A 141,990-nucleotide genomic window follows, 5' to 3' on the forward strand; every position below is an offset into this window, starting at 1 on the left:
GAAACCATTCAAGATTAGACAGTGATGTGATGCATCCTGAAGAAGCACCTCAAGTGTCCATCAAGCTAAGTTCACCCTGCAGTACAAATTTTACAAGTAGGCCATTAGGTACTTGGTTAGAGAACTTCGTAATACATGATATTCAAGTCAATTCTCCTGATGCGAACTTAAATGAATGTGTATGTATATTTATTGGAAAAAGGGCTTTCTCTACCAAAAGGTAAAAGCCATTTGCATGCAATTAATTTCTTGGAGTTCAATGCAATTGATTCCATGAGTTTTGTGGAAATCAATTTAAAAGGGTATCTGCTGCACGTCCAGCAAAAAGGTTGTGGAGATATTAGTCTCTGCATCTAAAATCCATACAAATATTAACTAGGTTCAAGCCATTCCAACTATTAACCGAATAAAATCCTACTCTCTCTTCTTCTTCTTCTTCCATTTTAAGGAATTTAAAGCTTGAAAGATTACGGATTACTATAGAAAAGCAGAAGGCTGATGTAACTAAAAATGAGAATATTGCCTAAAAATAGAAGATTGGAAGAGACGAGAACATTACTTTGAGCAGTCGACATCACGTGAGATTTTAAATGGCAGATTAACACCACATGAATGAGGAATTTGAGCAGCATTCTTGAGTTGATCATCAGTAGCACTTTCAACAACAGATTTCAAACAGGAACAAGCACTCTGGCGATCAGTTCTAGTCTTTGCTCGGCTGAGTAGAGTATTAAGCCCACTGCAGCAAGCAGGAGAAACTTTTCCTCCATTCATGATAAAGCTAACGCATGGAGATAAGTCATTCTTGACGGTGTCACAAGAAATTTGTGCCTGCCCGCTCCGAAAGAAACTCATGATCAACATGGATACAAAAAGTACAAACACTAGCGGTTTGAGTGAGGTTGCTTTGGCCATAGTTGTGAATGCCATGGAACTGATAATTGCGAACAAAGAAATTGACCTTCTTTATAGTTCTGGGATTTGGGATTGCTGTGCTTGGCTTGCTATATTGCCTGCAGAACTTACTATTTATATAGGCGATTGGACAAGTGGAATGTAATGAGATGGCCAGATGGGATAAAATTGTTTGCTTTCTGGGAAGTGATTTGCGGCCAGCATTATTTATTTGCTCGTGGATTCTAGTAATTCAAAGATATAGACACTTGACGTCTGAAAATGAAAACAGTTGAACAAACAGGTGCGTAATTATGGACTCATGGCAAAAGTTGCCTGGAAGAGGGACTAATTTGGTGACACACGCATCAGGAAATTGGGTTCAGAGCAAAGTTGTGACTAACCTCCCACATGAACATTAGATTGTTGTTTTGGTTTTTCTAAGCTAGTTTACGTGTCCAACCATCTTAATTGTTGTTTTTCATAATAAGACAATCTAATCGAAGTTGGTTTCATTCATCAACCATAGCCCCATCAGTTACAGGCACCAGAATCAGATGCAAATCATGGTCAAATACATCATGCCTTCACAAACATCATTTCGAAATAAGTCCTAATAGTATAGCAGACGCTATGATTTTTAAAGCTCCTGACACATGTAAAGTTCTAAAAATCAATGGTTAAGTATAGTCTATGATTTTGAAATTCATAGTTTGTAACTTTTCTATTCCTCTCAAAATGGACTTCCCATTGGATGGGGGAAGAAAAGAAAGAAGAAGGAAAAAAAAAGCCCTTAACAATACATGAAAATGATCTCCTTCAATAGAATAGTATTAGAGCAGATTATCCAGATAGCCATTAAACTTTTTAAATAGTCAAGTTTTGACCATTCAACTATTAATAGTATTCTTTTACCTACTAAATTATTAAAAATGTAAATTTTAGATTATTTCATTTAATTTCACCGTTAATTCTGTCAGATCTAACTATTAATAGTATGTCTCGTGAATCATATGAACCCCCTTATATCTAATAAAGTTAACAGTAGAATCATACGGAATGGCCTAAAATTCACACTTTTGATAGTTCAAAAAAAAATATTATTAAGAATTGAATGGTCAAATCTTGAGTATTGAAAACTTTTAGTAGCTACCGAGTAACTTATTCATAGTATTATTAATCAATCAATTTCAGTTATCCATTTAGAATAACCTTTGGAGCCAGAAAAGTACGTTAGTTAGCATAACTGAACGAAAACGTTACAATGCATGACCTCTTAGCCCGCGGCGGAGCCACATATAGCTGAGGCCATAAGGTGGGAAATTGCACCCACCTCCCCCTCCTCAATTTTGGTATAATCACAAAATAGTCTTACGAAATTTGAGAAATTTTGTAATTACATTATATTTGCCTCCCCTAAATTTTGTGCAATTACCTTTTATAGTTGCATTGCCCCCTTAACTATTAAGATATCATAATGATTATCTTTTGTTAGACTCTTGGACTTAATTCAAGTTATACGACGATTGATCCATTTGGATTGAAAGTTATTTGAAAAATTTTCTTTACTATAGCAATTTCTTTTTTATTTGATGTGAGATGAAAAAATATTAGAAAACGTGTGTTTAAGACAAATAAGGAATATTATTAAATTTTTTTTTCTAAACTTTTTTATGTTCCTAACTCAAATAAGTAGAATGATCTTTTTACTAAATTACAGTCACAAAATTAGATTTAACGGTACACGTAACAAATATGTCTATCAAATAATATTATCACATCGGACATGATAGTTGCACATTGCAACCCCTGATTTTGGGTCTTTGCTAGTTAAATTGCAACATTGCCTTCATCATATAAGTTATAAAGTTTGTTTCTACTATCAAATTGTTCTAAAACTGAAACTTGAAGCACCAAGTTCAAACGAATGTCCAATTTGGCATTTGTTGTTTATTTTTGCTTTTTACTATATTTCAATTATTGATTTACTACTTTTTCATTATTTAGCTGGTAAAAAAAAAAAAAGATAAAGAAAGCATCAAATGCCATTTGTGTAGTTTCACAATATAAAAAACTTTTCTTCATCAAATACCATTTGTGTCGTTTCACAATATAAAAACTTTTCTTGCAAAGTTCTCCAACATTTATTTCCATCATATCGAAATTTATATTTGACCCGGAAATTTGGAAAAATAGCACGTCATAAATACTTGCAAATTGCACTTTAACATTATGCTCTTTAGCACCCCATGTGTGATGCCTCCTCAGCCTCACATGTAAGATTAAAATATGTGGAATTAAGATATTAATAGACCGGATATATTAGAGATGGGCAAAAAAAAAAAAAAAAAAAAGAAGGGAAAAACTATGAATAAGAAAATAAGAGACAAAAATGTTGAATATATTACCCAGCCTATGTCCTAGGAAACATAAATTGAAATATAGAACTAACATCTTCATGGAAGTACGTTATTAACAGATAAAATTAACAGATAAGCAAAAGACTTGTATGTAAGAATCGTAGAAACCACAAAAACATTCAAGATTGAAAACTGATGCAAGACTTCCAAGAAAGTAGCCATTTAAGTACTGCTCAGTGAATTCAGTTCACCCTGCAATAAACAGTTGAAAAAGTAGAATTGTTAGTTACCCGATTAGCAAACTTTCTAATCCTAATTAGTGCTGATGCAGACTGCAAATTAAGCTTCATAATAAGTACCTACATGAATAGGGATACTTTGTTTCTACCAAGAAGAATTTTTGAAATTGTTGATATCATCATCATGTCAAACGAATTATTGGGTTCCTCGAATTTTATGTAGATTGATGAGTGCATTATTTCCTACGAATCCAAGTGAAAAATATTGGAAAAAAGTTTGTTAGTGATATCACTTGTGAAGTCAAAAAATCACTCTTCCATCATTTTTCAGTCATTCAAATTATAGATGATGGCCCAAAATGACAGAGAATTTACAACTTTCCTAATTATATTCGAGCTAGAAATGTGTATAAAGCAAGTACGAGAGACAGAAATTACTTTGAACAGTCGATATCACGGCTGATGGTGTAGGGAAGATTAACACCACAGAGTCCAGGAATGCTACCAGCATTCTTGATCTCATCATCATTAGGGGCATTTGAAAGAAGGGATTTCAGGCAATAACATATACTCTGACGATCAACGTTGGTTTTTGCCAATGTAACAAGAGCCTTAAATCCACCGCAGCAAGCAGGGTCGAGTGTACCCCCATTAACAACAAAACTGAGGCATGGATAGAGGTTACTGGACACCGTATCACAAGAAATTTGTGCCTGTCCTCCTGGCCAAAACCCCATAACCAGCATGACCATGAAAACCACTAGTGTTGTTTGCTTGATGAGTTTTGATGATTTGGCCATAATTTTTATGGGATTGATTGGTAATTTTTCAGAAAACAAACTGATTGATCGTTTTTTTTTTTGGGAGTTGGAGGTTTTCACTAGGGCTGTTACACAGCTTTATGGCAATTTATGCTTGCTATTTATATATATGTGGCGAATTTAGTTTCTTTGAGCTGTTGTGATTCAATGCTTTGACCAATTAATTAGCTAATTTATGATTTAATTTGTCTCCGTCCATGCGTTAGTTCTCTTATCATAACTGTAATTACATGTCAATGAATATATAGGGCCAAGATTATATATGGAGTAACATGGCAAATCAATTCACAAATTGACGTTCGAGATAACGTAAAATAATTATATTATGCATACTCCTCCAATAATGCACATTAGTAACGGTGCAGTAGATTGCGGATTGGGCATTTAAAAGATTCTAAAAATCAACAAAACCTATATATTCAAGATTAAACGGTGTTGCAAGCCATCCCAAAGAAGCATATATGATACTATATCAAGTGCCCATCAAGCTAACTTCACCCTGCAATACGATATTATAATAGTTAGAACCATTAATTAATTAATTAATTAACAAGAAAAATTGTAATACATTTATTAATACTCCTAGAGAAGGTGATCACACATAATCGATGTGTATATATAATAATAATGGATTAATCTTTTCTATACTAACAGTGCATACACTGTCAACGTTAGATAGATAACAACTATGCCAAATTTGAATTTGAAATTCAACTTTTACACACATGTCATGAATCAAATAGTGATAGTATATATATTGTTAGTGTACATAAGATTTACTCAATAATAATAATTGATAAAAAGTAGTAGGAGTGCCATCCTCAAGATCCAAAAATATCTACTAGTTTCCGACCCATAAACATTTGAAAGGTTTCAGAAAAGCCCTTTTCAAGTTAGCTGGCTGCCCCAACGAAATTTTAGAAAATCTGTATGATGTAATTATGTTTTTATATGATGTAAATTCCGCCCTCTGAAAATAACATTTCTGCATTAATGTACCAAGACTATCAAGTTTCTTCTTCTTTTTCTTTGTTATCTGTGTTTTTCTACTTTAAATGTTAAATGTTAAATGGCAGTTTAACAACACACAAATGAGGGATTTTTGCAGCATTCTTGAGCTGATTATCAGGGGCACTTTGAGTTAGAGATTTTAAGCAAGAACATCCACATTGGCGATCGTCTGTGGTCTTAGCCAAACTGATTTAGAGTCTTAATCCCGCTGCAGCAAGCAGGTGCAACTTTTCCTCCATTCATAATAATAAAACTAAGGCAAGGACATTGTTGACTGTACCACAAGAAATTTGAGCTTGCCCGCCATGGAAAAAAACTTCATAAACAACATAGATATGAAATAAATACAACCATTAATGGTTTGAGGAGTGAGGATAATTTGGCTACAGTGTCGAATGCCATGGTTAATTGCGAAGAAATAAATTGAATTGTTTTCGTTATGTTTGTGCTTGCCTTGCTATCTTGCCTGCAGAAATGCTTGCCAATTTATGGGGGTGATTAGACAACAAAATGGGATCAGATGGGCTAAAATTGCTTCCTTTCTGGATAATGATGTGTGGTTAATTTATTTGCTTGTGGATTGTACTATTTCAAAGATTTGAACAATTTAATTCTGAAAACGAAAAGGGATGAACAATTTAGTCAAGCCTAACTAGCTAACTTCCAGGTGCGTAGTTCCAACTTCCACAACGTCACGGACTCATGGCAAACGTTAAGCAAAAAGGTCGCAGTCTCCCTTACGTTGCCTGGAGGAGGACGACTAATTTCTTAACAGGCGCATCCCGAATTTGGGTACAGAATATTCTAACTTCCCACACCTTAAAAAAAAGAAAAAGAAAAGAATGAATGAATGAAAACTCCCACGTTAGTTCGTTTGTGCTATACCTTCTTTATATTTTAGAAAAAAATAAAAGGGTCTGTAACTTCATTTGTCTCCCAACTTTAGCTCTTGATCTTATATTGCCCCTTATTAAGGTCAGGGACATAATCAGGATTTTTATAAAGATAAGGGACAAAATAAGTACATGAGCTAAAGTTGTGGGACGAGCAAAGTCATTTATCAATATATATATATATATATAGTAACACTTATTATTATGTAATATATATGAGATAAAAAGAAAATCAGAAAATCACGTATTTCACAAAAAGATTTTCAAAATTTTTTCCAAGTAATGGGAATCCAAACGGATTTCAAAATACACCTCCTATTTGATGCAAAAAAAAAAAACCTCTAAATTTGATTATATTTTTCTTAAGAATCCAAGGAAATGATCACCCTTTGCCATAGAATAGTATTCATTAGATTTCAGCTATCCATTTGGAGCTAGAAAAGCACGTTAGCTTTCATAATCCAACAATAACGTTGTTTTAAATGACCTCTGGATTTTTATAAACAAAACGGCAACATTAACGTGCTGATCATACGAAGTTTCTTTTCGCTTTTGAAAACGTTCGAAAGCTGAATTTTGACGCAGCCTTTTCGACTACAACGTTGAAATGTTGAAGAGCAAATTATCCGGATGATCACTAGACTTTTGAAATCATTGAGTTTTAACTATTGAACTATTAAAAGTCTGATTTTGACAATTGAACTATCTAAAGTTTGAATTTCGGATCATTCTGTTAGATTTCACCGTTAAACATAATAGATCTGACTGGTCGCACGATTCACGAGATAAAAGTAAAGAGCATAGTTATCGATTAAATCTGACGGAATGACCCGAAATCTAAACTTTAGATAATTCAGTGGCTAAAATCTGACTTTAATAGTTCAGTGGACAAAACTCAATGATTTCAAAAGTTCATTGGCCATTCAGATAATTTGCTCAATATTGAATCTGTCATCCACTTTGGTAATTGTTGTTTTCTGTTGTTATTCACTAGATTTAAATTATTAACTTACTACTTTTCCATTATATAGCCTGAAAAAAAAGGCGTAAAGCATCAAATTACCATTTGGATATATGAAAAAGACGATCGCCTTATCGCTTCAATTTTGTGCTCATGAGAACATAAAGCTATAAAATGGCATAGATATTCTTTATTGTAATTATTAGATTGGGCATTAGTGACTTTTTTTTAATGATGCAAAAGTGAATAGTATACGAAATTTGAACATATTAACCAGGTCTAGAATCAACGTGGGTTCCTTGTGGGTCCCTCTTAGATTGCTTTCGGTCCGATTTATCTGTTAACTCCTGTGCTTGTTCTAATTAGGTGTGTGTGTGTTTATTTCTGTTTCAAAAAAAAACCAGGTCTAGAATAAAAGATATAGAATCAACATCTTTTGTACATAACCCACGGCTTCAAATTTGAAATCACTTGGAAGATTAATCTTACAACCCCCAAAACCATGAAGATTCAATAGTGATGCAAGACTTCCCAAGCAGCAGCCGTCAAGTGCTCAATAATAGAAATTGACCCTGAAATAGACAATTGAAAAAGTAGAACGAATAGTTATTTGATTAGCAAACTTAGAATACCGATAAGTGCCTAAATTAATACGTCACTATATATACCAAGAAGAATTTGCAGCTTCTTGATTTCATGGTGTTAAATGAATTGTGTGCCACATATTTTATGCAAATCGAAGAGTGTCTTGTTACGCATGAGTCAAAGTGAAAATTTTTCGAAAAAGTGTATTAATTACGCAAAATTCTAGAAAATATCAATTTATTTTAAGCCATTCAGAGAATTGAAGAATGAAATTGTTTTTTTTTTTTTTCACCAACCCTTCTCTCATTTTACGAATATAGCGTGAAAGGAAAATGGAAAACTGAATGTCAAAGCTGAAGAAATTATTGCTCTCTAAATTAACAATTCGACATGATCCAAAAAACAATAAGTAAGCTCTTGTCTCTTTTCCTTTTTTTTTTTTTGCCTTATTTTAACATAAAGTTGAGACAAGAAACGTAGAGAATGTGATATTAAGACTGAAAATGGGAAATAACATTCTTAGGAAAGTACTATCTATGCACTTCTTTCATATCTTTTGATTTTCAAAACGATTAACAAGCCCAAAGTGGTTTAAACCCAAAAAAGAAAAAAGAAAAAAAAGCCACCTTAGGATTCAAATTTTGAGAAATTGTTTGGGATTCAATCATTAAAAATGTCTTATCTTAGAATTCAAATTTATCACTTCCTAGTTATATTTGAGCTAGTAACATTAAAACAGTATATCTATAAGAGAAAAAAAAAATCACTTTGAGCAGTCGATGTCACGAGTCACGTTAAAGGGGGGATTAACACCACAAAGTCCAGGAGCCCTAGCAGCATTTTTTATCCGGTCATCAGTGGCTGTTGAAAGAAAGAATTTTAAGCATGAACAAACACTCTTACGATCAATTTTAGTCTTGGCCGTTTGGATTACAGTCTTGAGTAGGACTGTCAATGGGGTTGGGCCAGCCCGACCTTGGCTCGTTCGGCCCGACAAAAAACCGTTGAACCCAACCTTTTAGTGAGCCGGTCTGAATTTGAGCTTAAAAATTAGGTCTGAATTAAATATGAGCCGAGTTTGAGCCTTATTAGGCTCAAACCCGATATAGATCCGGTCCTTTAATTACCTATATATATATTATTTATATTTTGATATTATGTATAATTATATATCCAAATATATTATTACTAAATACTAAATCTATATAAATTACAAAACACAAAAAAAAAACATTTAAAGACTCTTCCATGAGCTTTCTTGAGAGTCAATATTAGTAATACATAACTAAATCTCTAACTTTTCTTATTGGTTGAGTAAATTTTTGTGTTGTCATAATATTGGTTGATTTCTTTTTGGTTTACAAACACAAATCATCAAGCATATTTGGATTTAAATCATAAGATTATAAAAAAAAGTTTCAACTTTTAAAGATGTATTGGCTTATGATCGCATGTTTTATTGCTATTTTTCATCCATTTTGAACGAATTAAATATAAATATTGTTGAAAAATTTTTGGTTTATATACTTTTTAAGAACTATTATTTGCTCACTTCTTCACCCTGCAATACAATTTTGCAGTTAGGCACATTATGTATTTAATTAGAAAACATAATGTTTTCTAATTATTATGTTTTCTAATTAAGAAGCCAAAAACTCAATATCCAAATCAATCCTCCTCAAGAAGGTCACAACACGAAAGGAGGTGCATGAGCATTCAACGAGATAACTAGGAAGGGCTCCAGTCGTCCCCCCAAGACTTTAGAAAGTTTTCAAGTAAGTACCACTTGAAAGTTCATCAGTTTCCCCCAACAAATTGTAAAGATGTTTTAATTGTATTGAATGATTTATACGTGATAATTTTTGCCCCTGATATTAGAAGCTCTGCATTCATTTATGAAGACTATGGCCATTTTCATTTTTTCTTTTTTGGCTTTTCTATTTTCATACACTCAAACCTGTAAACTCTGATGTCGAAATCTGTACAATATATAAAGCAAGAGGAGCTCTACATGGCATCAGCACAATTTAATCTGTCATCTTTTAAACATCCATTTATACCCTTAAACTTACTAAAAGAAAAGGTGGATTGCTTCCCATTTATCAAAAGAAAAACACACTTCCAAGAGTAAGACGATTTATCCCTAGTACATATCCAATTCTACGTTTCTAACATTTTCTGAAACACTTTAGAACTGCAAAATTGGTATACACTGCCTAAACTTATTCAATGAATACCATTTGTATCTAAAAAAATTGCCATCGTGGAAAATTTCATCCTCCGATAAGTACCCATGTTCTAAAAAACCTTCCACACTTTTTTGTAATTCCTTCTTTGCGTTTTTTTCGTCATCCTCCGATAAGTACAATTAAAAGTTGTTTTTTTTTTCCGAAAATTTCATTACAGTAGAATTGAATGCCTAGAACGCTAGTGATTATAATGAAAAATATACAGATTAAAGAGTGTGCAAGATAGAACATTACTTTGTGCAGTCGATGTTGCGAGAAATCTTGTATGGGAGATTAACACCACACAGATGAGGGATTTGTGCAGCATTCTTGAGCTGACCATCAGTAGCACTCTGAGCAACAGATTTCAAGCAAGAACAAACACTTTGGCGATCAGTTTTAGTCTTAGCGAGGCTGAGTAGAGTCTTAATCCCACTACAGCAAGCAGGTGCAACTTTTCCACCATTCAGGACGAAGCTAAGGCATGGAAACAGGTCGTTGTCAACAGTGTCACAGGAGATTTGTGCTTGCCCTCCATGGGAGAAACTCATGATAAGCATGGATACGAACATTACAAGAGTCCCTAGTTTGAGGAGTCCTGATGAATTAGCCATATTTGAGTTTGCCTTCAAAGTAAGAATGGTGAAGAAAGAAACTAATCTTTACTTCTGGACCTGGCTTTTTACACTTGGCCTGCTATGCAGACTATAGCAGTTTGAATACAATTTATAGAGGTGACCAGCCAATAGAATGTGATGCGTTGGGGTAAAAATTGCTTCCTTTTTGATAGTGATGTGTGGTGTGTACCTTAAACAATGAACAATTATCTGGACTATCTATCTGGTAGCATTTCACAGGAAGTTCTTCTTCTTCTTTCAAGTAAAGGTATCAAATTATATGAGAGAAAATCTAGATTGGTTGTTAAGATATTAGTCATAGCCGTAGTTTTGAAACTAAAACTTTGCTGGGATATAAAGGACTAGTCGTGGAGGATAAAGAAGAAAGTTTGGCTTAATTTTTAAGGCAGTTATACTTCCCTGGATGAGGGGCTAATGTAGCAACTGTGGCATCACGAAATTGGGTAGAGAATGCTATTATAACATTTTGTAACACTCCAAATAGACCATTCGATCGTTAGGCAGAAAAAAAAAATTTTCTTCTAAATATTCTTTTTACACATTTTTCAATCGCCTTTTAATCTTACATTTATCACATCCTACTATCGTAATTTTTTCCGAAAACATCCCCTAATATATGCAATCCAAGTGGGGGTTTTTTTTTTTTTTTCTATTATGTTAGTAAGACACCATTTCAAAATAGTTTACAGAGTCCAACCATCTTAATCTTTGCATTTTTGAGCAGTATCAAGGAAGCTGATTTAATTAATCAGCCAATAAATAAGTCCTCGAAGTACAAAAGACACCAGATACAGAAAAAGATCAACAGTACTTAGCTATCAAGTGAAAAGGTTGTATCCCCTCTTGGCTGTTGTTAAACGGCAAAGTTGCCTTGCCAGATCACATAAAATAAAACTTCGTTCTACTTAGGATGTATCACCCCTTCGCTGTTGTTAAACAGCAAAGTTGCCTTGCTAGATCACATAAACTAAAACTTCGTTCTACTAACTGATGCAGCTGTTAGACTAGAACGTTAGAAACCATGTCCAAACAATCACCAACTTTGGAATTTGTTGCTTTTTTTTTTTAAATTAATATTTGTTTACTACTTTTCTGTAATGTAGCCAAAGTTTAAAAAAAAAAAAAGAGAAAATTGTCAAATTGCCAAATCCTGGAGTTAGAACACAAGTACTGTCCCATGGAAGATGTAATTGTATGCTAATACACGGACCCAATTCAAGAAAATTAGCTAAGAAGCTAAAAAATTTAGTTTCTTTTGTTTTAATTACTAAATGAAACAAGGCGGCCTAAAACCTAGGATTAACTTTTCTAACTCTGACAGTGCAAGAATTTCTTTAGATGAGTGGGACTAGATGCATGACATGACATGAATAGAATGAAAATTTTAAGTTTGAATAGATACTACGTGTGATGCATTTCAAATTGTTCGTATATGGAATCTTTATACTTTTAGCCTAGCAAAAACAGATGCAGGACTACATAAAATGAGTTGGGCAGTGTATTTTATTGTCAAAAAGAAACATCCAATGGCAGTAATTGGTGGTTAGATTTTATTTAAAACTTCATCGCAGAGCACTAACATTTTCCAGTAAAAATATTGGATTTGTTTTTTTATTTATTCTAACATAAAGTTATCTTTTTTCTCGTTTTTAATCTCGTTTTGCTATTTGAAGCATCTTTCTGATTCTATAGTACCAATTAGTTGGTCATGTAGTTTTTTTTTCATGCCATGTAGATCTTGACAATTAACCTAGTAACTGATGGTTGGTTTCAGGGACCATTGTAAAAGGAGCAGCTCTTTTGCATGATGAAGGGGCAAGGGAAGTGTATGCATGCTGCGCTCATGCAGTCTTCAGGTGATATTTGCTTACTGTCCCTTTTTTTCACACTATATCCTTGTTTGCTCATTCTCGTACAAACATGTTTTTGTTGTCTGGCAACATCGAATCCAAATAGTTTGTACTGGCCTAGTATGTTCATACTTTTATTCTAATGGATCACACGCTGCAGCACTTTTTCCCACCATTTTGTTCCCTAACTTTCTCGTTTCCTTTTTTTTTTGGAGGGGGGGGGGGGGGGGGGGTTGTTTGGCCCAATTTGCTGTGTTATTCGGCAAATGAGATCTTAATTACATTGTCAACACCGGCTTCCAGACCATCACTTTTCTTTTTTCAAGAAAAAACCTGCTTCAGTTCTTAGAATTCTCTAATCAGTTGGAGCTTCTTTCTTCATCTTCTTTAGCTATTATACAATTAGCCTGCCTATAATACTCGACAATCCTGTGGGCCTTGAGAATACGTTTGACTGAGTTCTCAGCATATCTGTTGTTCATTGCCTACGGCCAGATCACCAATTTGTCATGTATATGTCAACTATTTGAAGTTTATGTGCATATACATTCATGTTGAGCTCTGTTTGGTTAATGTGGTTCCTGCCTGTGTCAGATTTCTTTAACCCTTAGTTCCATGTGAACTTTGTGGTAGCAGAACGCATGTTTATAGTTCCCTATTTTTTCATGTATGCATCCAATTATAGATCACCGGGTTGATGTTGTTTCTCTACAGCCCACCTGCAGTTGAGAGGTTGTCAAGTGGCCTGTTTCAAGAAGTTATTGTTACAAACACAATTCCAGCAATTGAGAGGAATTATTTGCCCCAGTTAACTGTACTTTCAGTTGCAAACCTGTTGGGTGAAACCATTTGGCGCGTTCATGATGACTGTTCAGTGAGTAGCATATTTCAGTGAACTAGAAGACAATAAGAAGATAGTTAATTCTTGATAAGAGCTTACTGAACTGAGGGTAGTTGAAAATTTAGCATTTTCTCTCTATTTTACTCAGACATCATTGCACATTCTTCACCATGAACCTCTCCTCCCATTCTTTGGGGTCATCTTTATCCGGCCATGCAAAACCCCACCAACCCTTGCCATACTTTAAACTAAAATTCCCCGCCGACAACTCTTTGGTGGACATTGGTTGATAGCGACATCAGTTTTAAGTTTGATATAGCTAATTTCCTTCTTTATTGCCCCCTGCTTCTTTTTCTTTTTCATTTTGTTAGTCTGCCCTCCTGGAGAAAATTGATGCTGATGTTGATGATAAATATGTAGCCTGAGCAGATTGGCAAACATAGACTACTCAAATCTGCCTTATCTAGAAAATTGAGACAATGCATTTGGACTCTGCAGCAAATGCTTAAGAGTAGAACTAGCATTTCATCTGGATGCTTTTTATAGATTTTGAAACTTGTTTAAGCTCATCAGTTTACTTGTAATTTCCTTTGCCTGACATCCACTGTCCCCATGGAGGTGGAGGCCTAGCTGCTATAGTGCTATGTTAGGCTGCTGTGCTATGATCCTATGATGTCTCTGGGTCTCTTTACAGTTATAAAATTTAGAACCCATTGGTGTATCTTTCATGAAGCTCTATTAGGATTTCATCTTGCTTTTAGATGATCAAAAGGCAGTGGGAATCTTGCAAAGATTTTTCTCTGTACCGTTTTTGGAGGTCTGATGCTGAGGAAGAATACATCCACATGCTATCACATTAAGAAATTATCATAAATTTCCCTGTGTGAGTTCAATTGTCAATTTTGAAATCCAAACCCTCAAATGGCTCCAATGAGTCTCAAGTGGTAGTGTAATTTATCAAAATAATTTCAATAACAAATGAGTTTTTAACTTAGTAATACTAAAGTCGTTCTCAAAGAATTTGGATTGCATTTTTCTGGATTGTTTTGTAGAAAAATTATTTTAACGATTTGATGTATATGAAATAAAAAGATAATAGAAAAATATGTTCACGAGTAATTTTTCTGTAAAAAATGACTGTTCAAACACCCCAGAGTCATTTCGTTAAAAAAAAAAAAAAGGTAGTGTGACTGACAAAAGAATGATCTTGTCGTGTTTCGCATCCCAACTACAGAGCCGGAGCTACAATCTCCCATTAAAAAGGAACTAATGCATTCCAAATTATTTAAGGAACTCCTCCAAATCTTTGGTAAAAATAACTTAATTACACAATAAAGGAACTAAGGATGCATTTGATAAAATTGAAGTTGAAAACTGAAATTTGAATCCATTGAGTAAAATTTGATAAATTTGAATATATATCACATTAAGTGATGATAATTGAATATTGTTACATAATAAAATCTGATAAATATGAATTGGATTATCAATCTTAAATGTTGAATTGAATTATCAAATAAATACTGAACTAGATTATCAAACCAAGCGATAGAGACAATTATCCCAAATTATCTAAGGAATCCATTCAAATATTCGATACAAGAAAAATTATATGCCCATTTTTTCCATTTAAATTACATATATTATAAGTATAAATAAAAACAAAAGGTCCAAAAAGAAATATATATCATTTTTTTTAGGTCTTTCAAAAGTACGGTTTAGGTTTAGGCGGCGTGAAGAAGAAGATGCTAGGGTTTCGCCGCCTCCTAAAGTCACAAGCAGCCATCGATTCAACTCAACTCAGCTCAGCTCGGCTTAGATACGTAGGGTTTTAGATAGTTTTCACCTTTCAATCGCAAACTCGAGTAAGTGTTCTTTCCTCTTTTGATTACTCGCCGCAATTTTCAGTAGATTGCAGTGACGAGCTCATAATTCGGGCCGGAGACGACGACGACGACGTCGTTTGTCTATGACGGCAACCTAATTCCTCTAAGAAGTTCTGAGCACTTCCTGAGTATTAAGCGGTTGTGTACATATAAAAGTTTCGATTTTTATCATCAAACCTTTTTTTTTTGTTTCTAATTAAAATTTGGGGATTTAAAGAAAGAGCGAGGGGATGATAGAATTCATAAGTCTGTCAATCCACTGAATAATAATCCTCTGATGTTAACTATGAATCCCGACAGGTTCTGATCGCCTTTCTTTATTTCCTACGAAGTTTTTTTCTTTATTTTTTTCTTATCGTGAATTCGGGTTTTTAAATTTATTTAGGTTTCAGATTAATTTTGGGGCAAAGGATGAATCTCATGTATACAAATGGGTAATTTGCGTCTGAATAGCTCTACATTGATGCTAAATCACCTTGGAGACCTGATGCCCTTTTCTATAATATGTTTTTTTTATCCTTTTTTCTTTTGGATAATTTGTTTGATTTCACGTTTGATTGCATTTTCTCTGGTCGCCAAAAAAAAATTGCATTCCGTCAAAACAAATATTTTTTTTGGGGTGGGTTGGGGGGGGTACTTCTGTGGTACTTCTCTTTTTTTTTTTTTCTTGACTTAAATGATACCAATTTTTGTTCTGTTGATTTTATCAAATTTGGAGAATGCCAGCATCTAAATGTTTATCTGTCAGTGGTTTTTAATTTTTTATTAGGTGGAATTGATACACTGAGTGGGAAAAAGAACATTGATGTGTAACTTCAATTCAATTCTCTTTATCAGTTGTCTAGTAGGCCAGTATATTTGATTCAACAATATATAATAACTAGTTTTGTACCCGTTCGTTGAACGGGAATCATCGACAAATAATAAACTATTTAGTTAATTTTATAAAAATATCGATATAAAATAAAAATTTAATGTATAATCTATTATAACTTGTCTTAAGTATATTACTATGTGTGCATTGTAATACAAAGTATTCTTATAATATAAATTTGAACATCTAATTCAATGAATAATAATTCAAAAATAGAAAAAATATCATTCAACAATATCATAACATTAAAAAACTTGAAAATAAATAAAAAGTGCAGTAAATAGTATCAAATAATATTCTATTCTTCAGAAACTTGTTTTTGTTTTTCTTCTGTTTGAATATTCTCCTCGATCTGTCCGTGCAAATCAGCATTTATTGATTTTCCATTATCGCTGCATGATAGCAAAGCAAGATAACTAAGTACTGAAAAAAAATAATTTATCGCATTCAAAGTTGTGTAAAACAATACATAAAGATTATAATTTAAGAAAGTAAAATAGTATATTAAATCTACTTTCTCATGCAAATCTTTTTATGAGGATTCCCTTCCTCTGTGATTTTTGTTGAACCCTCTGATGAATGATTCATATGAAGTGTATTGAAATGTTGTTGATTAGAATCATCTGTTATACTAATTAGGATCTGGGAAGAAAATGCTTCCGGTTGGTATTGGTTGTCGGTTCCACTAATTTAATAATGATTTATCAAAATTAAAGACAAAAATATTATGTGAGATATAATATGTGAAATATAAGAGAAATTTATTGCACATTACCTGTGAAAGCATAAAATGCGTTTCCCTTCCGAAATCATAGTGGAACCATCTAGTCACTGTAAATCTATTACTACCTTGTTCCAGATTGTACTTGTTCAACTTGATTTGGAACACAAAAGGTTTCCACGTGATCTTATTTATAATTGATAACACGATTTCACTGCTAAATCCTTCCTAAAAATGAAGTGCATAATAGATTTTTTTTGTTAGAATATTCAACAGTTAAGATAAGTGTCGGATTGTCTACTATTATTAAAAGAGTAAATCTTTCCTACACTGACAGTGTATACACTATCATCGTTGGATTCATGACATGTGTACAAAAATTGAATTTCAAATTCAAATTTTGCATAGTTGTCATTCATCCAATGCTGATAGTGTATACACTGTCAGTGTAGGAAAAATTAATCCTTATTTTAAAAATATTTTTTAAAATTAGATATAAGTTTACCTTGTTAAATTCGATAAGAACAAAAGAAAGTTTGTGTTCTATTATTCTTTCAGCCTCTTGATCAAATATAACAAATCAAGCACTACCGGTTGCATCACTTGCCAAGACTTTTAACATATACCTGTATAAATACACATATTCTAAAAGTTATGTTTATCTAGATATTGTAACAATTAAAATGATAAAAAGGTCAACATTTTCTTTATGGACTTTTCCAGAAATTTTCAATCAGATGAAGTGCCATTTCTCTTTGTACATCAATTATGCATGGGGACTTGAGTCTTGTAAAAACTTTCTTGGGCTAACTTTCTTTAATTTTCATGTCTAGATTGTTTGTACGTTGTTCTATATACTGGTAGATTATCTTAAAATAAAAAGAATGTATGATGAAACTGTAAAAAAAATTAAAAAAAGGACACTATAAAAAATATATATTATCATTTATTCCTATATATCTAATAAAGGAGATTTATGTCTCTTTTATTTATATCGAATTACTTTATAGTTCCATTTTTTGATAGGAAATAAGAATCATATAATATTAAGAATTCTTATAGGAGATAAAAATTGATATACATCCAAACAAAAAAGTAGCAAGTCATCTAGGAAATTACTTGCCGTCTCATTAAGCCACATAGGGAAGAGAAAACGCGAAGGGATAAGTATGAGATACGACTTTATTATATATATATATATGATATCTACAAAATGTGTCAGAAACACGATACTATGCTATTGCAATTTGCACTTTGGGGGGTGTAAAAGGTGAGAATTGAGTCTTAATTCACAAGACTACGCATCCACCTGAGCAATAAAAGTACAATGCTAACTCAAGCGATAAAGTACAATGCTAATTTAAGTGTACATTTCTCATTATCAGATATCACTTAATGTTATATTAAAAATATCCTCTAAAGTTAGTATTTCCACTCAACCATGATTATAGATATAATAATTTCCTAAATAAAAACGCGTAGTATTAATAGATTTCTTAAAAAAAAACATACACGCACTGAACCTGCTACATACAATAACTTATTGTAAAAAAACTAATTATATATATATTTTGAAGTAAGCATACATGTAGAGCGTGCCAAAAGCATTAGTGATTATAGAGCACTAGTGATTCTAGCATCTATGGAGAGTTAAATTATGCTCACAAATGGTAGGATCAAAGGAAGATTGTGGGTAAAGACACTTATCAAAGAGTTACATTATGCTCACAACTGGTAGGATGGATGCAAATCGAATGAAACTGAAGGGCATTTCAACTGAAAAATTGTAGGCTCAATACAAATTGAATACATCCCAACTAATACGAACTAGTAGAAAGGTTTAAAGAGATCTGAATTTAGAATTCTAGTTCCTGGAACTTTAACTTTAGTTAGCTGGGAAGTATGGATAGGCATTCGTGCTCTTTCTTTTCTTGGTTTCAAACGTGAACAGATTCGATAGGACCCCAAATGCTGATCTTACTTGACATTTGAGATGCAGTTAAGCCATACTCATCTTTTGTTCGTCCATAAAAGAAGTGTGAAAGTCGGCAGTCAAGCTTCACATCCTGTTGCCAACAAAAAAAAGAGAGAGAGATTGCATTCCGTCAAAACAGATTTTTTTTTTGGGGGTTTTTTTTTGGGGGGGGGGGGGGGGGGTTGGGGAGCTTTTTTTTTTTTTCAAAAATAAATTACATTTTCAAGAATTCTTCAGTATTACTTTCCTCTTGCAGTTCTGTTCCTGCATTTTTCGATGGCTTGCTTAGCCAACATAGAAACCAATATTGTCACTGATCAATCTGCTCTTGTTGCTTTGAAAGAGCACGCATTATCAGAACTCTACCTAGTCCTGGAAGACGACTGGACTGCTAATACTTCTGTTTGTGATTGGATTGGAGTCACTTGTGGCATCCAGCATCATAGAGTAACTGCTTTAAACAAACCATTCATGGGTTTGACAGGCAGCATTCCTCCCCATCTGGGGAACTTGTCTTTTCTTGTTTCTTTGGACCTGAGTGGTAACAATTACCAGGGCAATCAACCTGGAGATCTGTCCCGTTTGCGATGCCTGTGGTTTATGAACTTTAAGCTCAACAACTTCACTGGAGATAATCCGTCATGGTTTGGTTCCTTTCCTGAACTTAAATTTTTGTCAATTAGAAATAACAGCTTTACTGGATTTATCCCTCATTCTCGAAGCCTGAAACATTGGAACTATCATACAATCCTTTACAAGGTAAAGATTAGATTCCTGAAGTGATGGGAGCTCTACCAAACCTGAGGGTACTAAATTTGCAGTATAACCAACTTACAGGGTCTATACCATCCTCCATTTTCAACATTTCAACGTTGGAAATTATTGCTCTCTCAGGAAATAACTTATCTGGTAATCTTCCTCCAGACGTGTGCAATGATCTTCCAAGTCTCAGAGGGCTTTATTTAACTTCAGATAAATTAAATGGCCAGTTGCCATCAAATTTAACTGCTTGTTCAGTAATCCAACTATTGTCATTGTCATCAAATGAATTTAGCGGACAGACACCATGGGAATATGGAACCTTGAAGGAAGCTGGAGGGGCTGTATCTTGCCTGGAACAGTTTAATAGGTATGGTAAAGAATTGTTGTAAATCTACAGAGCCAAGTCTGGTTAATTTATCAACTTTGATCAACTTCAATGTATCAACTTTAGTGATGGAGCTAGGATTTTTTTCCTTTGGGAGACCAAAATTTTTCCTAACAAAATTATCTTAATAAGTTATTTTTAAAATAATTTTTATCTATTTAAATATATGACATCTAAAAATAGCAAATATTAACTTTAATTATAAATGTTTGTCTATTTCATAAATATGTAGTATAGTCATAACGAAATTTAAGATAAGAAATAACATTTAATTAAATATCTGATAACATTACAAACTATCCAACTTGCACATTATGAAAAGATGCTCCAATATGTCACCAGTGTAAATATATACTCCCTCCGTCCCACTTTGATAGTCCTGTTTTCCTTTTTCGTCTGTCTCAAATTATAGTCCACTTTCCAATTGAAGAATGTAGTTGTATTTTAATTTTTCTAAAATGCCCTTATTCAATGTAAGTTGTTGTTACTATAAACTTACCCCATTTAATGAGAGTTGATTCTTTTTTTGCCATCAATTTAAGTTTCCATAAAGTTGTACTCTATTTAATGTAAGGGTATTTTAGAAAAATAGCAATCTAAATTTACTTTTCCAACAAAGTTAACTATTTTTTCTTAAATTGTGTGAAAAAATAAACAGAACTATTAAAGTGAGACGGAGGGAGTATATATATATATATATATATATATATTACTCGTGAATCAAAGAAGCATCTCTTAGGTCATTCCTAGTGTATCTTTTATGAAAACACAAAATCCGTATCACAATAACTCTCACAACATATGATGTGATAAAGCGAATGCTTGAATTTCAACAAACCATCCGATGAAGTGGGTAGAAAAGTAATGCAAGTAAGTTGACTACAAAGAAGAGATGGAAGATCTCTCTCTCGATTACAGGTCACTGGTTCAAACTTTGAAACGTGCAAGTGGATAAAATCTAAAAAGTGTGCTAGTGCACCCTTTTGGTCTAAATGGATATTTTCATCTGGTTCTTATGCAACTTAATTGGGTTTTCCTACCCTTTTAGAGCAGGACATAATAATATATCGGTATCGTCAATTGTAATATAAAAGCAACAGTGTTTGGATAGCCACTATTTATAAATATTATTTTATTTATATTATAAATATATTTTCTAATTATCTAATTTTATCTTTTTCAACCATCTTTTCAGAGGAATAATTTTGTATTCTTAACTAGTTTCAGCTACTCTCGGCTAGGTTTGACAAAAGAATTCAGAAACCCGAATTGAACTTAGGTCTTGAGTTGCTTTTTCTGTTCCACTCCGACGAAATTCACTTTCCTCTGCATCACATGTTCCTGGAAAACTCATAGCTGGCTTCCATTTGATTCAGAAATGTCATTTTTGCTTTGAGGTGGGGTCTTGAGTTGCTTTGAACTGGAAAACTTGATCAGACATCATTGCTTTATTCCTTCCTTTGTTAAATAATCCGGCATTGCTCGATGCTTCGACATAATTGCTCTTGTGGTCTTTCCTCTTTAACTACTTATATCAAAATTTTGGTCAGACACCGTATTGGAGTGGTTTGTTCCTAAGGTTTCTTTGATATTCCATCCGTTTTTATTACAAATGCTAATTGGTCCAAGGGCAACCAAAAAAAAGGAAAAGCAGAAATTAGTTCCATAGAAGAAGGAGGAGGCTATAGATGTCGGCAGAAGGAGCAGAAGACTCTGTTGTAGTTTTATTTCTTCGTCAATGAAATCAATAACCGCGTTTTAAATTTATTCCTACCCTTTGTAAGGAACCCACGGTTGAAAGATGCTCCTTCATCTTTATCCGACCAAAGGAACCACAGCTGAAAGAAGGTCTTGAAGACTGATCACCCCACCAATTGCACAGTCTTCCTAATAGCATGATTTTGTATTGTAGCAGGTAAGGCAGCTTCGTCTCTCAGACCAATTTATTGAAATGAATTCCTAACAAAATTTTAGGAATGGGTTCAAAAAAGTATAGGAAAAACACGAAGCTAAAATGAATTGGAAACAAAATTTAGTTAACAAATAAGTTTCCATATGAAAATATGTGACTCTTAAGAAAAAGAAAACGGCTCATGGCTATCTACATGAAAATGACGAGTGCGAAGTGTAACAAGTTGAAATAAATCAAAAAATGACAAAAAATTGAAATTAAATGAAGGTAAGAGACTCATTTCTTTTCAATAACAATACAAAAGGATGCCAAACATCTTGGATGTTGGAAATTTTATTTTTTTATTTTTTTCAACATTAAGAATAGCATTATTCTATAAAGTAAAACATCTCTACTCCAATATTTGAATTAATCTATGTCTAGATAATACATTTGAACATAAAAAAATGTATTTACTCTAGTTTTTGTGTATGTTTTAATGTGGATATAGAGATACAAATGTCATTATGTAATTAGGATTAAAGTTTTAGTTTTGTTTGGATTGCAATTTTTTAGAGCTTTTGTAAATAAAAAAAAAATGTACTGTAACGATTTGATAAACATAAGGTAAAATGCGTTTACGAAAAATGTAACCATTTTTTGTTGGAAAATTGCTTTCCAAACAAGGCCAGTCCTCTGAAATCATTTACAATAATTGAAAAATAAAGTTAGTTTCCAAGCTTATATATAGTTTTAGGTCGTATAAAAATTTATTAGACATATTAGGACAGTTTTAGACTTACAAGACATTTTATTTTTCAATTCCCAACCAAAAAAGATATATTGGATTATCAAATAATAGTTGATACACAAGTAATGAGACTAAAAAATTCAAGTGATACTCATTGGATTCCCTCCATTAATTGATTGTTTTGAGATACATTAGGAATATGTTTGGCACGAATATCACCAAAATAAATAATTGCAATGTGCAACACACGTGAATGCCAGACTTTAGATCTTTTTGTAATCATAGTCTTCCTGAATAATAGACATGGGTTCATCAGTAATCATCCAGTCTAAATTTCATCTTTCATGCGTGCAAACTGTTGTCAAAGAACTTTTTAACCCTAAACAAAGTTATTGCTCATGAAATCTATTTTTCCATTCGAAAAAAAAAGTTTTGATTTGGAAGAGAGTTTCTTATTTAGGGATGACCTATCCAAATAAAACATTTAACAACAATGGAAACTAACCCCCTGCTATTTAACCATATGAACTGGCGTTCAAGGAAGTAGATAGTAGTATAAATACGGCGACTGGAAATCTAAAATAAGAGAAGGAGCAGAACTTAAAGTAAAAAAAATCATAAATCTAGTAAAATCAAGAAACAAAACAGATTATTTCTTTGAAAATGCATGACCAATTTTGGATATTTCAATAGATTATCGTAATCACAAAGTCTCTTTTAATGACTAAAATGGTTTCACAATTTAATTCATGTTAATAATTTTTTTTGTTTACAGTATTCCTTTATGTACCCAAATATTAATTAATAAGACTCTGATAGATGACAATTTTAAGGAATCCACGTATTCATCACATTTAGGAAGTGGGACACCAATAACTCTTTTTTTTTTTTTTTGCGTAAATCTTAAGTTTGAATGTGTCTTTATGATATTAATTGGTAGTTGATTGAGTTAAAAAAGAAACTTAAATTCTCCCTATGCAGTTAAAAAATATAGCTGCAAAAATGATATAAATGAGACATTGAATTAATTGCCAAAATGAAGGGCATAGAAATAAGCCACGTCATGATTGAGAAATAAGCCAACAAATTTGTAATCCTTAATTGTAAAGAAAATTGATTCTTTTTAATGTACTCCTTACCATTTTCTGCAATTCTTTTTCTTTTTCTTTTTTTGTTAAATTGGCATGCTGTTCATAGACCTCTTAAATCAAATATAGTTCACATTTTGGTCAGACAGCGTATTGGATTGGTTTGCCCCAAAGGATTCTTTGCTATTACAAATACTAATTTTTTTTGCTATTACAAATACTAATTTTTTTTTTTTTTTTTTTTTTGTCGACGAACTGGGTGTCCGGGTCAATTCCGTAAAGGCGGCCCGACTAATCCCACTCTGGCCAGACCCGACGCCCCAATCAGACCTAGCACGTTAAATGTACGGCGAAACTGATGTTGCTGCGGAGGTTCGACCCAGGACCTGACGGAACTGATGTTGCTATTACAAATACTACTAATTGGTCAGCAGAAATTAGTTCCGTAGAGAAATTAGTTCCATAGAGGAAGGTTTTATTTCTTGGTCAATGAGATCAATAATGTCCTTCCCTCGTAAAGAACCCACAGTTGAAAGATGCTCCTTTATCTTTATCCCACCAAAGGACCCACAGTTGAAAGAAGGTCCTGAAGACATGTGCACACACGGTCTTCTTAATAGCTTCCATGATTTTATATTGTGGCAGGTAAGGCAGCTTCGTCTTTCACAATCATGTTTCTTGCTTTAGTTTCTTCTAATTGGTTTATTCTTTCTTTTTCTGTTTGACGCGGTTTTTCTTTTTGATAAATACTGCACCGAAGAACATCAGCTTATGAATCTATAACCTACTCTTCCTTCTTCCTTTCAAGATACTACAACTGGACTGTCCTATAAACCAGAAGCCGCCTTCCCCGACATTCTTAGGTTAGAAAAAAGGACTGAAAATGGCAGAAGCGGTTCCCTCTTTTGTGCTGGATCAACTCTCAACTTTTCTGCGCGAGGAGGGACGACTATTGGGAGGGCTTCGGCAAGAACTCCAATTCATCATGGCTGAGTTGGAGCAAATGAGAGCTTTCCTGAGAGTGGCAGAAGCAAAAGAAGAAGATGATCCCAGGCTCCAAGAATGGATCAAGCAAGTGCGAGAGGCTGCTTATGACACTGAAGACATTCTTGATGAATTTGTAGCTCGCTTTGCTCGGCATCCCGCAACAGGATTCTACGGCTCTGTTCGGAGAATTTTCAGCTCCATCAAGAATTTGAGAGCTCATCATCGAGTTGCTAGCGAAATACAAAGCATCAAGTCTAGAATGGAAATTATTTATGAAGGTCGTCAAAGATACCAATCCGAATATGGTCTCTCTGCCCAAGCGTCCAACTCACTTTCTGCTGTGAACAACACAACCTGGCGCTATAGCAGAGATGACGCACTGCTTGTGGAAGAAGCTCAATTAGTTGGCATTGACCAGCCCAAGAAACGTCTTATTTCTCAGCTCCTCGAAGGGGATGATTACCAACTGAAAGTTGTTTCAGTGGTTGGTATGGGAGGACTTGGCAAAACTACCCTAGTGAAAAGAGTCCACGAGGATCCTGAAGTCAGAAGGCACTTCCCAGTTCGTGCTTGGGTAACTGTCTCTCAAACATATGACTTTCAGGATGTCCTGAAAGACTTGATTCGGCAGTTGCACAAGGAAGGGAAGAAACCAGTCCACAATCGATCGAGTCCATGACTACCGAGCTGAAAGAATTTGTCAAAGATTTTCTTCAACAAGCGGAAGGTATGCAATTGTTTTTTGATGATGTATGGGACGAATTTTGGAATACCATCAAAAATTGCACTGCCAGAGAGTAGCCACGGGGGCAACCGGTCATGCTAAAAACTCGAAATGCTGATGTAGTCTCTGCCTCTTGCATGAATCTCGGCATTTGTCTATAGAATGGAGCCACTATCTATTGAGGATTCGTGGACCCTGTTTTGCAACAGGATCTTTAACGATGGTAATTGCCCTGGCCATTTGATGGATGTTGCCAAAGGTATATTGGATAAATGTAAGGGCTTGCCCCTTGCAATCGTTGCAATCAGTGGGGTTTTGGCTTTGAAAGATGTAAACAGAACAGAAGAATGGGAGGTTGTTCGACGCAGTCTTGGGGATGAATTAGAAGGCTCTGGTCGGCTGGACAGAATTAAAAGGATACTTTTTCTTAGTTATAATGATTTGCCCTGGCATCTAAAGACATGCTTGTTGTATTTAAGCATTTATCCAGAGGATTATGAAATAGGATGCCTAAGACTTGTTAACTTATGGATTGGTGAAAGGTTTGTAGAATGGAGAGAAGGAATGAGTATTGAAGATGTAGCCAGGGATTATCTCAGTGAACTGGTTAATAGAAGCCTAATTCAAGTGACTAAGGTGTTTTATGAAGGAACGCCCGACACTTGTCGAATCCATGACCTAGTGAGAGAAGTAATTCTTCTCAAGTCAAAGGAACAAAACATGGTGACAGTTACTACTGGACAACCAACGACGTGGCCGTCTGAGAAGGTACGCCGTCTAGTACTCCGTAGTAGTAGCAGTAACAACACCCAGCACCACCAACAAAGACACAATGACTGCTTTGACCACCTTCGGTCGTTCGTTACAGTTGGATACACGAACCTGCTACTATCCAAAATGTTGTTATCTGAAGTTTTAGGGAGTAGCAAGTTGTTAAAGGTTTTGGATTTGGGTGGTCAAGAGGCAGAGGAGGAAATACCAAATGAGATTTTCAACTTGTTTCATCTCAAGCATCTGGACCTATCCTGTACAAGAGTGGAGAGAGTCCCGAAAGCCATTGGGAAGCTTCAACATTTGGAGTTTCTGGATTTGGGTAACACCAGAGTTAGGGAATTACCCATGGAAATCCTAAAGTTGCAAAAGCTTCGGTTTCTCAGAGTATATCAACTAGTTGATCCTTCAGATGATGATTATGGATCTCACGGATTTAAAGCTCCAACTAATATGGGAGGGCTTCTTGCCCTAAAAGTGTTAGACAACATAGATGTAAGTAGTGGATCCACAATAATCAAGGAGATAGGAAAGCTAACCCAATTAAGAGAATTAGGTATTACAAAGTTAAGAAGAGAAGATGGAAAGGAGCTCTGCTCCTTCCTTGCCAATCTCACAAGTCTTCGGGAATTAAGCGTTGATTCAATTGGTAAAGACGATGATCATGAGATAATCGATTTAAATCATCCTTCTCTTTGTTCTTCTTCTTCGTTTCTTCAATCTCTTCGTATGCTGATTTTGCGTGGCCGCTTAGAAAAGATGCCACAATGGGTCGCTCGTCTTCATGGCTTGGTAAGAATAGATTTGAATTGGAGTGGGTTAAGGGGTGAGGAGGATCCACTTGATTCCCTCCAGCATTTGCCCAGATTGGGTGAAATGAATTTCTGTGGATCTTACCAGGGAGAAGGGTTGTGTTTCACGGCTGGAGGGTTCCTAAATCTCAAGAGGATGCACCTAAAGGGAATGGAAGGGTTGAGATGGATGAGAGTGGAGGAGGGTGCATTGCCTCATCTCCAGAAACTATATTTGGAACAGCTTCCATTACTGGAGGAATTACCATTGGGTATTCAGCACTTGAGCCAGCTTCAACGACTGTCTTTGTATGAGATGAGTTCTCATTTGAGAGAGATGCTGTTAGAGAATCAAATGGAAGAAAGTGAAGATTACGCAATAATCGCACACATTCCTGAAATTCTCATTGGTTACTATACAGATGACCGGGAATGGAGAGAGCGCCAGCTATGGGAGGAGAAGAAGAAGAAAACATAATCATTCCTAGCAGCAGCAGCAGCAGCAGCAGCCGCCGTGGCTTCCCTTTCTCTAGTTTGTGGACAACACTGGTTCCTTTTTTTTGTTTTTATTTATTTTTTTGTTCATCATCTTCTGTGTCTTGCCTTCTTATTTATTATTTGTATCATGTATAATGGGTGAGGTTGTTACTGTATTGCATACTATAACTCTTTATCTTTTTGTTTCTTGATCTTTTCTATATTTGATTCAGTAAACGACAAGAGGTGGGCATGTTAGAAGTGTATTAATAATATCTACCAAAAAATTGGAGATGTTGAACCTAAGATTTAACAGTTTAAAGGTTCCATACCAACCAGGATCTTCAACATCTCAACTTTTAGAGTGCTTTCACTTGTTTCCAACAGTCTTTCAGGCAATCTTCCATCCAATATGGGTTTAGGTCTGCCTAATTTAGAAGACCTTTACCTCAGCTCTAATAACCTCAGTAGACTGTTGTATTGTACCTGACTCAATCTCAAACTCCTCTAAACTCACTCATGCAGAGTTTGCTCGAAACAGATTCACTCGTCCAATTTATATAGTCTTTGGGAATCTACAATTTCTTGAATGCTTAGTGCTGTTTGATAACAATTTAACAAATGAATCTTCATTGGTGGAGTTAAGCTTCGTCACTGCGTTAACAGAATGCAGATACCTGAGAATAATTTCAGTGGCTAATAACCGGTTAACTGGTGTTCTTCCAGTTTCTATAGGAAAACTTTCTTCTTCTATAGAAGAGATTTATGCAGGTGGCTGTAAAATGAAGGGAAGAATTCCAAAAACTGTTGGCAATCTAAGCAATTTGAGAGTGCTAGGTCTACAAGAGAATCCCTTGCCTGATAGTTTGTGTAGCTTACAGTACTTGAATTTATTACATCTGATTGGAAATCAATTCCTGCATGTTTAGGTAATCTTACTTCGCTCATATATCTTTATCTAGCTTCCGACAGAATAACTTCTTATGTGCCTGACAGTTTGTGGAGCCTCAAAGATCTCTTGGGATTTATTCTGTCATCGAATTTCTTGACTGGCTCTCTACCTTCAGAGATTGGACTGTTGAAGGTTGCAACATGGATAAATTTGTGGATGAATCAGTTCTCAAATAACATTCCTAGCAGAATTGGAGATTTAGAAAACTTGAATCATCTTTCTTTGGCATAGAACAACTTTGAAGGTACCATTCCTGAGTCAATCAGTAACATGGTAAGTTTGGAATAGTTGGACCTATCAAAACACTTCAATCTCTCAGCTACTTCAATGTCTCTTTCAATTATTTATTTACAGGGGCAAATTCCATCTAACGGCCCTTTCAAGAATTTCACTAGTGAATCTTTTATCTCCAATGATGCATTATGTTCCAGCAAGCCAAACTCCTTCAATTCACAAATCAAGGACAAAGAAAGTGCTTCAAACTAAATTGTTAGTGTTTGGAGTTTCAGCAATAATTGCTGGTGTAGACTTGGCATTTTTGTTCTTTCGATACGTACAGAAGGAGAAGGTTCCTAATGGAACTAATTTGTTCTCCTTGACAGCAAAAGGCAGGATTTCGTATTGTGAACTCCTACAAGCAACCAATGGTTATGATGAAAGCAACTTACTAAGTTTTGGATCTGTTTACAAAGGGATTCTAGCTAATGGAATTTGTGTGGCCATAAAGGTGTTCAATTTACAGTTGGAATATACATTCAGGAGACCAGAGAACGTGAAGTCTTACGCAGTCTTAGGCACAGAAATCTGACCAAAGTCATCGGTGTATGCCCCAATGATGACTTCAAGGGATTAATACTTGATTACTTGCCCAATGGGAGCCTTGACTTGAGAAGTGGTTGTATTCTTACAACAATTGCTTAAGTATCATCCAAAGAATGAATGTGATGATAGATGTGGCGTCCGCTTTGGAGTACCTCCGTCGTAGTTACTCAACTCCTGTTGTTCACTGCGATTTGAAGCCAAATAATGTCCTTCTAAATGAAGATATGGTTGCCTGTGTGACTAATTTTGGTGTTCCAAAAATATTGTCTATATTGCACCAGGTAAAGCTCCAATTACTTCCAAATACCTCCATTTTGTTTCTTAGAGATTTAAACTCAAAATTTCTGTTATAATTGTGTGAAAACGTGATCCATTGAACAATTTCCACTTTAGAGTATGGATCGGAAGGACTAGTATCAACAGGATCTGACATTTATAGCTACGGAAGCATGCTGATAGAAGTTTTCGCTAGATTAAAGCCCATTGATGAAATGTTTTCAGACACATGTCTAAGGAACTGGGTAAAAAGTTGTGTGCCAACTGCCAACTGTAGTATCTCAGGTAGTAGATGCAAACTTGCTCAAGCCAGGCTATCAACACTTTGCTGAAAAGTTGGAGGGCATAACGTCTATTGTGAGAATAGCTATAGCTTGCTCAGAAGATTCTCCCAGGGACAGGATGAATGCTATAGATGTTCTTGCTTCTCACGTATTGCGAGGCAACCTAGAAAATTGTTTACCCAAAATAAGGAAATTCATATCTTAGAAATCGACTTTATGTCCATTCTTAGAAATTGCCTTCTTCCTCTTTGACAATTTTTCTTGTTTTCCCTGACTTCCTACATCATCATACTCCTCCTCCAGTACATGACCAAAAAACTAGAACTAGGAAGTTATGTAAGCACGCATCTATTATTTTTCTTGATCTGCAGGCCTTCAACTTTGTTGACTTGAACCAATGGTGCAAGTCCTCCATCAGAATGTGGAGCGATGAGACACATTACCTTGTCTCCTTGCGAGCATGGTGGACATTGATTCATTATCATCCCTTGCATGACATCCGGATACATGCTGTTTAGTATCTCTGGTCCGTCCACCCCAAGATTCGTGACCGTCACTTTAACAAGGGTTATGCAGACTTCAAGCAATTCAAGTGAGCATTCATCCAAGGTTGGTTTGATATCGTTCAGACAAGTGCAAATCTAGCGCACCACTGTAGTTACAAACTTCCTAATATTGATACTTCATCCAGGAAACACACTTGAATTTGGACAACTAATCACCACCGCCGATGTAACCTTGGGAATCTGACTTGGACTAGCCTAGTGGGCTAGTACTTACACAACTAAAGTATAAGAAAGGAAATTAACTAAGGACCAGAGTTGGACAACCGACCATAACATAAAAAAGCAAACAGATCAATAACATGCAACTAGAAACTTCCATGAAGGCATATTGGTAATTCACTAAGCTTGGTTTATGATGAAGATTAAAAAAAAAAAAACAGTAATACTGCAAGTGAAAATGCGCTGATTCTTTCACTTGTTTATCCTCATGTGATCCCATAAGCTTTTGCCATCAAGTTTGCACAGTCTGAGAAGGCTCTCGGTTTCTGTTGTTTTGTATTGTTCTCCAATTTCTTTGACAAGATCTGCTACAGGGCCAACTTTTGCTGTGAAATTTGTTCCGTGAAATGCAGCAATTGGAAGTCTTTCTTTGTGGAAATCCACGACAGCTCAATGCTCAATGCTGCGATATTCCCCATTGCTCTTTATTTGCACAAATCATCAAAGCACATCAACTCAATGATATCTATAGATGCTCAGTAAGTGGAAAATTGGTCAGTTACCTCCATGATATCACCGATATTGATGATGATTTCTCCAGGAATGGGTTTAATAGGCACCCATGTGTTGCTTTTCTTGATTTGCAGGCCTTGAACATCATTGACTTGAACTAACAAGGTCAATCCTATTGCATCAGAGTGTGAACTCTGGCCAATAACTTTGTCTGCTTGCTGGCAAGGTGGATAGTAATTCATTCTTATTCCTTGCATGCCATCTTGATAGATGCTGCATAATTTTTCTGGGTCTACACCAAGATTCGCCCACATAAGTTTAAACAGGGTCATGCAAACTTTGTGCATTTGAGGTGAGTATTCATCCATGGTTGCTCTGACATCATCAGGAATTTGCGAATTAGCATTGTGATGAATTTTTTGTACACAATTTTCAGGTTTTTTGCCGCCTAAGTAAAGTAATCCATGTAGCTTTCTAATGGAAGCAAAAGATGCTTCCTTTTAAAGAATCTTTGTTTTGCAATTGCGCGAAAAATAGAGGATAAATTCCCATAACGAATAGGAAATTCCGTAAGCAGAGGAGCTTGACGAAAAAGGCTAGCCTTCTGAGAAAAGATAAGAGCAGTATAATATTACTGCAGAAGTGGGAAAAGATTGTGATACTCTGTAATATTCATTGTCTACCTGAAAGATGTTGGAGTCGTAGGCCAGAATCTCATATTTCTTTGAGAAACTGGCAATGCGCAGAGGAAGAGCATGTTCCCCCAGTCAAACTTTTGATCCTCTGATACCACAAATATTTGACCATATCCTTCAACATCATTTGGTAGTTGTGGACAGGCCATCTTCTGCTGTAACGGCAGCTTAAAGAAGTCCTCCGTCACCAACTTCATTTTCTCAATTACTGTGGCAGCCCCATGATTAACTAACTGTTCAAGATTGAGTCACGGACTGTTAGTCGTTAATTTACTACGAAAATTAAGCTGTGTATCTGATCATTACAAGTTGTACAATTTGGATTCTATATCTGATGGATTCTCTTGATTTGTTACCTGAAAGAAGCCCCAGTCTTTACAAGCCCGATGAAGTTTTGCCATTAACTCAATGACAATACAGAAACTGGCATTTGTTTACAGCTAGATGCTCAGATGGAGAAGATCAGCCGTCGCACTGAAAATTTGAAGGAATGACAAATTGCTAACTGCTAATTCAGTAGTTGGCCAGCGAATTTGAAATTTTATGAGGTGCCTTTCACATTTTCACAGATGCTTCACAACATGAAAGAGATTTCGGATTTCTGAGTAATTTGTAATCTAAACACCCTTAGAAACATGTGAGATGATTAATCCAATAAACGTAATAAAATCCTGTATCAACCTGGCCTAATTTCACTGCATGGTCATTCCTTCTGCTTGTTGAATAATTACCCCACCAAGATTAGTTGATGGAGTTCAATGTGATTAATTCATAAGTAATCATACAATTGATAAATACAAGTTGCTCAATGACGATCGTAAAAGAATTTAAGGCCAGTGGCACATCTCACAATCATTTTAGTAGTTATAGATTCGCTAGTAATGAATTTGTGTTGCTAATTACTAATTACCATGCCACCATCACCAATACTGATTGCAAAAGTGATTCAATATAATCTCTAGGATGGGAGTGTTATTCAAAAACTAGTTTTTTTAAATATAATAAAAATTTTTAAAAAGTATTTTAAAAAGCAATCTAAAATTAGTTTAAATTTTTTTTGAAATTTTAAAAAAATCTCAAAATATATTTTAGAAACTCTTCTACTCTTAAATATCCCAAAATATTTTCTAAAAATATTCCAAAATATACTCTAAAAACTCTGCTACAGCAAAATTTTTCAAAAACACCTCAAAAAATAGCTAATCCAAACGGAGTAGGAACATACTAAAAACACAGAGAAGAGAAGATGATTTGTATGTAACCTAAGACGAGAGGCAACAATCAGCAACTTTTGGATTGAAGAAAAAATTGAACATAAAAAGATCAAACTAGTAGAAGGATTATTTGTTATTTTTGATGTACTTTGAAAGCAAAACCGAAACCAAAAACATTATAATTGAAAACTAACAAAATTCTAACGAGAAGAAAGGAAGATTTTGACTAATTAACCGTAGTTAGTAAGATAAGTGTGAGATTAATACCAATTTATTGACTAAGTACATATCGAATAACAACAACTATAGTTGTAGTGGGGCTTCAAATTCTCTGTCCCCAAAGTAGTCTCTGTCCCCTCTGTCCCGTTATTTGTACAGCTGCCACGTGTCTCTAGTCTTTTGTTAACCCAAAGTCAAATAAATCGATAATAATCAGTTTACAAGTTTACTCAAAATCAATTAAAACAGATAATTCAAAACTTTTTTTATTTTCTTTTTAACAACAAATAGTCTTTTTTTTTAAAATTTTCCTAAAATTTTTTTTTTCCTTAAAATAAGAATTAAAGGGTAAAACATAAAAATAAAGATACAAAAAATAAAAATAAAAAACAAATTTATTAAAATTTTGGTGTCTAGAAAGTTAACATAAAAAGAAACAATTAAAATTATAACATAGAAAACAAACCATTAAAGTTATAACATCAAAAAGAAACCCTTCACTCAAAAAGGATTAAACAATTTTTGAATTATAAATTTTTGTAACTTAGCGGGTTTTTCAGTTTTTATTTTTTATTTTTTCCTTTTTGTGCTGACCAATGTAATTGTCTCAAAAACTTTAATTTTTTTCTAGGCAGTATGTTATTATTTTTAATTTTTCCTTTTTATAGTGACTTAATGTCTTTTTATAGTAATGTTCCAACTTTATATCCAAAATCTATATTAGATTATCAATCTGGGACTAATTCGCTTCATTTTTAAAATGCAAGGAACTAGTTTGCAGTATTTTAAAGGTGAGAGATAAAAAATATTTTTTTACCGCAAGGTAAGGGATTAATTATCAGTGCTAATATATGTGTTTGGATAGTAGATTATTTGAGATAATTTTATAAAAAAATACTATAGCATTTTTTTCATACAATATATGTAAGTTAAAAAAATAATTAAAAAATGTGTTGATGATATAAATAATTTAGTGTGTATAAATAAGGTGTAAATAATATATAATCCAAACAAAAATTGTGTGCTAAGGTGTCTTGGTTATGTGGCAAATTTTATGTCAATGTATTGCAAAGGGATTTTACGAGATCTAGGCAAAATTGTGACCGCCAACACTACATGCCATATATTTCGTCAATAATGTGGCGCTCAAATGAGGTCAGGCAACAGCCAAGATGCTTCCCACTTCCAAAAAATCAATTTCCTAATTTTATTACAATTCATAGAGGAAGACTTGACTTCTGGATTGGACATAGACAGATAGACTTGAATCAATAGATTCCTGAAAAAGAAAAAAAATATTCAGAAGAGAATAAAATATATTTGGTAGGTTCTCCCCTCCTCAATTGTTACATACTACCCTTTTCCCCGAATTTAATTTGGTCATGGCGATGAGAAAGGAATCTTGTACTATTTTGTTCCTTTTCGACCTATAAAGGTGGGACGTGTCTTGGTCATGGCGGCTGGAATATTTAGGGTTTTTTGTTCATACCGCGTGCCAAGACTTTGCTATCCCACCCAAAACCGTGGACCTACAAAGGTGTCTTCGTCCTGGGCATGGCTCGTGGAAAATTGTTTGTTTCCCGTTCATGACCAAAACCATGGGCTCTTGTCGTATTATTACCGGCCAATAAATTTCTTCCGGTTTTTTTTTTTTTTTTTTGTCAATACAGTGGATATCTGGGTATCACCCGACTAATTTCACTGCACCTGAATCCCCGCCTCCCAAGAGACCCAGAGCGGTAATGAAGCAGGATCGACCACATGATCTGGGCCTAACGAGGGTGTTCCCAAAGCCAGCCGACCCGCACCCAGGGGGCCTTCCGATTTGTTCTCTTTTGAAGTTTTTTGCACTTAAAATTCAGCTAGTATGGTGTTATTGAATTAAAAATTTAGACAAATTTGAATTTTAAAAACTAATTATATACACAAATACAGCAAATTACACATATTCAGTATGCTACCGTTTCACGTTCACTTGTTGTCCGCTTTCTGTGTTACATTCAAGTATCCACTCCAAACCTATCTTGGATTCATCATGATTCCACTTTAATGTTTCTTCCAAAAAAAAAAAAAAACTTCTTTTCAAATCTTTGAAACTTTAGTTTTGAAAAAAAAAAAAGAAAATACTTGTAACAGTGAATTAGTACATGAGAAATTTAACTATTAAACACTACTAGTTACTATTTCATTCTTCATCCTTCGTGTACTTTGTTTGATTTCCTTGATTTAATTCTTCTTCATATTTAATTAATCTTCATCCATTCCACAATCCAAAACACACCACCAGCAGCACCCTTTTGTTTTTTTTTGGAGGGCTCCCAGGCGTCCCTACCATGTGAATTGAACTGCTTTCTTTTTGACTGGAAGAGGAAATGAACGGCGTGAGAAGTTTCGCAGAGATAGTTAAAAACAACAGAAGATTAGAAGTTTCACCTAACAGGCAAAAGCTTCTCCTCCTTTACTAGTTGTTGAAAGCAAAGCTCACTTTACCAGGATGGCTGACCCTGTTGTCTCTGTTGTTATTGAGAGAACTAGCAATCTGCTGATTCAAAAAATCGTTTTCCTGAAAGGCGTTCGACGACAAGTTGAGAGACTTCAAAATGATCTGGTCCGGATGCGGTGTTTCCTGAACGATGCTGATCAGAGGCAAGATGAAGATGAGAGGATCCGCAACTGGGTTTCTGAAATCAGAGCTGCGGCCTACGATGCGGAGGATATCATTGAGATCTTTGCCAGCAAAGTTGAGTTCTTCACAAAGGACAAGGGACTCGTCACCAAATTGACGTATTATCCCTTGAAAATTGTGAGCCTCAACAAGATCGGTAAAGAGATTGAGTCCTTACGGATGAGGCTCAAGGAGATTGCTGACAGCCGCGAAGAGTATGGTATCAAAAATCTTAGAGAGGGGATGACTACACATGGAGAAGAGCTTCAACGGATCAGGCGATCCTCTCCTCTCAACGAGGACAAGGATATAGTGGGCTTCGGGGAGATAACAAAATCGCTGGTGTCAGAACTTTTGAAAGGGGGCAAAAACCGCCGTGTGGTTTCGATCATTGGCATGGGAGGTGCTGGTAAGACAACTCTAGCCAAAAAAGTTTATAACCATGCTGACGTCAGGACAAGATTCAACTGCCGTGCTTGGGTATGCGTCTCTTCAAGCTACAATCACAAAGAGACGCTGAGGACAATCATAAAGCAATTAAATCCGATGACTAATGAGCTACTTGACATGTTGGAAAGGATGCAGGAGCAGGACTTGGAAGAAAGGCTGTATAAAGATCTACAAGATAAGCGTTATCTTGTGGTACTTGATGATGTATGGAAGGAAGCAGCGTGGGATTGTCTAGCCACGAGGGCCTTTCCTGATGGTAGTACATCAAGTAGATTGCTACTTACAAGTCGCAACTTGGATGTTGCCGTACACGCAGATGCTCTTAGCAAACCACATGAGTTGAAAACTTTGGGGGAGGAAGACAGCTGGCAGTTGTTTCTCAAAAAGGCCTTAGTCCATGAAGCTAATGCTGTGTGTCCTCCAGATTTGGAAGAAGTAGGTAGAGAGATTGTAAGGAGATGTGCTGGTCTGCCACTGGCCATCACAGTTATAGGTGGCCTGCTACTGGGCAAGAAAGAGTTGAAGAGTGAATGGGAGAAAGTTCTCAGCAACTTTAGCACATACCTATCAAGGAGCCAGAACGGAGTATCAGCAATTCTGGAATTAAGTTATGCAGATCTTCCTGCCAATCTGAAATTTTGCTTTTTGTATTTGGGTTTGTTTCCCGAAGACTCTGTGATTTCTGTGCGCAAGTTGATCCATATGTGGGTTGCAGAGGGAATAATGCAGAAAAGAGATGCAGAAAATTTGGAGGAAACTGCAGCATATGATGATGTGGAACGACTTTGTCGCAGAAATATGGTCCAAGTGGCGGAAATGACTATTGATGAGAGAATTAAAAGCTGCAGAGTCCATGATTTGCTGCGAGACGTTGCAATCAGAAAGGCAGAGGATGAAAATTTTTTTCAGATCCATGACACCAGAGATGATAAAATATCAGCCAAATCCAGGTACCTTGCTGTTCATACTCTCTCTCGGGATAAAAATTATTTTGGGTCTTCAACCCCTCCTCTTCGGTCTCTACTTTTTTTCAATATCCGCCGTTACGGGGAAGACATTAGTCTTAGCTTCAAAAGTTTCAGAAAGCTTAGGATAGTGGACCTTGAGAATGTTGAGATGGGTTATGATTTGCCAGAAGGAATTGGTGAATTCAGGCTTCTAAGGTACCTCGGTTTAAGACGCACATCCATTGAAAGGCTCCCTCATTCCTTCGGTTTTTTGCGAAACCTACAAACTCTTGACATACGGAACATTAACCGAGTGATAGTTTCAAATTTCATTTGGAAACTTGAAAGTTTACGGCATCTACACGCTTATGATATAATGAGTAATGTGCCTCTTAAAATTGAAGGATTGAGGAATCTCCAAACTCTGTCGCGCATACACTTTGATCACATTATGCACAATGACATGACAACTTTGACAAGTCTTCAGAAACTGGGGATTTGGGTGGATGGAACATCAGAGATAGACAAACTCTGCACGCATTTATCTGAGGTTGGAAGCCTAAAGACGTTACATCTTTATTGTCTCGAGCAGCCACAGTCTCTAGCTGGACTTTCTAAGCTCCATCATGTAACAGCGCTCAAGCTATTCGGGAGGGGTTTGAGAACGCTGCCTCCTGATTTCCCTCCAAATCTCTCTCGCTTGTCTTTGAAAGAAACACGACTCGGGGCTGACCCAATGCCAGTACTAGAGAAGTTGGGACAGCTGTCGTTCCTCAAAATGAAAGATGCATATGAGGGATCACAGCATATGGTCATTTCTAGGAATGGGTTTCACCGATTGAAATTCCTTGAGCTCAGATACCTAAGAGTGGATGAAATAAAGGTGGAGGAAGGTGCATTGCCACGGCTCCAGTGCCTGAGAATCAGGGAGTGCTACAGATTAGAAAAGTTGCCGGAAGAGCTGAAGCACATATCTACTCTTGATAAGCTTGAGCTTGTGGACATGCCAAAAGATTTTATCAGAAGGCTTGATGCGGACATGGTTTCCATTGTCCCTAACCTCAGAATATTTTGACTCTAGAATCTAAGTCCGTATTTGTATTTCGCGCATAGAATGGAAGGTATGTAGTGTAGTGATTAATAAAATTATTTCAAGTTTTTATCAAAATATATAAATAAAAAGAATGTTTCCGTTGTTGTTTTCCCCAATTCACAAGCTTTTTAAGTCCTTTTTTTTAAAAATTATTTGAAATCTCACACTTGAATGCTTGCTTTTTTAATTGTCCCACTATTAAACAAGGAATGACTCTTTTGTTATTAATGATATTTTGGGCAACTAACAGTAGTGTCTTATAGGATTTGTCTTTCTATAAATTTGCAATGCATATATCATATTAATACAAGTAGTAATTAAAAAAAAATAAATAAATAGCTCAAGTCTTCAGTGGGCCTCAAAAAATCCTGATAGTAAACTCTTAGGATTTGTAAATGTCGAAATCGATAAAAATGTCTAGAGGTATTTGGTTGATTCTAATTTTTCCCATGCTGTCCAAACTGAAAAGGAGAATAAAGAAATAAAAGCCCATATTTGTGTACTGGAAGAGAAAAAAGAATGAAGTTGGCAAACAAATCAAGGAATCCGTCCCGTATAAAGTGTTGGCCCATTTGAAATTGAGGATTGGTTGCTTCCTAAATACTACTCACTATGCATATAAGATGTTAAAAATAAAAAAACTAAATTGGTCAATTTTGAGTTTGCAACTGGATACCTTACTGAACTTGGTCTTGAACCATGATTTGAAAAAAAAAAATTTTTTTTTACTTGCATCACAAATACAATTTTTATCACACATTTTCATTTTTCTAATCACCTTTTTGTTTTACATATATCACATCATAAAAAGTATTATAGTAATTATTTCATATAAATATTTCAAATAATCTCCTATACAAATCTATGTACTTTTACCTTATACTCTCATTTATTTATTCTCTCCACTGAGCGGCTCTGCTTCACCTTGTATTGTACCATTGTCTAAATTTCAGTGTAGTGATTAATAAAATTAGTTCCAGTTTTTATCAAAATATAAAAATAAAAAGAATCTTCATGATTCAACATCCTTAGTTTGTCATTATTTTAATCTTTATTTCGCCATATAATTCAGACCAACTGACAAGCTTTTTTAAGTACTCCATTTTTTTTTAAGTTTGGGTAACTAACATTTACACCTATGTCTTCTAGGATTTGTGTCTCTATCAATTTAACATTCTTGATAGTAAACTCTTGGGATTTGGAAAATTTTAAACTCTTGATTGATCATAATTTTTCCCATTCTGTCCAAACAGAAAAAAGGGAATAAGAAACAAAAGCCTCTGTTCAGGTACTAGAAGAGAAGAAAAGAACGAATTTAACAAATAAATCAAGGAATTCATCCCATATAAAGTGTTGGTCCATCTGAAATTGATGATTGATTGTTTCCTATATCTACTCGCTATACACAAGAAGTAAAAGAAAGAAAACAAATTTAAACATGCGAAAAGCAAATAACAAGCTGTTCAACGAAGTTATTTGGGATAAATGTTCAAGGGGAAAAATTAGTGAAGGGAAAATTTCTGAATACGGGCACAAGAATGAAAAAACATAATGCAATCTCGCTTCTGGAAAAAAACTGATCAAATATTATTTTCTGGAAAAACTGATTAAATGTTATTTTACTCTCAACCAAGCAGAAATGCCAAAAGAACGATGACTTTCAATTGCTTATTATTTTTTTTTTTCTCTTTCAAGCATTAGGGGAGAATTCTAAGGGCTTCCAAGAATTTACTGTAGGCCATACAGAACGAAACTAAAAGTTTCGGGTTGCAAGTTGTAGGAAATAAAATTTTGTTAATTTAAAATTCTGTATTTGCTTTCTGCATTTGCTGAGGAATCTCGATGAATAACAGTGGAATCATGGAGAAAATGAAATAGGAAGACAAAAGAGGCATATGTTCTTTAACTCTGCTTTTCAAGTAATGGGAGGGGATTTGTCACTCATTAAGTTTATTGTGCTCTTTACGTACTGAATAGTTTGATTTCCCACTCTGCAAAGACATGCAATTAGCCTTCCTGATTCAATGAAAATACCTCGAGGCATGTGACTGCTCGTCATTTTTCCCATGCTGTCCAAACTAAAAAAGAGATCAAGGAAAGAAAAGCCTCTATTCAAGAGAAATGAATAACAAATCATGGAATTCATCCCATATAAAGTGTTGATCCATCTGAGACTGAGAGTGAGGATTGATTGCTTCCTATATAGTATATACTACTCACTATATATATAAGATGTAATAGAAAAGATAACAAATTTAAACGTGCAAAAAGCAAATAACAATCTGTTCAATGCAATTGTTTGGGATAAACATCAAAGGGAAAGAAAATTACTGAAGAGAAAATTACATTAAAATTTATCCAAAAGTGCAATTTGCCAAATACGATTGTAGATACATAACCAACACATTTAAGGTGAATTTGCCCAGAGATGGCAGTGGGTAAGATAAAACTCGATACTTGTGGATACTCGATACAATGGATAATCTGATTAGATGATCGATGGGCAATACGTTAGCATCTGATATTGATGAGGGGTTAAAATGTTAAGTTCCTTTCATTCTAGATCTATGACTATCGAAATTTAAAATTTAATTTAGTATTTTAATTTAGCATGATGTATGTATTAATTTTAGGTTGATGATAGTTAATTCCCTTTTTCTGAACTATTCAGATTGGTGAGTAGAGGGTATTTGATTGATAATTTGAACTCAGTAGTAAGAGGTTTTGGTATTGAGGGTTAAAACGCATAGGATTACTTGATAGAGTTTGGTAAAAAAAATTTAAATATGCAGGGTAGAATTTGGTAAAAGGAATTTTTGAAAGTATCCGACTTGCTGCGGTCCCAAAATTTACTAAGAAGCATAAACCCCGGATAGCACCGCTTAGTGCTTGTACTCTGGGTTGGAGTTGTGTTTTCCTTCCAGCCTCCCTTAATCCAAATGGATATCCCCAACAGTAGTTAGATAAGAATAGGTTAAGTGTTGCTTGTTGCTCATTAAACAAATTATTGCAACATGTTCTACAGTTCTAATTTTGTACAGGTTTAGGTTGACAATTGCGTAAATAACGAACATTAAAGCAAAATTATTGCCACAGAGATGCATTATAGCCTCAAATTAACTTAAGGGATAATTTCATAATCCTCCCTTGAGGTTTTTAATAATTTCATTTAGATCCCTCAAGATTTTAAAAATTACACATACCTTCCTTGTCAGTTAAAATAACAATACTGCCCTTAAATAATTTAATGAAATGCCCTTGTTTAGTGTGCTTATACTTAGAATGACATTTAAAATTATTTTTTTCATTATTTTTCCTTCTTATTCCTTTTTTTTAATTTTCTGCCAATAAAACTGTAAAACTACCACAATTACCTCTAGTTTCTATTGTAACCAAATGTCGAACTAGTGATTTTTTTTTTATGAGTTAACTTATATGTAATCCAGTGTTTTTGCTGATCTTTATTTTCTATTTTTTATATTAAAATTAACAATAAATAAAAAAGAAATGGCCCAAACCAACTACTAAATTATAATAATTCTACTATTCAAAAAATTCATAAATTCTAAATAAATTATTTCAACATTTTCTTTTCTATCATATAAATCTAAATCCATAATAAAATACGACCAAAAGTATCTTATCATAGTGATAAAGTTATTATTATAGTTGTATATCAAATAGTAGGTATGGACATGAAAGATTTAGCACCTTTTTCTTATAATTATACTAGATAATTTTATAATTATGTAGGGAAATAAACTAAAACTCAGTATATGAGGGCATTTTGGATATTCATTTAAAACTTTGACCAAGTCAACATTATTTTAAGGTTTTGTTACTAAAACTATAAAATCAAACGAGATAGGTGTAATTTTTCAAATCTCAGTGGAACTTAGTGAATTTGTTAAAAACCTCAGGGGAGGTTTATGAAATTATCCCTTACCTTAATCATTTTATGCTAGCCCTTGCAAGATCTGGTTATCATATTTTTGGATATATTCTGTCATTATGCTTTGACAAAATTTTAATCAAAGTTTATTCAAAGTTAGTTCACTTGTGCAAAGATATTTCTTTAACTCATACAAGGAACATCGCCATGTGGCCGATGTGCATTTTAAAGACACTATGTCCTATAGAAGACCAATGGCTTTACTTATTGGTTAGGTGAAATGAAATCCTTAATTACACTTTTCATGACCAATTAAATAGTTAGGCCTTTTGATGTATTTCGGTTAAAAATGGTTTCCTAGCCTATTCATTTTGACCTGTTAAATACCCTCGTATAGATTATAAAGTGCCCAAGAAAAGGACATCCGAATAGGGAGAATTTTTGAAAAAAAGCATTCAAACAATGACTGGGTAATTTTTTTTTTTTCCGAGTGGATTTTTTTCCATAGACAGAAGAAACACACACACACAATTAGATTAAAAACGCTCAGAAGTCATCGCCAAATCGGGTCCAAAGACCAGCCTAAGGGGGATCCACAAACCAACACCATCCAGCCAATTGGTGACAGGAGGTGCGGCTGAGGACCTTAAATCCAGAGTAACTACCCCACGATCTTTCGATGTGGGATGGAGCCCATCCCCCCTCGCCAACCATATGGTTTGTTTTTTCCATAGACAGATTTTCGAGTGGATTATTTTTTTTTTTTTTTGACAAACGGTATTCTCTTTATATATTTAGTGAACTTGATAATACAAGTTGTTAAGTACAAAAGTGGATATTCATCCTATTGTCCTCCTGTATGCTCTCTTTGAGCCACAGAGGGAAGCTTTGCTTCCATATCACATTGGAAACAAGCTTGGTTGCAAATTGTGCCACTTGATGAGCACATCTATTTCCATCTCTCTTAATAAACAAAAAGGTACAGCAGTGGAATATACCACATAGTTGTTTGATATCTTCCATTATTGTACCAATTGGGCCTTCCTCTCTACCTTTCGTATGGATTCTCTCAATGACAGCTTTGCAATCAGATTGCACCTCTATTTCTCGCCATCCTGCTTCCTTAGCCATCACCAGCCCTTGTCGGATTGCATCTGCCTCTTCTAGTTCAGCTCCACATCTACTATACTTCCTGATACCTCTAGCTTCTACAAGGTTTCCCTGACTGTCCCTCGCTACCATTCCTAGTCCTGTTCCTGCTAATTTAATAGGAACGGCAGCATCAGTGTTGATTCTCACTATACCTGTATCTGGTGGCCTCCATTGGTGGTTGAGCAGTTCTGGCCTTGTTCCTGTTCTGTGCTTTGCCTCCTGCTCCGTCTGCTCCTCTTGAAATTCCAGCCATTCATTGTTTGCTGTTTCTATTATAGACAGATGATCTCTATACTTCCCTTCATACTGTCGAGCATTTCGTGCTTTCCACAATTGCCAGATGATGTTTGCTGTGAGTGTAATGTGATCTTCTCCTCTTGTTCTTTTCCTTGCCTGTAATATCCCTTCCCACCACCTCCAGAAATTTGCCCGCCATTGTAATAAGCCGTCCCACTGTATTGGGGCCAACTTCCATATAGGTTCCGCCATTTTACAGAAGAAAATCATATGTTCCACTGTTTCCTCTCCTTCCCCACAGCATTTGCACAAAGGGGATCCTGTTCCTGTTCGCCTATGTATCAGTTCATTCACTGGAATGCTGTTGTGTAAGCATCTCCATATGAAATGTTTAATTTTTGGTTTCATTTTAAATCCCCATAAGCTCTTCCACACCTTGTCCGAATTCTGTGCATAGCTAGTTCCTTCCCCTCCCTGTACTTCCTTGCTTCTTTTTCCTATCTCCTCCTTTTCCACTGCATAACCTGATTTCACTGAATATACCCCTGATTTTGAGTATTTCCAGTAGATCGTGTCTTGTCTGGGGAACAGACTCAAAGGTATCTGCATAATTTGTGAAGCTTCCCCCTCTGAGAAGGTTCCTTCAACCAGTTCCTTATTCCATTTCCTTTCTTTTATCAACTCTGCCACTAGTTGTATCCTACAGTCTGGAGGTTTCCTTGTTGTTATCTTTCCAGATGGTGACTCCATAATCCATTTATCCCCCCAGATGTCAATAGAGGTCCCATCACCCACTCTTTTCCACATTCCTTTTTGCAAAACCGAACTAGAACTGGCTATACTCCTCCATACCCATGATGCGTTCTTTGGAGCTTCCCCTTCCCAGCCTGGTTGTGAAACTTTGTATTTCGCCCCCAGTACTCTACTTACTAATGAATCTGGCTGCATTAGTATCCTCCATAATTGCTTTGCTAATAGGGCACTATTAAAATGCTCTAAGTCCCTGAAACCCAGGCCACCACTTCCTTTCACCCGTGTGATTTTTTCCCAGCTTATCCATTGCATTTTTCTTTCCCCTTCATTTTGACCTCTCCAGAATTTTGCCATGTACCCACATATTTCTTTACACAGTCCTTTAGGCAACCTGCAGCATGACATTGTGTAAGTAGGTAGAGCCATAACAATTGACTTTAAGAGTACCTCTTTCCCTGCATAGCTGAGTAGTTGTGCTTCCATCCTTGCATTTTGGATTTTGTTTTATCAACAATATAGGCAAAAACTTCCTTCTTGGAACCTGTTATCACTAGGGGGAGTCCTAGGTACTTGCCATTGTTTGCCTCTTTGATATTGTTCAGCTGTTCGCATGTTTGCCTCCTTTGTTGTCTACTGCAATTCCTGCTAAAGTAAGCTGCAGACTTGTCATAGTTTATGCACTGCCCTGAGGCTAGTTCATATTTAGCAAGGATTCCTTTCATAACACTAGCTTCCTATGGGTGCGCCTTACGGCAAAACAAGGAGTCATCTGCAAAGAATAAATGGGAAAGAACTGGTCCACTTCTACTCACTTTAAGTCCTGTGATCTTCCTATTCTCAATTGCCTTTGCCATTAGATTGGACAAACCTTCTGAACAGCACAAAAAAAGATATGGGGATAAAGGATCCCCTTGTCTAATGCCTCTACTAGGCTTCACATATCCTACTCTTTCCCCATTAACATTGAAAGAGTAAGTCACAGATGACATGCAGTTCATGATCCATCTTACAAAGGTAGGACAAAAACCCATTTTTAGCATCATTCTGCCCACAAATTTCCACTCCACACGGTCATAAGCCTTTGACATGTCAAGTTTTAGGGTCATAAAAGCAGTATTGCCCTTCCTTTTGCTTTTCAAAAAATGCATAATTTCATGGGGCAAAATAATATTACCCACAATCTGTCTACCATGTACAAAGGCTGACTGGGAGTAGCTAATACATAAGGCAATAACTCTTTTCATTCTATTGGCCAGGATTTTTGCTATAATTCTATAGAGCACATTACAGAGACTAATAGGCCTATAATTTGCCAGAGAGATAGGATTATCTACTTTAGGAATGAGAGTAATACTAGTCTCATTTATGCTCTTCAAAAGATGGTCATTACTCAAAAAACTTTGGATAGCAGACACCACATCATTTTTAATAGTATGCCAATATCTTTGAAAAAATAAAGGTGTCATACCATCAGGTCCAGGTGCTTTGTTTGGGTGCATGGAGAACACAGCTGCTCTGACCTTCTTTTCCTCCACTGGTTGTATCAAACTCTGGTTTAGTCTGCTTGTAATTGATACAGGCACCCCTTCTAGCACTTCTTCTATATTTTTTGGCTGGGATGTGGTGTACATTTCTTCATAGTACCTGCAAATCTCCTGGACAATTTGTTGATTATCCTTACACCATTCACCATTTCCTTTCTGCAAGCTGGTTATTTTATTTCTCTTTCTTCTTGTCTTCACACAAGCGTGGAAATAAGCTGTATTTTTATCTCCTTCCTTCAGCCATCTACTTCTTGCCTTTTGTGCCCAGAAGATTTCCTCAGCTTTGTAAGCACTGCTCAACTTTAGTTTCATTTCCACCATCTTCCCTCTTTTCCCCTTATCGTTGGATTCCTGGAGCTCCTGTATCTTCTTTTTTATCTCCCTGATCAGTGTAGCTGTATTTTGTTGATGCATTCTATTCCAACTTAAAAGGGCTATCCGGCACTCTCTGAATTTTCTAGTGATTTTGAACATTCTTGATCCCACCTGTGGCTTTTCCCAAGCATTTTTTACTACCACTTCTGTCTCTTGATTTTGGGCCCATTTTTGATCGAACACAAATCTTTTCCTCATTTTCTTCTGCTCAGGTATAGTAGTCAGCACCAACATTGCATGATCAGATGCCTCATTTTCCACATGCTTGCAAGTTGCCTCCCCAAACATTTGGAACCAGCCTACACTACTAAGACATCTATCCAACCTTTGTTTGATCTCCCCCTCATTTTCCCATTGGTTGCATCAGGTCCACGGGTTTCCTTCAAAATGAATGTCGACCAACCCATTTCTCTGTATGAAATTTCTGAGACACCTAAAGCTACCTTCACTCCTTGTTCTACCCCCCCATTTTTCTCCATTGGATATGATATCATTGAAGTCCCCAATCATCATCCATTTGTCTCCCCATACCTTCATTCGTTCCTCCAAAAACTCCCATTGACCCCTTCTAATTCCATCATCTGTACTGGCATAAAGTCCAATACACCACCATTCATCCCTGACTTCCTCATCATAAATTTTAATCTCAATTGAGCATTCCGAAGTATAGACCTCTCTGACTTTTACCTCCTGTTTCCAGAACATGGCTAGTCCCCCAGCTCTACCCTCTAGTTCTACTACGACGTTTCTATCAAACTGTATCTGCTTCATAACAACATCTATCACTCTTTTTCGATTTTTTGTTTCTGACAGAAAAACTACCATTTGAGAGTGGAGGCGTATGACCTCCTTGAGTTGGGGAACTGTCAAGGGGCTCCCTGCACCTCGACAGTTCCACGCCACAACTCTCATTTACATTGTGGAGGCTTAGCTGGGCATGCCTCCGTCGCCCTTTGTTGTGTTTGTAATATCACACCCAGTTTCAACATTTTTGGTTTTTGCTCCTCCACTTCATCAATCTCCATTTGATTTCCTTCCTGATTGTCCCTTTCTAGCTTTCTCTTCCCCTTCATTCTGGAATTTCCTGGTACATTTGTAACATCAGCCATAGGTTTTCTTATGACTCTTGGTCTTCTTCTCGACTGCATTTCTCCCATTGCCTTGTTGTCCTGCTCTGTCATCACATTTTGTTTATTCATATGACCACTCTGTCCCTCATTGTTGCTCAATCCATTTCCTTGTTCACATTCATCCGTGTCCATCACCTGAACTAACACAAGTGCATTTTTGTTTTCATCCACTGGTTGATGTCGTTGTTCCATACCACCCTTTGTTACTCTCATATCATTTCCGTTATTACTTCCCCTAATTCCTTCTTCCCTCTCTGCTCCCTCACTCTTTTTGTTTTTTCCTTCATCTTTTTTTGAGTTTTCCACCTCTTTTTGCTCCTTACTCTTTTCATCTTTTTTCATTTCCTCTCCCCTATTCGCTAGACTAACCTCCTTTCTGTCTTTTGGATCCCTCACCCCACCCCCTCCTGTATCATGCTTTCTTGTTTCTTTTATGCATCTACCCTTCCTATTATGCTGCTCTCTACTGGTCTACTGGCCCTCAACGAAGAGGCCATGATGTTCCCTGCCCTCATCCACGCCCCGTACTGCTCTTCTCTCTGATTTTGCTCTTTTTCCACTGTTGTTTTGCACGTCTTATTTCCATGCCCTATTGTTCCACATTTATAGCAGAAGTCTGGGCATTTTTCATAACGAAATTCCACCCAGATTTGTTTCCCATTGAAGTTGATAGTGGTGCCCCTTGCCAATGGTTGAGAGATATCTACTTCCGCCAAGATTTTCATATGCCTTCCCTCCTTTCCTCCTCCTGGCGGGATGATGACTTCTTTAACGGCAGAGAATATTTGTCCGAGCTTAAAGCCCACTGCTTGACTCAACCAGTGAATTGGGAGATTCCACACTTGTATCCACATGTGGGATATATGGAAAGCTTCTGTACTTTTTTCTATATCTGGAGCCCATGGCTTTATGACCAGCAGCTGGTTATCAATGACCCATGGCCTACCATTTAGGGCTTTATCCTTGTCTTTGTCCTCTGCAAAGTTAAATTGGAAGACATTGGGGCCAAGTTCAACAACGTGCAGGTTCCTGGGGTAGCCCCACACATGTGATGTGTAGTTTTTCACCCCTGTAAAATTTGCAACCTTTTCACCCATGATCCTTCCTACCAAACTCAACTTACACTCCTGAACTCCTGCGAGCACATCCTCTGTCTCTAGGTCTATACCACCCCTTTCTTTGTTGCTCAAGTCGAACCTTTTAAACGCCTTTGTAAGAGTCCCCTCCATCCTGCAGTCCTTCGAAGTGTTGCCTGTATCGATTACAGCTGCTATGACCAGGTTTGCTACCTTTTGGGTAAATTGGAAGCAGAGCAACCTGAGCAAACCACAAGAAACCCAAATTAGCCGGAAGTAAAAAAGTAAAAAAAACGAACCCAACAAGAACAAGGCCCAACAGCCAGAAGCTTTTTAATTTTTTTTTTTAATCTGAAAAAACCAAATGGGATTAAACTGCTATTATGACCCCATGACCGACACCACCAAAGCTCATGTGTTCAACACTGGAAACAGAGCACCGACGTGCTTCCTCCTGCTTCGACAGCTTTCAATAAACTTGATCTAGTGCTATTTTTCTTTTGTATCTTGCTAGATGAGTTGGACAAGTGTTTTGGATCCCTCGGACAAAACGGATTTGGCGGCTTTGCTACGGTTTTGGAGCTTTGTCTTGAAGTTTGAGTGTTTGGTTTTGAAGTTTAAACTTTGAGTGTTTGAAATTTCGCGTGTTTGAAATTTTGGCTCCCACACTGGAGAGGGGATTCTCTACTAGAGAGAGAGAGCTCTCATTTTAGAGAGTAAAAGTTACCTTGCCGATTTTCGAGTGGATTAGGTTGATGATTTTGTCATCTTGCTTTTCCTCGTATTCCATAATCATGCACACGTGTAGCTATTTTAACCTGGTTCAAATCTGTGATCCTTGTCTTCAATTACTAACTACTAGGAGGTTATCGGCTGTGCTAAGCACAGCCTAGGCCCCCTATAATCTGTTGTCATATATTTTCATATAAAATAAGATTAATAGTAATGTTTGTGAAATAGCATACTTAAAATTATAAATTACCAATCAAGTATGCAGCTAACAATATGAGACTAAACAAAACACAAAAATCATTAGCATTGCAAAATATAAGAGAAGATGACAAAAGAATGGCAAGTAGTTTGACAAACAGCTTAACATCTTCAAGTGCAAGTTAGTCTTACAGAGACAGGAGATGACTTGCTAAATACTTAATATAAAGTGCAATCATAGGCTGCAATTACAAAAGATCACATATTAAGATCCATTAAGGTGCACAAAAGAACAAGTGGTTAATTGATCACAGCTAATGCCCATTGAGATTAATTGATTGCTGTCAAGAAACAAGGAAAATTTATAAAACAATATGAAAAGGGAATTTGTTGTTTAATGGAAAGAAAGTTAAATATCTATAAATGAATGAACATATGTAAGCTGTTCATTCTAAATTGTAATGATAATAGAATTTTTTTTTTCAATATAGCATGACATTGCTAAATCCCAAAAAAAAATAGGTGCACTGGATTTTGAAAATTGTAAAACAATAAAGGAAAATGTTAAAAAAAAGATTTAGTGGTTAAGGTGTCGATTTGCAAAATATATATTGGCATAAAATAATTTGGGCTCTTTGTAATTAAGATGGTGCTATCAAAGATATTCATCACGTGCATGTGTAGATGGTGGAAGAAGTGTACTAAGAAAAATTTGATACATTTTTCTTTTTTGTAGTTATGTTCATATCAGTGTGGTACGCACAGCCAATGCCTATTGAGATGTATTGATTGGTGCCAAGAAATGTGAAAAATTTAGTTGTAGAAGAAAACATTACGTAAATGAGGAGTTTATAAAGCAATATGAAAAGGAATTTTTTGTTGAATGTGATAAAATAGTTCATTTTAATAAGTAGTCAATGGGAAGAAAAGTATTTTATGGAAATATGGCTGAAAGCTAAGTAAAGATATCAAAATTTTATTTAAAAGTTGTTTGTTTTTTAAACATTATACGTTTTCAATTTGACAAAAACTGTGGCCACATTTCCCAAAAAGTTAAATATCTATAAATGAATGAATATATGTAAGCTACTCATTCTAAATTGTGAAGAATAAATAATAATGTTCAATTAGTAATGTTGGTGAGAATGAAATTAGTGAAAATGCGTACAATCAAATGGAAGTATAAAACGGAACTATATTATACAGGCATATTAGTGAAAATTAGTAATGCTGGAAAGAAGTTTTAATTATACAGGCATTCTAAACATGAAAAGTAGACAAGTTTAATTTTAATCTTGAATGTTTAGGTTGTGGCAGTTGAGCTGATGAATGCCAAGACATCACAAAATAGCATCTTTTAAATCTCCATCGTCCTCTTGGGCCTGCAGACATAGTATAGCAGAATTTGATGTACATTATTTTCTTGGACATTTTGTATCCAAGTCTGAACATTTTGTATCCATCCTCTTTGGTTGTCACTAGTAGAACAAGGGGAGAAGCGGCACCAATATTTAGCACCCATCAATATTTCATCTTTATATAAAACTTGATAACCCATATGCATTAAAAAAAAATCTAAGAACCCGAAAAAAAAAAAGGAAGTCCATTTTCGATGGGGGTGATTAGACAACAAAATGGGATGAGATGGGCTAAAATTGCTTCCTTTCTGGATAATGATGTGTGGTTAATTTATTTTCTTGTGGATTGTACTATTTCAAAGATTTGAACAATTTATTTCTGAAAACGAAAAGGGATGAACAAATTAGTCAAGCCTAACTAGCTAACTTACCATCTTTTATCGTTTGGAAAAAAAAAAAAAAAAAAAAAACTAGCTAACTTACCCTTGCAGGTACGTAGTTCCAACTTCCACATCGTCATGGACTCGTGGCAAACGTTAAGCAAAAAGGTCGCAGTCTCTTACGTTGCCTGGAGGAGGAGGACTAATTTCTTAACATGGGCATCCCGAATTTGGGTACAGAATATTCTAACTTCCCACACCTTAAAAAAAAAAAAAGAATGAATGAATGAATGAATGAGAACTCCCACATGTAGCTATAATTTTGGTTTCTTTTAGTTTGTTTAGGAGTCCAAATATTTTAATTGTTGTTTTTCGGAATAAGAAAATGGAATTTGGTGCAAGTGATCAACCATAACTCTTCAACGTTAACAAGGCTTCAGATGCAAATCATGGTCAACTGCATAGTTTCACATACTGTTAGTTCGTTTGTGTTATACCGTCTTTATATTTTAGAGAAAAAAAAGGGTCTGTAACTTCATTTGTCCCCCAACTTTAGCTCATGATCTTGTATTGCCCCTTATTAAGGTCAGGGACATAATCAGGATTTTTATAAAGATAAGGGACAAAATAAGTACATGAGATAAAGTTGTGGGACGAGCAAAGTCATTTATCAATATATATATATATATATATATATATATTGTAACACTTATTATTATGTAATATATATGAGATAAAAAGAAAATCAGAAAATCACGTATTTCACAAAAAGATTTTCAAAAATTTTTCCAAGTAATGGGAATCCAAACGGATTTCAAAATACACCTCCTATTCGATGCAAAAAAAAAAAAAAACCTCTAAATTTGATTATATTTTTCTTAAGAATCCAAGGAAATGATTACCCTTTGCCATAGAATAGTATTAATTAGATTTCAGTTATCCATTTGGAGCTAGAAAAGCACGTTAGCTTTCATAATCCAACAATAACGTTGTTTTAAATGACCTCTGGATTTTTATAAACAAAACGGCAACGTTAACGTGCTGATCATACGAACTTTCCTTTTGCTTTTGAAAACGTTCGAAAGCTGAAATTTGACGCAGCTTTTTCGACTATAACGTTGAAATGTTGAAGAGTAAATTATCTGGATAGTCACCACACTTTTGAAATCATTGAATTTTAACTATTGAACTGTTAAAAGTTTGGTTTTGGCTATTGAACGATTTAAAGTTTGGATTTCAGATCATTCCGTTAGATTTCACCGTTAAACATAACAAATCTGACTGGTCGCACGATTCACGAGATAAAAGTAAAGGGTATAGTTATCGATTAAATCTGACAGAATGGCCCGGAATCTAAACTTTAGATAATTCAGTGGCTAAAATCTGACTTTAATAGTTCAGTGGACAAAACTCGACGATTTCAAAAGTTCAGTGGCCATTCGGATAATTTGCTCAATATTGAATCTGTCATCCACTTTGGTAATTGTTGTTTTCTGTTGTTATTCACTAGATTTAAATTATTAACTTACTACTTTTCCATTATATAGCCTGAAAAAAAAGGCATAAAGCATCAAATTACCATTTGGATATATGAAAAAGACTACATCGCCTTATCGCTTCAATTTTGTGCTCATGAGAACATAAAGCTATAAAATGGCATAGATATTCTTTATTGTAATTATTAGATTGGGCATTAGTGACTTTTTTTTTAATGATGCAAAAGTGAATAGGATACGAAATTTGAACATATTAACCAGGTCTAGAATAAAAGATATAGAATCAACATCTTTTGTACATAACCCACGGCTTCAAATTTGAAATCACTTGGAAGATTAATCTTACATCCCCCAAAACCATGAAGATTCAATAGTGATGCAAGACTTCCCAAGCAGCAGCCATCAAGTGCTCAATCATAGAACTTGACCCTGAAATAGACAATTGAAAAAGTAGAACGAATAGTTATTTGATTAGCAAACTTAGAATACCGATAAGTGCCTAACTTAATAGGTAACTATATACCAATTAAGAAGAATTTGCAGCTTCTTGATTTCATGGTATTAAATGAATTGTGTGCCACATATTTTATGCAAATCGAAGAGTGTCTTGTTACGCATGAGTCAAAGTGAAAGTTTTTCGAAAAAGTGTATTAATTATGCAAAATTCTAGAAAATATCAATTTATTTCAAGCTATTCAAAGAATTAAAAAATGCAATTGTTTTTGTTTCACCAACCCTTCTCTCATTTTACGAATATAGCATGAAAGGAAAATGGAAAACTAAATGTCAAAGCTGAAGAAATTATTGCTCTCCAGGTTAACAATTCAACATGATCCAAAAAACAAAAAGTAAGCTCTTGTCTCTTTTCTTTCTTTTTTTTTTTTTCCTTATTTAACAAAAAAGTTGAGACAAGACAGGTAGAGAATGAGATATTAAGACTGAAAATGGGAAAAAACATTCTTAGGAAAGTACTATCTATGCACTTCTTTCGTATCTTTTGATTATCAAAACGATTAGCAGGCCCACAGTGGTTTAAACCCAAAAAATAAAAAGCCACCTTAGTTTTCAAATTTTGCAAAAAATGTGTTGGATTTTTAGCCATTTCAATCATTAAAAATGTCTTATCCTAGAATTCAAATTTATCACCTTCCTAGTTATATTTGAGCTAGTTACATTAAAAGAGCATCTATAAGAGAAAAAAAAAAATTACTGTGAGCAGTCGGTGTCACGAGTCACGCTGAAGGGGGGATCAACACCACAAAGTCCAGGAGCTCTAGCAGGATTCTTGATCTGGTCATCAGTGGCTATTGAAGGAGAGAATTTTAACACTCTGACGATCAATTTTAGTCTTGTCCACTTGGATTAGAGTCTTGAGTCCACTACAGCAAGCCGGGTCGACTTTCCCCCCTCTCATAACAAAACTGTGGCGAGGATGAAGGCAATTGACAACTGTTGCACAAGAGATTTGTGCTTGCCCTCCACCATAGAAATGCATAACTAACATGGACATGAAAATTACCAGCACTACTCGTTTGATGGGTCTGGATGATTTAGCCATAGTTGTGATTTTCAATCAGGTCAATCTTTTCTAGGAATTGAAGGTCTTTTCACTTGGTTTGTTACACAGTTTATAGCAAGCAATCTCAATTGTGCTTGCTATTTATGCTAGTGAAGAGGTCATGAGGGAATGTGGAGGATAGACTTGCTTTGTAAAAGCCGACTTGTAGTGATCCAAGGCTTTAAGCTATCAACTGGCTGATTTATGATTTATTTTGTCTTTTCATGGGTTAGTTTTTTTTTTTTTAATCATAAATGTGAGTAGGTATCAATCAATATATCGGGATAATGCTATAGCTAGCAACATCGCAATCAATTTTTTTTTTCTTTTTTTTGTTGAGCAAGTGGCAATCAATTTACAAATTCATGCAGGAGATAATGTAAAAATGTTATAGTTAGCATATTCCTTCATTCTACATTAGTGTAATATGGTAGCAGGTTATCGCAGATTAGGCACTTGGAAGATTGTTGAAATCCACAAAACCCATTTAAGATTATGTGATGGAAGTCATCCCAAAGAAACACACGTCAAGTGCTCTTCATTCATCAGGCCCTGAAATGTAATTTTATGGTTAGGTCCATTAACTAGTTTGGTAGAAAACTTGAAATGCTTAGTTAGACAAAATAATTAAGACTCCTAAACCAGGTGAGGTGATACCACATTTGCAATTTTTCAAAATTAAAAGTACTTTTACCATATTGTAAAAGATTTCTAATTTGTGGTATATGATTTATATGATGTAAATTTTGCCCCCTAAAAGTTAAAGTTCAGCATTCATCTACAAAGACCATAAACTTTTTTCTCTTTTTTTTTAAAAATTTTTTTTTTTGCTGTAATACAATCAAGCCTAATTACAATTTATGGGGCTTAAACCATGTAGCGTGATCATATGGGATAAAGTTGTTTTCTTTCTGGATAGTGATATGTGGTTAATTTATTTGTTCGTGCATTCTAGTAGTCCAAATTTTCAACAAATTAATTCTAAAATGGAAGGAGTAGAACAATTATTTGACTATTTTGTAGCAACTATAGGAAGTGCTTCGTGTTAGTCCAGACCAAAAAGGTTTTCTTGGATGTACAGGACAAGATGACAAATTGGGCCAAATGAGATAAAAGTTTAGAACGCTGAGATAAAAGTTATGTGGAAAAAGGGCCAATTTAGTGAGTTTGGCATCACGAAATTTGGCAGAGAACTGTGTTAGAACATTTTGTAACCTCCCACATCGCATTAATTTGATACAGTTTTGCTTTTCTGTATTTTGTCAGTACCACAATATTCCAAAATCCAAATTAGTCTGTAAGTCCAACTCTCTCAATTTTTGCATTTCCGACTAAGAAACTAGGAACAGGGTTGTGATGAATTAATCAAGTCACTCGACTTGAGTTCACGAGTTGCTCGGTCAAAATACTTGATAAGGTAATCGAGTCGATTTTGAATAAGAAAAAAAAAATCAAAATTTGAGTACTCATCGACTCTTATCGAATAGTGTATTTGTAATATAATTTTTAATCATTTATTATAAAATTAAGAAATTTACTAAAAGTTTGATTAAGTTTAATTTGGTCGAACTTGAGTTCGAATTCAAGTAAGATAAAATAACCTCGAACTGGAGGTCAAGGTCAGCTTTGAAAAACTTGATATTAATAAACTCGAGTTCGAGTTTGAACTCAAATATTTTTATTTGAATAGAATTCAATTCGGCTTGACTAGCCTCGATAGCAACTTTAACCGGGAAGCGTATGTATTCTTCATCGTATCTTAACATAGTTGGACATACGCTCACGCACAGAATATAACTAGACATCAGAAATTAAAACAAAATTGCAAAAGTGAATATACGAATCGGCATTTTGCTTCATGAATTTATGTTCCACAAACATTCACAAAGCATACTAAAAGTTTATCACTTCAACAAAGTCTAGGGATGCTACTAGCATTCTTGATTTGATCGTCAGTAGCATTCTTGTTTTTGAAGCAAAAACAAACACGCTGAAGATCAGCTTTGGTTGTTTGTTGCCAAGCTGACGATCGATATCCCCAGGATCAACTTGTCCCCCACTCCTAACAAAGCTGAGGCAGGGAAAGAGGTCCATGGCCACCACATCACAAGACATTTGTACTTGCCCTCTACTGTAGAAACTCATAATCAACATGGACATGAGAACTACTAGTGCTACTCTTTTGATTAGTCCTGATGAGTTAGCCATAGTTCTGGTTTCCATGGGATGAGTGATTTTGAGGAAACAAAACTTCTTGGGGCTCGTGGAGGTTTTTCGCTTGAGTTATTACATGGCATATAGCAATTTTGCCTAGTATTTGTATAGGCAGATAGGCGATAGAATGGATGAGAAGGGATAGTATTTATTACATGGCTTGTCCATTAAAAAAGTCTTAATTTGGGATTCCAATTACTCAAATGTGTGAACAATTTATTGGCTAATCTAAGCTGTAAATTGTCTTTTTATCCTTTCTTGGCTATATCATCCCCATGAACAAGCCAAGGGTCTCCAGAAAATATGGCATGTATAGACATATCATAAATGTGAATATTTTCCATAATCAATCTGTGAACAATATTATGTGAAGTGATGAGTAACTTTCCATACATACATACATATATATATACGAATTCATACATATATGCTTGAGATAACATAATACATAACATTTGGCATATTCTTTCACTGGCATTAATAATGATAAATTTTTACAATCCATTCAAGATTGCAAAGTGATGCAACGCATCTCAATTGTCCATCAAGCTCACTTCACCCTGCAATACAATTTTGCAGTTAGGCACATTAAGTATTTAATTAGAAAACATTGCAAAACTCAATATACAAATCAATCCTCCTCAAGAAGGTCACAACACGAAAGGAGGTGCATGAGCATTCAACGAGATAACTAGGAAGGGCTGCAGTCGTCCCCCTCAGACTTGAGAAAGTTTTTAAATAAGTACCACTTGAAAGTTCGTCAGTTTCGCCCACCAAATTGTAAAGATGTTTTAATTGTATTGATTATTGAATGATTTATACGTGATAATTTTTGGCCCTGATATTAGAAGCTCTGCATTCATTTATGAAGACTATAACCATTTTCTTTTTTTTCTTTCTTGGCTTTTCTATTTTCATACGCTCAAACCTGTAATCTCTGAGGTCGAAATCTGGGCAATATATAAAGCAAGAGGAGCTCTACATGGCATCAACACAATTTAATTTGTCATCTTTTAAACATCCATTTATACCCTTAAACTTACTAAGAAAAAGTTGAATTGCTCCCCATTTATCAAAAGAAAAACACACTTCCAAGAGTAAGACGATTTATCCCTAGTACATATCCAATTCTACGTTTCTAACATTTTCTGAAAATTGGTATACACTGCCTAAACTTGTTCAATGAATACCATTTGTATCTGAAAAAATTGCCATCGTGGAAAATTTCATCCTCCGATAAGTACCCATGTTCTAAAAAACCTTCCACACTTCTTCATGTTTTTTTCGTCATCTTGTACAATTAAAAGTACAATTATAGAGATTAAATAAAGAGTGTGCAGGATAGAGCATTACTTTGAGCAGTCGATGTTGCGAGAAATCTGGAATGGGAGATTAACACCACACAGATGAGGGATTTGAGCAGCATTCTTGAGCTGACCATTAGTAGCACTCTGAGCAACAGATTTCAAGCAAGAACAAACACTCTGGCGATCAGTTTGAGTCTTAGCCAGGCTGAGTAGAGTCTTAATCCCACTGCAGCAAGCTGGTGCAACTTTTCCTCCATTCAGGACGAAGCTAAGGCATGGAAACAGGTCGTTGTCAACAGTGTCACAGGAGATTTGTGCTTGCCCTCCATGGGAGAAACTCATGATAAGCATGGATACGAAGATTACAAGAGTCCCTAGTTTGAGGAGTCCTGATGAATTAGCCATTGTTGAGTTTGCCTTCAAAGTAAGAATGGTGAAGAAAGAAACTGATCTTTTCTTCTGGACCTGGATTTTTACAGTTGGGTTGTTATACAGACTATAGCAGTTTGAATACAATTTATAGAGGTGACTAGCCAATAGAATGTGATGCGTTGGGGTAAAAATTGTTTCCTTTTTGATAGTGATGTGTGGTGTGTACCTTAAACAATGAACAATTATTTGGACCATCTGTCTGGTAGCATTTCATAGAAAGTTCTTCTTCTTCTTTCAAGTAAAGGAATCAAATTATATGAGAGAAAATCTGGATTGGTTGTTAAGATATTAGTCATAGCCGTAGTTTTGAAACTAAAACTTTGCTGGGATATAAAGGACTAGTCGTGGAAGATAAAGAAGAAAGTTTGGCTTAATTTTTAAGGCAGTTATACTTCCCTGGATGAGGGGCTAATGTAGCAACTGTGGCATCACGAAATTGGGTAGAGAATGCTATTATAACATTTTGTAACACTCCAAATAGACCATTCGATCGTTAGGCAGAAAAAAAAAATTTCTTCTAAATATTCTTTTTACACATTTTTCAATCACCTTTTAACCTTACATTTATCACATCCTACTATCGTAATTTTTTCCGAAAACATCCCCTAATATATGCAATCCAAGTGGGCTTTTTTTTTTTTTTTTTCTAATATGTTAGTAAGACACCATTTCAAAATAGTTTACAGAGTCCAACCATCTTAATCTTTGCATTTTTGAGCAGTATCAAGGAAGCTGATTTAATTAATCAGCCAATAAATAAGTCCCCAAAGTACAAAAGACACCAGATACAGAAAAAGATCAACAGTACTTAGCTATCAAGTGAAAAGGTTGTATCCCCTCTTGGCTGTTGTTAAACGGCAAAGTTGCCTTGCCAGATCAAATAAAATAAAACTTCGTTCTACTTAGGATGTATCGCCCCTTCGCTGTTGTTAAACAGCAAAGTTGCCTTGCTAGATCACATAAACTAAAACTTCGTTCTACTAACTGATGCAGCCGTTAGACAAGAACGTTAGAACCCATGTCCAAACAATCACCAACTTTGGCATTTGTTGCTTTTTTTTTGTTTTAAATTAATATTTGTTTACCACTTTTCTGTAATGTAGCCAAAGTTAAAAAGAAAGAAAGAGAAAATTGTCAAATTATCAAATCCTGGAATTAGAACACAAGTACTGTCCCATGGAAGATGTAATTGTATGCTAATACACGGACCCAATTTAAGACAATTAGCTAAGAAGCTAAAAAATGAAACAAGGCAGCCTAAAACCTAGGATTAACTAACTCTGACAGTGCAAGAGTCTTCTTTACATGAGTGGGTCTGGATACATGACATGACATGACATGAATAGAATGAAAATTTTAAGTTTGAATAGATACTATGTGTGATGCATCTCAAATTGCTCGTATATGGAATCTTTTTACTTTTAGCCTAGCAAAAACAGATGCAGGACTACATAAAATGAGTTGGGCAGTGTATTTAATTGCCAAAAAGCAACATCCAATTGCAGTAATTGGGGGTTAGATTTTATTTAAAACTTCATCGCCAGGCACAAACATTTTCCGTAGAAATTTAGAAAAATCCGTCAAGTGCACCAAATGTGTTTAAATATTGTAATATTGTGTACTAGATCTATTTTCGTCTAAGTTCGAGTACCAAAATCACTTAAGGATCAAAATTTAGGCACCAAACTTTACTCTTCCAAGAATTAAGGAATGGCATTGGTTCTTCATTTTCACCAAGCTTGTTCCCTTTTATGGAATTTACTTGGTTTTAGTTTAATACGAGCTGATTAATTATTGAATATGTAGCCAAAATTGAAAAAGAAAAAAGAAAAGCCTTGAAATTGCCAAATCCTTAATCTTGATTCCTGTATAGAATCTTTGCCACCATCATTATAGCGTTGTGACTGTTCCCTGGCAAATGCAGAAGTATACTGAAACACGAAATGAACTTCCAGAACGTATACATCATTATTTAACTACAAATTGTATAAAGATAGCAGAGAAGCCATAAACAGAACTAGTTTCTTATTTAATTTTTTCATAAGCTACCAAAATGGGGTATATACTCTTTCATTTCACATTAACATGGCTGCAAATCAGAGATTTAAAACTTTAAAAAAAAAAAAAAAAGCAAGAGTGAATAAGAGAGCAAAAGTGAGTATATAAATCGGACATTGCTTCACAAATTTATGTTCTAGGGAACATATATAAGGCACGGAATAACACATTCCTTCATATGTAATTGTCCATAAGTAACAGACACGGAAATCACTTGGAAAATATTACAACCCATAAAACCATTCAAATTAAAACATTAATGCGAGACATCCCCACCAACGTGTAGCCATCAAGTGCTCAGTAATAAATTGAGTTCACCCTGCAGTACAGAATTGGAAAGAATAGAAGGATTAGTAACTTGATTAGCAAACTTGCTAATACTAAATAGGATTAATTTTTTCTACAGTGATAATATATATACTATTAGCATTGAATGAATGACAACTGTGCAATGGTTGAATTTGAAATTCAATTTTTACACATATATATCATGGATCCAACAGTGATAGTATATACACTATCAATATATATATAAGATTTACTCTACTGAATATTCCTCCTGTTACATCTTTTAATACTTTGCTTGATGAGTGGCTAATCAATATATAGGAAAACTTTTTGGCTGCCAAGAAGAATTTTCAATTTCGACATTGTTGATTTAATCATTTTACATGCATTGGGATCCACGAACATTGTGTATATCGATCAATGCAATGTTACGTATGAGTCCAAGGGAGGATCTTAGCCAAGAAATCAGAGATGCACAAATATTCAATACATGGCATGTGTGGTCATTTTAGGAATCCAATAATTTTATGTGATGGACAATTAATTGATATTGTCGGCCAAATTAGATGCTCCAATTAATCAAAGACTAATCCGCTTCTTAGGCCACGAAACAATGTCTAGAACAGTAAAAAAAAAAAAAACTTATAATGATCTGCTAATGATTATGTGGGAAGTCATGAATCCATTCCAGTTTTAATCCATTTACTCCATTCCCATGTTTTCAGTATTAAAATGATTACAGAGCAAACTATAACGGATAACCTCTTTTAGAATTCAAATTTTGCACAGAATAGGAATCTTAGTCATCTCAATCATAGAAATATAAATCAATAGTGAATAGAAATAAAATGCTTGGGAAAGGATTTATCACTTTCCTAGTCATACGTATAAGAGATAGAAGATTACTTTGAGCAGTCCATATTACGAGTAATGTTGACCGGAAGTTTAACACCACATAGTCCAGGAATCGCAGCAGCATTCTTGATTTGACCATCAGTTGCATTTGACAAAAAAGACTTCAAACAAGAACAAACACTTTGACGATCAGTTTTGGTCTTAGCTGAGTTGATGAGAGTCTTAATACCACTGCAGCAAGCAGGATCAACTGTTCCCCCATTCATAATATATCTCAGGCATGGATAGAGGTCAGTGGACACTGTACTACAAGGGATTTGTGCTTGCCCTCCAGAGGAGAAACTCATGATCAACATGGCCATGAAAACTACTAGTGTTACTTGTTTGTTGATTGCTGATGACTTAGCCATAGTTGTGTCGGGATTGCAAATTTTGAGAATAGGAACTGTTTGATCTTTTTTGGGACTTTGGAGGGCTTGCACTTGAGTTTTGTTATACGGTCTATAGCAATTTTGCTAGCTTTTTATAGAGGTGAAGAGGGCAAGGAATGAGATGAGAGGGGATAGATTTTGCTTTGTAGATGCTAACTTTGTGGCTAGTTTAATTTCTCTGGACAGTGGTCAAAGGTTTGAACAATTAATTGGACAATTTGGTAACGAGCATTAGGAATATGGGAATGGAATCATGTTCTACTCAATATTTAGGACAAAATACTGGAATATTAAAGACAGAAAACTCACAGATATATAGCAGCAGAAGTTGCCTGATTGGATGAGAATGGACTTTAATCAGCTAAAAGTTCTAGCACCCGTTCGTAAACGGCCAATTCGACTTGCCTGATCGGATTGAAATGCTAAAAAATGTCCTCAAATTCAACCTTACGCTGCGGTTTTGATTGAAATAGTGGTGCAGGAAATCTAGTTTAAACATCTACTGTACTTGGGCTTCGTCAATTTTAATTTTTATACCATATGATCTATTAGGCCCAGGAATTAAAGGTTTCGAATTCGAGTCTAACTAAATGTGAATTCAATTTTAGTGTATGTTAGGTACTTATTTCATTATGATTTAATTGTGATGTTGCTTCTGATATTACTGGATTAATTATATTAATTCTACCTTTCTAGACTAATGTTCATTTATTAATAATAAGAAAGGTCCCAATTCGCAAGCATAACCCTTATCACTAACACATGATTTATCGTGACAACTGATCCTTGGATGATGTAATAGTTACCAATAATGCATGAAATGAGTTTCACAATAATTTACCTTTCGTCCTGCATAAGTCTTAAAATATTACTATATTTGTAGCTTAGTTTGTTTTTCCATTTTTACTAGGAACAAAGCCACAACTTTTTGAATTTTAATTTTCCAGCCACATATTATTTCATTTTTAATTTACATCGCGATTGACAACTGCTAACTTTAGTTTCTCCGAAGGGGTTTATACAACCAAAATTATTTACATATTTTGCCTATCAAATCTGTTGAAGTAACACTTCTTCTTATAGTTTTTACTTGATTCTTAAACACTATGAGTAATTTATACAATTCTGGAAAATTTAAAGTGTCTTGGAAAAGGTAAGGAACAAAATGCATAATCCTTGGATGTGAATAGACTTGAATTTCCTTTCAAGAAGTACGTTTCAAGTATTGTGAAATATCAAAGAGTAGATAAAACGAAGCACATATGACATTGTTTAGATTATCATGAAATAAAAAAATTAAAAATTAAAAAAAGTTAAACATTTTTGGCCAACTTTATTTTTTATTGCATGTATTGTGATTTCGTCCTCGCAGTGATGTCTATGAGATATTCCCTTGTCTTGATTTATCTTCGAGAATATCCATTGCAACGGATTTATACATGCATGCACACACACACACATATACGCTCGTAAGCCGATTCAATCAAAACTCAACTCGAGTTCGGTCAACATTCGAACTCGAGTTCAAAGAAAGTTTTTATACATGCATACTTACATACATATATATATATATACACACACACATAGACACATATATACATATGTATATATAAAATTTTTATTTTGATAGTAAAATTACATAAACATCCCTAATATTTTATTATTTGTTAACAAAAAATTACTATTTTATTTATTTTTTAAAAAAATAAAAATAATTTTTATTTTTATTTTTTTAGGCTTGAACTTGGCTTGAATTTGAGGTCGAGTCTCAAGTTTGGTAAAATTGAGTCGAGGGTCAACTCAATTAGATCAAAATTCGACTCGATTCATTTGCAACTCTGCTTCTAACCATTATGGATCTAACAATTGTTGTGTCTTAGCTAGCTAATGAGGTGGGAAACTCCAATGTTATTAAATGTTACAATAGAGTTTCATTTTTTTTTTTTTTTTTGTGAAATACAATTAGAATGATGACCATGTAAGGGTATTTGGTCCTTTTAATCTTTTGGTACAACTTAAGAGACACAAAAATAATTGAGTTATTGTGTGCATGATCCACATCCAGTTTATGTCAGTCCTTCAAAGTTTGTGCCTTCCCATACTCCAAATTCTGCACCACAAATGTTAATGTCCAATTACTGTTTTCTTTCAAAAGAAATCACTACTTAGAATGTGTAAAAAGGGCAAATTGCTAACATAGTTTATGGAAAATTTATGCTACACCATTCTTGTATATCAAGCATATTGACATGTATCTTTGCTTCATTTACTAGCCAAAATAATGCTAAAATACTGGTGGAAACAAAAAATTGTGCACAAATCACAAAGTTGTTTGTCTGCAAGGAAAGTTGTTAAAATAATAAATCATGATAAAAGATTCTTTTTTTGGGCAAACAATTAGACATGTGAATTCCATCTAGGTTCTGTTGAGTAGGATCAACCAATAACATAACACCTATTGATATTACCCTGCAGAAAAACACTGAAAAAACACCTCAGTACAGAATCTCAATTTCTTTCAAGCAATCCAGTATCAGAATCATAGATGAATGCCTCATCTTTCATTTTCACCTTCCAAGGCTTTGGATTCGTGTTTGAATATGCTCCAAAGCGGCCACATCCCCTTGCATGTAATTTTACTGAACGTCGTAGCAGATCAATTGAATACCTTAAACTGTCCATGGCTCCACCAGAATTGTACATGTCAAGCAATCCAATTGGAGCAAAATGAATCTTTCCATCAATGACCTGTTCCAAATTCGAATTACCATCTTGAGATTTTAGTAAGTAGTGCAGAAAAGCTACTGAAATTAGCCAAATGCAGGCTCAAAACTTCCATTGGCAGACATAACATGCTTGCCTGAATAGGACAGATGGTGTAGATTTCATGCTTTAGGACACCAAGAGGTATCTTGAGGTTTTCTTTCTTCGACAATGTGTGAAGAACTCCTGAAGATAGCATATGACATGGTTATATATGTGAAGTTTTAGATTAAAAATCTAGAATTGGGGGGCTGAAAGCTAAATTATGGGTACAGATTCCATTCCAGTTTTCACCAGCTACATCTGCTAGTAATTCAACATCTTCTAGAAATATATTGATCTGTTTTAAAGATGCTATAGATATCTTACTTGGAACATATCCCAGTCCACAGCTACAATTTCCCCTTCAAACAGCCTATTAAAAGCAACAGCTGCAATCTGTACCTTCTTGCCATCAACATGACTAAAAGTTCCTTTGTGCTTGGACAATATTCTACACCAATAACAAGGGCTCAATTAGGCCTAAAGTAATGAGAATGGAAGTTCTGAAGCAGAATTCATTACCATAGCAAATGGAAATGCACTAGAATGATACTAAATTGGCTGATGAAGAAGCAAAGACTCTTAACTGAACCACACTTGATAGAATTTTTTATCAGCTCACATGGGTTCACCCCTGAATTTATGAAGAGTGCTTCCTTGACTTCACAGGTCTGAACATTTGGATCCCCAGGTGCATTTGAAAAATGAAAATTAAGGGTATGAAAGTTGCTCAAACAATTATGCAGTTTGCGGCATAAACTAACCACTTTCTACACACAGCTGCAGCTGATTGTCGGAAGATCCTTGCAAGCTAGTCCTAAATTGTCCATCCAGAGCAGGTAGGAACAAAGCATGGAAAGTTCCTTTAGAAGATGGATCAGAAACTTCATCATGGATGACAGTCTTTTCAGTGCCCTCCAGGAGAAGCACCTGAGTTTCCACAGGAACCTTACCACCTGATTTCCAAAACTAGGTATCATCCACCAGATTTTGAATCTGACATTGCACAAAAATCTGTATCCACTGCAAAGAACATGAAATTATGTAAACTAAAGCACAGAACATCACTGCTTTTGATCAACTTGCAGCCGTAAGTACTAATACAGAATATACTCACTCAAGAACACCAAGATTGAAAACACGGCGAGATTTCAGGCTTGTGGAACTAGGCCCATTGAAAATTGATTCACCACCTGCTGGAGAACTAACAATATTTTCAGGTACTCCAGACAACATGGTTTTTCATTTAACTGTAAACATGTCGAGGTTTTTCTACGGTATCTAATCCTGTCGATCGAGGTTTCAGTTAGTAAATCTGATCTGGGAAAAGTTCAGTTAACATTGTCGCAGGTAGATCCATAACCTTACCTGATTATTGAAGAAAGAAGCATTGGAACCCTGGATAAAGAATATAATTGATGTAACAACTAACAAGCAGGGCAATGCATGGTACTGCATCGAAAGATGCCTAGATAGCCATAAATTATGGAGCATTTGTCAAATTTTGTTCACGGTTGTACTTAAATCCATGCCATATATTCAATATTCTTTCAAGAAACTACAACTACTTGTGCCTTTTCATTTCAAGAATGTCTCGTAATAACTATACATATTGATTTGAAAAGGGATTTCAAAAAACTACTTGGAAGTGAATATATTAGCAACTTCAGCATTACTTTAAGCAAAATAACGACATTCATTGAAAAAACAAAAGCACAAAAGGGGAAAAAACCAAAATGTTCAAAAGAAAAATATTTGATGTAATATGTGCTCGGTGGTTTTTCTATTTTAACAGAACAGCCCAAAAGTTATACAGTTACAAGAAAATTACAATTTTTGTCTCTAATGTTTTAGGCGTGGACTAAAATGGTTTAGCCTCTTATGTTTGGAAATGAACCAATATGGTCCTTTACAATTTGTACAGAACTAATCTGTTGAGAAATGCAGATCAAATCCAGCCAAAAATACATTAGTACTCAATTTCAAGGTCCCTCAAATTACAGCCACCTTGAAGGTCTATAATCAATAATCCATTCTCATGATTATACCAGAATTTCTCCTCTTCTATGTCTATCTTGCAACAACTTGGTTTCGTACTTGAGTAAGCTCCAAATCTTCCACAGCCTCGAACCCTGATCTTTAATGTGCCTGAAAGATCCTTGGAGATCCACATTATGTCTTCAATGGCTCCGCCAGAATTATACATGTCAATTAAACCAAGTGGTGCAAATTCAAGGGTTTCATTGAATACCTGTTTCACGTAATAACAAAGTCAATTATGTTAGGCTCACGTTTGTAAAAAATTGCAGGGAAAAAATGCTCTTGAGAAGTATACTAACCCTGACTGGAGAGATTGTAAATATTTCGCATTTTAGCACATCCAAAGACACTTGAAACCTTTTGTTCTTTGGCACTATGGAAAGATTTCCTGCAATATTAGTTGGCTTAAACATTAGACATATATTTGCTCTGGAAGTTGGCAATTGACTAGGATGATGAAAAGCAAGCTGACCTGAATTAAATGCATACACTGCAGAGTCTCCATTCCAATTTTTTCCAGCAATCTCATCCAGGAATTCGGCATCACTAGGCCTAGCATGGCTTGATATCAAAGAATCTTGTGAATGTTTGATCGGCAAATCGTGCACAGCTTCTTTTAAGGGCCAACTTCCTGCTCCTTGACAGTTGAAAACTCCAAGAACTCCTGTTAGCTTATTCAAGTTCCATATCTTCAGCAAGCTGTGGAGTAATCAGACAGAAATTGTTAGTTGATGATGAAATCATTATTTTACCAATTTCTCTAACTCTTCCAATTCAAAGAAACAATGAAAAGAGTAATAGTCAGCGAATCACCTCTTTCCGTCCATAACTGGATCGACAAATAAGCAGTCACGAGTTGGTCTGCCAGCATATCTAGCTCTCAACACAGATCCATCAGGCAAGACAAGTTTCTTGAGGATCTTGATATCATGCTTCCCTGGCTTGTCGCTGTAGAAGTCTTATTTAGTTTGCTTCTAATGGAAAATCCTACAATTAGATAATGTATGTAAATGAGAATGTATCTGATTTTGGTTTACCTTACATACACTGCACAACCGCCAATCGCTCTTGCTGCTCCATGGAACTCGGCAGTAGTATGGTTGCTCTGAATGGAAGATATAAAAGCAGTCGGTCATATGAACTCAAATCATCAACAAGCAAAACTACAAGACTAGTATTGCGTGTGTCAATGGAGCTAAACAGAATAGAGGTTCAACCATATTGTCATAAGCCTAGAGTGTTTAGCAAAAACTTGAAAGATTAACTTGGAAAACTCACATGAAACATGTCCCAATCAGGTACTACTATCTCCCCTAGAAGCAGACTGTTAAAAGAAACTGTTGCTATATGCAAAGTCTGAAATGCTGGTTCATTTGGCATGAAGTCCTCTGAGGCTCTTGCTGTGGCACTTTTCTTTGAGCTGGGGATAGATTGAAGAATCAGAACCAACAGTAAAATTTTGGTGAGTTTTGAAGTAGGCATCATATAGTGGCTATTGACGAACCTGTAAATAGAATCAGAATTGTGGCACATGCAGCAGATTAAGTTATTGTCTCTGAAGTTCTTGTCAATGGATTCGTCAAGAGCTCCAAGATACTTTCTGGTAATTGCTACTCGCCCACCATGTCCAGAACCTAATGTTGCAATCACATTTTGAACATCAACCTTTACACCGTCTACTCCACTATTTGCAAGATAACTATGGAGGTCATTGTAGAAGTCATAGATTTTCTCAGGATCTATTGTCCCAACACCATATTTTTCCAAGCTGTCCATGGCTATATCTCTCAAGTTTCCTAAGTTTCCAGGAGATTGAACTGGATATTCAATCTTGGGATTGTGTTCCTTTAGTGTTTCGGATGAAGGAAGGAGTCCACCCCAGTAACCAGCTAATGCATGCCACATGTAAACGTATCTGCATCAAGCAACAATTATTGAACTCCAGAAATACTTCAAATCTAAATACTCATACTGTTAAAGAAACATAACAGAAACAGATATGTATGGTGATTTCTGGGACAGTACTTCAAACCACATCTCTTCTTGATGGTTTCTATAAAGTCCCTGAGGTTGGTTTCTGAACCATCTGGTCCATAGCTCTTAAATTTACTATTTTCCTTGATATCCACCAGCCTTGTAGCAAATCTGTAATCAATGAATGAGCTTAAAAGTGCTACCTTGATATAAATGATGGTGAATTTAGCAATAATTATTCATACTCAGAAGCCTTACTGTGTTCCTTCAACAAAGGGTTGCCCTTCCTTTTGAAACTCATTTGCTGTATCTTGCCATCCATCATCGATTATCAGGAATTTTGGAGAGCAGCCAGCTTCTGAGAAACTGATTAATATGAAATGAGAGTTATAGCTTTAAGAGTAAAACAGCTCCAGGAATGTCCAGTTCAAGAAAATGTATAAATTCTTGAATCAGTAGATAATCAAACCTTTTAAGACCCTCCAAAATTCCATCTGGATCCACTTTAGTATAAAAAGCATCCCATGTACACCATCCAAACCAGTCCAAGTGTGCAGGAGTCTGTGAACAGGAGCACAAAGACACCTTAATCTTTTGGTTCGCTAGATTTCAAACAAAGATTGTTCTTAGTGTTTAATTAAATTTTCACCTTCTTGTTCCCAATGTGATTAAATGTACCCTTGTGCTTTGCCAAAAGTCTGCATCAACAGAGTTTTAAAAAATATCAGCATTGAAGATCAACGAATAAAAAATTGGCATATGTCCATCAACAGCTCATTGAGTTGAAGCATACTTGATGGAGTCCTTGATGAGTTCAAATGGATTGTCCCCTGCATTGAGAAAAACTGCTTCCAACGCTTGAGAAGTTTGGACACTCGGATCACCTTAAAAATGTTAAAAAGAAGAACAGGTTTCAAACAGACTGAAAACTAACTGTGGAACTAATCAAGAAATTGAAACAGCGTGGTGTTAAATGAAGCAAGCTAACCACTTTCAACACAGAATTGGAGCTCATTAGAGGCTGCCCCTTGCAGACTTGCCCTAAAAGATCCATCCAATACTGGCAACAACAAAATATAGAACTTATTTTCATCAGGAGCATCAAAAGAGTCCTCATCAACAAGAGTAGAATCTTCTCTTGCTTCCAAGAGAAGCATTTGAGTTTCCATCGGTATCTCTCTTCCAGATTTTCCAACACGAGGTATCATCCACCATATCTTTGCGATAAACAGACACAAGAATTGGTAATCCCTGGAATGCCAGACAAGTAAATGAGACTATCACGTAATGGAAAAGGTTGACAAGATGACATATTTAATCCTTATAAATCATAATGAACTTTACATCTACATTTTCATAACGCAACAGTTTTCTTATTTACTTGTCAAAAAGGGCTCAGACTTTGTTGCAATTCTAATCAATAGTATTTGTAACAGAATATTGCTCTGTTCTCCTGCAATTTACAAACCCAAATGACCATAATCAGACAAATACTTACTCGAGAACTCCAAGACCAAAAACATGGCGAGATGCTGTATTTTCTGATGTTGCACCCAAGAAGGCTGATCCTGCTTTCCCTGGCGTAATAACAACATTATCTGGAATTCCTGTCAAAATAATCTTCCCACGGACGACAAGGCGTCCATTTGTAATAGATGGAACAGCCGTTATTGTCATCTTGCTGGTGATTTCCGACCACTTTGCAGCTTAAACCTGACCAATAATTGATCAAAAGAGGCTCAATAGTTAATACCATTCAAGACTCTCGTACTTCAAAACAGTTAAACTGAGAATAAAGTTCAAAGGTAACGTAGAAAACCAAGAAGCAATTGAACAAGAAATCTTGGAAAGATGAACAAACGTGAGATGCAATATTGCAATGCTGATAAATAAATCCCTCCCCAGTGATAAAAAATTGCTTCCAGTATATGAAAAGCAAATTTCAGCTAAAATACGTGATTGATACCTATACAAGCTTTGCTTGATCTTCAATCAAGAAGCGAATGAGAATTTGAACAAGGATTTGAAGTCCTTGACCTTATATTTCTACACACGGGATAACAATGCCCAAAACAACAGGAAAAAGCCAAATATAAGTAGCTGGTTTCCTGAATTGCTTTGAAAGATTGGCATGGAAATAAATATTAGATCTTGTATGATGATTTGGTACCAATCCTAGCAGGAATGACACGGACCTGAGTCATCTTCCATTGTATCACTTCTGGATGGACTTTGGCGTGTTAAGTTTGTAACTTAGTCCATCAGTTACGCGTATTCATTAGCATTGGCGGCTAATCATAGTTTGAATCTAGAAGAATTAACATGGAATTGGTAAGGGGAGAATCGAATTCAATTAATCTTTCAAGAAGTTTGAAGATTCCTTCTTTATTTATTTATGTTTATTAATCACCACAGTAAAAAAAAAAAATCAAACAAAATAAAAGAACCATAAAATGAAAAGGGCAAAAAAATTCAACCCACAATCAAATACTGAAAAAAGAAACTAACTAATAGTCAACCAACCTGGCAAAAATGAAAATTAGATATGGGCTGCAATGGACCCATATGACTAGATCTAACGTTGACTGTTGACACATTAGGCTAAAGAAAAAAAAAAAAGGACAAATTTGGTTTAAATATTGTAGCACCAAAATTAGGAATTAAGCTTCTCAAATCCTCGGCAAAACTGCTTCATGTCCAAAATCTAATCAAATAGAGATGATCCTTCGACAACCCAAAATTACATATAGTGTTCCTTGTTTAGCTGTGGCTGTTGTTCTTGGCTTTTTTAGGGTAAAAAATGGCCTTCAATTCAATTCAAGATTCACCTTTTCTGCATCGATTTAATCCAGGAGTAATGGAGATGGAAGATCTGCAAAACTTAGTTTGATCCGTCTTGAATCGATTGCCCAAATTTTGGTCTTTAGTGGTGTGTAAGATGCATGGTTAGAATAAACACAAAAAGGATCAAATGTGGAAGGAAAATTTAAAGATAGAAATTCAAAAATTAAAAAAAAAAAAAAAAAGAAGCAGCCAAGAGGGCTTGTTTATCATTTTATTGTTTGGTCAACCAAAAAGAATGATATTTTTTTTTTGTTCTAAAGTTTTACTATTAGTTTTGACAGGAAAATAGGCATTTTCTACTTTACATAAGGGGATGAAACGGCTAACTAAAACCACAGGAGAATGATAAGCTGAAACCACTAAACCACAAAACAGTGAGAAGGCAACTTACACCCAAAAAAATTTTTTAAAAAAAAAGAAACGACAAGTGAATGACTAGATTAATTTGACATATAGATTGAAGCTCAATTTGGTCTAGTTCTAGCTATAAATCAAGCTTTTTTCAAATGTTGGTGTAAAAGAGGAAAGCAAAGATTGGTGGTAAAATGTTCCAAAATTTCCAGATACTCAGCAAAGTGTTAGAATACTAAATCAACATTTTTCCTATTGCGTTAGAGTGATTGGGAACGTTTAGAGATGGAGATGTAAGGTGATTGAGGTTGTTAACATAACACTATCATGTGCTTGAAGTTACATGAACTAGAACTGCAAACGAATCGAGCCGGCTATCGAGCCGGCTCGCGAGCGGCTCGAGTCAAGCTCGACTCGAACTCGATCAATATCGAGCTCGAGATCGAGTTGGAGTTGGCTCGAGTCGAAATCGAACTCGAATTCGAGCTCAGAATATTAAGCTCGTTACGCAAGCTTGAGTATATATATATATATATATATATATATATATTTTTTAAGTATTTTTTTTTTCTGGCTCAATTAAGCCAAAACTCGAGTGAAATTGAGTGATGGCACTTAAAAAGGTAGTCATATTTAGTGTTAAGTGGTTGGTGGAAAAATAAAGTGTGACAGTAAAGCAAATAGAATATCAAATTCTCTCTTAATTTCCCTCTCTCCAGAATTTGTGCAGCAAATGATTTTTTTTTTATTTATCGAGATCCGATTTATTTGGTGCCTTGAAACCTTCTAAATTTTGTTGGGCGTTTGGGTTTTTTTTTCCCCTTAGGTTCCTTATTTTGTAAATCATGTGGGTATCATGGATAAGAGCTCAAAGACTTTTTTTCCAAAAAAAAAAATTCCAATTCTAATACATTCAACAACAGAGGAATTTGGGGTTGTTACGATGCAAAAAAAGAAAAGGAACTTAGTATACAACATTCCAAAGAAAACAAAATCTCCACAAGTTTCAACTTAGAGAATTCTCTTTTCATACTTTTCTCCATGATATAAAAAGAAGGGGTCTTCAACATGATATATCTTTACCAAAGAGTCCGATAATTCCCTTGGTTGGATCATCCTGCTTAACAATTGACTCTCCAACCAAAACCTGTGATGGCAAAAAGAACATTTTGAATATTAATCCAGATTGATTAATCAATCAACAAAAACAAGATTTTCTATCCTTCTTTTTGTGTCAATTACATTTCATGCAATAGATGAATGTCTATGCAACACAGTCAGTCATAAGAAACCAAAATTAGGGAAAATTTGCAACTAGAATCGATGCCTGCTTGCAGCTTTTCCTGCCCCTTCTCATACATTCAAGGGAATGGGAAATGATTGTGGAAGTAGAAAAAGTAGACAACTTTCCTACAAAACATTCATAACATACCGCTTTGACGCCAGCTTCTTGCACGTATGCAATATCAGCAGGTGTAAAAAGTCCAGACTCACCAACGACCTAAAGATTTTGAAGACAGGAAAATGAATACATTGGTGATTAGACAAAATAATATGTAATGAGGTAGTCATGTGCCTCTGTCAACAATTTAACAAAGAAGGAGAAATCTTAAAGGGCATGAGAAAAGTGCAGAAATAGGATACTCACAATTATGCCTCTTTCTTGGATTATTCTCCCACGTTCTCCTTGAAGAAGATTTTTAGTATTGCTGATGTCAACCTTAAATGTTTCTGCAGATAGACAAAGCTAAATTAACTTGCAAGAGTCCAACAAATGACTTGTACTGATTCTGTAAGCTACTCATTGCTCTTTTAACATTTTTTCTAGGTTGTGCAATTTTTATCATCTTCATCCTTGTTCTTTTCGGATTTATAGCTTGTTTCCACTCACCCATCCTCAAGATGACACCTTTACCCATTGTTACCTAACTCATTTTTTCCTGACTGACTGTTTACGAACTACCATTCTAAGAGAAAAAGGTTATATCATGCAACCATATTGAATATCAGCACTAAGCAAGACGAGATAACTAGGAAGAGTATCCAGCACCAGATTTTGGCATCTAGCAATTGGTGCACCAAGAAGTATGTCAAAGAAGTTAATTCCTAGAAAGTTTAAAAAAAAAAAAAGGGAAGTAGGGGATTGTCATAACAGAATTAATTTGTTGGTATTATTATTTATAGCATCACAGTGCAAATGATATACACTTCAGCAAATGATTAGCTACTTGAAAATATTTAGACCTTCTCATCGATGTAAGTAAGAATACAAGGAACTAATTTTTGTCCAAATACAGCTACAATCGAATGTAAACTTGATAGCAGCTTCAGAATCAAAATATCAAGGTATCAAACTTTAAATGCACATTTAAATGCACAATCAAGAAGGAGAAGATTTAAATGATCGATATAGAATTTTCTTTAGAAACATACCGAGGTTACGGTTGTTTATTCCAATAAGTTCAATCCCATCAATCCCAAGAACACGATCCATCTCCCTCTCATCATGTACCTAAAAAATGAGATATGACAAACAAAGGTCAAAATCATTGATACTTCAAACTTTTTACTTGACAAGAAAAACAAAATAAAACCAAAATCAGGAAAAAATAAAACCAAAATTGCTTCAAGTAAAGCAAGATAATTATTAGACAGCCTTCATGAGAACAGAAGGACCACTAACCTACATATGTTTAAAAAATAAATTTTTTCTTCATGAAAAAGACGAAAAACAAACTTGAGATATCATTACAGATTTTTGTTGATATTCCGATTTTTGTACAAATCACAAATAAGAAAATGAAAATTACCCTGACTTAAAGGTCCTAAATCTAATACAAAAAGTGGGGAGGGAATTGAATCCTATTAATGGTTAAGACAGCAAAAGGAAAGAAAGAAGAAAACAATAACCATACCTCCACAAGTGGTGTTAAACCAAGCAATTTGCAGATCTTAGTCATGTATTTGATATCAAGATCAGGTAAAACAGCAGCAATTAACAGGATTGCATCTGCGCCTTTTGTGCGAGCATAGTATATTTGCCAAGCATCTATAACAAACTCTTTGCATAAGAGAGGGCACTGCACATGTAAATTGTTTCAGCAACCACTTTCAAATATAATACTTTGAGCTAATATTCAGCAGAAATATGCATCAAGAAGAAAAAAAATACCTTCACTCCTGAATTCCTTATTTTCTCCAAATTCTCAAAGCCTCCCTTATTTTATGGAGCACAGAAACAAAAAAGTAGTGATGATAATTAGCAGTAAGAATTAACTTAAAAACAAATACATTGACTTGCAGAGACAGGCTTATATGACCCTGAAGAAAAAAGTCACCAAATGACTGAAGAGTTTAAATCCTTACTTGAAAGTATTTCTGGTCTGTTAATACACTGAGGCATGCTGCTCCACCTTTTTCATAGGCCTTAGCAATTTCAACCTGTTATAATAGACAACCAAGAATTAATGCAAACAGATAACACTGTCAACATCTTAAGAATTGTATTCAGATATTATAACCCTCAGTAACCTATTCAATTAACCACTGATAGAGGAATAAACCAGCAAACAGCTATAGGACCAAAAGATTCTCAAATCAAACCAGAACAAGCAGCATTTATATAATATAACTAAGTCTCCCTGTATGAAGCTTCCAACTTATTGATAACTGTAATCTGCCATACAAAGCTTTTAAAATCTTACAAAATGATTTTTATTTACTCTGTATTCACAATAAATCAGTTCATTTTTAGTAAAATGTCATCTAAGTGTGTTTCTGTACCTAAGTTATTGAGTTTGAATTCTTATTTTCAGTCATTAAACATTCATTTAAGTATCCATGCAGACAAATGTCCATTTAATCCTAACAGTCATATATCTAGATATAGTAACAGGATGGACGAAAAGGAATTAGATAGATAGTAATCATGTTAATGCGAATGAGCATAACCACTGTTCATAAAGAAAAATGCTTTTTCTTTCCCAGAAGTTTATCTTACATTTTTCCCAAAAAAATGGCAATGTTGGCCTCAATTAAATATCAATAACATTTTTCAAGAATTATAAAAATAATCAAAATTTTCCAAATATTTCATCACGTTTGCAAAAATTTCCCTGACACTTCAATTCTTCTTCCGATGCATTAAGCACATATTCAGAAAATGTCTATGATCCCGGTTCGCAATGAAGACGCCCAAAAGCAATTATGATTTGAATAATAGCATTCTGCATATCAATTCCAGAATAGAAGATTGTAATGAAGATAAGTAGACTACCAGATTCTAATGAAGTTAAGAAATGAGCAAGTCAGTGCTCCTCTGTAGTCTCAGAACGAGCAGTGCTTCTCTGTGGTGTCAGAATGAGTGTACCCTTTCCTTCATAGACTCACTTAAGACGAGGTTAATTGCCCCTTCCAGTAACTAGCCAGTGGCTTCATTGCATCATGTTCTTATAAAATTACTATTGTGACAAAAAAACAGAGCCACGAACCCAACCCCCCCACCTTCCCCACAAAAAAAAACCACCTGAGCGTAGGGATATAGTTTCAGCTTCAATCTGGGAGCAGCATGGTGCATTAGAACTTTACAGACAAAACTCCTATTTCAAAATTTTAGAAAAATGCAGCAATTTTGCAATTCCATTCAACATGGTTAACCCTCCATCTTTTCCACAATCAACTAATTAACATTTTCAATATGTCCATCACAACCAAAATTTGCTCATCATAACTTATCAACAGCAGAGTCAAAGTGGTGCATGAGAACTTACAGGGTCAAAATCTTCCCTTAAAACTCCTCTACTGGGAGAAGCCTTTTTGACTTCAGCAATTAGACCAGGCAATCCAGTTTGCAAATTTGCTGTCTTAAGTGCTCCAATAAAGTCTCTAACTGGCGGAGCATTCTCAAGAGCTTTCTTCAACACGGGAAGAGGCTCTCTCTCTTTCATCTACAGACAAATGCCAATACGTAACTCAGTTTTCAGATGGAGTTCATCAATAAGATATGCACATAACAAAAGATAATTCAGAAAACAACAATTACCTGAGATACTTCCAGGTCCTTGTGCCACACAATCTCTTCAAGTATATTACGTGGGGTATTCCCCTCATTCTGAATTCTAAACTCAAAAGGACCCACATAATGCAAAGGAGGCCCCGTTGGCGGACGCCTCCTGATTCTTATACCTTGGCTTCCAGCAACCTCATCTTGAAACATCCCAACTTCCCATTCCTTAATCTTAAGAGCATCTCTCTCAGTAATTTCAGCTGAAGCTTCTTTCAATTCAGACTACAACCACAACCAAAATGAATTTCTTTTCAATGAAACTCCATAAAAAAAAAAATTCGGTCATCTTCGCCGAATCCCTCACAATTAACTTATTATTACCACTTACTCTGATAAACCCCCCGCCCCTTGGATTCTAAAGCTCCTAACTTTTTTTATGCCAAATTAACAATTCTTCTCATTAAAACCAATAAAAATCACAACTTTATAACTACTTGACATGCTCAAGACATAACCAAGCACAGAAATCAAAACCCAGTTGCAATTAATCCAATTTTTTGCTTAAAAAACACCAAAGAAAGAAGATAAAAACAGAAGATGGAACACCATGCATTTTACTCATTGCAATACAGGTGATTGATAAAATGCCAGAATTACCTTTTGAGCTTGAATGCTTAGAGGGGTGTTGTGTGCCATTGACCTTCCAACTGGGGTTGGCTTGAAAAATCTTAATCTGGGTTTGAGATGGATTGACTGCAGGGCCACCACCCTTGTTGGTGTATTTGCAGCTGCTCTCAGGGATATTGAAGCTTCCATTTCTTGAATGAAAGGAACTACAAATCCTTTTCGGCTCTTGTTCAAGTGAGAACTGAGAAGAGCCGATTGAAAATCAATTTGGAATTAAAAATCCTTTTAAAGGTCTTGTTTTTATATCGGCTATGTGGGGTCATTGTTTGGAATTTACTTTTTTTTTTCTTTTTCTTTTTGTACAGGTGGAAAATATATATAACTAAAAAATTTGAGACCTCTAGACCTTTTATTTACATTAAAAAAAATTCGGCTGAAAACCGTCTTTTTTTTGCTGTCTTTTTTTTTTGTTAATTAACAATGGTCTTATTTTACAATTTTGGAGGAGCTTTTTTAATTAATGACCAAATTCAAATAATCTAGTTGTGCTCTGCATTTACACTCTTTTAACATTCTATTTAGTTTTTAATAAAACATCATCTAACATCCTATGAATAGCGTGTTTCGATAAAACGTCATCTAACATCCTATAATTGACTTAGCAATAACGTATTTGGATAGGAATTATTTGAAATATTTATTTGAGATAATTACTGTAATACTTTTTGTAATATAATGTATATGAGATAAAAAGGTGATTGAAAAGATCAAAAGGTGTGTTTGAATTTGCGTTCGTAATGCAAGAAAATTGGTTTTTTCCAAATCATTCCTATTTTTCCGACACACAATCTAATCTTGGTCTACCGTCCTGTTAGTTCCATGACAAAAACGTTTTCCAACCATGCTTCAATGCTTTTAGTGGTGCTGGCTTTGCACAACATTTTTTTTTTTGACTAATTGCTTTCAACATTTGTAAAGTATCTTTCAAAAAACATGTGTAAAAAGTGGTAAGCATTTCTTCTTTTTTTTTTTTTTTGCTGCTTTCAATTTTTACACATGATTGTTAGGCTTTGTTCCTTATTCAATTCAAATACGTAATGGAAAGAAATAAATCATATGCTTCTACATCAGAATACTTAATATTAGTATATTACCATGTCTTATTTATTTCTTATCATCAACCAGAAACAAGGAAAAGTACATAAAACCAAGGAAAAAAACAGACAACTCTTGAATCCAAGTTCAATTGTGTCATTTGTGTGTGAACCTGATCCACTCAGATTTGCTAGGTATCCCTCCATTCACAACTGTGAGCAGATAATAGCCAGCAGGTGCAACATTAGCAGATGGAGGAGCTTCAACAATTGCATTCACCAGTCCATTTTCATCCTTGACCATTTTCTTGCATTTAAGTCTTAGCATCCTCTGATTCATGGAAAGGGAATGAGTTGTAAAGGGAACTGCATAGACACTGAATATCACATCGTTGCTGCTGATTTTCCCTCTTAGCCAAAAATGAACTCCAAACTCTCTTCCATAGCCAATATTTTCCTCCCCATTACTGGTGGAGATTGACAGGTTATGTGCCCTTCTGTGATCGAATTTTTGGTCCATATGATCAGGGACAAAAGCTTGTAGCCTTAGCTCAGTGGGATATTTCACATTCTTGAATTCATACCTCCTGTTAGGATTACTTCCTGCTACAAGAACTCTCCCATCAGGGAGAAGAATAGCTGATGAATGGTACATTCTGGGAATTTTGGCGGCTTTTAGGACTGTGAACCTTCTTCCTTGTCTTTTTTTGGGCTTGTAGAGATATGGCTCTAGAGCAGGGGAGGCTGCATTTTCCCATCCAGCACAGCCTCGTTTTGCACCGTTTATGATCAGTATATGGCCAGTGGGGAGAATCAACATATCACCCATTACTCGTGGTCCAGGCATGTTCTCCATCTTCCACTTGTGCCTGTTACCTGTGATCACCATTCTGCCACAAGAGCTTAAGCCCTTCAAGAATTTCCCTTCATTGGCGGCCCCATATGCCCCTGGAGCAGCACCTCCGCATATCATGACTTCAACTTTTTGAAAGCCATTTTCATGGTCTAAAGGAAGAATAACAGATGAGCCAGTGCTAGGATAGCTCCTTCCTCCATCCTTTGGAATCCTGGGAAATGTCTTCACAACTTTCCTTCTTTTGTAGTTGAAAAGAATGGAATCTCGGTTTGCAAAGATGAACAAATTGCCATCAGAAGAAAGATGAAGGAAGGGATAGAGGTTATTCCCTTCTCTCCTTCTTTCGTATGTCTTGTGCAAGAAAGGCAGATCATAAGCCTTCTCCCTGGATGACAATTTAGGTACAAACTCGTAGGTAAAAATCCTTCTTCCACCAACAACAATGACTCTATCCTTGTCAGGCAATAGTAGATTGGAAGCATACCATCTCATATCTGAAAGAGAATGCTTATTCTGCTTCCAATCACAACGGCCATTATGATCACATGGCTTGAAGTAACGAATTCTTTGCGAACCACCACCATAGCCACCCGTTTGAATAATGGTTCCATCACTCAGTATGGAACCAGAGGAGCACCAAGTATCAGAATTAATATGTAGAGGCCTAATCTTGTTTCTCATAATGTCATACTCCACTGAATGAGCATAACAGGACCAGTCCTCCGAATCCCTATACCTGTGGTCACACTTTGTCCCATTCAGCCTTCGTTTTAGGCGGTAACCAGATTGCTGAGAGCCAATCTGATCAAGTATGACAACAGTGTCGTAGTGTGTCAAGGCCATATGCATGGCTACAACACCTGCATTCTTCAATAGAAGTTGCCATTTCCCTTTTCTGTTCCCTCTACTAGAAAGCTCTCTAGCTGCATTGCACAGTTCAGTGGATAGCAGGAGGAAAAACAGCAGGAAGACGATACATTTGATTAAGAAGCTAAGGAAATTCCTTTGCACCATGAGAAATTAAACTCTGGTCTATGCTTTTTTGTTTAGCTTACACTCACTGGAGAATTATCATTTATATATGGCAAGTTTGGTAAAGAAAATGTGATCCTTCCAAGAAACTTAGCCTTTCTTTTCGTGTGATTCCTTTGCCTAAAAGGGGCGGCTCAAGCATCATGTATGGAAGGTGCAGAAAGTATTCAGGATGCCACAGAAAGCTTCACTCATTCAGCGAAATCTTCTCGCCAGATCAGGGCATAAAGCTTGTGAATTCTCCATTTTCCAATCTAAGGGCGCCCTTTCACTCTTAAGTTGAATTGTCCAATTTTCAAGATTGATTTTAACAAAATTGTTATATAGCAAGGACATGCACTCGTGCACCATCGAAGTATTTATAAGGCTCTCAAACGCTTGTTCAAACTCGTACTCTGGTCGAAAGATCCAAGTTGCTAGACTAAGCAAGCTAGATGAACCTCCATCATATAATGTCACTTAAAAGGATTGTAGAGGAGCTTAATGAGTATTTAACTATCTATGTATTGTATTACATATGATTGTGAAAACTATTGTATTACATACCATTGTGAAAACTATCAATAAATGTGTATTTTTAATACAAATAACAATTTTCCCGTGTTTGGAACCAATTTGATCCGTCGCCTAAGTTTACAAGTTCAATTTCTTCATATTTTTTCTCAAATCCAATTTTTTTATCTTAATATTTGAAATGCATTTAACCCGATAACACGTACTAATATTTATTTAATTCTCTCTTTGTCAATCAATTTTACACAAATTGTCAAGTGTTAATTGTTTGATTAAAAATCCACCCCCTAACTTTTTGTTTTATTGACAAGACACCCTAACCCCTTTACTTTGGGTACATATAAACCTACTGCCAAGTGACAAGAGAGGGCAATTAGCATAAAAAAATGGCACGAAGTTAGTATGCAAGGCAGGCGAATTAAGGTCAGAAATTTGTTGACCCGGTTTTTCTCCTCCTCTCTGCATCTACCCCTTCCATACTGTTTTCTTATCGATTTCCAGTTCCTACTAGGCTACTCCCCCCGGTTCAACACCAAAATTCAAGACCATTTATACCACCCAAACAAGAGATTGAACAACCCCATGAACCAAACGTCATCCGGGCGGGGTCTGATTCCAAGAGTGCCATCATTTTCCCACCCCAGGTAGGTATCTTGTTCGGTAAGGGTACAGCAGGGAGCTGGTAGAAGGAGCTTTACTCAGTCGTAAATTATGGGCAGTGTCATTTTTTAGTGGCATCTAGGATGAGGCTTGAACTTGCAGTAATCCACCGTGCCAGGAGGAAGTTAGTGTGCATTGGTATTGTAGAAAGATTCTTCTTTTTGCAATGTTTTGGTCTGTAGTTGTTCGGTCGTCTTCGTCCCGACGAAGTATTGGTTTTGTTAATCAGATAGTTCCTTGCTTTTTTGGCGTATCAAGAACCATATATAGCAGCAGTAGCCGCAGCTGTCTTGCATCTAATGGTGGTGGTGGTGGTGATGGTGTGGATAATGGGTTTCGCGCTTTCGAGGATTACTTGAACGAATCTTGGAAAAGTTGCAATTTTGATGAGGAAATAGAGTTAAAAACAACGTGGAGAAGTCAAAATAGTACTTTCCAACAAAAGCAAAATGTTTCTTCAAGAAGTAGTTTTATTGACACGGTAAGAAATGATGCTAATAGGGTTCTTGAAATTCTTCGGCAAGATGGTCCTGGATTTGATACCAAAGCTGCTTTAGATGATTTGAAACTTAGGCTTTCTGGGCTTCTTGTGAGACAGGTTCTTTTAGGCATTTTGACGAGCATAAGTTTTGCAAACAAGAAACGGAGCGCGAAGCTCGGGTTCAAATTCTTTGTGTGGTCTGGTCAGCAAGAGAACTATAGTCACACCACAAATTCGTATCATCTGATAATGAAGATATTTGCGGAGGCTGAGGAATTTAAAGCAATGTGGAGATTGCTTGATGAAATGATCCACAAGGGGTATCCGACATCTGCTCGAACTTTTAATCTGCTGATTTGTACTTGTGGTGAGGCTGGATTAGCGAAGAAAGTCATAGAGAGGTTTATAAAATCGAAGACGTTTAACTATAGGCCATTTAAGCACTGTTTTAATGCAATTTTACATTCTCTAGTGGTACTGCATCATTACAAGTTGATTGAGTGGGTGTACCAGCAGATGTTGGTTGAAGGTCATTCTCCGGATATTTTAACTTATAACATCCTCTTGTGCTCTAAGTATAGGCAGGGGAAACTGGAACAGTTTCATAGATTACTGGATGAAATGGGACAAAATGGGTTCTCACCTGATTTTCATACTTACAACCTCCTCCTTCATGTGCTAGGTAAAGGGGACAAGCCTCTTGCGGCCCTGAACCTTTTAAACCACATGAAGGAAGTAAGTTGTGATCCAACCATTCTTCACTTCACCACATTAATAGATGGGCTCAGCCGAGCTGGGAATTTGGATGCTTGCAAGTACTTTTTTGATGAGATGATTAAGCAGGGATGCATGCCTGATGTTGTTTGTTACACTGTAATGATAACAGGGTATGTTGAGGCAGGGGAGTTTCATATGGCTCAGGAAATGTTTGATGAAATGATCAGTGAAGGACAGCTTCCAAATGTTTTTACTTACAATTCTATGATCCGAGGGTTATGCATGGCTGGGAAGTTTGAGGAGGCTTGCTTGATGCTGAAAGAAATGGAACGGAGAGGTTGTAATCCTAATTTCTTGGTGTATAGTACCTTAGTGAGTTACCTGAGAAATGCTGGAAAGCTTTCTCAAGCCCATGAAATTATAAAAGATATGGTGGAAAAAGGGAAGTATGCCCATCTAGTTTCGAAGATAAAAAGATACAGGAGGTGCTAACGAGAAAGAGTATATAAACTACAAGCAATTTTGTAATATCTACAGAAAATGCTTATTGATCCTTATTTGGTACCTTTGTCTGTGATATGTTTTAGAAGCAGCAAAAGTTTCCAATTCCATGGGGTCTTGAATCTGTCAATTGTTCCCTAGTACTTGCACATTTTTCTCAAAGTTGAATAGCCATTTTGGAGTTGTGGGTTGAAAGGAAAAAATAAATGGAATACATTTGCTTCATTCATAGCCTAATACTTGTCTCCATCGATTTTGTTGTTATTGCTTTGAGGTAAGTTTTTTTTTTTCTTTTTGAATTATTTCTTCCATAAATTTATGTCTCTTCTTTTTACTTACTCTGCTACTTTTGTTCAAATAGAGCAATTTCTCCTCCATGTGAGCCCTGATTAAAATGCAAAATGTCCTGCTTTGGCGAACTAGAGCTTAGGAAAGATTAGTTCCCATGGAAATTAGAAAAATAGAATGGATCTCTCATTCATGTCTCTTTTGGCTATTATACTCCAATAGTAGATTAGTCTACTTCCCATCAATGCTTTTGAGCAATGAAATTTTATTTACATCTAAAAGCTTTGGTTGCTGCTAAGCTTTTACTCTGAAGAACAACACTAATTGAGTGACAGTTTGTGAAATTGATATCTTAACTTACATGTTTCGGCTGGCCTTTTATTTCGATTACTTTTATTGTTTGCGCTGTTTCATCACTTTATTGGAGAAAGTACAGAAGAAAATTATGCTTAAACTAAATATGTGTCAGCAGTTCTACATTAGCCAATCAAACAAAGAACTTTGAGCTACATATTCAATTTCTTGTGAATATGGATTGAGTATGGAAAGTTTATGTTTCCTAAAACTAGAAAACTACTAATCAAGAACAGAAAAAGGAAAGGTGCAAAAAAAAAAAATATATATATATATATATATATATATAAGAAAGGCATTTATTAGAATCCTTTACTGCAGTGCTTTGTGTATGATTGACTGGTAATGGTTTTTGTACACACCAATTGCACATGTATTAGCTTCAGCTTCATAGAATAGATATTGTCTTCATTTTTATTTTGAAAGTAATACCATGTTTCTTCCAGCTTTTTCATTTTCCTGGTTCCCTATGATGATAGAAGTGGGTCTTTTTTCTTAGTTTCAACTGTCTACTTGTATTTGCATAGAACCGCCATTATTCATTGTTTAGGACAAAACGATGGCAAAATGACTTGGTTTCCTAAATTTTCTTGTCCCCTTATATTTCTCAATGGTTACTTGCACCTAAAATGTGGAAGCTCCTATGGTGTAAATGGGATCCTATAGGGCTCGTGAGAGCAAGTGGCCTATCACTCTGTTTAAGCCTGCTGATTGTCAATTTTCCTCCTAGTGCAAAAATAATTGGTCATCTGTGCCAGTGCCATTGTAGACTACAGCAGGAAGAACAGAATCTGTTAAGAGATAATGAATGTGATTTATTGGCATTAAGAAAGTTACATAGCATGTATGCCTCTGTCTTGAATCAATTTATGGGTTTGTCTATGTTTTGATTTGGGTATCGGTAGAATCAAGAAAAAAAAACTTGATCTGTCTGGAAAGGTTTCATCTTAATAGTGAGGAGATATTCAATGATATGGCAGCATGTGAACTTAATTGCAGGTTTTTTTATCACTTATTCTCCTCTGCCCTATAACTAGTAATTTACTTTTGTATTACAGAAACAAATAGACTTCTGATGTTACAATTTCTGGTTTCACTTACATCTACAAATGCTCTGTCAGAGTCAATATGAAGGGCAATGCCTTCTTTCTTGGTGTCTTGCCCTCTGAAGAATGTAGAATGTTATTACCACTCAATTTAACCCGTTATTTCCAGATATGCCTTTTCTTGAACTCAGGATGCAGGATTCTGGTGAGATTCAAGCTCGGTCGACATATTCATGAAGTGCTTTATGAAATAAAATGGTAGATCTCTTATAAAATTCTGGTTGAAAAACCGTAGTTGGGAAAAACTGCTAATCCAAATAGACCCCTGATTCTCCTGGGGGACTGAACAATTCTTCTGATACACCAGCTTTCAAAATTGCTGAGGCAAGTATGGGTGCTTTATGAATATTCTTGGAGGATGAATTTCAAACTTGCGAAAATATTGAGTCACAAAAATGACAAACGAGATGAAATAACTGGAAATGAAAACGGCCATTGAGGTGGTTTCAAGTACTTGTGCCAAACTTGGCGGTGCAGCGCCCTGAAATTGAGATAAATGTTCAGATTTCTTGATTTCATTAGTAACGACAGAAGATTCAGACATTTTGGCGAACGTTATTTTCCACCATGGGATCCCTCAGGATAGATACCGCAATCAAGAAGAAAAATTCTATTGAGGAATTTCGTACTTTTTGACGTCTTCTGTGATTTAGCAGCTATGTTAAGCTAGAGGCCTAATCATTGCATTTCTTTTCTCCTCTTATATTATATATATCTAAAGAGGCATGATTATTGCGATTTTCATCTGTCGTGTAGTTGAAAGATATTTGTATATAAGCTTCTCAAAGATCAAAAAACCAGAAAACTCCCATGATTGCAGCATCTTTACTGCCCTAATTGAGAACACCAGTATTCCAAGGCGAGAAGCCTACCCTGCCAGAATCCTGCAGTTGCAAGCTATCAAGACATTGAGACCAACTTTAGCAAACATCAAATACAAAGTTGTACCAGATACTTTCTGCATCTGAAATCAGAGAAATACGACTGAGTTTTCAACTGAATATTATTATCACTAATGACTGGGGCTAAAAAAAAGAATTGTTATATACAGATCAAGAATTCGTGCAAGACATCATCCTTTCATGTCACAAGACAATTATGCAGTATTTATCAGATAAAATGGCAAAGCTATTATCAGGAAGGACAAATATTTGCTAGAACTAGATGAGAGCTCTTCTTAAAACATAGAATTTACACTGCATATGAATTTCCTTTCAGTAAAGTTTGATCCTTGTACTTATGGTATCCCGGCAAATTGGGCACAACTGAAGGTCCTGCCCACACTCGCAGCATGTCTGTAAATAAAAGGACTATGTCAAACATCTGCATTTCAATCTGTTTTCCTTGAAAGTAAAGAAATTCTATTAAGTAGCACCTGATGTCCACAACCAAAGGCCATGTTCTTTGGATCAGTAAGGCATATGGGACAAAGCTGCAAATATAATAAAAGTGATTAGAATCCTTGTTTATGTTAGAACAGACCATAAAAGCACTAGTATGCATGGAATAATCCAGTAACTGCATTGATAATTTTTGCAACAGGAGGAGGAATAATGTGTTCTATATTACTAAAAGAGCTAGATGAGTCAAATAAACAATACAAATAGAGCTGCACCAACCAACAAGCATGCCTTTTTAATGTACCACAAACTAAAGACGCGGAGATGGGATTACATGGCTATCAGAAGAACTTGCAGCTTGACTCCTTGCAAAAGGTGGCTCAGGTCCACAAGAAGGTGCGCTTGGACGAAAACTGCTGTTTCTTGAAGTTTTCGGCGTGCCAAAAGAGGCTGGACCGTAGAGAGGAGGGGGGAGGGGAACCCTATCCATGCCATTCCCCTTGCTAACACTGTTCAAGCAAATGCAAACATGTTACACTAAAATTATATAAAAGAACACTTACAGCCACTAAAGTACTTGAAACTTTCAAAAACTACCCCAATATATCAAGCTCCAGCGTTGCTTTATACTGAGAAGGTATTTCCATCAACGCTGAAAGAGCAAACTCAGCCTCTTTCCTGGATCTGTCCACATTCTTTGACATTATCTCTGTAAAATTTACAAACTAGAATGCAAACAAAGATTTTACAGAGAACAAAAGACATCAAAAATTACATCTGAATGACAAGGAGAACCCTCACAAAAACTTTTATCAGAATAAAACAAGAGATTGACTTGCCTGAAAATTGTCAAAGGCGCGAGCAGGGATATTATCATCAAACTCCCTCATCATATCCCATGGTCCATCTCCAACCCCAACCAAAACAATTGATAGAGGGTACTCACTGTAAATAACTAGCAATGTATTAGAAAGTAATATAATGAGAAAAATACAATCTCAGTGCAAACTAATTTGTAAAATTACCTTGCTTTCACAATTGCCTCAACAGTTTTCCTTTCCTGTGGGCTTAATTGACCACGCACAGTATCTATACTTCTTGTCACCTAGAAAATATAATGGTTTTGAGATATAGTAGGATCTAGGTGCCAGTATAAATTTTGCAATGTACGCAAGAAGTTATACAACAATATAGTTGCTTCAATCAATTTTTGTTTTATTTTATTTTTTATCTTTTCTCTAGTAAGATGATAAAGAAACTTGAAAGTGTAATTGGTTTTCAAGGAAAACAACCCTTACAATACTTAATGAGAACAAAACTAGAAGAGAACTAAACCTGCCCATCTGCTATGATCAGTAAGACATGGTACTGTCCACCACTTTGCTCAACGATAGTCATGGCCATCTCAATGACTGGAGCAAAGGATGTTGGTCCTATCAAAGATGTAAGGATGAAAAAGCATTATAAATAGTAAGGCCCAACCAAGAAAGTATAAAAAAGAGAGATAAATGACACATGAAACCTACAACCATATGAAGGTCTACTTCAGATATTAATGCACTTTTAGTATATTATTAAACACTTGGAAATTTCCTCCATTGATGTCTATTTCTGAAAAAGTCACCCTGAATACGGAAATTGAAATCTGCATTTAAAGCAATTTGCTCACATGGCAACAGTCAAGAACTTTATTCTTGACAGGGTGTTTAGTGCATTCATCTTGGATAGGCCAACATTGGTCATTTTTAAAAATGCTAAAGTCTTAATCTTACCTCCAAAATACACAATCATTTCATAGGAAACAACCATAGAAGAAAACAAGAGAGTGAACTTGAATGACAACCTGCAAGTCGCAATTGTGGAACTAATTCTCTATAGCGGCTCAATACTTCCTCAAAGCCGTCACAAAATCGCTCATCTGGATAGAAGCTGAAAACTTCTTGGTCATGCGTTGAAGCTGCCACAAGCACCTCCATTATACTCCATAACTCAAAATAACAAAATCAGAAAAATACATGTAAATCATATTATCAATAGGTACCATCTCCAAATCCAAAACATGGAATTAGATTGTCCTCATCAAATTTGGATAGTGTCCTTCCAATAATTGATATGGCCTGTTCATATGGGTTTTGCCCATCTCCAAGGTGATGTAAACTTTTTCTGTGGAATGACCTAGCACCTAGTACAAGGAAATCTAAATCAGGTCAACCATGTCTTATGTGGACTTATTTTTGTAAAATAGATGAAACCAAACCTGTCCACTCGTTGCTTTTGGTGAAATCAATACCAACAATAAGATTTGATGATTCCAGGCCAGCACGTGCAAGAGCGTCAGTAACCTACAGAGGCAAATGGGGCATATAATTATGAATGAGAATGTCAAAAGCAACTCACCTAGCAACCATGTGTGATGGCTCTGCTTAGAAATAACCAGGAGGTAATAACAAGTTAAATGCTAAAACTGACAAGAAATAACCAAACAGTAATAACAAGCTAAATGCTAAAACTGATAAGTCGAATGCCCTAAACCAGTCATTATAAGTACTTGAATAAACTCAATTATTCAAGAGTCAAGAGTCAAGAGTTACACATCTTAACACTTATGACAAACCAAACCGTAAACTTAGAAGGTTATTTGCAGCTCAATCATTTACAATGGGTGAATGCTGTCTTTTGCCCCCTCAGAGGAATGCAAAGTGCAGGTCCAAACAGCAGAGCAGAAGTATCTTTGCAAATATTTGCTGAAATCTTTCCCACTATGACTACATGAAACTTGCGAGACTGGCATTGCAAATAGGAAATATTTGCACTCATAATGATCTCATATACAAAAGAAAAATTGGTAAATGGTGCTCATAATCGAAGAGCAAAAATCCATGACATCAGTCTTGAAAACATTTCAATAAACTATTAATTTATAAAACTACTTTGCGTCCCGTGTCTCAGAACACCAGCCCACATTTATGTACTGGCGATGTAAAGTTAAGGATTGGGCTACATTACTCAAAGAAGTTACAAGGAACATAAAGTGCCAAAGAATACACGTGTAGTTACTGTTTGAAAAAAGTAAGGGGAAAACAAAAGATAGCAAAAGTGATATATAAAAATCAAGATTTTATTTAGAAGAATTATTCTTTGACCACCTATAAAGTGCATTTTGCATTTACTGTACACAAACATGTGAGATCTATCCAAACTCACAAGTCACCAATAAACTGAAAATGCAGCTCCTGAAAACCTGAAGAACAATGTTTCAATTGCAAATATTCAACAAACATCACTGGTCCAAATCCGAGACAGATGCTGTTTCAATTCCAGTACAACAACCCCAACGGAAGTTATAATCTGTAAAGAACTCACTGCCGGAATAGTGTGCCAAGGCTCTAACATACCAGAAAAGCAAGCATGTTCCAATTTTATTTTCTAGGACCCATCTGTCTAATTACCTGTTCCAAACTAGTGTAGTCATCATCTATCCTTGAATATTTCCTCTCAAGCCGTCTCCTCGACTCCTGGGGTGGAGGTGCAGGTGCATAATTGTAACTTGGTTGAGGTGCATAATTGTAACTTGGTTGAGGGTACTGCGAGTGTGGAGTGCCATAATTACCCCATGAATTTGAACTGGAACTGTAAGATGAGTATCGACCAGAAGTCAAGCTCTTCGAACTTTTGCCACCCATTAACTTTAGGAATTAATAATATCAGTCTGCAGAAAATAATATATGCTTGCATAAGAAACAAAAACCATGTAAAAAGTTGTAGGCATCTTTGTGTTATTCAACATGTAGGCATCTAAAATCTAAAGGAGTTATTAAACGGTTAGCTCAATTCCATAGACACTTGTTGGAGCAAAAGGTAAATAATGGAAGCATGGATGAACCATGGATGCAGATTCAACACAAGCAATTAAATTCTAAATTTAAGGTGCACCACATCTACACCCATATATGTTGTTTATGTGCTTCCCTATAATTTCCGGCAGTTTTTGTCAGTCTGAATAATATCCTAACTGCATTTTCATGTTTTTAGCATAATAATTATGTCTAATTTCTAAAAGAGATTAATTATTTTATAACCACAACCTTGGGTGCCATATATAACAATGATGCCAAATTGTTTTTAAGGATTAATGTTTCAGTTTGTGCTGATGCCAGACCCAGTTGTAGGTGACCTAAATTTTTGTAATAAACAATCATACATCTATAATTATGTTATAGTTGTGAATTTTCAAATTTCTCTTGCTTCCTTGTAATAAACACTTTTTTTCCAGTGCTTGTGCCACCACCTTTCATCGCATATGTGAACTTGTATTTTGTCATTCCCTGTCAATTACATTTAAGGCATCTTTAAGTGTGTACCATGTGTTTAGGATTTCTACTTGCTTCTTTTGAACCAGTTGAGAACATCAATACATAACAGATTTCCAGCTACCACCTCAAGACTGTCAGTTATCCCTAACATATGCTATGTTATTAGGAATTTAACGTCATTAAGATGCAGGCCTTACTGGAGCAACACTGACAATAATCATTGAATGCCAAATTCAAAAGTTGCAAAAGGATATACAAGATTTGGTCTACTCGCAGCCTAAAGAACTCTCCACTCAAAAAATCCTCATATCTGTAAACTCAGCGTCTTTGGTAATTTCTGACACTTAACTAGCCAAGAAGAACCACAACAAAAAGTATAAGACTTTTGAAAGACGCTCTCCTTAAAAAATTATCCCACTCTCAAGCCACTGCTGTATATGACAGCACCAACTCATCTACAATACTAAAATTCATAAGAATACACTTATGACCAATTAGAACCAATGGTCACAACTGCATACCATCCTATCCTTAAAACCGCAACCCCCTTTGTGAGGAGGCATCCCTTCTCCCGAAGTCACGGGCTATTTTACCAAGTCCCTTAGAGATTCTTCACTCTCTCCACTCGGATGCTTCCTGGAGACACATATTACTATAAAATAAGGATCACTCTTATCCATATCAAGCCATCCAAGTGACCTGTGAAAAATACCCCCAGCTTCAAGAACTTCATTATTCAAGAAAGCTTTTTTTTATTAATATTCTTTGTTCTTTCAGCATGAAGATTAGAACCAAGGCTTTTCTACAACCTTCCTATTATGATCACATGCCAAACTCAAGAACTGAATTTGACCGATAAAAGAAACGTGATGCATGTCAAATTTTCAAGATTGGAAAAGCAACATTGCATCTGAAAAATAAAATGGAGATACAAAATATATGTATAAACTTGTTCAACAACTGACGCAACTAAAAAATTGGCACAAATTTAGGGAAGGAATAATTAGCTTACAATTCCACTATCCTACCTAAAAATGTCATTTTTACTACTACAAGAACTACAACCCAATTCCTGGCATAATTCTACACTTTTCCTACTTCTTGTACACAATATACAATCCATAAATTAGCATTGCCAATTCAATAAAACTTATAAACAGCACAATCCCTCAAAATGACAAGCCAGCAATACAACAAGATAAACTAAAAATGCAAATTTTGAAATCATAAAAACACCCCAGCTGTATCAAAATGCCATCTTTTGCTCGTCACAACTCAGAAAACATTTAAAAAAAAAATAAAGAAAACCCAAGTAATATTTTTTCCAGCTCTTCTTTTCTCATGGTATAGAAGACTGTATTTCCTTACCCTTTTTTTTCCCTTTTTCACTAGGCAATCTGCAGCATTCTTTCACCGAAGGGGAGTTGGCGGTTGAGAGGGAGAAATTGATAGCTACAGAGCCAGGTGGCTTGGAGAGGAGGGGGGATAGACTTGAGTTGAGTTGAGTTGAGGTGAAAGTAGGTGGACGGACAAGGTGAGAGAAAAGGGAGTTTGGATTGTAGTTGACCTGTGGGCGCAGGTGCGTAACATGGGATTCTTTGTAGAAACAGTCTAGCTTACGTTAAACATTTGTGTCACTTTGGAGTAAAGTCCTATTTCACTTGGAATTCTTTGTAGAATTGGAGTTTAATTGAACAATAGCACTCCTTAAGTTTCACACAATCCAAAGTTGCCCTCCAAAAGAATTGTTGAATCTTGATTGATTTTGATTGGAATTTTACATCATTCTAACTTAATCTTCTTTCTAAGGGAAGGATTATAGGCATTGCAAATAAATTTTTGAGTTGAATGAAATCTTAAGATGGTCTTTCCAACACACTTATTTTATTATTTAAATTAACCCTTACTCTCATCGTTGTTAAAATCATAATACTATAAGATTTCATCCACAAATGATATACTTTTTTAACATGACACCAACAATACAATAACAACTGTTAAGGATATAATAATATCATAAAACAGTTATAATATTATTTAACGATACTTTTTTTTATCTTTTCATTTGGAACACTTTTAATTATACATGTTTACAGGTGAAGAATAGACGACGCACAGTAAAATAGAAAGGTAACGATTTAGTTGAAATGTCTGTATAACCACCAGAGTGAGAAGATTTTTTTTTCTCGATGCATAATTTTTATATTATAGGAACTAGAAAGAAAGTTATGCATTTTTATGATGTCACAAATTGCTGAATAATATGGACGTTCCACCCATACCAAGGGATTTACAAGGGGTAGAATTTAGTATTTCCAGAACTTCCAGGGGCATGTACTTTACGGCCCTTACTGGTGAAGGCAGTTTCCAAGAAATTTCCAACTCTGCTCGAAAAAAGATAAATCCAAAGGTTGGATTGTTGTCACCTAAAGATTGTTTTAAATTTCAACATTATCTATCAGTTTCATTGGGCAATCCACTTCATGGAAATAGACTGTGACATTTCCAATTTACTTTGTACTCGTCACTTCCATGATTGAACTTTATGATACTATATCATTTTTTGACCCATAAGGATAATAGGGGATACGACTTTACAGGCTTTAAAATATGCCTATTTGTTCTCCATCCAACTTTATGACCAAAGTTACAAGCAAGTGCGAAATTTCCCATTTGAATTGCATTTTTTTGGGAGTTAATGAGAGTTTTTGTTGAAAAATAATACTAGTAGCACTGATTTTAGATCATATGATATATATACGGTAAAAAGATGATTAAAAAATATTATGTTAAAGGGAACGATCTAAAAGAACACTGAATTTTTTTTTCATAAAAATTACAATTCAAACAAGAAACGTATTGTACAAATAATACAAACTTGGCAGTACAAAAATTGCAATTCAATTTTGATAACATTTTATCAGTAGATCAAGATCTCATTTGCATTTTTAATCATTCTCGTGAAGCCTTGTTCTAGTTATTAGGCCATTTCAATAAGCCCTCATAAATTAAACTTAAAGCTTCGCTTGGATCAATATCTTCAGCAGAATTATGCCATAAGTAGAAAATTTTAATCAAAAAGTCAGAAAAAAAAACTTTCAACTCGGAATGTTGAGCCTCTCCTTCTCCTAAACCTTATATGACTGCAAAAAAAAACATATAAATATATAAATCACCAAGGATGTTGAAAGGATATTGAATTCATTTCATAGGTGGATGATATTTTTTATATTGTTCATTGGGTTTTTCTGCTAGATTGTAGAATATCATCTTTTATTTAATTAGTTCATTGTAAAGTAATCGCTAATCAAATTTATTTAGGGTGTTTTTGATAAAACTAAAGTCTGAAAACTGAAATCTAAAGTTTGAATTCATTAAGTTATTGAATAGTTAAATACTAAATTTGATACATCTAAGTGTATATTACATTAAGGGTCTGTTTGATAACATAAAAAAGTGCTGAATCTGAATTTTTTCAGACATTCAGATATTTTGAGTGTTTGATAAATGAAAATATATTTGCTGAACTTGTTAAGCAATGCTAAATCTGTGTGTATTTTTTTCAGCACAAGAATCCTAACTGAATGCTTAATTCTGATAAGAATCAATAGAATTACTTCAACTACCTTATCTTATCTACCAAATCTACCCTTGTTTGTTAATTATGTTCAAAATTTTTATCTAATTAAACAACATAATATTCTCTATCTAACAATTTTTAGTTTCTCTTTTCTCCTTTTTTTAATGACTTTCACATCTTCTCCATACTCCTCATATAATATATTTCATTTTTTATATTAATTTGATTTAAAATAAATATTGTTATTTTCATACCTATCAATTTTAAACTAATTAAATCATAGATTCTATTTCTTTTTTGAATGAAAGGATATAAGGGCAAAATTGTCAAATTAAACTTAGTAAGCATTCAGTTATAAATATTTATCAAACAGTATAAATAGATTTAGTATTAAAATTCAGACATTCATATATTTTTTTCAGTGCTTAAAATTCAGCAAATTAATTGATTCAGTATTCAGATTTCAGAATTCAGACTTCAGAATTTAGATTCAGTTTTATCAAACAGAACCTAAGTGATAAGTGAATAATTTATGACTTATCTTTGGGACCAAGTTTTGTTTAGAAAATTTAGTGTCGTTTAATTAATTCAGATGATTTATTTTTTGTTATTAAACGCAACTGAACATAAATTCAGACGTTCTACTTTTTGTTATCAAATGCAACTGAACATATTAATATCTGAATCTATTAAATTTAAATACTGAATTGAGTTATCAAACAGAGTCTTGAGCAAGCCAATCAATTGACTAGGGTTTGTACGGTAGCTAACCCAAACGAGCTCTTGTTTATCTCTTATTCTCGTCAGTGTACATTAATTACATGGTGTAATGACATCTCTACCTAGGATCGCACTCAAAATCACTTTCAACCGCTAATAACATGAGCCAGAAATCATCATGTTATCGTTGGAAGTTCAAAAGGTGCCAAATCATTGCATTTGCTGATTTTAAAACTATTTATTTATTTTCAATCTAATCTACCTTCCCCATAGAATTTCAACTTGTAAATGCCAATGTGATTGTTGTGAAGCTTGACCGCATATATAAACCTTCACCGTGTGAGGCATTTTATTTTATCCAACGCCGTAAGAAAGCCTTAGATCCGCTAAATATTTTGTTAGAGACGCCAGAAGAAGGTTCTCAATCATTCGATTATGACTTCTTGTTACTTCTTCTTCTTCCAAATAAACCAATGATTCCGTTTCTTCTTACAATCTATGCCCCAAGGACAATAATTCAGTGGATGCATCAACAGATGGTGGCCCGTGACAGTGCCTTTTAATTTGTTTGTCTTTCCCAGATATTTATTTTATTTTTTTTGGTGGCTACTTGATTAAGATTTAGGCATAATTTCAGAAACTTCCCCTAAGGTTTCTGACTATTTCGCTGGCCTCCCTCTAAATTTTAAAAATTACACTAACCTTCTTTGAGATTTATTATTCTGTAACATTTAAGTTCAATCGACCATTAAAAACACCAGAATTTTTGTTTATCATCGAAGATTAAATGACATATGACATCAAAAATAGTATTTCATTTTACATATTTCACTTAATGTAAGATCCAAATTGGTCTTTTTCAATTATAAATCCATTGTTAATCATGATCAACAATAAATAATAAAAAAAGCTGTAACTAAAATATTACAAAGAGTAAAATTTAAAACCATAAATTTTCAACAACTAACCTTAATATGTTGGCAAGAATATTTATAATATTAAATTATATTTTAAGTAATATTTTGATTACAAATTTTTTTAATTATTTGTTGTTGATCATGTTTGACAATGGGTTTATAATTGAAAAGAATAATTTGAATCTTGTATTAAGTGAAAAATATAAAATGGTATACTATTTTTTTGAAACTATATTTGATTTGATCCCAAATGATAAATAGCAAATTTTAGTGTTTTTCTCTAATGTGTAGGTTGGTATTGAATTAATTTATTTGTCTTTCCGAGGTTTTTATTTTACATTTTTTGGTGTCTACTTGATTAAGATTTGATCTCTAGGCTTCATTTGGATAGGGTGAAATGGACAGAAAAGAAAGTATTCAGAGAGAAAGGACAACCATTTCTTTCCTTTGGGAGTTTAACAAGTACAGAAAAGAAGTGAAATGAACGGATAAAATCTCCCTCCAATTGTTGAAAATTTTTCCGCCCAAAAGTGGGAAGAAAAGGACGGAAAGATGATGGGGCGCCAAAAGACATTTTTAATATGACAAGTTTGTCCTTTAGAAGCTGATACAAAAATTCATTATTCCCAATATATCCTAAAACTGATTTCTAAAAGCACTATGAAGCTTTCTCGGTGGTCCTGTGTCATATACTTTCACTACTTCCAGCAAGTTGCGAAATCAGAAAACTTGGCTTTCATTGGTTCTTCACCCATAATTCACCAAACAAAAGGTATTTCTTTAACTCAATCTCTCTTTCTTTCTTTGCTTAGTCTTCACTAGAGCATTGTGAAAAAAGTATTTTTTTTTTGTGTAGATTCTTATTGTTTATACTCTAAATTTTTTGTTCGTTTTCTGTCATAAAATTCTTGTTAATGAACTCTTGATTTTATATTATTGATTTGTGATTATATCTTGCATGGTTATGGTACATGACAGCTTTAGTGGTGATAAATGGATATGAAATTTGAATGCATACAATCTGTTTGTTTATTTGCCTATGTAAGATTCAAATTGTAAAATAATCCATCTAGAGTTCATAAACAATACGTTAGCCTCTTTTTATTATAATAATGCATCTTTCTTTGAAATGATTAACAAGATGATGATACTAGAAGTATTATTTTGAATGGTGGCTGATCGTCAAAACCAAAATGAGGTCTAACAAGATGGTGGCCATATGGCAATAGAATAAATCATATTTGGTTACGTTAGTTGATATCAGTAAATCTCCTAGGCTATAGCAATTCTATTTATATTCATAGAGGTGTTCCTGGCTGAGACCAAAATAAAGACATAAAAAATCAAATGCTTGATCAACTTAATTTAAAGCATGAAGAATTTTTCAGTAAAGTTTGGGTAGACAAAATGATATTTATATCTCCGTATCTTCATTTAAAAAATCTTTATTTATTAGGATGTTGGATTATTTTTATTTACTGTAAATTATGTCAGCACTTTAAAAACATTACTATTAGAAAAATACTTCTTTTTATATTGATATTTAGAATTTTAACATTGTATTTGATAATGACTCCATAACCCTTGTAAATAAATAAAATTTGTTTTTAATTATTTACTCATTCGTAAATTTAGTGTTCTAATACAAACAGTTTTAGATGGATAAGGAACAAAATGAAGTCGATGGAGAATATGACATTCAACAAAGGAAGCGACAATTGGTTGCTACTGAAATTGTTTGTCAGGTAGTAAACATGATAATTGCTCGAAAACTAAGCCATGCAAATTATGTGGATCGACCCATTGGATATTGGTCTGCACAATGTCATTTAGTACGAGAGGAATTATTGATGCAACTCAGTACAAATGGATATTTGAGTAAGGTTATCCGTATGGGACCAGAAACTTTTAGGCGCTTGTGTGACTTGTTGCAAACACATGGTGGTCTACAACCTACTCAAAGAGCCACGGTGCAAGAGCAAGTTGTTAAATTTCTCCATATATTAACAATTCCCTCAAAAAATATCACAATGTCATACTTTTATCGGCGTTCTGGAGAAACTGTTAGTCGTCATTTTCATAGAGTTTTACGAGCAGTTATAGCATTGGAGGATCAATTTCTTCAGCAGCCTACGGGAGAACAAGTTCCTCCGGAAATACTTAATAGTACAAGATTTTATCCATATTTTAAGGTGATATAAACTTTTTGACACCTTGTTTTAAAAATTGTAAATTCATATAGAAATTATATTTTGACATAGTGTATAACTGTCAGGATTGTGTGGGTGCAATTGATGGAACCCATGTTCGCGTTAAGGTGCCTAATATTGATGCGGCAAAATATCGTGGTAGAAAAGAGCATCCAACACAAAATGTGCTTGCTGCATGTTCTTTGAATATGAGATTCACATATGTTCTACCTGGTTGGGAGGGAACTGCATCGGATTCAAGGATCATAAAAAATGCGCTCACTAGAGAAGATAAATTAATCATTCCTAATGGTAATACTTAGTTAATTATTCTTAGTGCATTTAATTAAGTAGTAACTATTTGATATTTGTATAGGTAAATATTATCTTGTTGATGCTGGATTCATGTTGAGAAGGGGACTTCTTACACCTTATAGAAATGTAAGGTATCACCTGAAGGAATACTCAAGTCAACAACCGCAAAACTTTCGAGAACTATTCAATTTGCGACATTCATCATTGCGTAATGCAATTGAGAGAGCATTTGGTGTCTTGAAAAAACGGTTTCCAATCATTGGAGATACTCAACCAACTTATAGTGTTGAAACACAATCACAAATTGTGCTTGCTTGTTGTATATTACATAATTTTCTCATGGAGTTTGACCCTGACTTGGAGTACATTAATGAAGTGGATGAAGAATTGGCAAATCAATCTCCATCGGAGGAGGAAAGTGGAGATATAAGTGCTGAAAAAGATCATGCTCAAGGAGAAAGTTTAAGGAATGAAATAGCAATGCAAATGTGGAATGATTACATACTATGACAACTTGACTTGATGCTGATTTCTTTTGTTTAAGTTGAAATGTGATCCTTATTTTGTTAACTTGTACTCTTATATTAGTAGTATGAGTTTATAAATACAAGTTGCCACATGAATCTTCTTTTGTCTAATAGATTCTGTATGTTTTTGGATCTATAAAACCATGTATTCATAATAGAATTAATCTAAAACTTTTATTTTGATGTAAATTCTGTTCTTGTTATGTGTTTTTCTACAAATATAGTTTGTGTAATTGGAAAAGCATGAAGAAAGATCCAAGCATCATGAAGGAAAACATGAAATGGACTCTAGCAATGGATGAAGTCTTCATTCAGGCCCTTTTGGATCAGCATTACAAAGGATTTCGCGTGGATGGAACTTTTACACCAACTGCATACAATAATATTATCAATGAGTTGAAGGAGAAACTTGGAATGGAATTTACCAAAAGTCATTTGAAGAATCGACTGAAGACACTCAAGGAACACTTCAAAGAGTCCTATGATTTCTTTAGAAATGGAAAATTAAGTGGTTTTTCTTGGAACCCATTCACAAAAACTTGGTGTGCTGAACCTGAAGTTTGGGAACAACTTCTACAGGTATATGTTAGCTAGACTGTTTTATTGTCTTTATTGTTTTTATTTATTTTATCATTGAAATTATGCTTGTTTTTCATTTTTCTTTTCATGTTCTTAGGAAAAACCTGAAGCTATAAAGTGGAAGACTAAAGTTATCAACCATTATGACAGTTTAGAAGAACTTTTTGCTAAAGATAGAGCAACGGGACAAGGTGCTGAAACAGCAAAAGAGAAACGCATGCGTTGGATGAATGAACCAAATGGAGTGCAGTTTGAAAATATCATTGAGATTGATAACATGCTATCTCAAAATGAGATCAGTCTAGAGACCTTCAATAATTCAAGTAAGGAGTTGGATGCACAACGATCAAAGGCATGTAACAACAAACAATCTCAAGGTACAACAGCAACACAAAGTAAGAAAAGAAAAGTCACATGTGATGAAGAATTTGAAAGTTTGAAGGGTGCACTTCACAATGTTGCTGATGCACTAAGAGAAGGTAATACTATTCTTGAGAAATCTAGGCCACGGGTATATTCAGAGAAAGAGATTTATGATGAACTTGTTAATATTGGAGTTGAGATAGACCTGATTGATGATTATTATGTGTTCCTTTGTCAAAACACCGAGAAAGTAAGAAGCTTCTTTGGATGCCCATCGGAAAGGCGTAGGAATATTTTGAACAAATTGATGAATGGATTTTAGCCACTTTTGGCTACATGAGCGTGTTATCAGATGTTCGAAATACTTTTGAAGATATAAGCTAGTTTTGGAAATTGGGATGATTCCAATTACCCACTGGACATTTCTTGTTTTGAAAATATGTAGATCATTGGGTGTATTTTTGTTTAGAAATTGATAGAATTATTTTGTATCAGGAGTAAATGCTCATGTGAACTCGAAAATCTGAATGCTACAGGAAACCTAGTTGTATTCCATGTAAACCTGGTTTATGTATATTTTGAGTTCACTTGGTTGCATGGCATTTTATTGACTTGGCTTGCATTCGACGTATATCTTGTTTATGTATTTTATGGTACCAGCTCAACTCCAGAGTAAACACACTTAGTAATATTGTCTTTCAACCAATAAACACACTTATTGGTTCTTGCTAACAACCAAAGTCTCTTTCTTTTTTGAGTAAAATATTTTATCTATGTTTATATGTTTATATGTTCTTGCTAACACACTTATTAGTGAATTAATGAAAACTAATAAAAATCAGAAATAAATAAGAAAAAGTGAGGGGATGGGTATGGGAATCATAAAATTTTACTTATGGATATAAACAATTGGGTAACGCAACCGACCCAATTAACCCATCTACCACCACTCAGGTCATTTCACAAATACATTCATCAGACAAAGCTTTCCTCTTGTCACAAAAATTCAAAGCAATGTGGTACATGTTTACAAGCAAGCAGGTTAAAATCCCGCCTGCATAATAACGTTGAAACCCGCAAGCAGGATTCTGTGTTTTTTCTATTTCAAGGTTAGCTCGCATGCGGGTTAATGTTATATTTGAGCGCGAGAAGAAAAAATTGGTAATTAGGCTCTTTGGGCATTATAAGTAAATATTTAAATTAATGGCAGTTTTATTACACCAATATTATTGTATTATCATTATTATGATTATTGTATTATTTCTTATGCAAATATAACATTTAATTATTTAAATTTTATTTTATTTTTACAATTTATAAAATTTTTATCACTTATATAATATTTTTAAAACCCTAATACATCTAAATTTGATTTTATTTTTCAAATTTATAAGATTTTTATTTAAAAAAATGGGATACGGATAAGATATCCGGTTGGTTCGATATGCATAGGTGCATATGAGAATATCCGAATACTCTTTAAACCCGCATGCGGGTTTAAGGAGATTATGGCAACTCTCTGACACACTAGTTACCCGTCCAACTTGTGTGTATTAAAATATATTTTAATATTATATTTCATATTTTTGTTATTTAGAGTTTAACAAATAGAAAGGGCAAATATGTAAAGTTGTATTCTCATAAAATCCTTTCTTTCCAAATCTCTCCAACTCTCAAATGAGAGAAAGATATTTCTTTTCTTTTCTTTCATTAAACTCCCAAACGAAATATGCATCTTTTCCCTTCTCTTCTTTTCTTTCCTAAGCTATCTTTTCTTTTCTTTTCTCTTCCTTCATAAACTCCCAAACTAAGCCAAAGTCATTTCCACGTGTTGGTCCTTGTTTTAGTCCCACAGCAAAAAGTAAAATATCATTAAGATTCAATGGGGAAAAAGAATTCAGTTGGGCAAAAGCAAGCACCTAACTCATAATTTGAACAAGTCAAAAAGTTTACTTGGACGAAAACTGGCAGCAGGATACTGATAAACATTGAAGACCTAAAGTCTTTTTCAGTGTTATCTTTCAAAGCTAACAAATGCGCCGCACAGGAAGCTAGCAAATGTGAATACAAATCCGAAACGAAAGTCATTTTCAGTGAGATTTTTCTAAAGCTAACAAATGTGAATATATATCCGAAACAAGTCAAGACATGCCCAGACTTAAGAGGACAATAATAAGTTGTTCAAAGCAGTATTTAATTTAAAAAGTGTTCAATCATGAAATGTTGTTTCCACGACTACATCCTGTTAACTTACATTAAGGCCTAAACCCTAGCCTTTTTTATGGGTCTGTATGAGGCTTTTTTTTTTTTTTTGAGGGGAAACCCTTGAGCAGCAATTAGCATATTTATTCGTGGTAATGATCGGAGTCAAACACATTTAAATTTTTTTATTATAAAAAAAAAGATCCTAGTATAGATATTTACATATAACGAACACCGCAAGCATGCGAAAGAATACCAAGATGAAGTATATATAGACTAAAATCTCGTTTGATAATTCAATTTAATATTTAAATTTAATGGGTTCAGATCTTAAGATGCTTTTGATCATAAAAAAATAAAATATATGAATTAATTAAATGATACTAAATTTTTTAGACGAACTTGCTCTAAAAAAAAGGTGATACATTATTTACATATATATCACTTAATATGATATTCACTCAACTATGTCGGACTTACTACTGAATTAAATTAACGGATTCAAACTTCAGTTTTCAAATTTCAATTTTATCAAACACAACCTAACTTAAATATTGGTTGGTGGTTTTTGGTTGGTTTGATTAGCTAAATATTGGTCAAGTGATCGAATGTACATGTTCTCATGTATTTCGTTCCTCGTGTGGGTTGGACATGAAGTGAAATTAGAACTGGATTCTATAAGATTTTAATCATGATTTTGCCACACAGTTGATCCCTAATTCTACTCCAATCCCAAGTCCCATGAAGAGCCAATTATCACTGGATAAATTCTTTGCATGATACTTTTTTCATTGGTAGTAAATTTATAGTCAATGCTTGCATGATTGTAACTACTATTTTCAACTATGGAATATTGGAATGATATCCTGTTGGTGGTTAAGCAGCATAAAACTAGCAATGCATCCACATAATTATTTTAGGATGCAACTTCATTTGGTCCATATGGCTGCGACTTTAGTTAAAAGAAGAATCTTTCCATGATGAATACTTAATATTAATAGTTGATACATAGCTTGATACTGGTTTCTTTTGCAATAAAGCTAATAGGAGAGGTATCAGAAACACAATTAACAGAACTAGCTCATACATTTAATTGGCAATCCAATTTAGAACATAATTCTGGTGAAATAAAGTGCTAGAGATGTCTTTTACTGCAGTAGAATTGCTATAGAGTTGGGCTATATGAACATAATTCTGGTTAATAAGTATTTTTCTTCTGGATTATGTTTACTGTAGAACACAAAGATACAATCTTCTTTCTTTTGGGTTTAATTTATAGTTTGGCCAAAATCAAGTTTGCTAATTTAGCATTCGAGACAAAAAAAAATTTAAATTTTTTTCTTACAAGATGGATGGGATCTAAAAAGTGAGAAGAGAGAAAGGAAATTTGAACACAAGATTTCTAATTTTTTGAACTCAAGACTAAGGATTAATCTTTTCTGTCAGTATTGGATGAATGATAACTATGCCAAATTTGAATTTAAAATTTAACTTTTATACACATATCGTTAATCAAACGGTGATAGTATATACACTGTTAGTGTATATAAGATTTACTCTTACACTGTCGGTGGTGAATAATGCATTTTTGGCTTATTGTGTATTAGTATCTTTAAAAAGGAGAGGAATTAAAGTGTGAACCATATAAAGGCTAAACCTTGCACATGCGGCCGTTGCTTACATTCTTGAAAACTACAAAAAGTACAATTGTTTTTTGGAGAAATGTGCTAAGAACCAAATCACTGGGAGCTTGCTTTAGGTTGGATTTTCCTTCACATGATTTTGTGTTTTATACTATTTGAGCAGTAGTGTTCACATTTGCTTTGATTGTAATTGTGCAGTTATATATGCATCAATAGAATTACTCTAACAATAGTTCATACAAAGATATAGGATTAATTTTTGTACAATAGTTCATCAATAGAATTAATTTTTGTACACTGATAATGTAAAAGAATTAGTACACTGATGTGCAAGGAAAAGATTTCAAGTATGAATAGGGTGATTTGTCATGAATTTAGACTCATTGGTATGAAAAATTGTCTGACTAAAAGCTTAAGAAATACTAATTTTAAAAAATATTGTACATCAAGATGGAACTTATGTACAAATGAAATGTGCAATGGAAGAACTAAGAGAATTACATATTGTAGTCAAGCCCTGCACATAATGTTAAACTTTTTAAAAGAATAATATAGTGAATTCACATATCCTTGGAATCTTTCATTCCTATTTGACCCAATGTTTCCTAAAATTAAATCCTATGAAACATATATAGTATACTTTGTGAGCATTTTGCCAACTGTGTTAAACTTTAGAAGACATCCCATCATAATTTAAGACGGAAAAATTAATGATAAAGTTCGACTATGAGTTATAGGAACAAAATATGGCACAATTAAGAAACTCACTGTAACTTAACCCTAAGTAAAGAGGGGTTAATGTGATCAACCTATAATATGATACGTATAAAATTCAGGGGTCTTCATATTAATTATTTCTATTAGTTTATGTTATTCGGAAAAAAAGTCTTCTTCCCTTTAGATATTAAAGTACTTAGGGGCCGCTTGGTTCATGTTTAGGAATCGGAATTGTAATTGGAATCATTTACAAAAAATTAGTATGGGTTTTGGACAAAGGTATGATTACAAATGGAGGTGCTTGGTAAATATTGGTAAGGAATGGGTATCAAATTTAATATTCAATTTTTTACCTTTAATTTCTTTTTTCTTTTCATATCTTTCTTCTTCCTCGTTCAAATGCTTATCCCACATACCCATCCACCATATATATATTCATATATAAATATTAATTTTCTGTTTAAAATATATTTATAAATATTTATAAATATATTTATATTTATATAAATATATAAATATATTTATTTCAATTTTGTTTTATAATATGTATATTAATATATATTAATATGTATATTTCAATTATGTATATTATATATATAAATTATAGTAATATTAATATGTATATTTCAATTATGTATATTATATATATTATATCAATTGAAATAAATAATATATATTTATATATAAATATTTTTGTTTAAAATATATTTATAAATTTATAAATATTTATAAATATATTTATATAAATACATTTATTTATATATTTATATAAATTTATAAATATATTTATATAAATTTTGTTTTATAATATGTATATTAATATATATTAATATGTATATTTCAATTATGTATATTATATATATAAATTATAGTAATATTAATATGTATATTTCAATTATGTATATTATATATATTATATCAATTGAAATAAATAATATATATTTATATATAAATATTTTTGTTTAAAATATATTTATATATATTTATAAATTTATTTATATTTATATTTATATTTATATAAATATATTTATTTATATATTTATTTCAATTTATAAATATATTTATTTCAATTTTATTTTATAATATGTATATTAATATATATTAATATGTATATTTCAATTATGTATATTATATATATTATATCAAATGAAATAAATAATATATATTTATATATAAATATTTTTGTTTAAAATATATTTATATATCTTTATAAATTTATTTATATTTATTTATATGAATATATAAATATATTTATTTCAATTTTGTTTTATAATATGTATATTTCAATTAATATGTATATTTTATTATATATATAAATTATATTAATATTAATATGCATATTAGATATATTATATCAATTGAAATAAATATATATATATAAGTATAAATATTTATAAATATATATTTCAATTTTGTTTTATAATATGTATATATTATATATAAGTATAAATATTTATAAATATATATTTCAATTTTGTTTTATAATATGTATATTAATGTATATATATTAAATATACATTAATATACATATTATAAAACAAAATTGAAATAAAAAATATTATATATATAAATAAATAAATATTAATATATAGAAACAGAGCCAGTATATATTTAAAAAAAATCCCAAAAATAATTTTTTTTTTAAGATTTTGGAATCAAATGTGGGATTCATCAAAACCCTCCAATCTACTTGGGTATGGAGAGTGGCTGATTTTTCATGAATCATTCCAATATTTCAAAACCTATACCCATTAGCCAAGCAACAATTTTGGGATTCAATCCAATTCTTGATTCCTATACCCTCCAACCAAGCACCCCCTTACTTCCCCTTTTATTATTAATTATATTTACTTATAATACCTTGTCTCAAACTTTCACTATTATATTCTTACATCCTTAAGACACACACACAATTAAGGTGTTACTAGTTACAATATTTAATTGGGTCTGGAGTTCACGTGTCGATATTTTGAAAAATTACAATTAAATAAAAAAATTATAAAACATTGTAAGATTATACTAATTATTAACATGCATTCATATGATAAATTGAATATTATTCAAGCATACTAATGAATACACATTGGGCACTCTTAGAAAAAAAAAAACCCTTTTAAATTTTATTTATGTTGCTTCATACAAATCAAGGCAACTATGAAGCCTTTTATCTTGTGCCTTATTAATCAAGTCAAGGCAACTATCAAACGTTAGGAGCTATCTAAAGGATTTAGTTATAGTAGTAAACAACATATTAGTTTCTTGCTTTTATGTTCATCTACCTTTTATGTGTACGTACTAAACTTTTCTTCCTGGCTTTTATGTTCATCTACCTTCCCTTCTCCCACCACTAATCCCTCCCTACCTTTAGCTGTTGAATTTGATATAGAACAAAAATCGAATTTTTATTTTAAAGGTCTGAATTGGGCGCTTTAACCATTCAGCCATGAATGCTTAGCTGGGATCCACGTACATGGTGAATAACCAAATTCGTACATGGTGAATAACCAAATTTCAGTTGAAATGAAATCTATTTTTTTCTTTTCTTTTTTCTTTTCTCTGAATTTGGCCGTCTTTGTTTTTATAGATCAGAGGCTATTTCGCAGCTAGTGCTAGGGTCTTTTGCAAACAGAATAGATGCCCATCATTCTTGATTCTCCACCGCAGCCAGGGCGAATAAGAATAAAGAGTTCTTCATCCTCTCCCTCTGCCGGTCATCATCGTATCATGTACCTTAATTTCCTTCCTCAAAAAATGATTGTATTTTTTTTTCTTTTTATGTACTCTTATTTTGTATTAACATTGGTCTGTTTTTGGGTCTTTGATACTGAAATTGATATGCTTGGTCTTGAAAACTTGTACTTATCATGCTATGCGACATGCATTTTCCCCTTTTGGGTTAGAAACAAGAGATGACACAAATAAGTAAATCTAATACATCCCATTTATTATAGATGGAGAGCTGTTTCTTGTTTAACAGGATATGTGTGTAATTTTCCAAAGCTTTGTCTTCCCAGGGTTACACCTCCATCTAGTTGGGATTCTTTGTGACACTATCCGATGCCAAATCTACCGTATTTGGCATAAATATAGAAGTTGGCATTGAAATATCACTACCCGATGTCAAATCCACCGTGCCGCTACACTTTGCATAAATATAGAAGTTTGCATTGAGTTGTGACTGGAAAGTTGCATTGAGAATCTCATGTGTACCTCCACCTCCTAAGAATGAAGGATCTACTTGGACAGGTATGTAAATATGGTGTAATTATGCCAAATTGTTGCATTATGTCAAAATTTGTATGTAAATACATGTACTTCGTATAAGATTTGATGTACACGAATAAAAAAAATATTACAATACACCAAATGAATTAAGAAAAATAACAGTCAAATGTCATATACAATCACAAATATCCTATTCACTAGTGTTTCGTTCATGCATGCTTGTCTCCTTCGGGTTAATTGTATTGTTTTTCTAGGTTAATTTTTCCCTCCTGCCCATGCAAATGCTTGCTAGGCACTATTTTAACGTGGTAAGGTTTCCTTTTCTGTTACTTTGGCCAGTAAATTCAACTCGATTGATTTAGTTGATTTTGTTCTTTCCAATTTCTATGCTTCAATTCGAAGCACTGTCCTTTAATACTTGGCAGAATCAATGGCAAAGGCCAAGCTTGCTGACTTGAGGGACTTGATTATGATGTTAGTTCTCAACCTCTCAAAAGCTTCTTGTATTGCAGTTCTAATTTCTATTTTTTTTGTGCTTGGTGGTTTTGACTTGATTTTTTTCTCAACAATTCAGGGGTTGTAGAGACCTCGATAGGGAGCATCAATGAAATTGATTTGAAGCCTTTGGTGCAATTTTTGTTTGTGTGCTTTATGTTGGTTTTTGAGACATCTAATTCTTTTTTCCAAATGAACATCATTTTTGCAAGGAATTGATTTATATTGAGATATTCATCTGCCGAAAATGTAATGCAATGACAAATGGAAGACTTTAACCCATGAGTTTGGGACAAATGATAAGCGGGTTGCTGATGCTAACGAAAATGTCGACTCCTGCATGGAGCGTTTTAAAAGGTTGTAGGGCATGCCTTCACCTCTAAGTAAGAGTCGAAATTTGCGGACGCTCCCTGACCGAATCCGGATTAGTCTCACTACGGGAGTAAGGGTGAAGCTGACCGAATCCGGATTAGTCTCACTACGGGAGTAAGGGTGAAGATACTGGGTGCTTAAAGAAAAAAATAAAATAAAATAAAATGGAAGACTTTCATCAAGTCCTCAAGTCCTTTTGGAGGAAACAAATTTAATATTTTCTGTCCAATAAAACTTGCCTACCACTAAAACAAATTGATTGTTCAGTGGAACCATTGATTGCCAACAGTCAATTAGCTTCTATTGAATTGAATATTGTGGCACACCAACCTTCTATACCTTTTCTGGATGGAGAAAAAGGAGAATTATTAATCCAATCATGGTATCTTCTGGCAAGCATTCAACTAATAACCACCGTATACCATCTGCCTAGCTTTTGGATGATGAACTGGTCATAGGTCTGCAAAAGACAACAATGATCCATAATTAAGCCCAACGCAAGGTACCTAACATGCAGAAAATAACAGGAGGAACTATCAATTGGTGGCCAACTAGCAACTGTAGGCTATAGCGTAAGAGTGTGTCAAGTAAAATGCTATAGAAAATCCAGACATTTTGGCCTATAGCTGTGCCCATGATTTATCTGACTATGCAAATTTCATGTAGTATTTATAACTTCAAATGAAGTAATGGAGCTAATTGGGGGCACTTGAGAGAAACTCAAAGAAATGAAATTTGAGCAACCAAATTTTGCTGTGGTTGGGAATTTTTCTGTAAGATTGATTCTACAATAATAATTAAGTTGTTCGAAATTTCTGTATGAATATTCTAATTAAATATTGACTGTATCAGAGGCAGGAAAACTCAAAACATGTCTGTTTAGTGCCCATGTAAGTAAAGCACTTATCTTACTAAAACAGATGTTTTGGGCTAATAGGTAAATCATTCACAACAAACAGAAATAATTTAAATTAGGCTGAGATTCTACATCCTCTTTCAAAATTAAGCACTAAAACTTTTGATTTGAGTGATCAATGTGCAATAACACTTTCAAGAATTAAATTATGAAAATTAAGTGCATGTTTGTATTCCTCTCCAAAGCCAATATCTTGGAATTGGAAGTAAATCTTATTTTATTGGAAAAAAAAATTTCTGTACTATTACCTAAATTTTTTCCTGAATTATGAAATTAAGAATATGTTGCTTTTACACGTTTTTTTCAAGATTTTAGTAGGGAAGGAGCGATATTCAAGAAGTAGGAAAACAAAAGAGAAATTAAAATTTAAGACCTCTGCAACCTGAAATTTGAACTGCTTCCTCAACAATTTATGCGTTCTCTTATTATCCTTTACATTATTTCAGTTTAATTATTTTTTTTTATCTCACACGTGTCACATGAGATTCATTACAGTGTATATTAGAATTTTTTTTTTCCCAATTATATATAAAGGACAGTAACACACTTCAGAAAAGGGCACTGCCATAATTTCGTCTCTAATTAAACAAATAAATAAAAGAATTGGAATCCCGAAAATATCCTTAGACCATCCGATCCGGAATTAGAAGTGACAACCGAGCGGCGAAAGCAGCACCGAAGCGGCGGCGGAGAAAGCAATGGCGTCCGGGTGGGGAATAACGGGGAACAAAGGAAGATGCTACGATTTCTGGATGGATTTCAGTGAATGTATGTCTCGTTGTAGAGAACCCAAGGATTGCGCTCTTCTCAGAGAAGACTATTTCGAGTGTCTCCACCACTCTAAAGAGGTCTCCTTTTCTCCGATCCTTGTTTTTTTCCTTCGTTTTCTGCGATCTGTTTTGCTTTGTTTCAGTGTTTATGCAAGGTTTTGGTTGTAATTTTTGCGATTCCTGAAATGATTAGTTTAACTAGGGTTCTTTTTGGTGGGATTTTGTGTATCAAACTGAAGAAGTTAATTGGAGCTTCGAGATTATACTGGTTGGAGCTCTTATGGACGATAAATTGCTGAAAATGTTTTAGGGAGCTGGCATAGGGTAATAGATGTAAAAAAAGAAACTAGTTCTACATTTCTTCGCTGTCTACTGGATTTCTGTCGTATATTGAGCGAAGCGGTTGGTTTCAGTAACTCAATAGGTTCTCGGAAAAAGTTAATGGATGAAAAGAAGCTAAAGAGAGCTGATGAAGGAGATATTTTGAGAATAAGGGAACTGTGGGCAAACCCCGTTTCTTGATGCAACAAGCTTAGTGCACACTTATGTGATCTGTTCATGTAAAGGAAAGTACCTGAAATGATATGAAATGTACTATAGTTGGTGTGCCAGATACTAAAAGAAGTAAGATTAGCTAGCTATAGGTCATCTGATCTCAAAAGAAATGAAAAGCGGTTGGCTGGGATGTGAAGTTGCACTCGAGATGTTTCATAACATGGGCACGCATAAAATGCACTGACAGGATCTGGAGGTTTAACATGAAAGTGTAGGGTTGTTAATATCTGATTGTGCTCAGTTTTATCTTGAGAATACTTTTTGGGAGTCCTCTTAGTCCTTTTCTGTCCTTGGAAATTTGTACTTCATTCCAACGTTGTTCAAAATGATCTTCTCTTAGGTGCCTTACAAGAAGCTGAAGGGTTGTCTTGTGTTTGATAGGCATTCAACTACAACAGGGATGTATAGCCAACTGCCATTTCTATTATTTTCTCTTTTTATAGCCAATGCAATCCTTGACTGTCACGTAGGATGTGATAACAGCAATAGATAGATGTGTGTGTTACATGTACTTAAAAATCTGAAATGTAACTAAATTTAGCCATAAAGATCATTCTGTTGTTAGAGTTGCAGAACATTGAACGTTTTATTTTGCTAGAGGACATTTTTATTTAACTTGAAATAGGTCCAACACTCTTGTGAAAGGTAATGATTATGAAAATTTTAATTTTAAGGGGGCAATGTTGTTATAAAAGGGAGTCACTTTAGCTTTGGGAGGGGATTTTTTTTTTTTTGCATTGGGGGGGGGGGGAGAGAGAGCAAGTATGATGTAATTGAAAGAATTTCCAAATTTTCTGAACCTACATTGTGATTTTATCAAAGTTGAGTTGGGGGTTTTTGGTGGGGAAGGTAATTGCGCAGGCTCAACAGTATCTGGTTCTGGCACTGGTTCTAACCATCTTTTTTTTGCTTAAGTAAATAATATTGCTTTTGCTGCAGTTTCAACGTAGAAACAGAATCTACAAGGAGGAGCAGAGACAGCTAAGAGCAGCTACGCAGAAAGGTGAGGATGGTGGACATGGTGGAAGTCATCACTGATAAATGTATTTTGAGAGGGTGGGCGGTAAATGTTCGACTACTGAATCTTTTGAAATAATTGCCAAATCAGTTGTATTTTTCTTGTCAGCGATGGAAACAAAACATTTTGTATTTGTCAATTGTCTTTGTTTCTTGCAAGACACAACAAATTTCCTTGCAGAGGAAGATACACAGTTATTTCTTTGGTTTATGGATGAGTGCTGATAAAATAACCATAGACACATAAACTACTTATGTTGAATTTCAGAAGGTTTCACCTGGGTAGCTTTACTTTCAGCAATCGCAACCTGTGAGGTAGAGAATTCTTTTGCTTTTTTAGGATACAAGATATCTATTGGCTCCATAACCAATCATGGAAGCTTATCGTGTCCAGTCTGGTGATCTAGATGCTATAGCATTTCAAAGAGAGCTTATTATTGATGTTAGAAGTTTGAAGCGAATGAGAATCAAGTCATTATTCCTGACCAGTAATACAATGGATGTGCACCGAATTGAGTTATGAGATTGGTTGTCTGCCAATCTGCATAGCAAAGCTTATCAGGATGCGCGGGATGTGGTGCTCTCTGTTAGGCGTTTCACATTCTTGCTAAGTTAATTAGTGTGCTAATATTACAGAAACTGACTGAGTGGTAATATTTCATGGATGGTTCCTAGCTGATAATTTTTATACTCAGAAAAATGACTCTGGGAAGTGATGGGTTAGCATTGTGAGCCATGAGAAATGGAGTGAACTAGGAATGCTCGCATTGCAGCCCCTGATCTATATACTAAAGTCGTAACCCTATCTCGTGATTTGAACTACCTTCGGTTCAGTGCGGAGAAGTTTCAGTTGCTTGTTTACCCTCTGGGTGATGAAGTCTTGAGAACGGACTTGTGCTTCAAAGCAGCAACTCTGGCAGAAGCACTTCCACTCCTAAGGATCTTCGTTGAACAGCCAAATTAACAGTTTATATGGGCCTTACGGCCAGTGCAGCAACTTGCAAGTAATTCTTAAGCATTTTCTTCTGCTGCATCTTGATGAACTCAGGCAACTTTCAATGCTAATGAAACCTTGAAAAAAAATGCTATGGAAACCTTTGTCTTTCTTTTGGAATGTTGTTCGGAGAAACATGTCTCCAGCAATTATGCACTCTCCAAATGCATTTCATCTTGGGAGGCTCTTTGATTCGTGCCCATGAAACCCTGTTGCCAACTTATCCCCATGACAAAACTATGGTTCGGCAAAAAATGCTCAGTTAGAGTTTCAGGCAATATATTCTTATTCTCAGTCTTGTCAGCTAGAAGAACAAGCGTCTTCAAATTCTCGTACCGTAAGCCACTAATCAGTACTTCATCAGGAAATCCAATTTCCTCACAAAAGTAAACTCAAGCGGATGCTTGGCAAGTTGGCGTCCAGTTTACTGTATTACTACATGACAAGGTTGATAGGTTATCAAGGCTGAATAATTGATTCCAGGACAAGCTTTCCTTCCCACCCCAAATGGCTACAAATCAAAACTCGTTTCCTCTTCACAGAATTCATGCAGCATTGATGAAGAAGCTTGTTTTTGCTGGAATTCATAGCATCCTGTTATGTAGCTCTCTTGCTTCTCTCTAGGGAGTAGGAGCCAGTAATGCAGCTACTGAGTGCAGCCTTGTTTGACTCTTTTTATCACCAGCTTAAATACCAGAATTGTGAAAGTTCAGTTTCTTCCAACTACGAAGTTTTCCCATACGAAGTTTTCTTATACTTCAGTATAGTTGAGATATGTTTATGTAGATTTTCAATCTTAAAATATGTGCCCGTGGATTCGCATCATATGATAATCCAGATGAGAGAAACACCGTGCGGGAGAAGGCAACATTCATTCTAAGATTGCATAGAATCTTTGTAAATGTGCTTCAGGGAACTTTCAAGGAGGACATGAAGGAAAATGTGTATACGTATCACAAGAACACCTTTTACATTTTCATCATTGCTGATTGTTGATTGACTTGGATCTTCCTGAATACGAAGCAAAACCTCAACAAAATCTTCATATTCAGGCTCAGAAATCTCGGGATCAAGATACTCCTTTATTACTCCGTTGAGGAAGCTAACGAGTTCCCTAAAAGTTCTTCTCTGGCCTCCCATAAAACCACTTTAACCATGCCATCCATCCATAGAAAGAAATCAGCAATGTCTACTCCATTAAGCAAGTCTTGTTTATCATGTTTATGTCCCCCAGCACGTGATGAAAACTCGCATTCTTTAAGGTATTTAACCATATCATCAGATTATACTGTTTTCGTAGTTACCATGAAAAGTATCATCACATCAAGCAAAGGTTTCACGGGTAAAAATTTTCTTAGATTTAGATGAACAAATATGCAAAGATGCTACATTCTATGTTCTTGTTGAAATTCAATGGTCTGATGGAGAGTCGATGGCTCATGGCACATATTTCTTGTTGAAGTTCTAGCAGCAGTATTTCTTCTTTGCTTTTAAATACCATTTGGGAGATTGGCCAACTGCGGCTGCTCTTGCTATGGCAACAGCCAGACCATGCTTCCCTGTTCTTCTGTTGCTTTGTTATTCAGGATATAGCGTGAAACTGGAGCTATGCTTTCCCCATTTCTTTGATTTCAATTCGAACGTTGGCTTTTGTCTTCAAAATTTATACGGAAGATTTCTTTCTCATGGATGTTTCATTAGTCTTCAACCACCGAATTTAGTTGCCTCGTACCATTAGTTAAAGAAAGAAACGAAAAGGATTCTCAGCTACTTCGAAATATAACCCATATTGACTGTTGAAAGATATACTCCTATCATCTTTTGAACTGTAATCTTGTTGCATGACGCTTACACCTCTGGCTCCTCTTTTTGCTCACTGGGATGTCTAAAATTCAAAATGGCCGTCCTTAATATGCTTCTAAAAAACCAATTACCTCTACAGTAGTTAGCCACCACGTGTCTTTGTGAGGTGGGAGATCAAGGGTTCAAACATTGTCTCCCATCAAAAGTTGCCACTTAATGTGGCTTCTCTTAGATCCATATGAGTGCCTCTCGCATCCATATGGTCTGATGATGGTTCAATTCCCATCGATTCCTCGTGACTTTATTGGGTCACTCCTTTAGTATAGGTTAAAATATGAGTAGAAGTAGGTGTAGATGATGACAGTAGATCAAAAAAAAATGCTTCTAAAAGCATGGCAGAGTAAAAGCACAATCAGGAGCTACTTTAGAGCACCAAACAATGAATAGCATGAATCTCCATGGATATCTGGACAATGGACGTCTTTTTACATGTTGAGTAATTGTTCTTAGAAGTTGCCACCAAAATTTTTGAAACTCATGTACACCCCAGAGAGGAAAACGACTGTACTCTACAGAAAAAGCCGCAACAACAAATTCTACCTCATCTTTTTCTAATTATCCATGTAACAAAAAGTGGAAAAGAAAGAAGGTGACCCTTGGTGGCTCTCCTACTTCACTTTGTTGGATACCTTGATGTAATTCAGGAGCCTACTTAGGGCCTTGCCACTGTCGATAGCCTCTCTAGCTCTATCCAAAGCTCTCGATATATCTTCTGCACCATCGCAACCAAGCAAGTGATCGATCATTCCAGCATTGAGGACAATTCGATCATATGCAGGACCTTTCTCACCACCCAGAGCTGCTAACCCCAATTCCAGGTTCCTCGAGACCTATAATGATTAGGAAAAGAAAGGGGCCAATTAATGATCATCAGCTCTTAGGGAGTAGGATTGTATAAGAATGCATACTAACATTTTCTACAAAAACCAAAAGCCGCACTTTCAAGAACTAGCTAACACACAGAAGATACAAGTTGAATGAGGGAAACTAACATAAAACCGAACAAAAGCTTGTAATAAAGCTATTGACTACAAGAATTAGACTAGCTATTTAACTCCCAACGCATGCCTAAATAAATCATGTAGGACAGAAGTAAGCAGGATGTACATAGCAAACAAAATCTATGACAATATCTTAGCTTTCAAATGCCTGATATACTCAGGTCATGGTGTACAGTTTGGCAAGGCACTATCTGCAGTGTGTTTAAACTATTGCATGAACTTGAAGAACTTGGAAGCGGTATCATGATCACTGAAATTGCAGTGTCCTGGAGAATGGTTATTTCAGTAACCAATTTCTAAGAACATCAAGTAAATTATTTTTTCTACCTAGCGTCACATATCATAGCAACACTGCAGGAATAGAAACAAGCATGTAAAATTGGACAAGCATAAAAAGTTAACAAGAGAGTCTAAAACAACGTTACCGATCTATCAGTCCTTGGAGTATCACTAGGCTCAAATCCGAGGTCCCTGGCATTCACCTCCATGGTAAAAGTTTCACGAGACACACCTACAGTAATGCATATTTTAGTTTTGGCCTGTGAAGGTATACCACTGTCCATTTTCTAGCTGCTACCAAAACATTCTGTTAATAACTTTTTTTTTTTAATAACGTAATTCATTAAGCTTCAGAATGAACAAAGCAGAGTAAGACATAAAAATGAGATGTATACCATACCATCCAGTGCACCAGCAGATACCACATTCAAAGAGCGAAAGCCTGAACAGTAATTGACAGGTAGCCCCTTCGATGCATGAATTGATCTTGATTTTGTTGTCATTGAAAGAGCCCCTTCCTCACCCTGAAATTTATTTAAGTGAATAAAAATAACAATGTCTACAATGGAACACCTAAAGCTTCTGTATTAGCTTATTAATGAAGTTTAGCGGGTAACAAACTCGTACATTTTAAAAAATTCATACGTTGGAAAATCTACAGAATAGTAAACACTTGTGTGCTTAAAGCTTCTATTCAGATCAATTAATGTTACTGGAAAAAGAAAAAAAGGGTTTATATATGAGTATACAGATATACAACTCAACATAGTGGATATTTCAGAGGAAAATTTAGAGATCCAAAACTATGATATGACGAACATTTCCAGTACATAACCATAAAGCATACATACTGCAGAAGAATAAACATTATCCTCAAGTTTTACTTTGCTGAAAGAGTAAACCACTATGGAATCTAATGGCATACCTTAACCACCAAACCAGATTGGACACCTCTTCTTCTCATAAGCATTAGTAGGGGCTCCTCATAGCCATCATGATAAAACCCGGCAACAATTGCTTCTCTTCCCCTAGCCTAATGTGCAGGCCCAAGAGAGGAAAAAAAGGAAAAAAGGGAGGCAAAGAAAAGAAAAAAGGGACAGTGGGTTAGCACATTCTCAACCAATTCTAGTAGTTTGGCTCTTGATATACCAATAATAAAATAAGAACCACATGCACAATAGCGGGCGAGAATCTCTAGTCTATTACTCAACAACTACTTCATTTATTTACACGGGTCATATTCAGGTTTTATCATTTGACTTGCTTGATTTTCCCATAGCTTTCTTTGTTCTTTAACTAAATCACCAACTTTCAAATTTGTACAATTTCTTTGTCAAATCATTAATCCCATGCCAAAGAAGCTATGTGATGCCACCTATGTTGACGGCAAATAACTTTTTACTCTAAATTTAGCGGGTACAAGACATCTCTCTATATGTTTATAACCTCATATTGATTCGTCCCATGAAATAACGACACAGTATCCACATTCTGCACAAGATATGTTCTAAGACGGCCAATTTGCAGGAACTTCAGCAGAAAAAGACATTTACTTCCCTAAATATGAAACAAGGTAATGCCTTATGCAAAATGAATCGCGTGAAGGTAGAACAGTGTTTAAGCTTCAATATGTGCACATGAAATATATTATGCAACGCACAGTCTGATATGAATTTCAGTAATCTGAAAAATTCAGAAGTTGTAGGGCAAGACTACTACATCGGAAGGACCAAAACATTATATATATATATATATATAAATCAAGCAAATGACCAAGGGGTAAAATAAACTTTTGCCCTTCAGCTTACAAGGAGGAAGAAAGAAAAAGAAATTTGTTTGCCCTTCATAGACATTCATAAAAATGTTGGGTGAGACATGAAATAAAGGCAATCCGAATTTACCCTAACAATTTGCTGAATCTTTTCAGATGTTGCCAGTGGCGGCCGTTTCTTTATATGTTCCCGAAATCCTACCAATGAATATCTGCACAAAAGCATACGCCATTAGATGCAGCACCTCAGAATGAGCTAGACGACATAGTACTAATCACTAAGGAATTATCGGGGGTGGGAGGGGAGCAATCTCATTAGGAAGATGACATGGTAATAATAAATAAGCAAATCTACAAAATTAGTGGTCCTAGATGGATGAGCAAAACATATCCCGTCTTTAGATATAGAGAAACAGGAGTAATCTAAGAGAAGAAATTTAGAAGATGAGGGATGAGAAGACTAAAGACAGAACACTTTTCATGCTTTCCCATTACAAATTTAGCATCATGAGACATAACTAACAACTTCTAGGAAAATTCTTCAGGAGATTGTCAGCTCAAATCTGTCGAATGACCCTAGGCTTCAAGGCCAGAAAAGTGGCTGCTCACACCAATACTGAAAAATATCACAATCACAGTGGAAAATAATTTGGCAAGTCACCGAAAGATTAAATAAAGGAGAAAAAGCAATAGAGGTAATGATACCCCTTTAGATGGAGATGGAAGCTTAGGCTGTTAGCCTCCACACCAATTAAGTCAGAACATCAGAATCAAATCAATCCAAGAAAAACTCCTGAGCCAAATTACCAATGAAATTGCCTCTGAGAACTAAAGCCTTCATACGATAGCAACCGTAATCAGACATTGTATTTTCTTTCAAAATTGACAGTGAAATAGAGGATATATAATTGAAAGAGCATTTGGAATGTAAACCTACATGGCATTCAGGAAAAAAGGAGGCAAGAAAAAGTTTTGCAAGATACAATTGGTGAAGTCTACATACAGTGAGGGGTGAGTATCCTGTTGATTGACATAAGCAAAGAGCATTTGGAATGTAGGCATACATGTAAACACAAATGGCATTTAAGAAAATAGAAGGCGAGAAAAAATTTTGCAAGATACAATTGGCGAAATCCACATACAGTGAGGGGTGAGTATCCCGTTGACTGACATAACCAAAGCCAACCTCCCCATCCTGCAATGACACGGAAAAATGTTAATGAGTTGCAACCAAGTGATGACGCAACAAAAAGGCTAACAAGATACAAAGTTCTGTAGAAGTAGCAAAAAGGAGGAAGAAGAACCTCAAGAAGCATTTTAGCTTGCAATGGAGATAAATGAGTGTTTGCTCCCATGAACTGCAGCATTTGTTCCTCAGTGATCCCAGCCTTAAAAAAGAGCAGCAGGCAATCAATTCAATTTCTATATTGCGCTTTGCACATGCAATCACCTTTCTTAGTTTTCTTTCTTTTTGCTGAAATATCACTTTATGGACCATAACTACCATGGAATATTTGAAAAGAATGATTAGGATGGAAAAAACACAAAATGTTCACAAGATTTCTGGAGAGAAAACCATCCTTCCTCATTTTAAATGTGTACCAAGACCCCAAAACTTAATAACAGTAAGCAGAAAATTACCTTTGGGGGCATCCAGTCCACACCATGCAGCAAGCAAGATTCACCATAACAGGATCTAACAGCAGCTACAAACAAAGTGCTCCTGAAGAAGCGTGTATTTCCATCATATGGTTCACCATAATGTGTCAGTGATTTAACATCAGCAATTGGTGGTTGACCTGATCATACAGTGATAAGCAGCCATAAGAAGAAAAGAACGGCGCAAGGATCAATTATTACAAAGCTACAATTAACCTGCTGATCCTTAATTACGAAACAAGTACCAAGTTCATCATCAAAAGCAAGGCAGTAGGCTTTCAGCTCACGATCTGTTTCCCGGTTCATTCGTTGACCTATTAAGAAGGCTGAAAGCAATGACTCACTAACACTATGTGATGCCGAACCATCTAATTTTAGTGGAAGAACATCTTTTAAAACACCCTGAACCTCTTCATACCCAAGATGTCCGCCAGCTAAAACTTCCCTAAGGGCACCGACTAATCTCATTTCAGAAGGAATGCTGCCTCCAAATCGGGGTCCAATAGAATTTCCAGCTCCCATTATTGATCCTTCAGGATCAGCAATAAAAATTATATCTGGAGGTAGTGCTCGCACTAACTGTGGCCAATAATGATTCATTGCGCACCTTTCTCCTTCGCTCCATTGGGTAGGTTCAGGGAAAGCATTAGCACGAATTGTCATTGCAGCAAAAAAAGCTCCAAGTTGTGCTCTCGACACTTGCTCTTCATCTTTGAGTTCTCCTTTTGCTGAATTCAACAATAACCTTGTGATTTAATTCCAAAAATCAACCAAAAAAAAAAAACAGAGCTGTCAAGTAAGAATAGCTGCATGAAACTTAAAAAAAGTTTGGAAAAGATATTTATACACACTACAGAAACTTTCTATATGGATCATAAATGATCAAATCCCACAGCACCCAGAAGTACGAGTGTGGGAGCCTGGGGATTCTATTAGTATCTCTAAGATATTAAATATCAAAGGAAGAGTTAACATCATGCTTTACAGCTAAACCTCAGCCCACTCTATTGTCAAATTATGCCATAGTCATCTTCCACTTATAAATCTTGTGGTCTAACAAAATTGTAGTTTGAACATGGCAACGTTGAACACCTCCTCCTTTGCCCCTCATGCCCATACCATCCCATCCTTCCCTCCCCTCCAGAAATGAATAGAAAAAGAAAAATAATAGAAAGAAACACACACAGGCAAGAACTGATAGAAAAAGTAAAACAATCTGCACGTTTAACTGGTTCACACCCTGAATTATGCAACATTAACATATCCCTAAAAATCCCTGAATTTTATGAGAAACGTTCATCTTTAGCGTTTTTATCCAAGGTTTAATCTTTTGCGGAGCCAAGCAACCAGATGGAGCTCTAATTGAACTGATTTAAATGCTTTGTCCAGGAAAATATGTTCCATGAAGTTTTTCTTACATGATAAAAGTCATCTGCATCTTACACATATATGTCTAACGACTCGAAGGACAATAAGACAAGCTCATTTTCCGTTATATTTAACATGATTTTTCCTTCCAAGGCATCAATGCAGTGTTTTTCTTCATAAAGCAGTAGTTCTATCCAGAATGGTACACAACAATGCTGAACTCAGTTAAATAGCATAAATATGGTGCCTAACGTGCTAATGTATTCAAAATGTGATAGTCAGATAAACTAGCGAATACCTCTAGCTAGTTTAGATGTCAACATTGAGTTCTGCAGATCTTAATTAAAATGCACTCCTGTCCTTTTAACCACCTCTCCTGATCCCAACTTAAGTCTTTAACCTCCTACCATGCCCTTCAAGTAAATCACTCGCACAACCCATCCTTCAAAAACTCAGCATAGAACTCTCTGTTAACATTCCTAAATGAATATCCTCATCAAATTCAAGAAATTCAGAACACATTTTTTTTTTCCTGGCACCTCGATTCCATTGAAAATTCTAAAACATAATCTGCAAAAGGACCACCAAAAAAAGAACTTTGTCCTCAACCAAACACATTCTTAACTTTAACAGTTCATCCAAATCTCATACTAGTAAAATACTGCAGCACAAAACTATACAAATCAATGCAAACCATTAATCAGTAAAGCAAGTAAAAATTTCCAAATAGGAATTTGAACAACATGGAAACTTCAATTATGAGTTCATAAATAAACATATGCAATCAAAAATTAAACAAAACTTAAATTCAACTCAATTAGATTAGTTACCTGATTTAAGTATTGTCTCCAGAACCTTAAAAGCTTGTTCTTGATTAAGTGGCCGAGTTTGAGTAGGCCCAGTGCAGACCCTCGTCTGAGCTTCCAGAACCGTCTTATTGGGTATCGGAAAATTGGGATTCCGGTACGATGTTGAAATGGACGGGTTTCGAAGACCCGACCCGGTTTCGTCTGTCCGTACCGAATCCAGAACCGATTTAACAGCCAGGGGGCGGACATTTTTCCTGATAATCAAGCGACCAAGATGATTTGATGCTAGGAAATGGAGGGAAAATTGCGGCGAGAGGCATTGAGGAGGCCTTAATTTGACGTATGGCGATGGGTTTGGATTCCACCTGATTTGGTTAACCCGACCCGGATCAAGAATTGCTCTCGTGGGCATGGCGGTGTAGCGGTGTCTCCGGGTTGACTTGGCTGCTGCGTTGTACACCTGAGTTGGTGCTCTTTTGTAGCTGCTGAGGTCAAAATAGAATATTTTATCATTTGTTTACTTTCCCTTCTCTTTTCTCCCCTTTAAAATTGTAGCTGCTGAGGTAAAATAGAATATTTTATCATTTGTTTACTTTCCCTTCTCTTTTTTCCCCTTTAAAAAATTTCAAGGATAACTTAGGCAGCGTTTGGATTGAAGGAAAGGAAGGGAAAGAAAAGGAAAGGATACCTATGAAAAAGAAAGGAAAGAAAAGTAGAGTAGAGTGGTTTCCATCCATCTTGTTTAGATTAAATGCAGAAGGAAAAGAAAAAAAGTACTGAATTTTTGTTTGGATTGAAGAAGGAGAAGAAAGGAAAGGAACAGATCAAGAGTTAATTTACTAGAAAAGGTAGGAAAATTTTGAACCTTTGAAAAATTTTAAATTATTTCAATAAATTTAGTTTCATTACCCTCCGTTTTTCACCTATTTTTGGATGGAAACCATAATTCAACAAAATAACTAGACTCCCTCCCTCCCTTTCCTTTACTTTCTCTCTTCAAAAATCAAACCAAACAATACAAACTAAGTAGGCGTTTGATTCGCAACTTGGAATCGAATTCAGATTTGGAATTGGATATCCTGGATTTGCAATAAGACCATTCATTCTAATACATCTGTTTGGTTCAAGTATCTGGAATGGATATCATTACTATACTTGATGTTTATCAAAAGTAGAAGATATTACATAGAATCCAAACAAAAGATCAACATGTTTATAGCATAATCCAAAAGATCGTGAACAGAGTCACATGTTCCAAGATAGACAAAAAGTTTCCATCGAGTTTATCACTATGTTCACTAGCCATACTTTTCCAAACATTCATAATAAGTAGCCACACTTCAGAAATTAGATGAAGGATAGAGGAGAATAATGGCATATTGTCTTCTCATGTCAGCAGGAAGATTAAAGAACATATTTAGCTTTGTTGCATCTGCTCCTATAATGTTGCCTGCTTTATAAACGTCTCCACTTGGTAATCCAAGATTGACCAACTCAGTAGGCAAATTATTGCTTCTATCTATGGCTAACTGTTCACGTTTATCTTCATTTGCCATAACAGCTGCCATAGTGGTGAAGTTGGTGGCAATACCCTCCATGAAGGATCCAAACTGTCCTGTTAGTTGTTGAAATTGAATATCAATGGTTAGCTGTGTTGTAGTTGATTTCATCTTTTTTGATGAATTTCCTATTGTAGGTGATGCTTTCTTTTGCTTCTTTGATGAGTTTCTTGTACTTGTTGAAGCTGTTTGTGTTACTGAATTTGCTTCATCATCATCATCACTGTTATCATCATTCGTTAAGTCTACTTGGGCAGCAACCTCTTCCACTTCTTTTTTTCATATTTTGGACAGCATCTGCAAAACCTTCAGCAACAACTCCAGTAGCTCTATCTCGCCCATACACTATGTCAAAATCATCAAAATATGGAAATTTAACATCCTAAAGGCCTTTTGCTGCTATATGCATCTAAAAAGTAGTAATCAAATAAATAAATAGAAATTTAAATCTTCACCATTTGAAAATATAAATAATTACTAATACTAAAAAGTTATAGTTAGAAGTTTTTTTACCTTACACCAATCTTCATACCATTGCCTTTCACATTGAATCTTTTTTCAACATCATTCTATTGACAATCACTTTTTTTACACATGTCAGTGATTGCATAATATCTAGATTTCAACCATTTTACCTTTGACTCTAAGTGTGGAGAAACTTATTTTTCAAAAGTAGGAAGCTTGCGTAGCATTATCCTGTGTAACTCATTCATGTAGTTGTTTTTGAATCCACCATCCGTCTTCCATAAGGGATCACAAGCTAACTCTTGTAGTGCTTCAATCAATACCTTTACTTCATTATCATTCCAGAAGCACTTGTTTCTTTTTCATCCCCGAATGCTTTCATCTTTCTCAATCCTATCATAAAATATCATTCTAAATAATTATAAGAATAAACCTTAATGTCAACAAATGAACTTTAGTTTAAAAGTAAATATCAATTCACAAATTTACATATTTATTACAACAAACTTTCAAGAAAGAAATTGTCAAATTATGAAGCAAAAGTTCATTCAAACTACAAGTAAATAAAAAATTTGAAATTGTAACAAATAATACAATAAGATTGCATAAGTGGCTAAATTGGCTAAAGGGTGATACACTTTAAAAATCAACCATCAAATGTAGCTCGCCAAGTGGTGAACATTTCTTCAGCTAAATTGTTTCTAAAATTGGTCCAGTCATCACTTGGTGTAATAATTGTTATATACTCCATTTCTCTATCGTCGACATCACTTTCAGCCTCTTCACTGTCTGATACTTCACATGGCATTTGTTCTTGTGGATCATAGGACATGAACTTTCGAGTCAAGTTATGCAATAAACAACAAGCTATTATAATTCGTACTTGTGTTCGAATTGTAAAAAATGAAGGTGATGCTAGAATTTTTCATCTTCCTTTTAGTAGTCCAAAACATCTCTCTATCATATTTCTTGCTTTCGAATGCTTCATATTATAAAATTCTTCTGGTGTCTCTGGTCGACGACCATGAAATTCATTAAGGTGTATCTTTGCCCTCGAAATGAGGCAAGAAATCCCTTTGCATTGCAATATCCAGCATCCACCAAGTAATAACAACCTTCAAGATTAAATCACATAGAAATTAATAAATTTTTTCTTGAAAATAATCATATCAGGATACTGGATAATCCAATGATACATTTACCTTGTGGTACTCTAAGACCATTAGGTCTAGAGATAGCATTTCGAAGCGCACGACCATCATGTGCAGAACCTTCCCAGCCAGGCAAAACATATATAAATCTCATGTTTGGGGAACAAACTCCTAATACATTTGTTGCAATACTTGCTTTTCTTGTTCGATATATTGGCTTCTGATCACTAGGTGGTGTCACTTTAATTAAAGTCCCATCTAAAGCACCAAAACAGTTCTATATAGAACCAAACATATCAAACTAGTAACAAAATATGTCATAAATCAAAGAAAAATTTCATTAAAATTCAAAATATTTATGTCAATTTACAATATACAGTACCTTAAAATATTTCCATCTGTCGTCTGTGCACTCATCAGTAATAGGCTCAGGATTCTCAAGTAGCAACTCATATAATTTTAATACTGCTAGAAGACAAAGATTAAATTGGCGACTCATTGTTTCTCCACTTCGTCAAAATGTAAGGCCAATCGTTCTATTTTTTTCTTGATGAGCCAAAGTGTACACAAACATGGCAACAATTTCTTATAAACTCATGTTTCTTGTGGGTCTCAAATCCCCAAAATATCTAACCATGTCACATAATATGCCGAATGTGCGTCTATCCATGCGAAGTATACTCACACAATGAATATCACTTTCTCTAGTGATTCTAAATAACCATTGCATTCTCTCTTTTTTTTTTCTTTTTTAGATTCTATTGAACGTCTCACATTGTACAAATACACCAAAGTCACAAGGTACCATATCATGAAAACCACAATGAAAGTCATAAGCATTGCAGACATAATTAGAAAATTGCGCATTCGCTTCCGTCTTCTATTTGTAATAGGAAGACGTGCTATTTATCTACAATAGAATGTTACAATATAAGTAAAATTTTATTTCAAAAAATATATAATTCTATGATATAAATAATTGTATTGAAGAAAATTACATGTCCAAAGAGGATTAATATCCCAAGAGAATGATACATACATGGAGAATAATAATAACTTGTAGAAAAATGAATTTCAATCTCATTTGTGTAATTTTTTAGAATATTGTGCTGTATGACCTCAATATTACCTAGAAAAAGCAGGAAAATTCTGTACTTATTAGATCTAGGTAGTCAAACATCATAGCTAGTTATGAACTAGGCACACTTGAGAACAAGCACTTGATCCCACTTTATTTTAGCGTGTGAATATGAAGAATTTAGGCATGAGCCATTAATTGCTTGGCAGTTCGATTTGACTACGTAGTTGTTTTCATTAATTAAGGTTTTAAAGAATTTCTCCCTACTGACAATTTTTGAGTAAATTGGCTGAATGCCCTCTTACTTGATGATCATTTCCCTTAAATAAGAATTTTTGTACAATCTATTTTAGGTAGTCATCTATACATAGTTAATTACAGCTAATGTCCTAATTACTGATATTCTATTCTAGGTAAGTATATATACACAATTAATGAACAAATCTTGGGTATGATTTATGCCATAATCTTTGCTACAATTTTTGCCATCATCTTATGCCATAATCTCTACCATTGATATCCCCCCTCAAATTGATGCTGGGTGATCAACTAGCATCAATTTGTCAACAAGAAAGTGATGTCTAGGTTTGGAAAGAGCCTTAGTAAACACATCAGCAGTTTGGAGAGCAGTGGTAATATGCGGAAGAGAGATGACATGAGCATCAAATGCTTCACGAATAGAGTGACAATCTATTTCAATGTGCTTGGTACGCTTATGAAATACTGGGTTAGCAGCAATTTTAATAGCACTAGTGTTATCTGCATGGAGCGGAGTAGGCTCAATTTGAGGAAGCCCAAGTTCACCCAACAATCCACGAAGCCAAACAATTTCAGAACACGCAGAGGACATGGCCCGATACTCAAACTCAGTAGACGACTTAGACACCTGATCTTGCTTCTTGTTTTTTCAAGAAATGAGAGAGTTACCAATCAACATGCACCAACCGGTAATGGAACGTCTAGTATCAGAACAACCAGCCCAATCAGCATCACTGTATGCAACCAGACGAATAGGAGAGTCGACTTGAAAGAAAAGACCTTGAGCAGAAGTGCCTTTCAAATAGCGAACAATGCGACGAACAGCGGCGAGATAAAGGTGCCGAGGAGCTTGCATAAATTGACTGACTTGTTGAACAGCAAAAGAAATATCAGGCCGAGTAATGGTCAGATAATTGAGGCTGCCTACCAGCTGTCTATATAAAGAAGGATCAGATAGAAAATCACCCTCATCATGACGATATTTAACATTCACCTCCAAGGGAGTATCAACTGAACGACCATCTTGAAGGCCAGCCAAAGCAATTAACTCTTGAATGTATTTATGCTGGTGTAAGAAGATACCAGCTGAGGTGGAACGCACCTCAAGACCTAAAAAATACTGTAAAGGACCCAAGTCCTTCATATGAAAAGAAGTCTGAAGATGATCTTAAAGCTTAGAAATCAAGTCAGTAGCAGTCCCTGTAATAACAATATCATCAACATATACCAGAAGCAGGACAATTCCTTTAGGTGTGTTGCAAAGAAACAAAGAGGAGTCATACTGACTTTGGACAAATGAGAAATTAATAAGCGTAGAACGAAACTTATCAAACCAAGCACGTGGAGCCTGTTTCAAACAATAGAGTGATCGTTTCAACTTACAAACATCAAATAAGGTGTAGAAAATAATCCTGATGGTGGAATCATATAAATTTCTTCTTTAAGATCCCCATGCAAAAAGGCATTCTTAACATCCATTTGTCGCAATGACCAACCCTTAGAAGCAGCAATAGCTAAAACAAGGCGTACTGTTGTCATTTTTGCGACGGGTGCAAATGTCTCCTCATAATTTATTCCATATTCTTGTTTATTACCAAGTGCCACCAATCTCGTTTTATATCGATCAAGTGAGCCATCAGACTGTAGCTTAATGGAATAGATCCACTTACAACCAATAGGCTTAACACCACTAGGACATGGAACAATATCCCAAGTATGATTCTCCTGGAGAGCATGAAGTTCTTCTTGCATAGCTTTTACCCAACATGCATGCTTAGTTGTTTGAGAATAAGAGGTAGGAACTACAGTATTAGCTAAAGTGGCAGAGAACCCATACCTAGCAGGAGGGTGACGGATACGAGAAGATCTTCGAAGAACCACTGGAGCAGGCATTGGTTCAGGGTCGGGAAGGATTTGTGATGATGGGGCCCTGCGTCGTTGATAGACAATGTCGGGTTTAAAACCCTCAATTGGTGGCGAAATATCATCAAAGCTAGGAAGAAGGACACGCTTGGAAGGCAAAACATGCTGCTGAAAATAGTACTCATGCTCAAAGAAAATTACATTTCTAGAAACGCGGAAACAGTTAGCAACAACATCATAGCATAAAAATCCTTTCTGAGTGGTGCTATAACCCATAAAAGCACACCGAACTGATTGGGCTGTAAGCTTGTGACGCTCATGAGGTGGCAAGTGAACAAAACAAGCATAGCCAAATGGGTGTAACATGTGATAATTAGGATGGACACCAAAAAGGCGATAATAAGGAGAGCCAAAACTCAATTGTTGAGAAGGTAGACGATTAATCAAAAACACTGCAGTTGTCAAAGCTTCAACCCAAAATTTAGACGGCACTGAAGACTGTAAGAGTAATGTTCGAATAATATCCAACAAGTGACGATTTTTATGCTCAGCCACCCTATTCTGTTGGGGCGTATAAGGACATGATCACTGAGAGAGAATACATTTATGTTGCAAGAAGGCTTGAAAGGTATGTGACACATATTCGCCACCATTATCAGATCGGAAAATCTTAATAGTTGTGAAAAATTGTGTCTCAATATAAGCCACAAAAGTTTAAAAAACAGTAAATATCTCAGCTTTGGTACGCAAAAAATATATTCATGTGAACCGACTATAGTCATCAATGAATGTCACAAAATATCTATAATGCGCATGTGAAATGACAGGAGTAATGCCCCAAACATCACTGTGTATTATCTCAAAACATGCATTAGCACGACTACCATAAGTAGGAAAAGGTAAAGCAGTGTTTGGAAAGCATAATTGGTAGGTTATTTGAAAATTTAAGAAATTAGCGTTTGTACTGTGTAAAATAAAAGTGGGGTTATTTCCTGTGTAGAGTTCCGACATTGGATTCCTTAGGTGCAGCCTTTTGCACTAAAGTCATGCAAACAATTCATTCGCTCACGTGGCAACTGAATTTTTCAAAGGCCTGCAATAAAAATGACCGTTGGTTGAGGAGTAAAGCCACAGTAAAGGCATTTACTCCTGAACACAGCACAAAGGCTTCACGTGCTCCTCTGTTCGGACCTCTCTTCACCATTTTCATCTACCAACTGACGGGAAAGACAGCTGCAATCAAACCCAGCCTGCAGAGACGTCCGGCAAACAACCAGATTGACTGCGTTTTGAATCTATCGGACGCATTTCACCCTGCCGCAGTCAACACTTCCAACACCCAAGCGGAATTGGGTGCTCCGAGGCCATTCCACTTTCTCCCTATCTACAGCGGCAGGTACAATTCCCTCGATTTATCACCATTAGCTGCAATTTACATTCCATAAACCTGCGTTGATCTCTCTTTCTAGTTGTCCACGGCTTCATCAGCTGATTATCTCCCTTGGACACCTGATTTTGTGTTGAGTGTGTGCGAAGAGTAGATTTTGTTTATGCTAGATTAAAATCTACTTAGGATTAATTGAACCCGAATATGAATGAATGGTGGAATAAAGCTGCTCTGGCCTTCCAAATTGGGAGGTTATGAGCATTAAAACTGGATTAACTGGATATATAAATTGCAAGCAGGGAGATTTATCGTCTCTGGGCTTTTTTCTTATCATGGAAACAAAAAATTTAATGGGGAAAATAAAATCTGTCCTGAATTTATTAGGAGGATAAGTCAATGTTAGAAGTTAATTTTGCTTAGTTGCATTGGCCTTTGGCAATCAGTTTTGGTGCTTTTTTCATGGTTTCTTTTGCTTTCTTTCCAATTAAAAAGGTTTGCCTCATAACGCACAAGGATTGGACAAGTGTGATAGGAAACATAAAAGCAAAATATACCGGTCTGCTGTAAAATTTATAAAGTATTTAAAGTTAAATGTTTAAGCGTCTGGATGCCCAAGGCAGTAATATGCAAAACATTACTGATAATGAGGCAACGAGTCCCTGGATTAATACTCTGAAGTTAGCAGCAAGTTACTTGTCCTTGGCATTGACCATTCATGTTTATTATTGAATAATAAACTCATACTTTAACGTAGTATAAGTTGTTTAATGGGATGCTACTTCATAAATGTATAACTCAGACAGTATATGAAGGCCATGAAAAAATGGTTTTGAAGAAGAATTAAAATTGGACATATACTTGAAAACAAAAGTTTACATGAGTAGCCCAGAGAAAAGAATCTTTACATTTTGAGTCTGACCCAGAACAAAAGAAAAAAAAAAGGACTAGGATTTGTGCCTTTTCAACAAAGAAATTGTATCAGATTATACGGAATACATAATCCTGCACAGTTATAGATGCTTGAATTCATAACTTTTGGTTCTGTTGTAAGTCTCATTTGATGAGGTTAGATACATGTCAATTAGCTCATAATGTTATTGTTAGGAGTTAAAAACATGTATTATTGTGGGCTGCTAATTTCCAGAATTAACAGAAGCATGGGATTTTTTGTTGATCAATGGAATTTGAAAGCTAACACGCTGGGAATTTGTTTGGATGCAAACTCCCATTTGCTGTTTGGATGCATATTTTTTGCAATGAGTTAATAATTTTACTGTCCAGCTGCTGCCATTTCGATTGTTCTGAGGCAGTTCTCTCTTCGGTTATGACCGCTGAGAAGAGGAAGAAGCCTTCTTGCGATTGTATGTTCTTTCTACGCTGTATTAGAAAGTAATTTTCGCAGCATATTCATTGGTTAATAATACTTTTTGTTCGAATTTTGAAACCTCACCTGTTAGCTGTACGTCCGATTGCTTTATCCGTTCGTCAACTGCATCCAACAACTACATCAAGTGCCTTGAGGTCTATTTTGAGGCAAGTGCCTTCGTTGAGTTCCTTCTGCACCGGTTTTTGCTTTCACTATTGATTGTCCAGATCTGTTTCCAAACCACTTTAATTCAATTTCTGTTATCTCAGTCCACTGCTAACTGTTTTTCCCCATCAAACTTAGCAAATGGCTTCTAGGATTCACTGGACTGATGCAATGGATGAAGCTTTCCTCACAGCCTACGTCAGTTTTCGGGAAAATAACGTTTGGGACAACAGGAAGTCGCTAGAGACCAACTACGACATGTTGGCAGCCCATTTGGCGAGCAATGACATAATGACTGTGACTGGCCAGCAATTGCAGACCAGATTCTATCACATCAAGAAGAAATGGGACCTGTTCTGCAATCTGCGTGGGATTTCATCAAAAACAGAGACCGGGGTTGGGTGGAGTGAGGACAGCTACTGTTTCACTGCTGATGATGAACATTGGGCCAACTTGGAGCAGGTATGGACTTGTCGCTTCCTTGACTTCTGTTAATTGAATTTCTTTGTACTTCAGATTTGAAAGGTGACTTCAGATTCCCTGTTGAACTAAAATCTGAGCACTCAATCTTGTTTAAACTGCACTTGTTATTCTCACTTGTGTCTAATCCTTGATGCCTTTTCATCCTTGATTTTCCGGTGACTTAATCAATTTTTATATGCTGACTCCACTTGTTATTCCGTCTTATTTTCAATCCTCGAAGTCTTTTGATGAGTTAATCTTGTAGCTCAGTCATTACAATTACCTTATTAGATTGAATGATGAAAAGAACCTGTAATTTGGTGCACAACTACATATTCAATTCTGAATAGAACTAGATTTGGGTTATAAAGAGTTATAAGGGGAGGTTCCTGAATAATATAAGTATTTTCCTTGTTAAAATAACTTGAATATTTAGAGTTTTCAGTAAGCGCATGAAATTTTCACTTAAAAAAAATTACAGCTTCAATGAATTCGGATCCAACTCGGGTTACATCCCTTTTCATGAAACTCAAAAGTTAAACAATTTATTTGTTCCATCTATAACATCCCTTTTCATAACTGCATGGGCCTATCCTCGCAAGAATTTATCCTTAGTCTCAAGAATTTAACAGGCCTGCTTTAATTAAAATTTGGTGCCTTTTAGTTGCTTTGATGCCTTTTAGTTGAGACTAAATTTGGTGTCTTGTATTTGTTGTAAAGTACAAAGGAGGAAAAAATAAAGAGTTGTTTATAGGAGAAAATTTAGTACTTGAATATTTTGCTAAACATGTTTAGTCAAATTTGTAAATGTTATATATATATATCCAATTCTGGATAACCTTTTCTGAAATCAAAGTCCCTCTGTTCAATTAATATGGTCCGTGCAGATCTTTTCCTGCAAAGGTTGTTACTTGTTGGGACCATTACCAACTGTAACTTTGAATTTTGAATGTTGAATCTTGATCAGGATTGTCCTGGTTTATTTATTGGCAGAGTAGATAATTTTAATATCTCACCTCAGCTATGATCTTCCTCAATCCTTCCAAGTTCCAGCATTCGGGCATGGCATTTGTACTTTTGTTGATTTGACAACTCACATAATTGTTTGGACATTCAATCTGTAAAATAATTTCAAGAGTTAAAAATCTTATACAAAGACACGTTTGAAAAAACAAAGAAAACAAGAAAGCAAATTTCAGAGATGCATGGAATATTTCATTATGAGCTTCTCAAAGCTTATCGCCAAAGTCACACCAGAAGCAGCAGAACTTCTATGAACTTTAGAGAGCAATATGAAGAAATTTCTGAGCCATTCGAAACTTGAAAATGACCAATTCTATTCTATTCAGTGCCTGCACTGCTGATGTCAATTATAATGATACTAATGAATGGCCTTCTGATAAAGTGATGAGTTAGTACTGTCCTACCTCTATCTGCACATCCCAATTTGATATCCACACATCTTTGCTATTTTACTCTCGTTTAAATTGTTTTTTTTTTTGCATAGACAGCTGCAGTGCCAACCTTTTTTTATCTAATCTTTCATGTTCTTTCTTTTCTCCTTTCTTGATGTGCTTTTTTCGATGAATTTGACTTGTCGATTAGTGCATTTCCTTCAATTGGTGAAATGGGATGCTGATTATTTGGTTGATTTTGGTTTTTATGGCTCCACTTATTGAAATTCTGATCATTGTCGATGAAAAAAGTTGTTTCTTTTTTTTATTCATCCTCATTTTAAGTCTTTCTTGCTGAATTTGCTTTTTTACGAGTGTGTTTTGGAGGCTTGGTTGTGTTTTCTGTTTCTTCACAAAGTAATCAGGTGTGGCTTTGGATTCTTTTATCCTCTCTGTATGGGTTATATTGGAAGTAAGATGTAATAGTAGCAAATCAAGGCAGCATTAGTGAGTAAATTTATAAATCTGGGTTCTTTGTTTCCATGATATGATTTACTTGAAGTTGGATTATCCTTCGCTTAGTTGACCATTCTTTTCTGGGCATTGAGATTAAATGGATTAGCTTTGATTGGATTATTTGACTGCAAAATGTGAAAATTGCTCGGCTTAGCTGCTGGTGATTTGTCATTCACAACTCTTTGTTTAATATACAGAAATATTAGCTATCGACAAAGTTAATTGAATTACCATTTTCCTTGTTAAAATAACTCGAATCTTATAAAATATTTTCCTTGTACACTATCAATTCCTGTGTGCTGACTTCATATTTGCATTTCACCAGACCAATGCCTCGTACGTTGACTTCAAAAAAGAGAATTCATGCTACTGGTACGATCGGTTGACACCTTTACTGCTTGGAAGACATGCCACAGGCAGCCGTGCCCAGTCTGCAAGCGAGGTAGTTCCATCGGAACCGCCTCGCCGAGAACGGTCCAACACTGCTGCTAAAAATCGGAAGGGAAAAGGTAAAGCCTCTAGTTCGAGGGTGCCTACTCCGGTGAACGTAACAGCAGTTGAGGATGACGACGACGTCTACTATGTTCCCCCAGTTCCTGGTGCAGTTGGAGGAAAACGGTCAGCCTCAAGCCTAGGAACCAGTGGTGAACCTGAAGGGAGTAGAGGTTCAAAATCGACACGATCATCTACTGGTCTTGAGGATGCTATAAGCAAGATCGGGAATTACACCGACTTCGTTCTTGACGACAGACGGAGTAGGTCGGAGTTCGACTCCGTCTACGGCATAATGCAGTGCCAGGATGTGATCACCTCAATGGAAATTCCGGACGCGTGGAGACTTGAAGCTAACTGTCACTATGCCAAATATGAGAACGAGGGTGAAAAGATTATTTTTCTTAGAGCTTCTGCAGCCGATCGCTACGGCTACATCCTCAAGTTGATGAAGGAAAAAGGCTTGGCCTAAGAACACTTTATGTGGCATGCCAATTATGTGGAATGTTTGTACTATTAAAGTACATTGTGGATGATTGTACTTGTATAACGTGGTTGTTTGTGGATTACTTGTCCATTTTTTATTAGAGATATTTGGTTCCCAATAATTATGTGTAATTTGTTTCTTCGTGATTGTGCATAACACTTGCTTGTCCTTGATGCTAATTTCATTAACTTCTCATGAAGCATATTAAGCGTCTTAGATTGTTTTCCTTGATCAAGTTGCTTCCAGCCATCTTCACATTGATGTTGCCGACAACGCGTATGTCATTTATGTCTAGCAGGTGATATTTTTTTAGTTCTTACAGTTGAAGTGCCTTAGCGTGGAACTCACCTGCCCAATTTTTTGCAGGTCATAAAGGGCATGTTTGGAGCACTTACGCCATGAATCTGATTGCAAGGCATGTGGAGAGAGGTATTCGTCTGTAGTCTGGGGCTCTGAGATGTTTTTTAAATCTGTCAAGGATTAGTTAATGCCTGGCTGTTCATTGTTCCTTTTCTCCTTGTGATTTGTCTTGGGAATTGAAGGAAATGGCTCTCAAGCATAAGTTATGATCTTTTGATAGAAGTTAACTTGGTTGGCATTGAGCAGCGTCAAACTTCTGTTTCTGAAAAGATTATTATTACTTTAATGTTTGGAGGACTTATTTATGGTGAAACCAGTAGCTCAAGTTTCTTTTTTTGGTGCTGACTGATTTACCAGCAGTTTGCGTGCGCTTTTTGGTGCTGACTGATTTAGACATAACAGGAAGCGTCCGTAAATTTACAGTAGTGTTATTGGAAAGTATATGTGCATAACATTTGTGATAAGTAGTTGTCATTACACTTCTCATATTCCTCCTTATTGCTTTGTACGTGTGTAATTCTTTTGAATGAAGAAAAATGAGTACCTATTACTTCCAAAAGTTGAGATAATCTCTTATATCCTGCTCAATGCTTCCAATTTACGAGTGAGTTTAATATGTATTTTTGTATCCAATTTGTAGTCAACCACAACCAACATCTGATCTGCACAATCTTGTAATTTATTGTTCAATGGTCTCCTTTTCTTTTCAGCATATGGTTTGAAGTTTGATGGTCCCATTTGAACCAGTTGGTGAAGGACACGCCCTCAGCTTAACCATACATTTCCTCCTTGTCCCAATTCGTTTGCTGAAAATGGTGGAGGAGAAATACGTGTTTTATTGTACCGTCGCAAGGTCACTTTTACTTACTGCGAATCGAGTTGCTTTTTAAGTCTGCCGGGTCAAAATCCATCCATCGCCAAGTGATTAAACCGGAACCAAAACTAAACCAGTGGTATTGTGCAATTTAGTGCAAAATTTTGAGACCAATCCAATAATTTATCACAAGTATATTAGTTAGTCCTAAAAGAGTTGGCAATAAAAAGTTGGCAATCCCCCGGTTGAGAAAAATAGAGAGCCTTCATGCATATAAGGAGAAGAACTGGAGTAAGAAGAAACTTCTCTAATTTTCCTATAAAAAAATTCAAAGGGAAAGCCCTGGAAAGAAGCCAAAAAATTTAAGAAAAAGAAGACAGAGGACACAAAAAAGAGCATGCACCTTTTTTGTCCATTAATGCACTACTACTGTAACACCAATCCTAAAGAACAATTGCTGACACGCCCTACTACTGCAATTGCTGACAATCACATGGGTTTGTGCGTTTGTGACTACTTGTTTTAGATGGCCAATAAAAATGTCTGTAAAGTTAAAATTTCCGTATGTTTCCTCTTTCAATTTTCAGGGATGTGTCGTGTCGTCAGACGAGGGCCATAAATTGCGGAAATACATGTGCTTTAAAGCATTCCAATTGCATGGAAAATATATCTCATGAAACGACAAAGTGGAAATTGTGGTGGAAGTTCTCTAAAAACTCCAATGCAGATCAGCCATCCCCCGCAATAAATACATTTAAGAAGTGCAATTCTCTACAATAAGAATTGGCCTGCAATTCTCTACGCCAAAAAAAAGAACGAAGAGGATAGAAGACAGAACGTCAAGACGAAGTGGCGGCCTTTTCTTAATTGTTAACGTGGTAGCTGTGTGCGTGTGGCAACCGGAAACTACGTGCGTGCTAGTGGAAGCGAGGTAAATAGTAGACAGATGTTTTCAGTTATAAAATTGCAATCTAAATTCAATTTCTGTGGTTATTTAGATCTTTTGTATGGTAGCCGTTTATACTCTTACTTAATGCATTGTACGAGTTATTTGAAAGTAATCGTTCATCATACTTTACCGCTTCAAAGTGATAATAAATATTTTGAGGTGTTACGAATTGAAGTAACCTGGTGAGATCTGTTTTTTGAGATAGTACGGACTGGAATTAGTTTCGCATGGATTGTTATTTTATATACTCTCACGTAATGCATTTATACATTTATATTAATATACATAATATTAAATATACATTTATAGATCTGTCTCGAGAAAGATTCAGAAAGCCTTATAAAGGTACATAATTTTTACTTTTAAGCATGTGGATACAGGTTGTAATGTGTTGTTCTAGCTTGAGTGTCTTTGAGAAAAATAAATAAATAACATAACATTTTTTTACGTGACGTATATGAAATCAAAAATAATTAAAAAATATATTTATGATATAAGTAAATAAATTTGTGTAAATAATCTATTATTCAAACAAACTCATTGTTCGTCTTTTGTCAATTACAATTTGACTGAATTGAAAAAGTAACAGATATTTATAGGAATACATTCATATAATGGCTATTGGAATACCTTTAAATCTTGGGATCTCGATCATGGCTATTAAACCAACCAAATATGTGAAATCGTGTATAAGCAACTATACATGAATGATTCTATTATATGAATGATTCTAAAGCCCCATGTCTGTAGAGATAAATGAAAGAATTATAAGGCGAAAGAGTGGCACTTTAGTTTAGGCCGGGATAGATTTGAGAATTTGGGCTGGAGCCCTTCTTTTTCCTTCCTAATCCAAGATAGAGAGAATCGAAAAACAATAATCATTTTTTGGCACCAGGAAATATGGTGCTTGAGCCTGAAGGCAGCAGGAGTTACGGTGCTTCTGGATCCTCAGCTTTTCAAGGAGCTTCAATCTACAAAAAAATCTGCAACTGTTTACTGGGCTTTGAGCTACACTTGGCCCAACATAATTATTTATGCCTGCATATCCATATGCTCCAATTCTTCCATTTTTTGTTGCACCCCAAAATTACTTATATAATATATTTATTTATAATTTATACATTTATAGTAATATTTATTTATACTCTTATAAATATATTTATATTATGTATTATAGTAATAGATAATATAATACAATTATAATATATTTATAAGAGTTTTATATAAGTAAATAAATATATTTATTTATAATAATCATTTTATTATAAATGCATAAATGTATATTTATATAAAAATATATAAATTATAAATCACAAATATATTAATTTATTCATTTATAATTTTATATATTTATAATAATATACAAAAATAGTAGATTACAATATATTTATATTAAAAGTCATATTGTCAAATACGTGCTATTTATAAAAGGTGGTGGGGTGATACGTGATTCTGAAGGGAAGATGCTTGGTGCTTTTTATAAGGAATTTGGGGAATATGAGGTGGTATATGCGGACGGCTTAGCATTGTTTACTGGGCTGCAGTGGTGTATGGAGACGGGGTTGTCAGATATTTTGGTAGAGGTGGATTCCTTAGTGTTGGTAAGGTTGGTTCAGAGTCAATCTGTTGGTAAGTGGCCGTTGTGTAGCGTCTTAGGTCAAATTCGCTTGTTACTGGGCAAGGTGAAGGGGTCTATTACACATATTCATCGTGAGGCGAATGCCGTGGCGGACAGCTTAGCAGCGTTATCTCGAGAGAGTCCATATGTTACTTTCCAATCTTTTCAGCAGCTTCCTAGTAGAGTTCGGTCGCTGATTAATTTGGATGCAATAAGTTATCCGTATATCCGCAGATTTTCTGTGTAGGAATAGCTCCTAGTTCTCCGGCATGTATTGAAGGTTGGGATTGTCCACCTTCTTGGTTTTATCCTTTACAATAAATAAATGATCGGGGATTTCCCCTTTAAAAAAAAAAAAAAAAATACGTGCTATAAAAGTCATATTGTTAAGTATTCTATTTAAAAGTCATATTGCTAATTTATACTCCATAAAGCATGTGCTAGTTTTCGTAATTGGTTTGAGAGGATGATGAAGACTCTAATGGGACATGTCTGACTAATTACATAAATACATTTAAAGCCATAAAATTGTCTAGATTCCCGACATTTTCATTAACACGTCTATTAACACATTTATGGAATTGGTTATACACATACGAACACGCTTATGTAAACATATATACAGATCTATACTCAATTATCATGGCCTGGAACAACCGCCGTGGTGCTAGAGGACGCAATGCGGACCGCATGAGGCAAGATGAGGAAGATGAGGCCTTACTTCTTATGAGTGCCTCGTTAATGTTAATGCATCCGTCACTTGCACACGTGGATAATAATCAACCACTTCTGCAACATGATGGTTCATTCACAGATAGGCAGTGGGTGGAACGCGTACTCTACGGTCATCATAGATGCTCAATAGACAACATGCGTATCACGGTTGATAATTTCTTGCTACTGTCCAATATCCTTGTCGAGAGACAGTACGTTCCACATAATTACCAACAACGCGTGCCCATACAGGAGACGCTTGCTATGACTTTAATGTTGGTCAGCCACAAGCATACGCACAGTGTGTTGGGGACTATTTTTGATCGATCCATCGAGACGATTAATCGAAATATAAAAAAGGTGCTCCGAGGCCTGTGTCTATTTGCAGCTGAAATAATACGACCGGTGACCAGACTGCAGTTCATCCACGAATTACAAACTCAACTAATTTTTATCCATGGTTCAAGGTAATGTGGAAAGAATTGGGATTTTTGGTGACTCTAACGTAAGACGATTTTAGAAAGTTGATTACATATTTTTTACACATATTAGGATGCCGTGGGAGCGATGATGGCACCCACATCTCAGCTTGTCCTCCGACAGGCGAGCAAATGGCATATACAAATCGGCACGGGTGGCAATCACAGAATGTTCTAGCAGTTTGTGACCATGACATGCGCTTCATCTATGTGTATGCTGGATGGGAGGGAAGTGCACACGATGCGCGAGTGTTGGACTCAGCATTAGCATATCCGTCCGATTTTCCACTGCCGCAACCTGGTAAGTGATGGGTCCAATATTTCAAGTCAAGCATGTGCTACGCTTTATTACCACAACTCTTATTTTTTATCGCGTTTATTAATTAGAATAACTTTGTCAATTAGGCCAGTACTACTTAGTTGATGCGGCATACAGGAATGCTCCTGGTTTCATGCCCCCGTATAAGAACGTGGGGTCCGAATCTCCGGCAAAGACCTTGTTCAATACTCGACATTCGCAACTTCGCAATGTCATTGAGCGCACATTCGGTGTGCTTAAGAAAAGATTCAAATGGTTAAAGGGTCCGGTAGATAATTTCTATATGAGCACTCAAATCAGTATAGTCATTGCTTGTTGTGCGTTGCACAACTTTTTAAGGATGCACCAACCAGAAGATGCCCATTTTCAACGGTTTGAATCAGAAGACGTGCACTTAAATGAAGAGCCAGAAATAGGCGGGCTAGTACCTCAACCGGTTCGCATTAAATGTATCTCCTGCAGAGCTGGCAGAATGGAAAGCTAAACGAGACTACATAGCGACTCAAATGTACGCAGCACGGGGGCGACGCCGCCGTTAGGTGTTCATCGCATTACAAAGGATTGTAAATGTCCCTAAAATTTATTTTCCCATGTGTAGAGTGTACTTAAAATGCCCTCGATTTCCAACTTCTAAATTAATCTGTACCGTTTGTGTATTAAGTATGCAATTGGTTTAGCGTAAACGTAGTACTGTGTCCAAATTTTCGAAGTCAAAGTCAAAATTTTCAAAGTCAAAGTCACCTGCTTAAATTCAATAATGAGCACCTGTCCAAACGCTAATTTACACGATTTACTTACTATCCAAACGCTAATTTACACGATTTACTTACTATCCAAACGACTATTTCATATTTACGCGATTTTAAAAAGTAACCTAAAAAATATCCCAAATAACTTACAATCCAAACAAACCCAAAGTTTTGCTCTTTCCTAACTTACAAGTAGAATAATCAAGAGACAATGCATGAGTAGAACACTGATCTTTTTTTTCAAGAAGACCACGCTTCATCAAATTAGATAATATCACATTATTTGGATGACCTAATCGCCTATGCCAAACGTCAGCCTTATTTTCAACAATCATAGAGGCTATAGACAAATGTGTAGGAATAGCAAATTGCAACGGAAATAATCTTCCCACTTTAGGCCCCCTTGCGATCACTTTCCTCGTCATCTGATCCTGCACACGACAACCATCGTGAGAGAAGTTGACATTGTAGTTATCATCCACCAACTGACCAACAGAAATTAAACTAGTAGACAACTTAGGAGCGACAAAAACATGACGAAAAGAATGTCCAAGATCACCAATGGCTGTAATTGGAAGATTACTACCATTAGCAATCTGTATATTTTGTCTACTAGTATACTGCTGCAAATTCTGTAACGAATCAGTAGAGCCAGTCATATGATTGGATGCTCCAGAATCAACAAACCAAGTAGAAGAGATTGTCTTACCTTGGCCCTGAAGCCCAAGGGCAGAAAATGCTGTGAGAATCATCTGTTGGACCATTTCTGGAGTAAGAACAGCCTGATTGGTGCTTGTGGTTGTAAATGGAGGACCGATAACAGTAGGATCTGGAACTGCAGCGTGAAAAGCTTGAGTTCGCCTGTTTTCTGGTCGTGTAGGACAGTCCTTGATAATATGTCCATTCTGTTTACAGTAATTGCAAAATTTCTTACCACAATTGTGAGCAATATGTCCAAACTCTTTGCAGCTGTAGCACTGCATTGATCCCTTTCCTCTATTCCTCCCTTGTACAGCATAAGCAACATTGACCACTTCTGATGTCCCTCCAGATGCACTTAGAACAGATTGTGTAGCCAATCGCCGTTCTTCCCGTAAAAATTCACCAAGACAAACATCCAAAGAAGGAACCGGATTTCGATTCAGCAATCCACCCCAAGTAACCTCAAATTCTGATCTTAATTTCATCAAAAATTGATCACGCATACTAACTTCATGAACCTGTTGAAGGCTGCCTAAGGCCTCCTTAGGTACCTTAGAATAGATAAGACCAGAATATTCGCTCCATAAATTAATAAATCCAGAATAATATTACTCAATAGAGAGATTACCTTGACTGAAGGTACTAATCTCGTGTTCAAGCTGAAACCGTCTTGCAGTATTATTCTGATGATATATGCGCTGTAGATAACCCCACATCTCCCTAGCTGTACCAAATGAACGCAAATTGTTCACCATATGAGCTTCAATGGAAGCTAAAATCCAAGAAATAATTCTAGTATCCTTTGCCTCCCATTGACCAAGTTCTTTCTCATTTTCGGGAGCAAGAAAAGTCCCATCAATGTGACCCAAAGCTCCTTCCCTTTCAGAAACATTCTGAATTGAAATTCCCAGGCCGCATAATTCTTTCCTGTAAATTTGATAGCCGAAGTCTCTGTAAGTGAGCTTCCAAAAGAATTCTCAATAGACATTCTTAAAAAATGAGAAAGAAAAAAAATTCAATGCAATTTTGAAATCACAAAATTGATTGAAAAAAAATCTCAAAGGCAAAAGGTTGATTAGAAATTAATCAACCCAGAAAACTAAATGATTCAAATATTCAGCTATGGATTCAAGAGATTAGCTCTAGTACCATGACAATTTCTGAGTAAATT

The 141,990-nt window shown here is 35.1% G+C and overlaps 17 protein-coding genes, 2 non-coding genes and 1 pseudogene across 21 annotated transcripts; 10 read left to right on the top strand and 10 right to left on the bottom strand.

Moving 5' to 3' along the window:
• Positions 1-555: 555 nt before the first annotated feature.
• LOC113752769 (non-specific lipid-transfer protein 3-like) lies at positions 556-4,293 on the bottom strand. Its single transcript, XM_027296833.1, has 3 exons — positions 3,932-4,293; positions 1,419-1,479; positions 556-831 (listed from the first exon to the last, which is right to left on the bottom strand). Exons 1-3 carry the CDS (start codon positions 4,291-4,293, stop codon positions 556-558), a joined length of 699 nt encoding a protein of 232 aa, XP_027152634.1.
• A 5,950-nt stretch (positions 4,294-10,243) lies between these two features.
• LOC113752770 (non-specific lipid-transfer protein 1-like) lies at positions 10,244-10,606 on the bottom strand. Its single transcript, XM_027296834.1, has one exon. It carries the CDS (start codon positions 10,604-10,606, stop codon positions 10,244-10,246), a length of 363 nt encoding a protein of 120 aa, XP_027152635.1.
• A 4,823-nt stretch (positions 10,607-15,429) lies between these two features.
• LOC113754619 lies at positions 15,430-15,518 on the top strand. The gene has a single exon (XR_003465299.1). It is a non-coding gene; the product is annotated as a small nucleolar RNA snoR14 (small nucleolar RNA).
• Positions 15,519-15,606: 88 nt separating this feature from the next.
• Positions 15,607-15,703, top strand: LOC113754602. The gene has a single exon (XR_003465283.1). It is a non-coding gene; the product is annotated as a small nucleolar RNA Z101 (small nucleolar RNA).
• Positions 15,704-19,053: 3,350 nt separating this feature from the next.
• On the top strand, positions 19,054-19,928 carry LOC113752772 (receptor kinase-like protein Xa21). Its single transcript, XM_027296835.1, has 2 exons — positions 19,054-19,536; positions 19,599-19,928. The coding sequence occupies exons 1-2, from the start codon at positions 19,054-19,056 to the stop codon at positions 19,926-19,928; spliced, it is 813 nt and encodes a 270-aa protein (XP_027152636.1).
• A 4,609-nt stretch (positions 19,929-24,537) lies between these two features.
• Positions 24,538-25,320, top strand: LOC113752773 (putative disease resistance protein At1g50180). The gene has a single exon (XM_027296836.1). The coding sequence runs from the start codon at positions 24,538-24,540 to the stop codon at positions 25,318-25,320; it is 783 nt and encodes a 260-aa protein (XP_027152637.1).
• A 207-nt stretch (positions 25,321-25,527) lies between these two features.
• LOC113752774 (disease resistance protein RPM1-like) lies at positions 25,528-27,405 on the top strand. Its single transcript, XM_027296837.1, has one exon. It carries the CDS (start codon positions 25,528-25,530, stop codon positions 27,403-27,405), a length of 1,878 nt encoding a protein of 625 aa, XP_027152638.1.
• A 3,310-nt stretch (positions 27,406-30,715) lies between these two features.
• On the bottom strand, positions 30,716-32,072 carry LOC113752775 (annotated as a pseudogene).
• Positions 32,073-35,479: 3,407 nt separating this feature from the next.
• On the top strand, positions 35,480-38,330 carry LOC113753637 (putative disease resistance protein At1g50180). 2 transcript variants are annotated; one of them, XM_027297840.1, is made up of 2 exons: positions 35,480-37,169; positions 37,571-37,699. In XM_027297840.1, the coding sequence occupies exons 1-2, from the start codon at positions 35,599-35,601 to the stop codon at positions 37,608-37,610; spliced, it is 1,611 nt and encodes a 536-aa protein (XP_027153641.1). In that variant the 5' UTR covers positions 35,480-35,598; the 3' UTR covers positions 37,611-37,699. The 2 variants fall into 2 exon arrangements, with proteins under 2 accessions (XP_027153641.1, XP_027153640.1); XM_027297839.1 differs by having other exon boundaries at positions 35,480-38,330.
• Positions 38,331-56,700: 18,370 nt separating this feature from the next.
• Positions 56,701-58,180, bottom strand: LOC113753648 (non-specific lipid-transfer protein 1-like). The gene is made up of 2 exons (XM_027297857.1): positions 57,708-58,180; positions 56,701-56,914 (listed from the first exon to the last, which is right to left on the bottom strand). Exons 1-2 carry the CDS (start codon positions 58,064-58,066, stop codon positions 56,905-56,907), a joined length of 369 nt encoding a protein of 122 aa, XP_027153658.1. The 5' UTR covers positions 58,067-58,180; the 3' UTR covers positions 56,701-56,904.
• Positions 58,181-61,341: 3,161 nt separating this feature from the next.
• On the bottom strand, positions 61,342-61,704 carry LOC113752776 (non-specific lipid-transfer protein 1-like). The gene has a single exon (XM_027296838.1). It carries the CDS (start codon positions 61,702-61,704, stop codon positions 61,342-61,344), a length of 363 nt encoding a protein of 120 aa, XP_027152639.1.
• A 4,606-nt stretch (positions 61,705-66,310) lies between these two features.
• Positions 66,311-70,249, bottom strand: LOC113753884 (probable galactinol--sucrose galactosyltransferase 2). Its single transcript, XM_027298155.1, has 14 exons — positions 70,043-70,249; positions 69,533-69,795; positions 69,338-69,428; positions 69,194-69,242; positions 69,014-69,105; positions 68,803-68,910; positions 68,596-68,715; positions 68,075-68,485; positions 67,849-67,990; positions 67,608-67,675; positions 67,384-67,518; positions 67,043-67,269; positions 66,870-66,958; positions 66,311-66,781 (listed from the first exon to the last, which is right to left on the bottom strand). Exons 1-14 carry the CDS (start codon positions 70,219-70,221, stop codon positions 66,500-66,502), a joined length of 2,256 nt encoding a protein of 751 aa, XP_027153956.1. The 5' UTR covers positions 70,222-70,249; the 3' UTR covers positions 66,311-66,499.
• A 2,384-nt stretch (positions 70,250-72,633) lies between these two features.
• LOC113751784 (indole-3-glycerol phosphate synthase, chloroplastic-like) lies at positions 72,634-77,626 on the bottom strand. The gene is made up of 10 exons (XM_027295920.1): positions 77,402-77,626; positions 76,781-77,026; positions 76,509-76,685; positions 75,106-75,180; positions 74,912-74,956; positions 74,655-74,819; positions 74,173-74,251; positions 73,388-73,470; positions 73,172-73,240; positions 72,634-72,886 (listed from the first exon to the last, which is right to left on the bottom strand). The coding sequence occupies exons 1-10, from the start codon at positions 77,558-77,560 to the stop codon at positions 72,803-72,805; spliced, it is 1,182 nt and encodes a 393-aa protein (XP_027151721.1). The 5' UTR covers positions 77,561-77,626; the 3' UTR covers positions 72,634-72,802.
• Positions 77,627-78,473: 847 nt separating this feature from the next.
• Positions 78,474-80,335, bottom strand: LOC113752778 (aldehyde oxidase GLOX-like). Its single transcript, XM_027296839.1, has one exon. It carries the CDS (start codon positions 80,333-80,335, stop codon positions 78,623-78,625), a length of 1,713 nt encoding a protein of 570 aa, XP_027152640.1. The 3' UTR covers positions 78,474-78,622.
• A 969-nt stretch (positions 80,336-81,304) lies between these two features.
• Positions 81,305-83,462, top strand: LOC113753794 (pentatricopeptide repeat-containing protein At3g60050-like). The gene has a single exon (XM_027298040.1). The coding sequence runs from the start codon at positions 81,693-81,695 to the stop codon at positions 83,214-83,216; it is 1,524 nt and encodes a 507-aa protein (XP_027153841.1). The 5' UTR covers positions 81,305-81,692; the 3' UTR covers positions 83,217-83,462.
• Positions 83,463-85,952: 2,490 nt separating this feature from the next.
• LOC113753031 (E3 ubiquitin-protein ligase RGLG2-like) lies at positions 85,953-92,165 on the bottom strand. Its single transcript, XM_027297107.1, has 12 exons — positions 91,995-92,165; positions 89,763-90,022; positions 88,571-88,655; positions 88,355-88,495; positions 88,157-88,270; positions 87,649-87,746; positions 87,339-87,418; positions 87,153-87,258; positions 86,911-87,038; positions 86,648-86,822; positions 86,349-86,405; positions 85,953-86,268 (listed from the first exon to the last, which is right to left on the bottom strand). The coding sequence occupies exons 2-12, from the start codon at positions 89,994-89,996 to the stop codon at positions 86,188-86,190; spliced, it is 1,299 nt and encodes a 432-aa protein (XP_027152908.1). The 5' UTR covers positions 89,997-90,022; positions 91,995-92,165; the 3' UTR covers positions 85,953-86,187.
• Positions 92,166-97,501: 5,336 nt separating this feature from the next.
• On the top strand, positions 97,502-98,857 carry LOC113752779 (putative nuclease HARBI1). The gene is made up of 3 exons (XM_027296840.1): positions 97,502-98,035; positions 98,119-98,344; positions 98,409-98,857. The coding sequence occupies exons 1-3, from the start codon at positions 97,502-97,504 to the stop codon at positions 98,855-98,857; spliced, it is 1,209 nt and encodes a 402-aa protein (XP_027152641.1).
• A 260-nt stretch (positions 98,858-99,117) lies between these two features.
• On the top strand, positions 99,118-100,138 carry LOC113752780. Its single transcript, XM_027296841.1, has 2 exons — positions 99,118-99,453; positions 99,551-100,138. Exons 1-2 carry the CDS (start codon positions 99,118-99,120, stop codon positions 100,136-100,138), a joined length of 924 nt encoding a protein of 307 aa, XP_027152642.1.
• A 9,829-nt stretch (positions 100,139-109,967) lies between these two features.
• Positions 109,968-112,019, top strand: LOC113753121 (NADH dehydrogenase [ubiquinone] iron-sulfur protein 5-B). The gene is made up of 2 exons (XM_027297218.1): positions 109,968-110,234; positions 111,651-112,019. The coding sequence occupies exons 1-2, from the start codon at positions 110,085-110,087 to the stop codon at positions 111,747-111,749; spliced, it is 249 nt and encodes an 82-aa protein (XP_027153019.1). The 5' UTR covers positions 109,968-110,084; the 3' UTR covers positions 111,750-112,019.
• A 2,907-nt stretch (positions 112,020-114,926) lies between these two features.
• On the bottom strand, positions 114,927-121,924 carry LOC113754468 (anthranilate phosphoribosyltransferase). Of its 2 annotated transcripts, none has more exons than XM_027298895.1 (10): positions 121,494-121,924; positions 119,541-120,023; positions 119,278-119,435; positions 118,941-119,024; positions 118,779-118,831; positions 117,767-117,848; positions 116,791-116,898; positions 116,266-116,389; positions 116,012-116,097; positions 114,927-115,415 (listed from the first exon to the last, which is right to left on the bottom strand). In XM_027298895.1, exons 1-10 carry the CDS (start codon positions 121,882-121,884, stop codon positions 115,194-115,196), a joined length of 1,791 nt encoding a protein of 596 aa, XP_027154696.1. In that variant the 5' UTR covers positions 121,885-121,924; the 3' UTR covers positions 114,927-115,193. The 2 variants fall into 2 exon arrangements, 1 of the variants encoding a protein (XP_027154696.1); XR_003465209.1 differs by having other exon boundaries at positions 115,330-115,415; positions 116,261-116,389.
• Between the last annotated feature and the right edge of the window lie 20,066 nt (positions 121,925-141,990).

The sequence above is a fragment of the Coffea eugenioides genome, chromosome 11, assembly GCF_003713205.1.
Source record: "Coffea eugenioides isolate CCC68of chromosome 11, Ceug_1.0, whole genome shotgun sequence".
NCBI classification, from domain to species: domain Eukaryota; kingdom Viridiplantae; phylum Streptophyta; class Magnoliopsida; order Gentianales; family Rubiaceae; genus Coffea; species Coffea eugenioides.

Excerpts from the sequence above, each read along its gene's own strand:
- LOC113752769 (XM_027296833.1), bottom strand. The coding sequence starts at position 4,293 with ATGGCCAAATCATCAAAACTCATCAAGCAAACAACACTAGTGGTTTTC. Across the intron at positions 1,480-3,931 it reads CGTGATATCGACTGTTCAAA|GCATGATGTATTTGACCATG; the intron begins GTAATTTCTGTC and ends ATGTTTGTGAAG. Across the intron at positions 832-1,418 it reads CTGTAACTGATGGGGCTATG|GCACAAATTTCTTGTGACAC; the intron begins GTTGATGAATGA and ends CGGAGCGGGCAG.
- LOC113752770 (XM_027296834.1), bottom strand. The coding sequence starts at position 10,606 with ATGGCTAATTCATCAGGACTCCTCAAACTAGGGACTCTTGTAATGTTC.
- LOC113752772 (XM_027296835.1), top strand. The coding sequence starts at position 19,054 with ATGGCTTGCTTAGCCAACATAGAAACCAATATTGTCACTGATCAATCT. Across the intron at positions 19,537-19,598 it reads ATCATACAATCCTTTACAAG|TATAACCAACTTACAGGGTC; the intron begins GTAAAGATTAGA and ends CTAAATTTGCAG.
- LOC113752773 (XM_027296836.1), top strand. The coding sequence starts at position 24,538 with ATGGCAGAAGCGGTTCCCTCTTTTGTGCTGGATCAACTCTCAACTTTT.
- LOC113752774 (XM_027296837.1), top strand. The coding sequence starts at position 25,528 with ATGGAGCCACTATCTATTGAGGATTCGTGGACCCTGTTTTGCAACAGG.
- LOC113753637 (XM_027297839.1), top strand. The coding sequence starts at position 35,599 with ATGGCTGACCCTGTTGTCTCTGTTGTTATTGAGAGAACTAGCAATCTG.
- LOC113753648 (XM_027297857.1), bottom strand. The coding sequence starts at position 58,066 with ATGGCTAATTCATCAGGACTCCTCAAACTAGGGACTCTTGTAATCTTC.
- LOC113752776 (XM_027296838.1), bottom strand. The coding sequence starts at position 61,704 with ATGGCTAAGTCATCAGCAATCAACAAACAAGTAACACTAGTAGTTTTC.
- LOC113753884 (XM_027298155.1), bottom strand. The coding sequence starts at position 70,221 with ATGACAATAACGGCTGTTCCATCTATTACAAATGGACGCCTTGTCGTC. Across the intron at positions 69,429-69,532 it reads CCAATTCTGTGTTGAAAGTG|GTGATCCGAGTGTCCAAACT; the intron begins GTTAGCTTGCTT and ends AACATTTTTAAG. Across the intron at positions 68,911-69,013 it reads ATTTTGGAGGGTCTTAAAAG|TTTCTCAGAAGCTGGCTGCT; the intron begins GTTTGATTATCT and ends CATATTAATCAG.
- LOC113751784 (XM_027295920.1), bottom strand. The coding sequence starts at position 77,560 with ATGGAAGCTTCAATATCCCTGAGAGCAGCTGCAAATACACCAACAAGG. Across the intron at positions 76,686-76,780 it reads AGGACCTGGAAGTATCTCAG|ATGAAAGAGAGAGAGCCTCT; the intron begins GTAATTGTTGTT and ends ATTTGTCTGTAG. Across the intron at positions 73,471-74,172 it reads AATAAACAACCGTAACCTCG|AAACATTTAAGGTTGACATC; the intron begins GTATGTTTCTAA and ends GTCTATCTGCAG.
- LOC113752778 (XM_027296839.1), bottom strand. The coding sequence starts at position 80,335 with ATGGTGCAAAGGAATTTCCTTAGCTTCTTAATCAAATGTATCGTCTTC.
- LOC113753794 (XM_027298040.1), top strand. The coding sequence starts at position 81,693 with ATGTTTTGGTCTGTAGTTGTTCGGTCGTCTTCGTCCCGACGAAGTATT.
- LOC113753031 (XM_027297107.1), bottom strand. The coding sequence starts at position 89,996 with ATGGGTGGCAAAAGTTCGAAGAGCTTGACTTCTGGTCGATACTCATCT. Across the intron at positions 87,747-88,156 it reads TCCACAATTGCGACTTGCAG|GACCAACATCCTTTGCTCCA; the intron begins GTTGTCATTCAA and ends CATCTTTGATAG. Across the intron at positions 86,269-86,348 it reads CCTTTGGTTGTGGACATCAG|ACATGCTGCGAGTGTGGGCA; the intron begins GTGCTACTTAAT and ends TTTTATTTACAG.
- LOC113752779 (XM_027296840.1), top strand. The coding sequence starts at position 97,502 with ATGGATAAGGAACAAAATGAAGTCGATGGAGAATATGACATTCAACAA. Across the intron at positions 98,036-98,118 it reads GATTTTATCCATATTTTAAG|GATTGTGTGGGTGCAATTGA; the intron begins GTGATATAAACT and ends TATAACTGTCAG. Across the intron at positions 98,345-98,408 it reads TAAATTAATCATTCCTAATG|GTAAATATTATCTTGTTGAT; the intron begins GTAATACTTAGT and ends ATATTTGTATAG.
- LOC113752780 (XM_027296841.1), top strand. The coding sequence starts at position 99,118 with ATGAAGAAAGATCCAAGCATCATGAAGGAAAACATGAAATGGACTCTA. Across the intron at positions 99,454-99,550 it reads TTTGGGAACAACTTCTACAG|GAAAAACCTGAAGCTATAAA; the intron begins GTATATGTTAGC and ends TCATGTTCTTAG.
- LOC113753121 (XM_027297218.1), top strand. The coding sequence starts at position 110,085 with ATGGCGTCCGGGTGGGGAATAACGGGGAACAAAGGAAGATGCTACGAT. Across the intron at positions 110,235-111,650 it reads GTCTCCACCACTCTAAAGAG|TTTCAACGTAGAAACAGAAT; the intron begins GTCTCCTTTTCT and ends CTTTTGCTGCAG.
- LOC113754468 (XM_027298895.1), bottom strand. The coding sequence starts at position 121,884 with ATGCCCACGAGAGCAATTCTTGATCCGGGTCGGGTTAACCAAATCAGG. Across the intron at positions 117,849-118,778 it reads CGGGATACTCACCCCTCACT|ATATTCATTGGTAGGATTTC; the intron begins GTATGTGGATTT and ends GCTTTTGTGCAG. Across the intron at positions 116,390-116,790 it reads AATCTGGTTTGGTGGTTAAG|GGTGAGGAAGGGGCTCTTTC; the intron begins GTATGCCATTAG and ends AATAAATTTCAG.